The following is a 144,179-nucleotide window of genomic DNA, read 5'->3' on the forward strand; positions in this document are numbered from 1 at the left end:
CTGCACCAACCCTTCCTACAGGTGTGTGCCTGGATTCTGGCTAGGTCAGCTGCTCTCAGACTGTTCCAGCTTTGGGCTTTAGGAAATGGCAATGCTTTCATGCATGTCCAAGGCAATTTTAAGCCCCAAAAGGAATGCTCCAAGCGGGAATAGCTTTGCCTTCTTGTCTCACCCATGGAGTGGATAGTGCTTCTCAGACCTTCAAAGCATCCTTCTAGGATGAGCCCATTTGTGCTGGAATCTATATACACATGCTTGGTTCTGCAGGGTAGGGGCCAGGAGGAACAGCTGGCCTTCTGTGCTGTCACGGTTGTGAACCAGGAACATTTATTTTTCACTTGAAAAGAAAACATAGTGTTACTGTCAACACTAAAGGAAGGAACATTTTAAAACATTTTAGAGAGAAATGAAGAGAGTTTTATTCAAACCCAAGTCAGGTCAGATGCCTGGGAGACACAATCTTCACAAAGAAGGGAGTGCTCCAGGGAAGGAACATTTAGGGCAGGGTTATATATTTGTTCTGTTTTGTGTTAGGTACAGTTACCCATCACGATGAGGCAGAAGATTCCAGAAAGTGACAGACTTTTCTTATCTTTTCAGTATGTACAAGTCGATATGACTTTAATCTTACGGGGGACAGAGAGGTTCTTTTGTGTTCTCACCTTGATGTTGGCAAGGGCATTTTTTTGTTCTCTTTTTTCTTTTTGAAACAGATGGACAATATGTGCTGGGGGCAGAAATAGGGCCCATGCTTTGAGGGTTTGCCCGGTCATTTTGAGCTGGGTGAAATGATAAAGGAGGGTTTCCCTAGGAGGTCAAGATCAGGGTCCACAGATGGTATGAGATAAAAATTACTCTTATCCTTATCACCACTACCAAATGGAGGAGCTTGAGATGAAAGCACCTTTCCCATAGCTCAGAGACATCAAAAGGACCCCTACAGAAGGTTACCTGCTCCATGGTCAACACAGGTAACAGAGGCGTTCACAGTCTCTGGACTCCTCCCTTGTCCTGCCCAAATCTCTGAAGCATAGAGATCATTTACAGTCAGAATTTTAGACACTTAGAGATGTCTGGCACCATTCCCTTGGACTACAGAATACAACAGAATAGCTCACTGTCACAATACGAAAGTGCCCCTGGATACACTAAGTTCTTTCTCCGCAACTTTTGCCTCATGGAAATTGTAATCCTAACATAGAAACACTGCGATAGTTGGGAAGTAAATAATCAGAGGTAAGGGAATATTTTAGCAATCTTTAGAGGCATTGTCTCACTCTGTAGAAGAGGCTGAGTGTTTTCAAATAGTCTTTCCGACCTTTCCACCAAGAGCTTCCATCAATTAAAAAAGGATAGTTCTTTCAGGCACTTTAATATCAGAAAAATAGTATAGTATCTCTATTCTAAGGGATCTTTAAGTCTCTTACTCAAAGGTCCTCCACTGAGATAATTATCTTCATGGTCATGATGGGCAGAGGTGAAAAGGCAGCCGAATTCGTTCCATTTGGCCACACAACAAGAAAATCCTAATACTTCCTAGGTTTCCAGATCAACAAGACCAGAGGTAAGAGCGAAATGGTACCCTGTATGGAAGAACAAGGGTTTTGGAGTCAGTTTGGAGATCCCACTTAGGTTTCTGACACTAAAATCCTCTGTAATTCATATAATCTCTGAGCCCTTGTCTATCCATCTAGGAAATGGGACTCATTCTGTATACACCCTAGTTGAGAAGTTTAAGAGGGAGAATGCTACACAGAGCCACTATGCAATCTCCCAAGAGCAGGTGCTCAGGAGCCATAATTACCATTGGGTCTATTTCTTTTCCAGAGAAAAGAACACATGGTGAAACCGTTTTTTGAAAAGATGACTCACAAGATGATTTTTAAACCTTAAGGAAGGTCAAGAAGCTGCTATTGTGTCGTAATTCTCTCAGAAATCATGTTGATAGACTGGTGGGGGCAATAGCACCATCATCACTAGGAGAGGGGAGCTCCCATCTCCATATGGTTATGTTGACTCCCTTAACTCAATGCCACCAAGAAGGAAAGCTGGAGGGAGGTGGTGGTGGGCCCAGGCCAAGGCTGCCAGGTGTGGCTGGCACATGCAGAACTCTGATAGGAGGCTTAACTCCTGTCTACGTTAGGATAGTCAGTGTTCTTCAGAGACAAAGGGCCATTGTGTGTGAGCCCTGATGTAGAAAAGGTGGCAAATATCCACTGCGATCCCCTCTCTGACCCTTAAGATAAGCAGCAAAGTTACATTGAATTTTTAAACATAGAGGGACTGCCTGGTCTTCTTTTGATGAGGACTAGGGCTCTATTCCTTGGAGGCCTAAGAATAGAATCTAGTTATTTTCAGTATTCTAAAATGTAGACATGATTCATGGTCCAACATATCATCTGTTTGGGTAAATAGTCTATGACCGCTGGAAAATAATGTATTCTGCACTTATTATCAAATGTTCCATAGACATCAATTAGGTCACATTTGTGACCGAGTTTTGTCTGCTCTATCAAATATTAAGAAAGGCATATTAAAATTTCCAAACAAAATTTCCAAAGAAAAGGAGGAAAGCCATTAGAAAAGGTTGTGTGAACACGAAAAGAAAGTGCCGTCAGTCAGTTCAGAGAACCAAGTTTGGGTAGAGAGACGGCAACGTTGATCAGTGAAGAGAGCAGGGTTTCCCATTACATGTGTTGAACCTTAAGGGAACTGCCATAGATGTGAAAGAGCACCATCTAGAGACAACATTCCAAATCATATCTACGTTCATGAGGATGGATGTATGTTCCAAAAGTGTGTATGAAAACGTAAGGAACATGCTGTATGCTCAGGTAAGGACACCCTTGGGAAAAGATCTTCCAATTCACATCTTCTGTAATGAAGAAGAAGTACTTGCAGAAGTGCAAGTGAAAGCAGAAGGAGAGGTCCTATCTAAGTAGTTGTGAGAACCAACTCAGTGTTGATAGAAGGCAATATCAAACCAACATCAGGACCGATGAACACACCCAAGTTTTCCAAAAAGTGTGATGAACCTTAAGGAAAGGGCAATTTTCACAAATCTCAGTCAGAACACCGAATAGACACCATTGTCCAAGTCAAGTCTTCTCTTAGGAAGGTGGCAAGTTTTTCAAAAGTGTCCATGAATGCATAAGTAAGGTGTCACCTGCTTTACGCTAGGAGAGAACACTCTATATAAAAGCATCTTGCACCTCACATCTGGTGTCATGGATTGGGAGCATTGTGCAAAATGGGGTCTGCAAGCATCAAGATAATGCCCTTCGTTTAACTACTTAAGAACACTACACAGAAAGCATCTCTCAACTCACATCTGTCATGAGGAGGAAAGCCGTTTGAAAAGGTTTTGTGAAAAGGAAAAGAAAGTGCCATTATTTAATTCAGCGAACCAAGTTTGTGCAGAGAGACAGCAACATCGATTAGTGAAGGCACCAGTGTTTCCCAGTATGTGTGTTGAACATTAATTAAACTGCCATAGACGTAACTCTCAGTAAGAAGAGGGTATGGAAAGGGTCCTCCGAATCCTAACGTCTGTCACGATGATGGATGCATGTTTCCGAGTGGGAATGAAAGCATAAGGAAAGGGCCATTAACCAGTCTTTAAGAAAGAACAATGTGGCAGGATACAAAATCAATGCTCAGAAATCAGTTGCATTTCTATAAACAAATAATGCGACTGAAGAAAGAGAAATTAGGGGATCCATCCCATTTGCAAGAGCACCAAAAACCATACGTTACCTTTGCATTAAGTTAACCGAGACTTAAAGGATCTGTATTCTAAAACTACAAATCACTCTTGAAAGACATTGAGGAAGACAAGATGGAATAATATTCCATGCTCATGGATCAGAAGAACTAACATAGTTAAAATGTCCATGCTATCCAGAGCAATCTACACATTCAATGCTATCCTGATCAAAATACCGATGACATTTTTCAAAGAACTGGAACAAATAGTCCTTAAATTTGTATGGAACCAGAAAAGGCCCCAAATCTCCAAGGAACTGTTGATAAGGAAAAACAAAGCTGAGGGCATCATAATGCCGGATTTCGAGCTGTACTACAAAGCTGTGATCACAAAGACAGCATGTACAAGAACAGACACATAGACCAATGGAACAGAATAGAGAACCCAGAAATGGACCTTCAGCTCTTTGGGCAACTTATCTTTGATAAAGCAGGAAAAAACATCCGGTGGGAAAAAGAGTCTCTTCAATAAATGGTGCTGGGAAAATTGGACAGCTACATGCAAAAGAATGAAACATGACCACTCACTCACACCATACACAAAAATAAACTCCAAATGGATGAAAGACCTCGAAGTGAGACAGGAATCCATCAAAATCCTAGAGGAGAACATAGGCAGCAACCTATACGAGATCGGCCAAAGTAAACTTTTTCGTGACACATATCCAAAGGCAAGAGAGACAGAAGATAAAACGAATTTGTGGGGCTTCATCAAGACAAAAAGCTTCTGCACTGCCAAGGAAACAGTAAAAAAAACTAAGCACCAGCCCACGGAATGGGAGAATTTATTTGTAAATGACACTATAGATAAAAGACTGGTATTCAAGATCTACAAAGAGCTCCTCAAACTCAATACACAAGAAAAAAATAAGCAAATTATAATATGGGCAAAAGATGTGAACAGACACTTTTCCAATGAAGATGTACAAATGGCTAACAGACACATGAAAAAATGTTCAAAATCATTAGCCATCAAGGAAATTCAAATCAAAACCACACTGAGGTAATACCTTATGCCAGTTAGAATGGCAAAAATTGACAAGGCAAGAAACAACAATTGTTGGAGAGGATGTGGAGAAAGGGGATCCCTCCCACACTGTTGGTGGGAATGCAAGTTGGTACAGCCACTCTGGAAAACAGTGTGGAGGTCCCTTATAAAGTTAAAAAGTGAGCTACCCTATGATCCAGCCATTGCACTACTGGGTATTTACCTCAAAGATACAGACGTGGTGAAGAGAAGGGCCATATGCACCCCAATGTTCATAGCAGCAATGTCCACAATAGCTAAATCGTGGAAGGAACCGACATGCCCTTCAAGAGATGACTGGAGTAAGAAGTTGTGGTCCATATATACAATGGCATATTACTCAGGTAACAGAAAGAACTAGTTCTCAACATTTGCTGCAACATGGACGGCACTGGAGGAGATAATGCTAAGTGAAATAAGTCAAGCAGAGAAAGACAATTATCATATGATTTCTCTCATCTATGGAACATAAGACCTCGGAAGATCGGTAGGGGAAGAAAGGGATAAAGAAAGGGGGGTAATCAGAAGGGGGAATGAAGCATGAGAGACCATGGACTCTGAGAAACAAACTGAGGGCTTCAGAGAGGATTGCGGTGGGGGATTGGGATAGACTGGTGATGGGTAGTAAGGAGGGCACGTATTGCATGGTGCCTTGGGTGTCATACGCAACTAATGAATCATCGAACTTTACATTGGAAACCCGGGATGTACTGTATGGTGACTAACATAATATTAAAAAAAAACTTAAAAAAAATTGTATCAAAGCCATCTTTCAACTCACGTCTACGTGAGTGCCGGCCTCACCCTGCCTCCCCACCGACATCGGGCCCGCTGGTGCGTCGCTGGTCATTCAGGGTGGGAGAACGGGCAGAGCCCTCAAGACTCCAGTGAATTTTGAAGGCCATCTGCACCAAAACACTGGGGCCCACGCTGGAGCTTGCCAGCACCCTCACCTCGGCCCGCCCCTCCGCTCTGCGCTCTCCGCACAGCTGGCGGATCGGGCCTGCCAGCCTCCTGGGGGCTAACTCTAACCCTAAGTCGGCCCCAGAGGGGCCCCTCCGAAGGGGCCTGCTGCCACAGCGCCAGGGATTGGGGACCCCCGAGCCACAGCACCGGACTCACCCTGCCGCACCGCTGGCACACGAGCCGCTAGGGGTACCGCTGTTCATTCAGGGCGGGAGAACGGGCAAGGCTCACCATGCCCACGGCGACTTTCAAAGGCCCCCAGCACCAAAACGCTGGGGCCCACGCTCCGGTTTGCCAGCGCGTTCACCTGGGCCTGTGCTCCACTCGGTGCACAGCCGGCGGTTCGGGCCTGCCAGCCTCCTGGGGGCTAACCCTGACCCTAGGTTGGCCCCCGAGAGGCCCCTCCCAAGGGGCCTGGCACCACAATGCCAGGGATTGGGGACCCCAGAGCCCCAGCGCAGGACTCACCCTGCTGCCCCTCCGCCACCCAAGCCACTAGGGCCGCCGCCGGTCATTCAGGGCGGGAGAAAGGGCAGGGCCCTCCGAGCCGCCCCCGACCTTCGAAGGCACCCGCACAAACAAGCTTGGGCTATTGCTCAGGCTCGCCAGCGCCCTCACCTCGGCCCAACACTCCGGGAGCCGCACAGCCGCGGATCGGGCCTGCTGGCCTCCTGGAGGCTAACCCTAACCCTAGGCCAGCCCCAGAGGGACCCACCCCAAGGAGCCTGGCGCTGCAACGCTGGGGATTGGGGACCCTCGAGCCTCACACCGGACTAACCCTGCCGCCGTGCCACCACCCAGGCCGCTAGGTGTGCCGCCGGTCATTCAGGGCGGGAGAAGAGGCAGGGCCCTCTGAGCCCCCAGTTAACTTTGAAGGCCCCCTGCGCCAAATCGCGGGGGCCCACGCTCCCGCTCACCAGCGCCTTTACTTCAGCTCATCCCTCCGCTCGCCATCTAGCCGGCGTATCGGGCCTGCTGGCCTCCTGGGAGCTAACCCTAACCCAAGATCGGCCCAAGAGGGGCCACTCCCAAGGGGTCTGGCGCGGGAATGCTGGGGATTGTGGACCTCTGAGCCACAGCGCTGGACTCACCCTGCCGCACTGCCACCACCCGGGCCGCTAGGGGCACTGCTGGTCATTCAGGGCGGGAGAACGGGCAGGGCCCTAGGAGCACCCAGCGACCTTCGGAGGACCCCCGCGCCAAAACGATGGGGCCCATGCTCCCGCTAACCTGCGCCCTCACTTCGGCCCGCCCTCCGCTCGCTGCACAGCTGGTGAATCGGGGCTGCCGGCCTCCTGGGGGCTAACCCTAACCCTAGGTCGGCCCCCGAGGGGCCCCTCCCAAAGAGACTGCCGCCAAACGCCAGGGATTGGGGACCCCCGAGTCGCAATGCTGGACTCACCCTTGCGCCCCGCCGACACCCGGGCCACTAGGGCACCGCCGATCATTCAGGGCGGGAGAACAGGCAGGGCCCTCCCTGCCCCGGTAACCTTCGAAGGCCCCCAGCACCAAAAAGCTGGGGCCCACTCTCCCGCTCGCCAGAGCCCTGATCTTCGACCGCGCTTCCGCTCGCCCCAGACGGCGGATCGTGCCTGCCGGCCTCCAGGGGCTAACCTTTACCCTAGGTCGGCCCCTGAGGGGCCCCTCCCAAGGGGCCTGGCGCTGCAACGCTGGGGATTGGGGACCCCCGAGCCCCAGCGCCGGACTCATCCTGCCGCCCCGCCGTCACCCGGGCTGCTAGGGGCGCTGCTGATCATTCATGGCGGGAGAACTGGCAGGGCCCTCCGAGGCCCGGCGACCTTCTAAGGCCCCCCGCCAAATGCTTGGGCCTACGCTTCCCTCGCCAGCGCCCTCACATCAGCTTGCCCCTCCGCTCGTGGAACAGCAGAGGGATCGGGCCTGCCGGCCTCCTGGGGGCTAAGCCTGACTCTAGGTCGGCCCCCAAGGGGCCCTTCCAAAGTGGCATGGCGCCAAACGCAGGGTATTGGGGACCCCTGAGCTGCAGCGCTGGACTCACCCTGCCGCCAAGCCGACACTGGGCCTGCTGGGGCGTCACCGGTCATTCACGGTGGGAGATCCGGCAGGGCCCTCAAGACTCCGGCGTCTTTCGAATGCCATCCGCGCCAAAACGCTGGGGCCGATGCTCACGCTCGACAGCGCCCTCAACTCGGCCCGCCTCTCTGCTCACCGCACAGCCAGCGGATCGGGACTTCCGGCCTCCTGGGGGCTAACTCTAACCCTAGGTCGGCCCCAGAGGGTTCCCTCCAAGGGGCCTGGCACCGCAACGCTGGGGATTGGGGATCCCCGAACCATAACGGCGGACTCACCCTGCTGCCCCGCTGCCACCCGGGCCGCTAGGGGCGCCGTCAGTCATTCAGGTCAGGAGAACGGGCAGGGCCCTCCGAGCCCCCAGTGACCTTCGAAGGCCCCTGGAGCCAAAACGCTGGGGCCCACGCTCCTGCTCTCCAGCGACCTCACCTCGGCCCACCCCTCCACTCGCCGCACAGCCGGCGGATTGAGCCTGCCGCCTCCTGGAGGGTAACCCTAACCCTAGGTTTTCCCTCCGAGGGGCCCATCCTAGGGGCCTGGCGCCGCAACGCCTGGGATTGGGGATTCCGGAGCCACAGCGCCGGACTCACCATGCCGCCCCACCGCCACCTGGGCCCCTAGGGGCGCCGCCGGTCATTCAGGGCAGGAGAACGGGTAAGGCCCAACTAGGCCCTGGAGACCTTCCAAGGCCCCCCGTGCCAAAACGCTGGGTACTACGCTCCCGCTCGCCAGCGCTCTCACCTCAGCCCACCCCTCCGCTCGCCACACAGCGGCAGATCAGGCCTGCTGGCTTCCTGGATGCTAACACATACCCTAGGTCAGTCCCTGAGGGTCCACTCCCAAGGGGCGTGGCCCCGCAAGGCCCGGGATGGGGACCCCTGAGCCCCAGCAATGTACTCAACCTGCCGCTCTGCCACCACCCAGGCCACTTGGGGCGCCGCCGGTCATTTAGGGTGGGGGAACGGGCAGGGCCCTCCGAGCCCCCGGCGACGTTCGTAGGTCCCCCGCGCCAAAACGCTTAGGCCCACGCTCCCGCTCTCCAGCGCCCTCACCTCGGCCCGCCCCCCCCCTCTAGCCGCACAGCCGGCAGATCCAGCCTGCCAGGCTCCTCAGGGATAACCCTAACCCTAGATGGGCCCCAGAGTGGCCTTTCCCAAGAGGCCTGGTGCCGCAACGCCAGGGATTGGGGACCCGCAAGCCGCAGCGCCGGGCTCACCCTGCCGCCCCGCCGCCACGCAGGCCGCTGCCGGTCATTCAGGGCGGGATAACCGGTAGGGCCCTCCGAGCCCCTGGTGAAATACGAAGGCCCCCCACGCCAAAATGCTGGATACCATGCTACCGTTCGACTGCGCCCTACCACGGTCCATCCCTCCACTCACTGCACAGCCGGCGGATCGGGTCTGCCGGCCTCCTGGGGCTAACCTAACCTTAGGACAGTCCCCGAGGGGCCCCTCCCAAAGGGCCTGGCGCTGCAACGCTGGGGATTGGGGACCCCCGAGCCCCAGCGCCGGACTGACCCTGCCACCCCGCCGCCACCCGGGGCGCTAGGGGCGTCGCCGGTCCTTCATGGCGGGAGAACGGGCAGGGCCCTCCGAGCCCCCTGTGACCTTCGAAGGCCCCCCAAGCCAAAATGTTGGGGCCCACGCTCCCACTCGCCAGCGACCTCATCTTGGCTCACCCCTCCATTCGCCGCAGAGCCGGTGGATTGAGCCTGCCGGCCTCCTGGGGGCTAACCCTAACCCTAGGTTGGCCCCCGAGGGGCCCCTCCCAAAGGGACTGCCGCGGAACGCCAGGGATTGGGGACCCCCGAGTCGCAACGCTGGACTCACCCTTCCACCCCGCCAACACCGGGCCGCTAGGGCACCACCGATCATTCAGGGTGGGAGAACAGGCAGGGCCCTCCCTGCCCCGGTGACCTTCCAAGGCCCCCAGCGCCAAAACGCTGGGGCCCACTCTCCCGCTCGTCAGCTCCCTGATCTTCGACCGCGCCTCCACTCGCCACAGACGGCAGATCGTGCCTGCCAGCCTCCAGGGGCTAACTTTTACCTTAGGTCGGCCCCGGAAGGGCCCCTCCCAAGGGGCCTGGAGCCGCAACGCCTGGCATTGGGGACCCCTGAGCCTCAGCGCCAGATTCACCCTGCTGCCCCGCCGCCACTCAGGCCGCTAGGGGCGCCTCCAGTCATTCAGGGCGGGAAGAGGGGCAGGGCCCTCCGAGCCCCCAGCGACGTTTGAAGGCCTCCCACGCCAAAACGCTTAGGCCCACACTCCCTCTTGCCAGCGCCCTCACCTTGGCCCGCCCCTCCGCTTGCTGCACAGCCGGCAGATCAGGCCTGCCGACCTCCTGGGGGCTAATCCTAACCCTAGGTCGGCCCCCGAGGCGTCCCTCCCAAGGGACCTGGCGCCACAACGCTGGGGATTGGGGACGACCGAGCCCCAGCGTCGGACTCACCCTGCAGCCCCGCCGCCACTCAGGCCGCTAGGGGTGCTGCCTTTCATTCAGGGCGGGAGAACAGGCAGGGCCCTCCAAGGCCCCAGTGATCTTCAAAGGCCCGTTGTGCCAAAACGCCAGGGCCCACGCTTTCGCTCGCCAGCGCCTTAACCTCGGCCCGCCCCTCCGCTCGCGGCCTAGCCGGAGTATTGGGCCTGATGGCCTCCTGGGAGCTAACTCTAACCCTTGGTTGGCCCCCGAGGGGCCCCTCCCAAGGGGCCTGGCACCGAACTCAGGGGATTGGGGACCCCCGAGCTGCAGCGCCGGAATCACCCTGCCGCCAAGCCCACACCGGGCCCGCTGGGGCGTCGCCGGTCATTCAGGGTTGGTAAACGGGCAGGGCCCTCGAGACTCTGGCGACTTTCGAAGGTCATCCGCACCAAAACACTGGGTCCCAAGCTCGCGCTCACCAGCGCCCTCAACTCGGCCCACCCCTCCGCTCACCAGAGAGTCGGTGGATCCGGCCTACCGGCCTCCTGGGGGTAACTCTAACCCTACGTTGGCCCCAGAGGGGCCCATCTGAAGGGGCCTGCCGCCGCAACGCCGGGGATTGGGGACCCCCAAGCCTCAGCACCAGAATTACCCTGCCGCCCCGCCGCCACCCAGGCTGCTAGGGCTGCCGTCGTTCATTCAGGGTGGGAAAATGGGCAGGGCCCTCCGAGCCCTCGGTGACCTTCGATAGCAGCCGCGCTAAAACGCTGGGGCCCACGCTCCTGCTTGCCAGCGCCCTCACCTCGGCCCGCCCCTCCGCTCCCCGCACAGCAGAGAATCAGGCCTGCCAGCCTCCTGGGGGCTAGCCCTAACCCTAGATCGGCCCACGAGGGGCCCCTCCCAAGGGGCCTGGCGCCGCAACGCCGGGGATTGGGGACCACCGAGTCGCAACGCTGGACTCACTCTTATGCCCCGCCGACACCCGGGCCCCTAGGGTGCTGCTGATCGTTCAGGGCGGGAGAATGGGCAGGGCCCTCTGAGCCCTCGGCGACTTTCGATAGCAGCCTGTGCCAAAACGCTGGGGCCCACGCTCCCGCTCACCAGCGCCCTCACCTCGGCCCGCCCATCCGCTCGCCACACAGCAGCGGATCAGGCCTGCTGGCCTTCTGGGGGCTAACCCTAACCCGAGGTCGGCCCCCAAGTGGCCCCTTCCAAGGGGCCTGGCGCCACAACGCTGGGGATTTGCGACCCCCGAGCCCCAGTGCCGGACTTACCCTGCCGCCCCGCAACCACCCGGGCCGCCAGTGGCGCCACTGGTCATTCAGGGTGGAGGACCATGCAGGGCGATCCAAGCCCCCAGCGTCCTTCAAAGGGCCCCCGCGCCAAAACGCTTGGGCCCAGGCTCCTGCTCACCAGCGCCCTCACCAGGGCCCGCCCCTCCGCTCGACGCACAGTGGGCAGATAGGGCCTGCCGGCCTTCTGGGGGCTAACCCTAACCCTAGGTCAGCCCCCGAGGGGCCCCTCCCAAAGGGCCTGCGCCACAAAGCCGGGGATTGGCGACCCCCGCGCCCCAGCACCAGACTCACCCTGCCGCCCTGCTGCCACATGGGCCGCTAGGGGTGCCGCCACTCATTCAGGGCGGAGGAACAGGCAGGGCCCTCCGAGACCCTGGCAAACTCTGAATGCCCCTGAGTCAAAATGCTTTGGCCCATGCTCCCACTCGCCAGCGCCCTCACCTCGGCCCGCCCCTCCGCTCACTGCACAGCTGGCGTATCGGGCCTGTCAGCCTCCTGGGGGCAATCCCTAACCCTAGTTTGGCCCCCGAGGGGCCCCTCTCAAGGGGACTGGCGCTGAACGCTGGGGATTGGGGACCCCCGAGCCTCAGCACCGAACTCACCCTGCTGCCCCGCTGGCACCCGAGCCGCTAGGGGTACCGCCATTCATTCAGGGTGGGAGAACGGGCAGGGCCCTCCGAGCCACCGACGACCTTCGAAGGCCCCCCACGCCAAAACGCTGAGACCCATGCTCCCATCGCCAGCGCCCTCACCTCAGCCCTTCCCACCGCTCACCGCAGAGCCGGCAGATCAGGCCTGCTGGCCTCCTGGGGTCTAACCCTAACCCTAACTCTAAACCTAAACCCTAAACCCTAACCTTAACCCTAACCCCTAAACCTAACCCTACCCTCAACCCTACACCTTCCCCTAAACCTACCCATAACCCGTACCCTAACCCTAACCCGTACCCTAACCCTTACCCTAACCCTAAACCGTACCCTAAACTGTACCCTAACCCGTATTCTAACCCTAACACATACCCTATCCTGTACCCTAACCCTAACACGTACCCTAATCCATACCCTAACCCTAACCCAAACCCATACCCTAACACTATCCCTAAACCATACCCTAACTCGTACCCTAACCCTAAACCCTAAACCTAACCCGTACCCTAACCCTAACCCGTACACTAACCTGTAGCCTAACACTACCCGTATACTAACCCTAACCCTAAACCCTAACCCTAACCAGTACCCTGCCTTAACACTAACCCGCAGCCTATCCCGTACCTTAACCCTTACCCTAACCCGTACCCTATCCCTAACCCGGACCCTAACCCATACCCTAACCCGAACCCTAACCCTAACTAGTAACTTAACCTGTACCCTAACCCATACCCTAACCCTAAACCGTACCCTAAACCTAACCCGTTCCCTAAACCGTACCCTAACCCTAACCTAAACCTAACCCATATCCTAACCCATACCCTAAACCACACCCAAACCCAAACCCGTACCCTATCCCTAACACAAAACGTAACCCTAACGATAACCCATACCCTAACCCTAACCCATACCCTAATCCATACCCTAACCCTAACCCGTACCCTAACCCTAATCCTAAACTGTAACCTAACCCGTACCGTAACCCTAACCCATACCCTAACCTTAACCCATATCCTAACCCTAACCTGCACCCTAAACCGTACCCTAACCCGTCCCTAAACTGTACCCTAACGTGTACCCTAAACTGTACCCTAACCCTAACCCATACCCTAACCCGTACCCTAACCCTAACCCGTACACTAAACCCAAACCCTAACCCGTACCCTAAACCCTAATCCGTACCCTAACCCATAACCCCTAACCTGTAACCCCTAAAGCCAACCCTAACCCGTAACCTCACCTTACCCTAACCCTAACCCCTACCCTCACCCGAACACTAACAGTAACCCGTACACTAACCCTAACCCGTACCCTAATCCGTACCCTAACCCCGGGGATTGGGTACACCTGAGCCCCACCACGGGACTCAGCCTGCCACCCCTCAGGAAACCATGCCCCTTGCGGCGCCACAGAGCATCCCGTGCAGGAGAACTAGTAGGGCCCCCCTGAGCCCCCAGCGATCCTCGGCGGCCCCCTACACCCCAACTCTGAGGCCCACGCTCATCCCGCCCCGCGCCTTCCCTTCAGCCTGCCACCAAGCTCATCGCAGAGCCGGCAGATCAGTCCTGCCCGGTTCCTGGGGCCTAGTCCTGACCCTAGGTCGGCTAGGGAGGGCCCCTCCCCCAGGGCCCGGTGCCGCAGCCCCAGGGACTGGGGACACCTGAGCCCCACTGCAGGACAAAGCCTGCCAGCCCGCAGGAAACCGTGCCCCTTGGGAGGCTGTAGAGCATTCAGGGTGGGAGAACCGGGAGGGCCCCCAGAGCCCCCGGAGAACTTCAGCGATCCCTAAGCCCCAACCTTGATGCCCATGCTCACCCCACCCCGTACCCTCACCTCAACCCGTGGCAGAGCTCGTCACAAAGCGGGCAGATCTGGCCTGCGGGGTTCCTGGGCCCCAACCCTAACCCTAGTTCATCTGTGGAGGGGCCCCTCCCCAGGAGCCTGGAGCCGCAGCCGCGGGGATTCGGGACACCTGAGCCCCACCGCAGGACTCAGTCTGCCACCCTGCAGGAAACCGTGCCCCTTGGGAGGCCATAGAGCATTCAGGGCGGGAGAACAAGGAGGGCCCCCCTGAGCCCCCAGCGAACTTTGGCGGCCTCCCGCACCCCAACCCTGAGGCCCACGCTCACCCTCCCCACACCCTCACCTCAGCCCGTGTAGCTCACCATACAGCCAGCAGATCGGGCCTGCGGGGCTCCTGGGGCCTAACCCTAACCCTAGGTCAGCCGCGGGTTTGGCGGCCTCCCCAGGAGCCTTACACCGCAGCCCCGGGGAATTGGGATACCTGTGCCCCGCCTCAGGACTCAGCTTGCCAGTCCACAGGAAACCGTGCCCCTTGGGGCGCTACAGAGCATACAGGGCACGAGAACTTGGGGAGGCCCCCGGAGCCCGTCCCCACCTTTGGCAACCCCCCCTGAGGCCCATGCTCACCCTCCCCCATGGCCTCATCTCAGCCCTCCACGGAGCTCGCCGCACAGCTTGCTAGATTGGCCCTGCCGGGCCCCTGGACCCTAACCCTTACCCTAGTTTGGCCACAGAGGGGCCCCTCCCCAGGATCCTGGCGCCCAACTCCGGGGGATTGGGGACACCCAAGCCCCACCGTAGGACTCAGCCTGCAGCCCACAGGAAACTGTACCGTTTTGGGGCACAATAGAGCATTCAGGGCAAGAGAACTGGGACACCCCCTCAGAGCCCCTGCTGGTGAACCCCGACCTTTGTGAGCCCTTCCGGATCAAACCCCAAGGCTCACACTCACCCGCCCTTGTGCCCTCATCTCAGTCGGCCTGGGAGTTCTCTGAGCACTGGGCAGTTCGCACCTGCTGTCTCTTGAGGCCTAACCTAACCCTGGGTCTTCTGCTGAGGGTCCCCTCCCCATTTGCCTGCCTCCAAGGTACCAGGCATTGGGCTCACCTCTGCACGACTAGAGGACTCAGCCTGCCCCACTGTAGGAAACTGTCCATTTGGGGCTGCAGAAAGGATTCATAGCAGGAAAATCGGAGGGCCCCCCTCAGCCCATCCCAGGGAACCCCCACTTTCAGAGATCTCCCCGGATCCAATTAGTAGCTTCACACTGACCTTTAAACTTGCTCTCCATGGAGATCTTTTGAAATTCTCCACAATTCCAACCGATGGCATCATCCAGCTTCAGTGCCTTACCCAGCTTTAGGTCTTGAGATGGATTAAAATGGGAAGTCATTTCACTGATGACGATGTACTGGTGACCAAAAGATACATGCATAAATGCTTCATATCACTTGGCTTCAGGGAAATGCAAATCTAAACCCCTATAGATGCCATATTACACGAGGCCGAATATCTAAAAATAAGAAGACATGAAACTATACATGTTGGAGAGGATGTGGAGAAACGGGAACCCTCTTACACCCCTGTGCGAATGCAGTCCGGTACAGCCACTCTGGAAAATGGTACGGAGTTTCCTCAAGACGTTATAAATAAAGCTACCCTATGTCCCAGCAATTGCACTACTGGGGATTTACCCCAAAGAGACAGAGGTAGTGAAGACGGGACACATGCACCCCAGTGTTCATAGCAGCAATATCCATAATAGACAAACTGTGGAAAGAGTGCAGATGACCATGGATAGATGAATGGATAAAGAAGATGTGGATCATATATATAATGGAATATTACTCAGCCATCAGAAAGGATGAATACTTACCATCACACCGACCTGGGTGGAGCTGGAGGGTATTATGCTGAGTGGAATAAACCAATGAAAGAAAGACAATGATCATATGCTTTCACTCCTATGTGGAATATCAGAAACAGGGAAGAAGACCATAGGGAGGGAAAATAGAAAGGGAAGTCATCAGAGGGAGAAAACCCATGATAGACTCTTAACTATCGCAACAAACTGATGATTGCTGGAGGAGAAGTTGGGGGGGGGGTAACTGGGTGAGTGGCATTAAGGAGGTCACACGATACAATGAGCACTGGGTGTTCCACACGACTGGTAATTTATTGAAGACTACATCTGAAACTAATGATGTACTGTAAGTTGGCTAATTGAATTTAAATTAAAGAATAAAAGACCTCGAATAAACAATCCTAAACATTTGTATGGAACCACTAAAGATACTGAACAGCCAGTGCAATGTGGAAAAGAAAAACAAAGCTGGAGGACTCACAATTTCAGATTTCAGGTTATACTACAAAGCTGCAGTCATCCTAACAAGAGAGTACGGCACAAAAATAGACACAGCGACCAAAGGAACAGGATACAAGTTCAGACAGAAACCCACAATTATGTGGTCCATGAATCTTCCACAAGGCAAGCAATGATATCAAAAGGGAAAAGGACAGTCTCTACAACAAATGGTGTTGGGAAAACTAGACAGCTACGCACAAAAGAATGAAATTAGACTGCTTTCTTACACAATACAGACAAACACAAAACAGTTTCAAGACCTCAATATGAGACCTGAATCCACAAAAATTCTACAGGAGGGAAGACAGTAACTTCTTGACATGGACCATACCAACGTTTTTCTAGACTGTCTCCTGAGGCAAAGGAAATGAAAGCAAAAATAAACTATTGGGAATAGAGCAAAATAAAAAGTTTCCACACGGCAGAAGAACAATGAAAACATAAAAATAATAAGACAACCTACTCAAAGGGAGAAGATGTTTGCAAAGATCATATGCAATAAAAGGATAGTGTCCAAAACATATAGAACTGATACTACTCGACCCCCAAAAAACAAATAATTCAGTTAAAAAATAGGCAGAAGACATGAACAGACATTTCTCCAAAGAAGAAATACAAATGGCCAACAGTCCCGTGAAAAGATGTTCACCATCACCCATCATCAGGAAAATGTAAATCCAAAGGACAATGAGGTATTACCTCACACCTGTCAGAATGGCTAACATCAAAATCACAAGAAAGAGCAGGCGTTGGGAGGATGTGGATAAAGGGGAATCCTCGCGAACTGTGGGTGGGAATGCAAACTGTGGTGGCCACCGTGGAAAACAGTATGAAGGTTCCTCAAAAAATTAAATATAGAATTACCCTACGATCCAACAATCACACTACTGATATTTGCCCAAAGACTATGAAAACAGCAACTTAAAAGGATACGTGCACCCCTATGTTTCTTGCACCATTATTGACAATATCACAATATGGAAGCAACCCAAGTGTCTGTAGAAAAATTGACAAATGAGATGATAGATGTGTGTATTCACACACACACACACACACACACACACGCACACACACACAATGGAGTATTACTAGGCTTGAAAACAAATGAAACCTTGCCATTTGCAGCCACATGGATGGAGCTAGAGAGTATTATCCTAACTGAAATCAGTCAGTCAGAGAAAGACAAATCCCATATGATGTCACTCTTATAGGGAACTTAAAAAACAAAAAAAACTAAATAAATAAAAGAGAAAAAGGAGACACACCAAAATACAAACTCTTAACAAGAGAGAACAAACGGATGGTTACCAGAGAGGAGGTGGATAGAGGGATGAGTGAAATAGATGAAGCGGATTAAGAGGACACTTTTCTGGATGACCACTGAGTAATATATAGAATTACTGAATCACTCTCTTGTACACCTGAAACGAATGTAACACTGTATGTTAGCTCTACTGGAATTAAAATAAATTTTTTAAAAAGATTTTTCTTTCAGGAACCTCTTTGAAAAAGCTTTTCCTCTGCAATGTGCATAAGCCCTACTTGGGAGGATTCACTCTACAATAATTATTCATTCTATGCCTCGAATTCAGATTTCACTGAGTTCTTACTGTGGATCCCAGCCCACGGGAGCCATGGTCCTCTTCAGTCCAGGCTCAGCACGTATGCATTCAAGATTGGAAGTAGAGACACATGTCACTTCACAGTCCAGAAAGCTATTATTGTTTCTGTTTCAGTGTGAGAGAGTCACAGACTTTGGGACAGGTTTCAGAGCAGGTTTATTATGGATCCTGGATCTCTACTTCAATGTTCATTACCTGGATCCATTTGGCTAATAGGTTCCCTGTGGATGGGCTTGCTTCCAAGCACATACATGGAAGATGCAAAGGTGAGTGGGCTTGGTGCGGGACAGGAAGAAGACCAAAAACAGACAAGGGTCTGACCCCTCCCCTATTCCAGCAACTGCTACAGGAGAGGGTATGGGAGGTAGAATCCATGCGAAACTCCAAGGTCACCAGCTAAACACAGGAGGCACAGGTCAAGGGATCTGGAGATGCAGGGGTTGAAGGCTACTCTGAGCTACCTCTGGGAGGAAGGGAGGGAAGGAATGAGAAGGAGACACTGCCTGCCCCTGGCCCATGCCAGCTGCCCACCGCTCCGACACTCATCAGTCTACACAGCTGACACACAGCCTGGGCTCAGGATGGGCTGGCTCGGGTCCCTCAATCCTCAGTGGGACAGCTGGCCCCAGGGCTCAGAGACAGGCTGAGGGAGATGAGAGGGAAAGCTGCCCCACCCAGGTCATCCCCTCCTTGAGCAGACAGCCCTTCAGAACTGCTAAAAAACCCACTAACGGGGTTGAAAGACCTGCCATGGATGAACTAAGGCATAGAGATATGTAAAATAACATTCACTATTAAGTTCAGAGCTGTCATCTCAGGAAGTGGGGAGAGCTTCCCTGAAGAAGACTGAGGGGAGGGCAGGCCATGCTGAAAAGGGAGACATGGCTCTCCTGATTGGGGACCTGCAGCCCCCTTCCGGGGCAGGACATCATCCTCGCATCACACGAGATCCATGGAAGTGTTCCATCAGGGCCAGATGTTTGCCTCGAGAAGGCTACCCTGGCATCGGACTGCACAGGGCACCAGGGACGAGGGCCAGATGGAGGACGGACAATACCCCGGAGGCCATGGGGCAAGAGCAGAGGCACACGACCTTGAAGATGATGATGAAAAGCAGGAGGTGGCAGCATGGAGCCGGCCCAAAAGTGCCATGGGAGCAGTGCCCACAGCTACACTGACTGGGGGCCTTCTGTGCCAGGTGTGGCTGACTTCAGTGGGCTCCAGACTAGTCCTGACCACAAGTCTAGGAAGTGTGCACCACCCCCGGCCTCCTCTCCCCTTGCAGCTGCTAGGAATCACGGTCACAGACCCTGGTCAGCTTTCGTGGAAACCAAGCAGTGGCTCCCCCGCATGCTGCACCTCTGGTGGTGGTCCAGTGCGACCCTCGTGCCTGGCCAGACACTGATGTCTACCTGTCTCCACACAAATCCACAGACAGGAGGGTGTCCCTGAATTCCACAGCACCTGATGAAACAGATCCACGGAACCCAACACCCAGTGGGTCACTCGGGACCTCACCTATGAGGTCATGGAGCTCACCATACCCTATTTCCGTCACTTCCCACAGAAAGCCTGGTTCTGATCCCCCACAATACCATACATCCTGGTTGCTGACCTGGGGTCATGCCATGAACCCACATGGCACCTTTCTTTTAGAGAAGCCTATGCCTACACCTCCTAGAAAATATTTCTAATGAAGTACAAGCCCATCAGGACTACGGTGTGAACGGTAGCACACAGCCTGCATGGTAGTAGTCAGTAATTCTAACAAGGGTTAACCCCACCCCCCGTCTCACAAAACCTTCCTCCGTCCCCACGGAACTCATGGTCTGCCCTCAGAAAACCCTCCAGGAAACAAACCTTTCATCTGAATGCTCTCTTCACCTTCTGCTACAAATCTTGTCCAACCACAATGATATGAAACTAGAAATCAGTCTCAAGAAAAAAATGGGACAGTCAAAAACAGGTGGAGATTGGGGGGCCTGGGTGGCTCAGTCATTAAGGATCTGCCTTCAGCTCAGGTCGTGATCCCAGGAGCCTGGGATCTAGCCCCGAATCAGGCTCCTTGCTCAGTGGGAAGCCCGCTTCTCCCTCTCCCACCCCCCTGCTTGCGTTCCCTCTCTCGCTGTCTCACTCTCTGCCAGATACTTAAATAATCTTAAAAAAATATGTGGAGATTTAACAACATGCTACTGAACAACCAACAGTCAAAGAAGAAATCAAAAAAAATTTAGAAGTACCTTGACACTGATGAAAAAGACAACCTACAAAAACTTATGGGATGCAGCAAAAGTAGCTCTACGGGGGGGACGTTCATAGAAATTCAAGTCTTCATCAATCCATGAGAATGCTCTCCAATAAACAACCTGATTTCTGTGGTAAAGAAGTAGAGAAAAAAAAAAAAGCCCAAATTAGTAGAAATAAGGAAATAACAAAAAGGAATGCATAAATAAATCCAACAGAGACTAAAAAGACAAAAAAAAAAAAAAAAAACAATGAAAATAAGAGCTGCCTTCTTTGGAAAGATAAAATTGACAAACTTAGCTGGACGCACCAAGAAAGACAGAGGACTCGAATACAATCAGGAAAGAAAGATAATGGATTCCTGTCTCATATCAAAATCAAAAGAACTCTTCAACCTCGGACACAACAACTTCTTGCAAGCCACGTCTCTAAAGGCAAAGGAAATAAAAGCAAAAATGAACTATTGGCACTTCATCAAGATAAAAAGTTTCTGCACGGCAAAGCAAACGATCAACAAAACAAAAAGGCAACCTATGGAATCGAAGAAGATATCTGCAAATGATATTACAGATAAAGGGCTGGTATCCAAGATCTATAAAGAACTCCTCAAACTCGACACCCAAAAAATGGGCAGAAGACACAAAGAGATACTGGTCCAGAGAAGACATACAAATGGCCAACAGACACATGAAAAAATGCTCCACATCACTTGCCATCAGGCAAATACAAATCAAAACTACAATGAGATACCACCTTACACCAGTTAGAATGGTTAAAATTAACAAGGCAGGGGGCACCTGGGTGGCACAGCGGTTAAGCGTCTGCCTTCGGCTCAGGGCGTGATCCCGGCATTATGGGATGGAGCCCCACATCAGGCTCCTCCGCTATGAGCCTGCTTCTTCCTCTCCCACTCCCCCTGCTTGTGTTCCCTCTCTCGCTGGCTGTCTCTATCTCTGTGGAATAAATAAATAAAATCTTGAAAAGAAATTAACAAGACAGGAAATAAAAAAAAGTCAGAGTGGATGTGGAGAAAGGGGAGCCCTCTAACACTACTCGTGAGAATTCAAGCTGGTACAGCCACTTTTGAAAACAATATGGAGATTCCTCCAGACGTTGAACACAGAGCTATCCTACGACCCACCAATTGCACTACTGGGTATTTACCCCATAGACACAGAGTAATGAAAAGAAGGGGCACCTGTATCCCAATGTTCATAGCAGCAATGTCCCTAATAGCCAAACTGTGGAAGGAGCCAAGATGTCCTTCAGCAGATGAATGGACAAAGAAGATGTGGTTCATCTATACAATGGAATATTACTCAGTCATCAGAAAGGATGAATACCCACCATTTGCACCAACGTGGATGGACCAGGAGGGGATTATGCTAAGTGAAATTAAGTCAAGCAGAGAAAGACAATTATCATATGGTTTCACTCCTATGTGGAATGGAAGGAATAGCATGGAGGACATTAGGAGAAGGAAGGGAAAAGTGAAGGTGGGGAATGAGAGGGGGAGATGAACCATGAGAGACTATTGACACTGGGAAACAAACTGAAGGTTGCAGAAAGGGAGGGGTAGGGGAATGGGTTATCCTGGTGATGGGTATTAAGGAGGGCACGTGTCATAATGAGCACTAGGTGTTATATGCAAACAATGAATCCTGGAACACTACATCAAAAACAAATGAAGTACTGTAGGGTGACTAACATAATTTTAAAAAAAGAGAAAGATATGAAATCCATACAGGAAAACTGTCACTATTTGCAAATGACATGAAATCCCAAAAGATTCCACACACACACACAAAAAAAAAAAAACTGTTAGAATAAACAAATTCAAGAAAGCTGCAGGATATAAAGTCAATATACAGAGACCTGTTGTCTTTATCTTTTTTTCAGATTTTATTTACTTATTTGACAGGAAGAGAAAAAGCACGAGCCGGGGGAGTGTCAGAAAGACGGAGAAGCAGACCCTCGCTAAGCGGGGAGCCCAACACGGGGCTCGATCCCAGAACTCTGGGATCATGACCTGAGCAGAAGGCAGACGCTTCACCTATGGAGCCACCCAGATGACCCAACTTCTTGCATTTCTGTATACTGATGACACACTTTCGCAAAGAGAAATTAAAAAAGCAATGCCATTTACAATTGCATCAAAAAAAAAATCTAGGAATAAAAGTAACCAACAATGAGAAAGACATAGTACACTCAACACATGGCAGAAAAGAAATGAAAAACACGTGTGTCGAGGGGGGCAGAATGTATGGGTCAAAGATTTGGAAGGCAACACAAACAAATGGAAGCATACGCCATGCTCCTTAACTGGAAGAGTTAATTATGTGAACACGTCCATCGTACCCAAAGCGATCGACAGATGTGATGAAATCCCCATCTGAATTCCAGTGGCATTATTCGAGGAAATAGAAAACAGTCCTCAAACTTGTATGGAATCACAAAAGACCCCAAATACCCAAAGCAACCTGGAGAAAGAAAGGTGCAGTCAACACACTCCTGGATTTCAAGCTAGATTACAAAGCTGTTGTCATCAAAACAGGGTGGTACTGGCAGAAACACAGACACCAGGTACAGTGGAACAGAACAGAAAGCTCAGAAACTTACCCACACGTAGATGATCCTAACTTACGACACAGCAGCAGAAGATATGCCATGAGGGAAGGACTGTCTCTTCAGTGAGCGGTAACAGGCAAACTGGACACTAAATGCAGAAGAATATAACTGGGTCACTTTCTTACACCACACACAAAATTTTTAATGGATGAATGATTTGAACATAAGACCCGAATCCATAAACCTCCAAGAAGACACAGGTACTAAGTCTCTCGACATTGGTTTTGGCAAAGAGTCTTCAGATCGGACACCAAATGCAAAGGCAACAAAAGCAAAAATAAACAAGTGGAACAACATCAAACTGAAATCTTCCACACGGCAAAAGAAACCATCAAAAACTTAAAAGGCCACTGACCCAATAAGAAAAAAATATCTGCGAATCATATGTGTGAGAAGAGGCTAATATCCAAAATGCACACAACACTCATACAAATCAAAACAAAAAAAAAAAACTGTATAAAAAATGGGGTGAATATGTGAATAGATACTGTCCAAAGATGGCACACAGGTGCCAACAGACAGAAAAAGTTGTTCGACATCACTAAGCATCGTCAGGGAAACATCAGTCAAACCCACAATCGGCTATCCCCTCACAACTGTTGGAACAGCAATTGTCCCAGAGACAGACACCAGGTGGGGTCAAGGGTGTGCAGACGAGGAGACACTGTGCGCTGTTGGTGGGAATGGAAATTGGTGCAGCCACTGTGACAAACGGTATGGAGGTTCCTGAAAAAATAAATACAACTACCGCATGACCCAGTAATGGCTCTACTGAGTATTGATTTGGAGAACACAAAAATACTGCCTCAAAAAGACAGATGCACTCCCACGTTCACTGCAGCATTATTCACAATAACCAGACGTGGAAACACAGACCTTGGGGGCCTTATGCCAAGTAACTCAGACACAGAAAGACAAATACCAGATGCTCTCATGTACATTCCACGTGGAATAAACAAATACTGAACGCACAGATACTGAGAGCAGATTGGTAGGTGCCAGATTCGGGGATGGGGTGGTAGAAACGGGTGAAGGTGGTCCAAGTCTCAATGTTTGAGTGAGAAAATCCGACAGTCATGAAATGTTCTGTCCAGCATGGAGACTAAAACTAACCCCGCAGCATGGGGTATAGGTTTCCCTGCTCTTTGAAAGTACAGGGCTTCTGAGAAACCTTGCACAGCAGAAATGGTGTAAAGAAGGAATGACCATTCATTTACACGGAAAAATTAGACAGTGTGCTCAGACTCCAAGATTCCTTCTCTTTGGCTTTTCTTAGGCCTCAGGACACAAGTTTCTAACGGAGGCCCAGCATAAATGAAGATAAAGCACAGCAGAGGCTCACAGACACAATTCAAAGTGCTGGTGGCTGGACGCGGAGAGCGGTTCCCAGCGGAAGGAGCTGGTTGGGGTGCACGCCGCCTCTGTCGTGCTTCTCCCCAAAACAGATGCTGAACGCGATTCTCACTGTTCACCTTTTTTCATAAGAGGGAAATCCTCTTTAGGTCTCTTCCTCTCACTGAAGCTGGGTAATAACGTAGTTCTTTCAAGAAAGCCAAGTGTCTTACTGTGAACGTTTAAAAGCTGGGGGATACTTGTACTTGAGCATTGCTGAGGGAGGAGATGTGAAAGGTTCTCCCAGACACAAACCTCAGCAGATCCACCGGGAAAGACACCTTCCTCAGCATGCGGAACACGGACTACCTCCTTACCCCAGAAACCCTCTCCTTCCCCTCGATCAGGACAACCCACAACAGCTGGGCGTTACCCCAATTCCTCCGTTCTCCTGCTCCTAATATCTAACTCATCAGCAAATCCTGTGAGCTCCATCTTCAAAATGGACCCAGAATAGGTCTAACCACTCCATCCAAGGCCACCTGTCTGGTCCACAGTGCCTGAGTTCCTGGAAAAGCTTCGTCATTGACCTGCCTTGCCATCTTCAACCCTCTGTCATCTGTTCTCAACACTGTAGCCACGATGGCCTAGTGAAACAGGGTCTCATGGGGTTAGAGCCCTGGAATGGCTTTCTGTCGCCCTCTGTCACCTCCCTGAGGTCATGTCCTAAGCTGTCCCCTGTGGCCACAGGGCCTTCTTGCTGCTCCTGGACATATCTGGAATTCTCCTGCCCCAGAGCCTTTGCACATGCTTTCCCTTCTGTTTAGAATGCTCTTGATGTGTTCTCACTCGCCTTCTGAGAAGTCTGAATTGGAGTGACAGGGACAGAAGGTGAGGCTGTGTGTGTTGGGTGAGGCTGGTGGCCCAGAAAAAGGTTTTCTGCCAGCTCTCCACCTGTGCCTCACTTGTCCTCAGCCAGGAACTTGCACACAGCCCTCACCTGTCACAACTCTCACACAGGAGACCCACAGCCACCCCTGGAGCCCACCCTGCCCACACCCTGCTGCAGAATGCATTCAGCTCTCCTCTGGGACCCCTGTCAGCTTTACCCAGACCTGGAACTCCCCCGTCTCCTGCAAAGCTCCCGGATTCCCCCTCTTCTTGCAAAATCACACTGGCGCAAGGCTTTCATGAGAAAGCTATAATGCTAACTAATGAAAGGTTCACACCTACTTTCCCCTTCTGTTGCCTTTCTCTCCTTCTGTCCTACCTGTGCAAACTGTAACATATCAGTGGAACATGAACATGCTCTGAGATCTGAATCTTTCATTGCAGCTTTCTGAGGACTCCTTATGTGATAAGAAACTAGTGTATCTTACAACAGGGTGTTTTACAACTATCATCTATAGAACAGTACAGCCCAAATCACTACAATTTTACCTCACTCTTCATGCAGCAGAACACTTTTTCCTTTCTTCTTTTACTTAAATTCCAGTTAGTTCACATGCCATGGAATATTCGCTTCAGGGGTAGGATTTAGTGATTCCTCACCTGCATACAGTACCCAGTGCTCATCACAAGCGCCCTCCCTAATACCCCTCACCCATTTAACTCTTCCCCCCACGCCCCTGTCCTGCAGCAACACTCAGTTTGTTCTCCAAGGTTGAGTCTATTTCCTTGTTTGCCTTTCTCATCACCCCTCAACTCTGTTCATCTGTTTTCTTTCTGAAATTCCACAAGCGTGAGAGCATAGGATATTTGTCTTTCCTCACTAATTTTGCTTAGCTTAATACACTCTAGATCCATCCACATCCTTGCAAATGGTAAGATTTCATTCTTTTTGAAGCTGGGTCATATTCCCATATATATATATATATATATATATATATATATATATATATATATATATATATATATATATATACATGTATACATATATATACGTATCCCACATCTGCTTTATCCATTCATCAGTGCATGGACTTTGGGATTCTCTCCATAGTTTGGCTACTGTGGACATTGTTGCTATAAACATCATGGTGCATGTACCCCCTTCGAATGTGCATTTTTGTATCTTTTGGGTAAGCACCTAGGAGAGCAATTGCTGGATCATGTGGTTGTTCAATGTTTAACTTTTTGAGGAACCCCCACACTGTTTCCCAGACTGTCTGCACCACTCTGCATTCCCACCAACAGGATGGGAGGGTTCCCCTTTAAGCAGAACATTATCTGCTGGCAATTTCATAAGAGGAAACAAAACCTCTGTGAGATGCACCCAGGGTCAGGCAAGCAGTTGCAGAATTCACCCCAAGGCTCCTGACGCCAAGCCCCTTGAAGCCACCAGCATGCCACTATCCAAAAGAATTCCCAGACTCTCCTTCTGACTCCACCACCAAAGAAACTACAGACAGAATATGGCACCTCAAAATATCGAGATAATAGTAAAACTAGAAAGTCAAGCTCAACTTTTAAACAGGAACAGTCCCATTGGGATAATTTTGAATTTTCCCTCCACCCTAATTTTAACTCTTCTGATGAATAAACTAATCAATGATGAAACATCACCTTTGTCAAATGACATCATCCAAGTCTGTATCGGATGGAAAAAAGCCATCTAACTCTAGATGCTGGCCACTCAACCATATCTTAGGCCCAATTGAATAAACATTGTTAGATGAAGGAACAAATTAGATGTTACAAACAGGCACAGAGTGAATCTCACCTTCCCTTTCTAATAAAAGAGGGCTCCTAGGAAACAGATAGTCAAAATACATTTGTAAGCAATAAATGGACAGAGAAATTGTGATCCCCTGCAAAGTTCTACCTGCAGGGAAACTAAGTAATTCTTGCACCAAACCCAGAATGCTGACAGCTACTTCAATTTTACTTTGTGGCTCAACTAGAGAAAAGAGAAAAGCCCAGGAGGTTTTGGGATAATGAGAGGTTTTACCTCCAGTCCTGACATAGATAGGACATTATGCCAAAATAGCTGTGTTTTCTCTGAACACTGGCGTCCTGTGACAAGCTGCCTCCCTGACTCAGATGCTGACGTTCAAAACCTCGGGTCTCATGGAGCCAGAGCAGAGAAGTGCTGTCAGCTGGGGAGAAGAAGGCACCTCTGACCTAAAGCCTGCACACCTGCTTCGGTTTCTGGACGAAGGGGCAACACATACTTGTTGTTTAGCAGTAATTATCTTCATTCTCAATAGACCAATGACCTTGCCTTTTCTGGAAAGCAGACTTACTCTTCTAAAGAAACCCTCAATTCGTCTATTCCCAATGCAACTAGAGTGGGGTCTGGTTTACGCCCGCCTCCAGGCCCCCACCTGGAGGATTTTCCTGCATGATTCTAACAGCCAATTACCACTAACTCGGGGGCACATGGGGCATAATGCTGAAGTTGGGGGATGGCTCTGGGGCTTGCTACTGCCACACCTGTGCCTGGGGGACCAGGGCACACCCTGCTGAACTCGGGGTACTGCTCAAGATGCATCACCTGCACTGTGTCAGAGAACCGGGGGACACCCCACTGAAGGTGGGGATTCTGTGAGGTCCTTACCCGCACTCTTCCCGGGGAACAGGGGGAACCCTGAAATTCTGCAACCCATCCCACAAAAGCTCAGGTGAGTGGGCGCCCTGGAGTTCACGGGTATGGGGAATAAGGCCAGTTGAGGACATGGGGCGGAAGAGACTTTAAAGGGAAAAAGAAAACTCACCTGAGTCCCCACAATGAACCCTCTCCACGTGCCCTTCCAGAACCCTGCCTCCCACCTGGGGCGCACCCTACCCCCCGACCCCCACCCCGGGGCATGCTGCTCACTCACCAGCCCGGACCTCCGCAGGGCAACTCTCTCTCTCCCAGTGCCCCTTCTTCTGCCCCAGGTCTGCAACCCGCTGCAACTCTGGGACCGCCCACAGAGCCGTAGCTCCACCCCCAAGCGGTGATTGGTCGGGGAGGGTGGTGCCCTAGCCCCTTGGATGCCGGGCAACCCGCCCTCAAGCCCCTGGAACCCTGAAAGTGCAGGGGGTCCAAGAGGCGCCTCCTCTACTCAACACCCAGCACAGGCATGGGTGGGGTCGTGGGCCGGGCTCCCCCCACACACCTGGCCCCTTCCAGGGACCCCTCTAGCTGCAGACCACCCTCAGCGTCCTGCCCCCTCCCTTTCTGCACCAGCCCTCCCTGCTGGGGTGTGCCTGGTTCTGGGCAAGGTCAGTGGCTCTCAGACCCTCCAAGGCTTGGGCTTTAGGACATGCAATGATTTCATGCATTTTCAGTATGTACATGTCAGTATGACTTTAATCTTATGGGAGCCAAAGGGGTTCTTTATTTTTTCTTATCTTCATGTTGGCATTTTGGGTTATTGTTTTCTTCTCGAAACAGATGTACAACATGTGCTTGGGGCAGAAATAGGGCCCATGCTTTGAGGTTTTGCCCAGTCATTTTGAGCCGGGTAAAATGTTAAAGGATAGCTTCCCTGGGAGCCCAGGATCAGGGTCCACAGATGATATAAGATAAACATTACTTTTATCATTATAATTACTCCTAAATGGAGGAATTTGAGACAAAAGCACCTTTCACAAGAGTACCAAGAAATCAAAATGATGCCCACAGAAGGCTACCTGCTCCATGGTCAGCACAGGTAACAGAAGTGTTCACAGTCTCTGGACTCCTGCCCTTCTCCTGCCCAAATCTCTGAAGCACACAGACCACTTAAAATCAGAATTGTAGAACTGCTAGACACCTTAGAGATGTCTGGCACCATTCCCTTGGACTGCAGTATAAAACACAGTAGCTCGTTGTCACAAACTAATTTCAACATGAAGTGCCCCCTGGATGCACTAAGTTCTTTCTCTGCAAATGTTGACTAATGTAAGTCACAGTCATACCAGTTAAACACTACGATGGCTGGGAAGTCATCGTCGGTAAGGGAATATTTTAGCCATGTTTATAAGCATTGGCTCACTTTGTAGAAGAGGCTGAGCTGAGTGTTTTTAAATACTATTTCAGGTACAAGAGAGGAGTTAAGATGGCGGAGGAGTAGGGGACCCCTTTTTCACAGGTCCCCTGAGTCGAGCTGGATAGGTACCAGACCAGCCTAAACAACCACGGAATCAGCCTGAGACGCAGGAAGATACATCTGGATCTCTACAAATGAACATCTCCAGCGCTGAGTATTGAGGTACGAAGCGGGGAGCCGTGAAACCGGGCACAGATATCGGAAGATAAACGGAAGGGGGAGGGAGCCGCCGCGTTCGGGCACCGGGAAGCGGCAGCCACCTGCACGGGGGGAGCGGGCGGACTCACAGAGGGCACCCGCGAGAGCGCGGACTGAGGCCGGTGAGCCGGGAGTGCGCGCCACCAGGCATCTCGCGGAACCCGGGAATCCCGTGTGCTCACGGGATCCAGACTGAGACCGGGAGCTCCCGGAGCGCATGCGGGGCAGCTGGCAGCTGGCAGGCCACCTGCACGGGGGAGCGGGCGGACTCACGGTCGGCACCCACGAAACAGCAGACTGAGACCCTGAACCAGGTGCGCACGCCACCAGGCTTCTCACGGAATTCCTGAATCCCGGTGTGCTCACGGGATCCAGACTGAGACCAGGAGCTTCTGGAGCGCGCGCAGGGCGGCTGGCGGTTGGCGGGCCACCTGCACGGGGGAGCGGGCGGACTCGCGGTCGGCACCCACGAAACAGCAGACTGAGACCCTGAACCGGGTGCGCGCGCCACCAGGCTTCTCACGGAACTCCGGAACTCCGGAATCCTGGTGTGCTCACGGGATCCAGACTGAGACCGGGAGATCCGGGAGCGCGCGGGGGCGGCTGGCGGCTGGCGGCATTAGAAACACAAAGGACAGAGACGCGCCTGCCCTGGAAGTGAGGGCAGGGACGCCGGGTGTGGGGCGCACATCCCGGGACGCTACAGGGTTGAGCAGCACCAACAGTAACGGAGTTAAAGTGGCCCAGAACATCAGTGGAGAATGGGCCGCAATCCCTCTGTTCTGTGACAATTCAGCCTCTGCTGCTCTGACTCTCAGAAGAGGCACAGCAGACCGCCAGAGAAAGCCGCCAGGGAACAAAAGCCTGGAAATACCGGCTCACAGCGTGCCCACCCCCATCCCCCCTCGCAGGGGACACGGAAACTCTACCCAAACAGGGTTGCCTGAGTATGGGCCTGGCAAAATACAAACTCTTAACAATAGAGAACAAACGGATGGTTACCAGAGAGGAGGAGGTGGATAGAGGGATGAGTGAAATAGATGAAGCGGATTAAGAGGACACTTTTCTTGATGACCACTGAGTAATATATAGAATTACTGAATCACTCTCTTGTACACCTGAAACGAATGTAACACTGTATGTTAGCTCTACTGGAATTAAAATAAATTTTTTAAAAAGATTTTTCTTTCAGGAACCTCTTTGAAAAAGCTTTTCCTCTGCAATGTGCATAAGCCCTACTTGGGAGGATTCACTCTACAATAATTATTCATTCTATGCCTCGAATTCAGATTTCACTGAGTTCTTACTGTGGATCCCAGCCCACGGGAGCCATGGTCCTTTTCTGTCCAGGCTCAGCACCTAGGCATTCAAGATTGGAAGTAGAGACACATGTCACTTCACAGTCCAGAAAGCTATTATTGTTTCTGTTTCAGTGTGAGAGAGTCACAGACTTTGGGACAGGTTTCAGAGCAGGTTTATTATGGATCCTGGATCTCTACTTCAATGTTCATTACCTGGATCCATTTGGCTAATAGGTTCCCTGTGGATGGGCTTGCTTCCAAGCACATACATGGAAGATGCAAAGGTGAGTGGGCTTGGTGCGGGACAGGAAGAAGACCAAAATCAGACAAGGGTCCGACCCCTCCCCTGATCCAGGAACTGCTACAGGAGAGGGTATGGGAGGTAGAATCCATGCGAAACTCCAAGGTCACCAGCTGAACACAGGAGGCATAGGTCAAGGGATCTGGAGATGCAGGGGTTGAAGGCTGCTCTGAGCTACCTCTGGGAGGAAGGGAGGGAAGGAATGGGGAGACACTGCCTGCCCCTGGCCTATGCCAGCTGCCCACCGCTCCGACACGCATCAGTCTACACAGCTGACACACAGCCTGGGCTCAGGATGGGCTGGCTCGGGTCCCTCAATCCTCAGTGGGACAGCTGGCCCCAGGGCTCAGAGACAGGCTGAGGGAGATGAGAGGGAAAGCTGCCCCACCCAGGTCATCCCCTCCTTGAGCAGACAGCCCTTCAGAACTGCTAAAAAAAAAAAAAAAAAAAAAAAAACAAACAAACCACTAACGGCGTTGAAAGACATGCCATGGATGAACTAAGGCATAGAGATATGTAAAATAACATTCACTTTTAAGTTCAGAGCTGTCATCTCAGGAAGTGGGGAGAGCTTCCCTGAAGAAGACTGAGGGGAGGGCAGGCCATGCTGAAAAGGGAGACATGGCTCTCCTGATTGGGGACCTGCAGCCCCCTTCCGGGGCAGGACATCATCCTCGCATCACACGAGATCCATGGAAGTGTTCCATCAGGGCCAGATGTTTGCCTCGAGAAGGCTACCCTGGCATCGGACTGCACAGGGCACCAGGGACGAGGGCCAGATGGAGGACGGACAATACCCCGGAGGCCATGGGGCAAGAGCAGAGGCACACGACCTTGAAGATGATGATGAAAAGCAGGAGGTGGCAGCATGGAGCCGGCCCGAAAGTGCCATGGGAGCAGTGCCCACAGCTACACTGACTGGGGGCCTTCTGTGCCAGGTGTGGCTGACTTCAGTGGGCTCCAGACTAGTCCTGACCACAAGTCTAGGAAGTGTGCACCACCCCCGGCCTCCTCTCCCCTTGCAGCTGCTAGGAATCACGGTCACAGACCCTGGTCAGCTTTCGTGGAAACCAAGCAGTGGCTCCCCCGCATGCTGCACCTCTGGTGGTGGTCCAGTGCGACCCTCGTGCCTGGCCAGACACTGATGTCTACCTGTCTCCACACAAATCCACAGACAGGAGGGTGTCCCTGAATTCCACAGCACCTGATGAAACAGATCCACGGAACCCAACACCCAGTGGGTCACTCGGGACCTCACCTATGAGGTCATGGAGCTCACCATACCCTATTTCCGTCACTTCCCACAGAAAGCCTGGTTCTGATCCCCCACAATACCATACATCCTGGTTGCTGACCTGGGGTCATGCCATGAACCCACATGGCACCTTTCTTTTAGAGAAGCCTATGCCTACACCTCCTAGAAAATATTTCTAATGAAGTACAAGCCCATCAGGACTACGGTGTGAACGGTAGCACACAGCCTGCATGGTAGTAGTCAGTAATTCTAACAAGGGTTAACCCCACCCCCCGTCTCACAAAACCTTCCTCCGTCCCCACGGAACTCATGGTCTGCCCTCAGAAAACCCTCCAGGAAACAAACCTTTCATCTGAATGCTCTCTTCACCTTCTGCTACAAATCTTGTCCAACCACAATGATATGAAACTAGAAATCAGTCTCAAGAAAAAAATGGGACAGTCAAAAACAGGTGGAGATTGGGGGGCCTGGGTGGCTCAGTCATTAAGGATCTGCCTTCAGCTCAGGTCGTGATCCCAGGAGCCTGGGATCTAGCCCCGAATCAGGCTCCTTGCTCAGTGGGAAGCCCGCTTCTCCCTCTCCCACCCCCCTGCTTGCGTTCCCTCTCTCGCTGTCTCACTCTCTGCCAGATACTTAAATAATCTTAAAAAAATATGTGGAGATTTAACAACATGCTACTGAACAACCAACAGTCAAAGAAGAAATCAAAAAAAATTTAGAAGTACCTTGACACTGATGAAAAAGACAACCTACAAAAACTTATGGGATGCAGCAAAAGTAGCTCTACGGGGGGGACGTTCATAGAAATTCAAGTCTTCATCAATCCATGAGAATGCTCTCCAATAAACAACCTGATTTCTGTGGTAAATAAGTAGAGAAAAAAAAAAAAAGCCCAAATTAGTAGAAATAAGGAAATAACAAAAAGGAATGCATAAATAAATCCAACAGAGACTAAAAAGACAAAAAAAAAAAAAACAATGAAAATAAGAGCTGCCTTCTTTGGAAAGATAAAATTGACAAACTTAGCTGGACGCACCAAGAAAGACAGAGGACTCGAATACAATCAGGAAAGAAAGATAATGGATTCCTGTCTCATATCAAAATCAAAAGAACTCTTCAACCTCGGACACAACAACTTCTTGCAAGCCACGTCTCTAAAGGCAAAGGAAATAAAAGCAAAAATGAACTATTGGCACTTCATCAAGATAAAAAGTTTCTGCACGGCAAAGCAAACGATCAACAAAACAAAAAGGCAACCTATGGAATCGAAGAAGATATCTGCAAATGATATTACAGATAAAGGGCTGGTATCCAAGATCTATAAAGAACTCCTCAAACTCGACACCCAAAAAATGGGCAGAAGACACAAAGAGATACTGGTCCAGAGAAGACATACAAATGGCCAACAGACACATGAAAAAATGCTCCACATCACTTGCCATCAGGCAAATACAAATCAAAACTACAATGAGATACCACCTTACACCAGTTAGAATGGTTAAAATTAACAAGGCAGGGGGCACCTGGGTGGCACAGCGGTTAAGCGTCTGCCTTCGGCTCAGGGCGTGATCCTGGCATTATGGGATGGAGCCCCACATCAGGCTCCTCCGCTATGAGCCTGCTTCTTCCTCTCCCACTCCCCCTGCTTGTGTTCCCTCTCTCGCTGGCTGTCTCTATCTCTGTGGAATAAATAAATAAAATCTTGAAAAGAAATTAACAAGACAGGAAATAAAAAAAAGTCAGAGTGGATGTGGAGAAAGGGGAGCCCTCTAACACTACTCGTGAGAATTCAAGCTGGTACAGCCACTTTTGAAAACAATATGGAGATTCCTCCAGACGTTGAACACAGAGCTATCCTACGACCCACCAATTGCACTACTGGGTATTTACCCCATAGACACAGAGTAATGAAAAGAAGGGGCACCTGTATCCCAATGTTCATAGCAGCAATGTCCCTAATAGCCAAACTGTGGAAGGAGCCAAGATGTCCTTCAGCAGATGAATGGACAAAGAAGATGTGGTTCATCTATACAATGGAATATTACTCAGTCATCAGAAAGGATGAATACCCACCATTTGCACCAACGTGGATGGACCAGGAGGGGATTATGCTAAGTGAAATTAAGTCAAGCAGAGAAAGACAATTATCATATGGTTTCACTCCTATGTGGAATGGAAGGAATAGCATGGAGGACATTAGGAGAAGGAAGGGAAAAGTGAAGGTGGGGAATGAGAGGGGGAGATGAACCATGAGAGACTATTGACACTGGGAAACAAACTGAAGGTTGCAGAAAGGGAGGGGTAGGGGAATGGGTTATCCTGGTGATGGGTATTAAGGAGGGCACGTGTCATAATGAGCACTAGGTGTTATATGCAAACAATGAATCCTGGAACACTACATCAAAAACAAATGAAGTACTGTAGGGTGACTAACATAATTTTAAAAAAAGAGAAAGATATGAAATCCATACAGGAAAACTGTCACTATTTGCAAATGACATGAAATCCCAAAAGATTCCACACACACACACAAAAAAAAAAAAACTGTTAGAATAAACAAATTCAAGAAAGCTGCAGGATATAAAGTCAATATACAGAGACCTGTTGTCTTTATCTTTTTTTCAGATTTTATTTACTTATTTGACAGGAAGAGAAAAAGCACGAGCCGGGGGAGTGTCAGAAAGACGGAGAAGCAGACCCTCGCTAAGCGGGGAGCCCAACACGGGGCTCGATCCCAGAACTCTGGGATCATGACCTGAGCAGAAGGCAGACGCTTCACCTATGGAGCCACCCAGATGACCCAACTTCTTGCATTTCTGTATACTGATGACACACTTTCGCAAAGAGAAATTAAAAAAGCAATGCCATTTACAATTGCATCAAAAAAAAAATCTAGGAATAAAAGTAACCAACAATGAGAAAGACATAGTACACTCAACACATGGCAGAAAAGAAATGAAAAACACGTGTGTCGAGGGGGGCAGAATGTATGGGTCAAAGATTTGGAAGGCAACACAAACAAATGGAAGCATACGCCATGCTCCTTAACTGGAAGAGTTAATTATGTGAACACGTCCATCGTACCCAAAGCGATCGACAGATGTGATGAAATCCCCATCTGAATTCCAGTGGCATTATTCGAGGAAATAGAAAACAGTCCTCAAACTTGTATGGAATCACAAAAGACCCCAAATACCCAAAGCAACCTGGAGAAAGAAAGGTGCAGTCAACACACTCCTGGATTTCAAGCTAGATTACAAAGCTGTTGTCATCAAAACAGGGTGGTACTGGCAGAAACACAGACACCAGGTACAGTGGAACAGAACAGAAAGCTCAGAAACTTACCCACACGTAGATGATCCTAACTTACGACACAGCAGCAGAAGATATGCCATGAGGGAAGGACTGTCTCTTCAGTGAGCGGTAACAGGCAAACTGGACACTAAATGCAGAAGAATATAACTGGGTCACTTTCTTACACCACACACAAAATTTTTAATGGATGAATGATTTGAACATAAGACCCGAATCCATAAACCTCCAAGAAGACACAGGTACTAAGTCTCTCGACATTGGTTTTGGCAAAGAGTCTTCAGATCGGACACCAAATGCAAAGGCAACAAAAGCAAAAATAAACAAGTGGAACAACATCAAACTGAAATCTTCCACACGGCAAAAGAAACCATCAAAAACTTAAAAGGCCACTGACCCAATAAGAAAAAAATATCTGCGAATCATATGTGTGAGAAGAGGCTAATATCCAAAATGCACACAACACTCATACAAATCAAAACAAAAAAAAAAAACTGTATAAAAAATGGGGTGAATATGTGAATAGATACTGTCCAAAGATGGCACACAGGTGCCAACAGACAGAAAAAGTTGTTCGACATCACTAAGCATCGTCAGGGAAACATCAGTCAAACCCACAATCGGCTATCCCCTCACAACTGTTGGAACAGCAATTGTCCCAGAGACAGACACCAGGTGGGGTCAAGGGTGTGCAGACGAGGAGACACTGTGCGCTGTTGGTGGGAATGGAAATTGGTGCAGCCACTGTGACAAACGGTATGGAGGTTCCTGAAAAAATAAATACAACTACCGCATGACCCAGTAATGGCTCTACTGAGTATTGATTTGGAGAACACAAAAATACTGCCTCAAAAAGACAGATGCACTCCCACGTTCACTGCAGCATTATTCACAATAACCAGACGTGGAAACACAGACCTTGGGGGCCTTATGCCAAGTAACTCAGACACAGAAAGACAAATACCAGATGCTCTCATGTACATTCCACGTGGAATAAACAAATACTGAACGCACAGATACTGAGAGCAGATTGGTAGGTGCCAGATTCGGGGATGGGGTGGTAGAAACGGGTGAAGGTGGTCCAAGTCTCAATGTTTGAGTGAGAAAATCCGACAGTCATGAAATGTTCTGTCCAGCATGGAGACTAAAACTAACCCCGCAGCATGGGGTATAGGTTTCCCTGCTCTTTGAAAGTACAGGGCTTCTGAGAAACCTTGCACAGCAGAAATGGTGTAAAGAAGGAATGACCATTCATTTACACGGAAAAATTAGACAGTGTGCTCAGACTCCAAGATTCCTTCTCTTTGGCTTTTCTTAGGCCTCAGGACACAAGTTTCTAACGGAGGCCCAGCATAAATGAAGATAAAGCACAGCAGAGGCTCACAGACACAATTCAAAGTGCTGGTGGCTGGACGCGGAGAGCGGTTCCCAGCGGAAGGAGCTGGTTGGGGTGCACGCCGCCTCTGTCGTGCTTCTCCCCAAAACAGATGCTGAACGCGATTCTCACTGTTCACCTTTTTTCATAAGAGGGAAATCCTCTTTAGGTCTCTTCCTCTCACTGAAGCTGGGTAATAACGTAGTTCTTTCAAGAAAGCCAAGTGTCTTACTGTGAACGTTTAAAAGCTGGGGGATACTTGTACTTGAGCATTGCTGAGGGAGGAGATGTGAAAGGTTCTCCCAGACACAAACCTCAGCAGATCCACCGGGAAAGACACCTTCCTCAGCATGCGGAACACGGACTACCTCCTTACCCCAGAAACCCTCTCCTTCCCCTCGATCAGGACAACCCACAACAGCTGGGCGTTACCCCAATTCCTCCGTTCTCCTGCTCCTAATATCTAACTCATCAGCAAATCCTGTGAGCTCCATCTTCAAAATGGACCCAGAATAGGTCTAACCACTCCATCCAAGGCCACCTGTCTGGTCCACAGTGCCTGAGTTCCTGGAAAAGCTTCGTCATTGACCTGCCTTGCCATCTTCAACCCTCTGTCATCTGTTCTCAACACTGTAGCCACGATGGCCTAGTGAAACAGGGTCTCATGGGGTTAGAGCCCTGGAATGGCTTTCTGTCGCCCTCTGTCACCTCCCTGAGGTCATGTCCTAAGCTGTCCCCTGTGGCCACAGGGCCTTCTTGCTGCTCCTGGACATATCTGGAATTCTCCTGCCCCAGAGCCTTTGCACATGCTTTCCCTTCTGTTTAGAATGCTCTTGATGTGTTCTCACTCGCCTTCTGAGAAGTCTGAATTGGAGTGACAGGGACAGAAGGTGAGGCTGTGTGTGTTGGGTGAGGCTGGTGGCCCAGAAAAAGGTTTTCTGCCAGCTCTCCACCTGTGCCTCACTTGTCCTCAGCCAGGAACTTGCACACAGCCCTCACCTGTCACAACTCTCACACAGGAGACCCACAGCCACCCCTGGAGCCCACCCTGCCCACACCCTGCTGCAGAATGCATTCAGCTCTCCTCTGGGACCCCTGTCAGCTTTACCCAGACCTGGAACTCCCCCGTCTCCTGCAAAGCTCCCGGATTCCCCCTCTTCTTGCAAAATCACACTGGCGCAAGGCTTTCATGAGAAAGCTATAATGCTAACTAATGAAAGGTTCACACCTACTTTCCCCTTCTGTTGCCTTTCTCTCCTTCTGTCCTACCTGTGCAAACTGTAACATATCAGTGGAACATGAACATGCTCTGAGATCTGAATCTTTCATTGCAGCTTTCTGAGGACTCCTTATGTGATAAGAAACTAGTGTATCTTACAACAGGGTGTTTTACAACTATCATCTATAGAACAGTACAGCCCAAATCACTACAATTTTACCTCACTCTTCATGCAGCAGAACACTTTTTCCTTTCTTCTTTTACTTAAATTCCAGTTAGTTCACATGCCATGGAATATTCGCTTCAGGGGTAGGATTTAGTGATTCCTCACCTGCATACAGTACCCAGTGCTCATCACAAGCGCCCTCCCTAATACCCCTCACCCATTTAACTCTTCCCCCCACGCCCCTGTCCTGCAGCAACACTCAGTTTGTTCTCCAAGGTTGAGTCTATTTCCTTGTTTGCCTTTCTCATCACCCCTCAACTCTGTTCATCTGTTTTCTTTCTGAAATTCCACAAGCGTGAGAGCATAGGATATTTGTCTTTCCTCACTAATTTTGCTTAGCTTAATACACTCTAGATCCATCCACATCCTTGCAAATGGTAAGATTTCATTCTTTTTGAAGCTGGGTCATATTCCCATATATATATATATACATATATATATATATATATATATATATATATATATATATATATATATATATATATACATATACATGTATACATATATATACGTATCCCACATCTGCTTTATCCATTCATCAGTGCATGGACTTTGGGATTCTCTCCATAGTTTGGCTACTGTGGACATTGTTGCTATAAACATCATGGTGCATGTACCCCCTTCGAATGTGCATTTTTGTATCTTTTGGGTAAGCACCTAGGAGAGCAATTGCTGGATCATGTGGTTGTTCAATGTTTAACTTTTTGAGGAACCCCCACACTGTTTCCCAGACTGTCTGCACCACTCTGCATTCCCACCAACAGGATGGGAGGGTTCCCCTTTAAGCAGAACATTATCTGCTGGCAATTTCATAAGAGGAAACAAAACCTCTGTGAGATGCACCCAGGGTCAGGCAAGCAGTTGCAGAATTCACCCCAAGGCTCCTGACGCCAAGCCCCTTGAAGCCACCAGCATGCCACTATCCAAAAGAATTCCCAGACTCTCCTTCTGACTCCACCACCAAAGAAACTACAGACAGAATATGGCACCTCAAAATATCGAGATAATAGTAAAACTAGAAAGTCAAGCTCAACTTTTAAACAGGAACAGTCCCATTGGGATAATTTTGAATTTTCCCTCCACCCTAATTTTAACTCTTCTGATGAATAAACTAATCAATGATGAAACATCACCTTTGTCAAATGACATCATCCAAGTCTGTATCGGATGGAAAAAAGCCATCTAACTCTAGATGCTGGCCACTCAACCATATCTTAGGCCCAATTGAATAAACATTGTTAGATGAAGGAACAAATTAGATGTTACAAACAGGCACAGAGTGAATCTCACCTTCCCTTTCTAATAAAAGAGGGCTCCTAGGAAACAGATAGTCAAAATACATTTGTAAGCAATAAATGGACAGAGAAATTGTGATCCCCTGCAAAGTTCTACCTGCAGGGAAACTAAGTAATTCTTGCACCAAACCCAGAATGCTGACAGCTACTTCAATTTTACTTTGTGGCTCAACTAGAGAAAAGAGAAAAGCCCAGGAGGTTTTGGGATAATGAGAGGTTTTACCTCCAGTCCTGACATAGATAGGACATTATGCCAAAATAGCTGTGTTTTCTCTGAACACTGGCGTCCTGTGACAAGCTGCCTCCCTGACTCAGATGCTGACGTTCAAAACCTCGGGTCTCATGGAGCCAGAGCAGAGAAGTGCTGTCAGCTGGGGAGAAGAAGGCACCTCTGACCTAAAGCCTGCACACCTGCTTCGGTTTCTGGACGAAGGGGCAACACATACTTGTTGTTTAGCAGTAATTATCTTCATTCTCAATAGACCAATGACCTTGCCTTTTCTGGAAAGCAGACTTACTCTTCTAAAGAAACCCTCAATTCGTCTATTCCCAATGCAACTAGAGTGGGGTCTGGTTTACGCCCGCCTCCAGGCCCCCACCTGGAGGATTTTCCTGCATGATTCTAACAGCCAATTACCACTAACTCGGGGGCACATGGGGCATAATGCTGAAGTTGGGGGATGGCTCTGGGGCTTGCTACTGCCACACCTGTGCCTGGGGGACCAGGGCACACCCTGCTGAACTCGGGGTACTGCTCAAGATGCATCACCTGCACTGTGTCAGAGAACCGGGGGACACCCCACTGAAGGTGGGGATTCTGTGAGGTCCTTACCCGCACTCTTCCCGGGGAACAGGGGGAACCCTGAAATTCTGCAACCCATCCCACAAAAGCTCAGGTGAGTGGGCGCCCTGGAGTTCACGGGTATGGGGAATAAGGCCAGTTGAGGACATGGGGCGGAAGAGACTTTAAAGGGAAAAAGAAAACTCACCTGAGTCCCCACAATGAACCCTCTCCACGTGCCCTTCCAGAACCCTGCCTCCCACCTGGGGCGCACCCTACCCCCCGACCCCCACCCCGGGGCATGCTGCTCACTCACCAGCCCGGACCTCCGCAGGGCAACTCTCTCTCTCCCAGTGCCCCTTCTTCTGCCCCAGGTCTGCAACCCGCTGCAACTCTGGGACCGCCCACAGAGCCGTAGCTCCACCCCCAAGCGGTGATTGGTCGGGGAGGGTGGTGCCCTAGCCCCTTGGATGCCGGGCAACCCGCCCTCAAGCCCCTGGAACCCTGAAAGTGCAGGGGGTCCAAGAGGCGCCTCCTCTACTCAACACCCAGCACAGGCATGGGTGGGGTCGTGGGCCGGGCTCCCCCCACACACCTGGCCCCTTCCAGGGACCCCTCTAGCTGCAGACCACCCTCAGCGTCCTGCCCCCTCCCTTTCTGCACCAGCCCTCCCTGCTGGGGTGTGCCTGGTTCTGGGCAAGGTCAGTGGCTCTCAGACCCTCCAAGGCTTGGGCTTTAGGACATGCAATGATTTCATGCATTTTCAGTATGTACATGTCAGTATGACTTTAATCTTATGGGAGCCAAAGGGGTTCTTTATTTTTTCTTATCTTCATGTTGGCATTTTGGGTTATTGTTTTCTTCTCGAAACAGATGTACAACATGTGCTTGGGGCAGAAATAGGGCCCATGCTTTGAGGTTTTGCCCAGTCATTTTGAGCCGGGTAAAATGTTAAAGGATAGCTTCCCTGGGAGCCCAGGATCAGGGTCCACAGATGATATAAGATAAACATTACTTTTATCATTATAATTACTCCTAAATGGAGGAATTTGAGACAAAAGCACCTTTCACAAGAGTACCAAGAAATCAAAATGATGCCCACAGAAGGCTACCTGCTCCATGGTCAGCACAGATAACAGAAGTGTTCACAGTCTCTGGACTCCTGCCCTTCTCCTGCCCAAATCTCTGAAGCACACAGACCACTTAAAATCAGAATTGTAGAACTGCTAGACACCTTAGAGATGTCTGGCACCATTCCCTTGGACTGCAGTATAAAACACAGTAGCTCGTTGTCACAAACTAATTTCAACATGAAGTGCCCCCTGGATGCACTAAGTTCTTTCTCTGCAAATGTTGACTAATGTAAGTCACAGTCATACCAGTTAAACACTACGATGGCTGGGAAGTCATCGTCGGTAAGGGAATATTTTAGCCATGTTTATAAGCATTGGCTCACTTTGTAGAAGAGGCTGAGCTGAGTGTTTTTAAATACTATTTCAGGTACAAGAGAGGAGTTAAGATGGCGGAGGAGTAGGGGACCCCTTTTTCACAGGTCCCCTGAGTCGAGCTGGATAGGTACCAGACCAGCCTAAACAACCACGGAATCAGCCTGAGACGCAGGAAGATACATCTGGATCTCTACAAATGAACATCTCCAGCGCTGAGTATTGAGGTACGAAGCGGGGAGCCGTGAAACCGGGCACAGATATCGGAAGATAAACGGAAGGGGGAGGGAGCCGCCGCGTTCGGGCACCGGGAAGCGGCAGCCACCTGCACGGGGGGAGTGGGCGGACTCACAGAGGGCACCCGCGAGAGCGCGGACTGAGGCCGGTGAGCCGGGAGTGCGCGCCACCAGGCATCTCGCGGAACCCGGGAATCCCGTGTGCTCACGGGATCCAGACTGAGACCGGGAGCTCCCGGAGCGCATGCGGGGCAGCTGGCAGCTGGCAGGCCACCTGCACGGGGGAGCGGGCGGACTCACGGTCGGCACCCACGAAACAGCAGACTGAGACCCTGAACCAGGTGCGCACGCCACCAGGCTTCTCACGGAATTCCTGAATCCCGGTGTGCTCACGGGATCCAGACTGAGACCAGGAGCTTCTGGAGCGCGCGCAGGGCGGCTGGCGGTTGGCGGGCCACCTGCACGGGGGAGCGGGCGGACTCGCGGTCGGCACCCACGAAACAGCAGACTGAGACCCTGAACCGGGTGCGCGCGCCACCAGGCTTCTCACGGAACTCCGGAACTCCGGAATCCTGGTGTGCTCACGGGATCCAGACTGAGACCGGGAGATCCGGGAGCGCGCGGGGGCGGCTGGCGGCTGGCGGCATTAGAAACACAAAGGACAGAGACGCGCCTGCCCTGGAAGTGAGGGCAGGGACGCCGGGTGTGGGGCGCACATCCCGGGACGCTACAGGGTTGAGCAGCACCAACAGTAACGGAGTTAAAGTGGCCCAGAACATCAGTGGAGAATGGGCCGCAATCCCTCTGTTCTGTGACAATTCAGCCTCTGCTGCTCTGACTCTCAGAAGAGGCACAGCAGACCGCCAGAGAAAGCCGCCAGGGAACAAAAGCCTGGAAATACCGGCTCACAGCGTGCCCACCCCCATCCCCCCTCGCAGGGGACACGGAAACTCTACCCAAACAGGGTTGCCTGAGTATGGGCCTGGCAAAATACAAACTCTTAACAATAGAGAACAAACGGATGGTTACCAGAGAGGAGGAGGTGGATAGAGGGATGAGTGAAATAGATGAAGCGGATTAAGAGGACACTTTTCTTGATGACCACTGAGTAATATATAGAATTACTGAATCACTCTCTTGTACACCTGAAACGAATGTAACACTGTATGTTAGCTCTACTGGAATTAAAATAAATTTTTTAAAAAGATTTTTCTTTCAGGAACCTCTTTGAAAAAGCTTTTCCTCTGCAATGTGCATAAGCCCTACTTGGGAGGATTCACTCTACAATAATTATTCATTCTATGCCTCGAATTCAGATTTCACTGAGTTCTTACTGTGGATCCCAGCCCACGGGAGCCATGGTCCTTTTCTGTCCAGGCTCAGCACCTAGGCATTCAAGATTGGAAGTAGAGACACATGTCACTTCACAGTCCAGAAAGCTATTATTGTTTCTGTTTCAGTGTGAGAGAGTCACAGACTTTGGGACAGGTTTCAGAGCAGGTTTATTATGGATCCTGGATCTCTACTTCAATGTTCATTACCTGGATCCATTTGGCTAATAGGTTCCCTGTGGATGGGCTTGCTTCCAAGCACATACATGGAAGATGCAAAGGTGAGTGGGCTTGGTGCGGGACAGGAAGAAGACCAAAATCAGACAAGGGTCCGACCCCTCCCCTGATCCAGGAACTGCTACAGGAGAGGGTATGGGAGGTAGAATCCATGCGAAACTCCAAGGTCACCAGCTGAACACAGGAGGCATAGGTCAAGGGATCTGGAGATGCAGGGGTTGAAGGCTGCTCTGAGCTACCTCTGGGAGGAAGGGAGGGAAGGAATGGGGAGACACTGCCTGCCCCTGGCCTATGCCAGCTGCCCACCGCTCCGACACGCATCAGTCTACACAGCTGACACACAGCCTGGGCTCAGGATGGGCTGGCTCGGGTCCCTCAATCCTCAGTGGGACAGCTGGCCCCAGGGCTCAGAGACAGGCTGAGGGAGATGAGAGGGAAAGCTGCCCCACCCAGGTCATCCCCTCCTTGAGCAGACAGCCCTTCAGAACTGCTAAAAAAAAAAAAAAAAAAAAAAAAAAAAAACAAACCACTAACGGCGTTGAAAGACATGCCATGGATGAACTAAGGCATAGAGATATGTAAAATAACATTCACTTTTAAGTTCAGAGCTGTCATCTCAGGAAGTGGGGAGAGCTTCCCTGAAGAAGACTGAGGGGAGGGCAGGCCATGCTGAAAAGGGAGACATGGCTCTCCTGATTGGGGACCTGCAGCCCCCTTCCGGGGCAGGACATCATCCTCGCATCACACGAGATCCATGGAAGTGTTCCATCAGGGCCAGATGTTTGCCTCGAGAAGGCTACCCTGGCATCGGACTGCACAGGGCACCAGGGACGAGGGCCAGATGGAGGACGGACAATACCCCGGAGGCCATGGGGCAAGAGCAGAGGCACACGACCTTGAAGATGATGATGAAAAGCAGGAGGTGGCAGCATGGAGCCGGCCCGAAAGTGCCATGGGAGCAGTGCCCACAGCTACACTGACTGGGGGCCTTCTGTGCCAGGTGTGGCTGACTTCAGTGGGCTCCAGACTAGTCCTGACCACAAGTCTAGGAAGTGTGCACCACCCCCGGCCTCCTCTCCCCTTGCAGCTGCTAGGAATCACGGTCACAGACCCTGGTCAGCTTTCGTGGAAACCAAGCAGTGGCTCCCCCGCATGCTGCACCTCTGGTGGTGGTCCAGTGCGACCCTCGTGCCTGGCCAGACACTGATGTCTACCTGTCTCCACACAAATCCACAGACAGGAGGGTGTCCCTGAATTCCACAGCACCTGATGAAACAGATCCACGGAACCCAACACCCAGTGGGTCACTCGGGACCTCACCTATGAGGTCATGGAGCTCACCATACCCTATTTCCGTCACTTCCCACAGAAAGCCTGGTTCTGATCCCCCACAATACCATACATCCTGGTTGCTGACCTGGGGTCATGCCATGAACCCACATGGCACCTTTCTTTTAGAGAAGCCTATGCCTACACCTCCTAGAAAATATTTCTAATGAAGTACAAGCCCATCAGGACTACGGTGTGAACGGTAGCACACAGCCTGCATGGTAGTAGTCAGTAATTCTAACAAGGGTTAACCCCACCCCCCGTCTCACAAAACCTTCCTCCGTCCCCACGGAACTCATGGTCTGCCCTCAGAAAACCCTCCAGGAAACAAACCTTTCATCTGAATGCTCTCTTCACCTTCTGCTACAAATCTTGTCCAACCACAATGATATGAAACTAGAAATCAGTCTCAAGAAAAAAATGGGACAGTCAAAAACAGGTGGAGATTGGGGGGCCTGGGTGGCTCAGTCATTAAGGATCTGCCTTCAGCTCAGGTCGTGATCCCAGGAGCCTGGGATCTAGCCCCGAATCAGGCTCCTTGCTCAGTGGGAAGCCCGCTTCTCCCTCTCCCACCCCCCTGCTTGCGTTCCCTCTCTCGCTGTCTCACTCTCTGCCAGATACTTAAATAATCTTAAAAAAATATGTGGAGATTTAACAACATGCTACTGAACAACCAACAGTCAAAGAAGAAATCAAAAAAAATTTAGAAGTACCTTGACACTGATGAAAAAGACAACCTACAAAAACTTATGGGATGCAGCAAAAGTAGCTCTACGGGGGGGACGTTCATAGAAATTCAAGTCTTCATCAATCCATGAGAATGCTCTCCAATAAACAACCTGATTTCTGTGGTAAAGAAGTAGAGAAAAAAAAAAAAGCCCAAATTAGTAGAAATAAGGAAATAACAAAAAGGAATGCATAAATAAATCCAACAGAGACTAAAAAGACAAAAAAAAAAAAAAAAACAATGAAAATAAGAGCTGCCTTCTTTGGAAAGATAAAATTGACAAACTTAGCTGGACGCACCAAGAAAGACAGAGGACTCGAATACAATCAGGAAAGAAAGATAATGGATTCCTGTCTCATATCAAAATCAAAAGAACTCTTCAACCTCGGACACAACAACTTCTTGCAAGCCACGTCTCTAAAGGCAAAGGAAATAAAAGCAAAAATGAACTATTGGCACTTCATCAAGATAAAAAGTTTCTGCACGGCAAAGCAAACGATCAACAAAACAAAAAGGCAACCTATGGAATCGAAGAAGATATCTGCAAATGATATTACAGATAAAGGGCTGGTATCCAAGATCTATAAAGAACTCCTCAAACTCGACACCCAAAAAATGGGCAGAAGACACAAAGAGATACTGGTCCAGAGAAGACATACAAATGGCCAACAGACACATGAAAAAATGCTCCACATCACTTGCCATCAGGCAAATACAAATCAAAACTACAATGAGATACCACCTTACACCAGTTAGAATGGTTAAAATTAACAAGGCAGGGGGCACCTGGGTGGCACAGCGGTTAAGCGTCTGCCTTCGGCTCAGGGCGTGATCCCGGCATTATGGGATGGAGCCCCACATCAGGCTCCTCCGCTATGAGCCTGCTTCTTCCTCTCCCACTCCCCCTGCTTGTGTTCCCTCTCTCGCTGGCTGTCTCTATCTCTGTGGAATAAATAAATAAAATCTTGAAAAGAAATTAACAAGACAGGAAATAAAAAAAAGTCAGAGTGGATGTGGAGAAAGGGGAGCCCTCTAACACTACTCGTGAGAATTCAAGCTGGTACAGCCACTTTTGAAAACAATATGGAGATTCCTCCAGACGTTGAACACAGAGCTATCCTACGACCCACCAATTGCACTACTGGGTATTTACCCCATAGACACAGAGTAATGAAAAGAAGGGGCACCTGTATCCCAATGTTCATAGCAGCAATGTCCCTAATAGCCAAACTGTGGAAGGAGCCAAGATGTCCTTCAGCAGATGAATGGACAAAGAAGATGTGGTTCATCTATACAATGGAATATTACTCAGTCATCAGAAAGGATGAATACCCACCATTTGCACCAACGTGGATGGACCAGGAGGGGATTATGCTAAGTGAAATTAAGTCAAGCAGAGAAAGACAATTATCATATGGTTTCACTCCTATGTGGAATGGAAGGAATAGCATGGAGGACATTAGGAGAAGGAAGGGAAAAGTGAAGGTGGGGAATGAGAGGGGGAGATGAACCATGAGAGACTATTGACACTGGGAAACAAACTGAAGGTTGCAGAAAGGGAGGGGTAGGGGAATGGGTTATCCTGGTGATGGGTATTAAGGAGGGCACGTGTCATAATGAGCACTAGGTGTTATATGCAAACAATGAATCCTGGAACACTACATCAAAAACAAATGAAGTACTGTAGGGTGACTAACATAATTTTAAAAAAAGAGAAAGATATGAAATCCATACAGGAAAACTGTCACTATTTGCAAATGACATGAAATCCCAAAAGATTCCACACACACACAAAAAAAAAAAAAAACTGTTAGAATAAACAAATTCAAGAAAGCTGCAGGATATAAAGTCAATATACAGAGACCTGTTGTCTTTATCTTTTTTTCAGATTTTATTTACTTATTTGACAGGAAGAGAAAAAGCACGAGCCGGGGGAGTGTCAGAAAGACGGAGAAGCAGACCCTCGCTAAGCGGGGAGCCCAACACGGGGCTCGATCCCAGAACTCTGGGATCATGACCTGAGCAGAAGGCAGACGCTTCACCTATGGAGCCACCCAGATGACCCAACTTCTTGCATTTCTGTATACTGATGACACACTTTCGCAAAGAGAAATTAAAAAAGCAATGCCATTTACAATTGCATCAAAAAAAAAATCTAGGAATAAAAGTAACCAACAATGAGAAAGACATAGTACACTCAACACATGGCAGAAAAGAAATGAAAAACACGTGTGTCGAGGGGGGCAGAATGTATGGGTCAAAGATTTGGAAGGCAACACAAACAAATGGAAGCATACGCCATGCTCCTTAACTGGAAGAGTTAATTATGTGAACACGTCCATCGTACCCAAAGCGATCGACAGATGTGATGAAATCCCCATCTGAATTCCAGTGGCATTATTCGAGGAAATAGAAAACAGTCCTCAAACTTGTATGGAATCACAAAAGACCCCAAATACCCAAAGCAACCTGGAGAAAGAAAGGTGCAGTCAACACACTCCTGGATTTCAAGCTAGATTACAAAGCTGTTGTCATCAAAACAGGGTGGTACTGGCAGAAACACAGACACCAGGTACAGTGGAACAGAACAGAAAGCTCAGAAACTTACCCACACGTAGATGATCCTAACTTACGACACAGCAGCAGAAGATATGCCATGAGGGAAGGACTGTCTCTTCAGTGAGCGGTAACAGGCAAACTGGACACTAAATGCAGAAGAATATAACTGGGTCACTTTCTTACACCACACACAAAATTTTTAATGGATGAATGATTTGAACATAAGACCCGAATCCATAAACCTCCAAGAAGACACAGGTACTAAGTCTCTCGACATTGGTTTTGGCAAAGAGTCTTCAGATCGGACACCAAATGCAAAGGCAACAAAAGCAAAAATAAACAAGTGGAACAACATCAAACTGAAATCTTCCACACGGCAAAAGAAACCATCAAAAACTTAAAAGGCCACTGACCCAATAAGAAAAAAATATCTGCGAATCATATGTGTGAGAAGAGGCTAATATCCAAAATGCACACAACACTCATACAAATCAAAACAAAAAAAAAAAACTGTATAAAAAATGGGGTGAATATGTGAATAGATACTGTCCAAAGATGGCACACAGGTGCCAACAGACAGAAAAAGTTGTTCGACATCACTAAGCATCGTCAGGGAAACATCAGTCAAACCCACAATCGGCTATCCCCTCACAACTGTTGGAACAGCAATTGTCCCAGAGACAGACACCAGGTGGGGTCAAGGGTGTGCAGACGAGGAGACACTGTGCGCTGTTGGTGGGAATGGAAATTGGTGCAGCCACTGTGACAAACGGTATGGAGGTTCCTGAAAAAATAAATACAACTACCGCATGACCCAGTAATGGCTCTACTGAGTATTGATTTGGAGAACACAAAAATACTGCCTCAAAAAGACAGATGCACTCCCACGTTCACTGCAGCATTATTCACAATAACCAGACGTGGAAACACAGACCTTGGGGGCCTTATGCCAAGTAACTCAGACACAGAAAGACAAATACCAGATGCTCTCATGTACATTCCACGTGGAATAAACAAATACTGAACGCACAGATACTGAGAGCAGATTGGTAGGTGCCAGATTCGGGGATGGGGTGGTAGAAACGGGTGAAGGTGGTCCAAGTCTCAATGTTTGAGTGAGAAAATCCGACAGTCATGAAATGTTCTGTCCAGCATGGAGACTAAAACTAACCCCGCAGCATGGGGTATAGGTTTCCCTGCTCTTTGAAAGTACAGGGCTTCTGAGAAACCTTGCACAGCAGAAATGGTGTAAAGAAGGAATGACCATTCATTTACACGGAAAAATTAGACAGTGTGCTCAGACTCCAAGATTCCTTCTCTTTGGCTTTTCTTAGGCCTCAGGACACAAGTTTCTAACGGAGGCCCAGCATAAATGAAGATAAAGCACAGCAGAGGCTCACAGACACAATTCAAAGTGCTGGTGGCTGGACGCGGAGAGCGGTTCCCAGCGGAAGGAGCTGGTTGGGGTGCACGCCGCCTCTGTCGTGCTTCTCCCCAAAACAGATGCTGAACGCGATTCTCACTGTTCACCTTTTTTCATAAGAGGGAAATCCTCTTTAGGTCTCTTCCTCTCACTGAAGCTGGGTAATAACGTAGTTCTTTCAAGAAAGCCAAGTGTCTTACTGTGAACGTTTAAAAGCTGGGGGATACTTGTACTTGAGCATTGCTGAGGGAGGAGATGTGAAAGGTTCTCCCAGACACAAACCTCAGCAGATCCACCGGGAAAGACACCTTCCTCAGCATGCGGAACACGGACTACCTCCTTACCCCAGAAACCCTCTCCTTCCCCTCGATCAGGACAACCCACAACAGCTGGGCGTTACCCCAATTCCTCCGTTCTCCTGCTCCTAATATCTAACTCATCAGCAAATCCTGTGAGCTCCATCTTCAAAATGGACCCAGAATAGGTCTAACCACTCCATCCAAGGCCACCTGTCTGGTCCACAGTGCCTGAGTTCCTGGAAAAGCTTCGTCATTGACCTGCCTTGCCATCTTCAACCCTCTGTCATCTGTTCTCAACACTGTAGCCACGATGGCCTAGTGAAACAGGGTCTCATGGGGTTAGAGCCCTGGAATGGCTTTCTGTCGCCCTCTGTCACCTCCCTGAGGTCATGTCCTAAGCTGTCCCCTGTGGCCACAGGGCCTTCTTGCTGCTCCTGGACATATCTGGAATTCTCCTGCCCCAGAGCCTTTGCACATGCTTTCCCTTCTGTTTAGAATGCTCTTGATGTGTTCTCACTCGCCTTCTGAGAAGTCTGAATTGGAGTGACAGGGACAGAAGGTGAGGCTGTGTGTGTTGGGTGAGGCTGGTGGCCCAGAAAAAGGTTTTCTGCCAGCTCTCCACCTGTGCCTCACTTGTCCTCAGCCAGGAACTTGCACACAGCCCTCACCTGTCACAACTCTCACACAGGAGACCCACAGCCACCCCTGGAGCCCACCCTGCCCACACCCTGCTGCAGAATGCATTCAGCTCTCCTCTGGGACCCCTGTCAGCTTTACCCAGACCTGGAACTCCCCCGTCTCCTGCAAAGCTCCCGGATTCCCCCTCTTCTTGCAAAATCACACTGGCGCAAGGCTTTCATGAGAAAGCTATAATGCTAACTAATGAAAGGTTCACACCTACTTTCCCCTTCTGTTGCCTTTCTCTCCTTCTGTCCTACCTGTGCAAACTGTAACATATCAGTGGAACATGAACATGCTCTGAGATCTGAATCTTTCATTGCAGCTTTCTGAGGACTCCTTATGTGATAAGAAACTAGTGTATCTTACAACAGGGTGTTTTACAACTATCATCTATAGAACAGTACAGCCCAAATCACTACAATTTTACCTCACTCTTCATGCAGCAGAACACTTTTTCCTTTCTTCTTTTACTTAAATTCCAGTTAGTTCACATGCCATGGAATATTCGCTTCAGGGGTAGGATTTAGTGATTCCTCACCTGCATACAGTACCCAGTGCTCATCACAAGCGCCCTCCCTAATACCCCTCACCCATTTAACTCTTCCCCCCACGCCCCTGTCCTGCAGCAACACTCAGTTTGTTCTCCAAGGTTGAGTCTATTTCCTTGTTTGCCTTTCTCATCACCCCTCAACTCTGTTCATCTGTTTTCTTTCTGAAATTCCACAAGCGTGAGAGCATAGGATATTTGTCTTTCCTCACTAATTTTGCTTAGCTTAATACACTCTAGATCCATCCACATCCTTGCAAATGGTAAGATTTCATTCTTTTTGAAGCTGGGTCATATTCCCATATATATATATATATATATATATATATATATATATATATATATACATGTATACATATATATACGTATCCCACATCTGCTTTATCCATTCATCAGTGCATGGACTTTGGGATTCTCTCCATAGTTTGGCTACTGTGGACATTGTTGCTATAAACATCATGGTGCATGTACCCCCTTCGAATGTGCATTTTTGTATCTTTTGGGTAAGCACCTAGGAGAGCAATTGCTGGATCATGTGGTTGTTCAATGTTTAACTTTTTGAGGAACCCCCACACTGTTTCCCAGACTGTCTGCACCACTCTGCATTCCCACCAACAGGATGGGAGGGTTCCCCTTTAAGCAGAACATTATCTGCTGGCAATTTCATAAGAGGAAACAAAACCTCTGTGAGATGCACCCAGGGTCAGGCAAGCAGTTGCAGAATTCACCCCAAGGCTCCTGACGCCAAGCCCCTTGAAGCCACCAGCATGCCACTATCCAAAAGAATTCCCAGACTCTCCTTCTGACTCCACCACCAAAGAAACTACAGACAGAATATGGCACCTCAAAATATCGAGATAATAGTAAAACTAGAAAGTCAAGCTCAACTTTTAAACAGGAACAGTCCCATTGGGATAATTTTGAATTTTCCCTCCACCCTAATTTTAACTCTTCTGATGAATAAACTAATCAATGATGAAACATCACCTTTGTCAAATGACATCATCCAAGTCTGTATCGGATGGAAAAAAGCCATCTAACTCTAGATGCTGGCCACTCAACCATATCTTAGGCCCAATTGAATAAACATTGTTAGATGAAGGAACAAATTAGATGTTACAAACAGGCACAGAGTGAATCTCACCTTCCCTTTCTAATAAAAGAGGGCTCCTAGGAAACAGATAGTCAAAATACATTTGTAAGCAATAAATGGACAGAGAAATTGTGATCCCCTGCAAAGTTCTACCTGCAGGGAAACTAAGTAATTCTTGCACCAAACCCAGAATGCTGACAGCTACTTCAATTTTACTTTGTGGCTCAACTAGAGAAAAGAGAAAAGCCCAGGAGGTTTTGGGATAATGAGAGGTTTTACCTCCAGTCCTGACATAGATAGGACATTATGCCAAAATAGCTGTGTTTTCTCTGAACACTGGCGTCCTGTGACAAGCTGCCTCCCTGACTCAGATGCTGACGTTCAAAACCTCGGGTCTCATGGAGCCAGAGCAGAGAAGTGCTGTCAGCTGGGGAGAAGAAGGCACCTCTGACCTAAAGCCTGCACACCTGCTTCGGTTTCTGGACGAAGGGGCAACACATACTTGTTGTTTAGCAGTAATTATCTTCATTCTCAATAGACCAATGACCTTGCCTTTTCTGGAAAGCAGACTTACTCTTCTAAAGAAACCCTCAATTCGTCTATTCCCAATGCAACTAGAGTGGGGTCTGGTTTACGCCCGCTTCCAGGCCCCCACCTGGAGGATTTTCCTCCATGATTCTAACAGCCAATTACCACTAACTCGGGGGCACATGGGGCATAATGCTGAAGTTGGGGGATGGCTCTGGGGCTTGCTACTGCCACACCTGTGCCTGGGGGACCAGGGCACACCCTGCTGAACTCGGGGTACTGCTCAAGATGCATCACCTGCACTGTGTCAGAGAACCGGGGGACACCCCACTGAAGGTGGGGATTCTGTGAGGTCCTTACCCGCACTCTTCCCGGGGAACAGGGGGAACCCTGAAATTCTGCAACCCATCCCACAAAAGCTCAGGTGAGTGGGCGCCCTGGAGTTCACGGGTATGGGGAATAAGGCCAGTTGAGGACATGGGGCGGAAGAGACTTTAAAGGGAAAAAGAAAACTCACCTGAGTCCCCACAATGAACCCTCTCCACGTGCCCTTCCAGAACCCTGCCTCCCACCTGGGGCGCACCCTACCCCCCGACCCCCACCCCGGGGCATGCTGCTCACTCACCAGCCCGGACCTCCGCAGGGCAACTCTCTCTCTCCCAGTGCCCCTTCTTCTGCCCCAGGTCTGCAACCCGCTGCAACTCTGGGACCGCCCACAGAGCCGTAGCTCCACCCCCAAGCGGTGATTGGTCGGGGAGGGTGGTGCCCTAGCCCCTTGGATGCCGGGCAACCCGCCCTCAAGCCCCTGGAACCCTGAAAGTGCAGGGGGTCCAAGAGGCGCCTCCTCTACTCAACACCCAGCACAGGCATGGGTGGGGTCGTGGGCCGGGCTCCCCCCACACACCTGGCCCCTTCCAGGGACCCCTCTAGCTGCAGACCACCCTCAGCGTCCTGCCCCCTCCCTTTCTGCACCAGCCCTCCCTGCTGGGGTGTGCCTGGTTCTGGGCAAGGTCAGTGGCTCTCAGACCCTCCAAGGCTTGGGCTTTAGGACATGCAATGATTTCATGCATTTTCAGTATGTACATGTCAGTATGACTTTAATCTTATGGGAGCCAAAGGGGTTCTTTATTTTTTCTTATCTTCATGTTGGCATTTTGGGTTATTGTTTTCTTCTCGAAACAGATGTACAACATGTGCTTGGGGCAGAAATAGGGCCCATGCTTTGAGGTTTTGCCCAGTCATTTTGAGCCGGGTAAAATGTTAAAGGATAGCTTCCCTGGGAGCCCAGGATCAGGGTCCACAGATGATATAAGATAAACATTACTTTTATCATTATAATTACTCCTAAATGGAGGAATTTGAGACAAAAGCACCTTTCACAAGAGTACCAAGAAATCAAAATGATGCCCACAGAAGGCTACCTGCTCCATGGTCAGCACAGGTAACAGAAGTGTTCACAGTCTCTGGACTCCTGCCCTTCTCCTGCCCAAATCTCTGAAGCACACAGACCACTTAAAATCAGAATTGTAGAACTGCTAGACACCTTAGAGATGTCTGGCACCATTCCCTTGGACTGCAGTATAAAACACAGTAGCTCGTTGTCACAAACTAATTTCAACATGAAGTGCCCCCTGGATGCACTAAGTTCTTTCTCTGCAAATGTTGACTAATGTAAGTCACAGTCATACCAGTTAAACACTACGATGGCTGGGAAGTCATCGTCGGTAAGGGAATATTTTAGCCATGTTTATAAGCATTGGCTCACTTTGTAGAAGAGGCTGAGCTGAGTGTTTTTAAATACTATTTCAGGTACAAGAGAGGAGTTAAGATGGCGGAGGAGTAGGGGACCCCTTTTTCACAGGTCCCCTGAGTCGAGCTGGATAGGTACCAGACCAGCCTAAACAACCACGGAATCAGCCTGAGACGCAGGAAGATACATCTGGATCTCTACAAATGAACATCTCCAGCGCTGAGTATTGAGGTACGAAGCGGGGAGCCGTGAAACCGGGCACAGATATCGGAAGATAAACGGAAGGGGGAGGGAGCCGCCGCGTTCGGGCACCGGGAAGCGGCAGCCACCTGCACGGGGGGAGCGGGCGGACTCACAGAGGGCACCCGCGAGAGCGCGGACTGAGGCCGGTGAGCCGGGAGTGCGCGCCACCAGGCATCTCGCGGAACCCGGGAATCCCGTGTGCTCACGGGATCCAGACTGAGACCGGGAGCTCCCGGAGCGCATGCGGGGCAGCTGGCAGCTGGCAGGCCACCTGCACGGGGGAGCGGGCGGACTCACGGTCGGCACCCACGAAACAGCAGACTGAGACCCTGAACCAGGTGCGCACGCCACCAGGCTTCTCACGGAATTCCTGAATCCCGGTGTGCTCACGGGATCCAGACTGAGACCAGGAGCTTCTGGAGCGCGCGCAGGGCGGCTGGCGGTTGGCGGGCCACCTGCACGGGGGAGCGGGCGGACTCGCGGTCGGCACCCACGAAACAGCAGACTGAGACCCTGAACCGGGTGCGCGCGCCACCAGGCTTCTCACGGAACTCCGGAACTCCGGAATCCTGGTGTGCTCACGGGATCCAGACTGAGACCGGGAGATCCGGGAGCGCGCGGGGGCGGCTGGCGGCTGGCGGCATTAGAAACACAAAGGACAGAGACGCGCCTGCCCTGGAAGTGAGGGCAGGGACGCCGGGTGTGGGGCGCACATCCCGGGACGCTACAGGGTTGAGCAGCACCAACAGTAACGGAGTTAAAGTGGCCCAGAACATCAGTGGAGAATGGGCCGCAATCCCTCTGTTCTGTGACAATTCAGCCTCTGCTGCTCTGACTCTCAGAAGAGGCACAGCAGACCGCCAGAGAAAGCCGCCAGGGAACAAAAGCCTGGAAATACCGGCTCACAGCGTGCCCACCCCCATCCCCCCTCGCAGGGGACACGGAAACTCTACCCAAACAGGGTTGCCTGAGTATGGGCCTGGCAAAATACAAACTCTTAACAATAGAGAACAAACGGATGGTTACCAGAGAGGAGGAGGTGGATAGAGGGATGAGTGAAATAGATGAAGCGGATTAAGAGGACACTTTTCTTGATGACCACTGAGTAATATATAGAATTACTGAATCACTCTCTTGTACACCTGAAACGAATGTAACACTGTATGTTAGCTCTACTGGAATTAAAATAAATTTTTTAAAAAGATTTTTCTTTCAGGAACCTCTTTGAAAAAGCTTTTCCTCTGCAATGTGCATAAGCCCTACTTGGGAGGATTCACTCTACAATAATTATTCATTCTATGCCTCGAATTCAGATTTCACTGAGTTCTTACTGTGGATCCCAGCCCACGGGAGCCATGGTCCTTTTCTGTCCAGGCTCAGCACCTAGGCATTCAAGATTGGAAGTAGAGACACATGTCACTTCACAGTCCAGAAAGCTATTATTGTTTCTGTTTCAGTGTGAGAGAGTCACAGACTTTGGGACAGGTTTCAGAGCAGGTTTATTATGGATCCTGGATCTCTACTTCAATGTTCATTACCTGGATCCATTTGGCTAATAGGTTCCCTGTGGATGGGCTTGCTTCCAAGCACATACATGGAAGATGCAAAGGTGAGTGGGCTTGGTGCGGGACAGGAAGAAGACCAAAATCAGACAAGGGTCCGACCCCTCCCCTGATCCAGGAACTGCTACAGGAGAGGGTATGGGAGGTAGAATCCATGCGAAACTCCAAGGTCACCAGCTGAACACAGGAGGCATAGGTCAAGGGATCTGGAGATGCAGGGGTTGAAGGCTGCTCTGAGCTACCTCTGGGAGGAAGGGAGGGAAGGAATGGGGAGACACTGCCTGCCCCTGGCCTATGCCAGCTGCCCACCGCTCCGACACGCATCAGTCTACACAGCTGACACACAGCCTGGGCTCAGGATGGGCTGGCTCGGGTCCCTCAATCCTCAGTGGGACAGCTGGCCCCAGGGCTCAGAGACAGGCTGAGGGAGATGAGAGGGAAAGCTGCCCCACCCAGGTCATCCCCTCCTTGAGCAGACAGCCCTTCAGAACTGCTAAAAAAAAAAAAAAAAAAAAAAAAAACAAACAAACCACTAACGGCGTTGAAAGACATGCCATGGATGAACTAAGGCATAGAGATATGTAAAATAACATTCACTTTTAAGTTCAGAGCTGTCATCTCAGGAAGTGGGGAGAGCTTCCCTGAAGAAGACTGAGGGGAGGGCAGGCCATGCTGAAAAGGGAGACATGGCTCTCCTGATTGGGGACCTGCAGCCCCCTTCCGGGGCAGGACATCATCCTCGCATCACACGAGATCCATGGAAGTGTTCCATCAGGGCCAGATGTTTGCCTCGAGAAGGCTACCCTGGCATCGGACTGCACAGGGCACCAGGGACGAGGGCCAGATGGAGGACGGACAATACCCCGGAGGCCATGGGGCAAGAGCAGAGGCACACGACCTTGAAGATGATGATGAAAAGCAGGAGGTGGCAGCATGGAGCCGGCCCGAAAGTGCCATGGGAGCAGTGCCCACAGCTACACTGACTGGGGGCCTTCTGTGCCAGGTGTGGCTGACTTCAGTGGGCTCCAGACTAGTCCTGACCACAAGTCTAGGAAGTGTGCACCACCCCCGGCCTCCTCTCCCCTTGCAGCTGCTAGGAATCACGGTCACAGACCCTGGTCAGCTTTCGTGGAAACCAAGCAGTGGCTCCCCCGCATGCTGCACCTCTGGTGGTGGTCCAGTGCGACCCTCGTGCCTGGCCAGACACTGATGTCTACCTGTCTCCACACAAATCCACAGACAGGAGGGTGTCCCTGAATTCCACAGCACCTGATGAAACAGATCCACGGAACCCAACACCCAGTGGGTCACTCGGGACCTCACCTATGAGGTCATGGAGCTCACCATACCCTATTTCCGTCACTTCCCACAGAAAGCCTGGTTCTGATCCCCCACAATACCATACATCCTGGTTGCTGACCTGGGGTCATGCCATGAACCCACATGGCACCTTTCTTTTAGAGAAGCCTATGCCTACACCTCCTAGAAAATATTTCTAATGAAGTACAAGCCCATCAGGACTACGGTGTGAACGGTAGCACACAGCCTGCATGGTAGTAGTCAGTAATTCTAACAAGGGTTAACCCCACCCCCCGTCTCACAAAACCTTCCTCCGTCCCCACGGAACTCATGGTCTGCCCTCAGAAAACCCTCCAGGAAACAAACCTTTCATCTGAATGCTCTCTTCACCTTCTGCTACAAATCTTGTCCAACCACAATGATATGAAACTAGAAATCAGTCTCAAGAAAAAAATGGGACAGTCAAAAACAGGTGGAGATTGGGGGGCCTGGGTGGCTCAGTCATTAAGGATCTGCCTTCAGCTCAGGTCGTGATCCCAGGAGCCTGGGATCTAGCCCCGAATCAGGCTCCTTGCTCAGTGGGAAGCCCGCTTCTCCCTCTCCCACCCCCCTGCTTGCGTTCCCTCTCTCGCTGTCTCACTCTCTGCCAGATACTTAAATAATCTTAAAAAAATATGTGGAGATTTAACAACATGCTACTGAACAACCAACAGTCAAAGAAGAAATCAAAAAAAATTTAGAAGTACCTTGACACTGATGAAAAAGACAACCTACAAAAACTTATGGGATGCAGCAAAAGTAGCTCTACGGGGGGGACGTTCATAGAAATTCAAGTCTTCATCAATCCATGAGAATGCTCTCCAATAAACAACCTGATTTCTGTGGTAAAGAAGTAGAGAAAAAAAAAAAAAGCCCAAATTAGTAGAAATAAGGAAATAACAAAAAGGAATGCATAAATAAATCCAACAGAGACTAAAAAGACAAAAAAAAAAAAAAAAAACAATGAAAATAAGAGCTGCCTTCTTTGGAAAGATAAAATTGACAAACTTAGCTGGACGCACCAAGAAAGACAGAGGACTCGAATACAATCAGGAAAGAAAGATAATGGATTCCTGTCTCATATCAAAATCAAAAGAACTCTTCAACCTCGGACACAACAACTTCTTGCAAGCCACGTCTCTAAAGGCAAAGGAAATAAAAGCAAAAATGAACTATTGGCACTTCATCAAGATAAAAAGTTTCTGCACGGCAAAGCAAACGATCAACAAAACAAAAAGGCAACCTATGGAATCGAAGAAGATATCTGCAAATGATATTACAGATAAAGGGCTGGTATCCAAGATCTATAAAGAACTCCTCAAACTCGACACCCAAAAAATGGGCAGAAGACACAAAGAGATACTGGTCCAGAGAAGACATACAAATGGCCAACAGACACATGAAAAAATGCTCCACATCACTTGCCATCAGGCAAATACAAATCAAAACTACAATGAGATACCACCTTACACCAGTTAGAATGGTTAAAATTAACAAGGCAGGGGGCACCTGGGTGGCACAGCGGTTAAGCGTCTGCCTTCGGCTCAGGGCGTGATCCCGGCATTATGGGATGGAGCCCCACATCAGGCTCCTCCGCTATGAGCCTGCTTCTTCCTCTCCCACTCCCCCTGCTTGTGTTCCCTCTCTCGCTGGCTGTCTCTATCTCTGTGGAATAAATAAATAAAATCTTGAAAAGAAATTAACAAGACAGGAAATAAAAAAAAGTCAGAGTGGATGTGGAGAAAGGGGAGCCCTCTAACACTACTCGTGAGAATTCAAGCTGGTACAGCCACTTTTGAAAACAATATGGAGATTCCTCCAGACGTTGAACACAGAGCTATCCTACGACCCACCAATTGCACTACTGGGTATTTACCCCATAGACACAGAGTAATGAAAAGAAGGGGCACCTGTATCCCAATGTTCATAGCAGCAATGTCCCTAATAGCCAAACTGTGGAAGGAGCCAAGATGTCCTTCAGCAGATGAATGGACAAAGAAGATGTGGTTCATCTATACAATGGAATATTACTCAGTCATCAGAAAGGATGAATACCCACCATTTGCACCAACGTGGATGGACCAGGAGGGGATTATGCTAAGTGAAATTAAGTCAAGCAGAGAAAGACAATTATCATATGGTTTCACTCCTATGTGGAATGGAAGGAATAGCATGGAGGACATTAGGAGAAGGAAGGGAAAAGTGAAGGTGGGGAATGAGAGGGGGAGATGAACCATGAGAGACTATTGACACTGGGAAACAAACTGAAGGTTGCAGAAAGGGAGGGGTAGGGGAATGGGTTATCCTGGTGATGGGTATTAAGGAGGGCACGTGTCATAATGAGCACTAGGTGTTATATGCAAACAATGAATCCTGGAACACTACATCAAAAACAAATGAAGTACTGTAGGGTGACTAACATAATTTTAAAAAAAGAGAAAGATATGAAATCCATACAGGAAAACTGTCACTATTTGCAAATGACATGAAATCCCAAAAGATTCCACACACACACACAAAAAAAAAAAAACTGTTAGAATAAACAAATTCAAGAAAGCTGCAGGATATAAAGTCAATATACAGAGACCTGTTGTCTTTATCTTTTTTTCAGATTTTATTTACTTATTTGACAGGAAGAGAAAAAGCACGAGCCGGGGGAGTGTCAGAAAGACGGAGAAGCAGACCCTCGCTAAGCGGGGAGCCCAACACGGGGCTCGATCCCAGAACTCTGGGATCATGACCTGAGCAGAAGGCAGACGCTTCACCTATGGAGCCACCCAGATGACCCAACTTCTTGCATTTCTGTATACTGATGACACACTTTCGCAAAGAGAAATTAAAAAAGCAATGCCATTTACAATTGCATCAAAAAAAAAATCTAGGAATAAAAGTAACCAACAATGAGAAAGACATAGTACACTCAACACATGGCAGAAAAGAAATGAAAAACACGTGTGTCGAGGGGGGCAGAATGTATGGGTCAAAGATTTGGAAGGCAACACAAACAAATGGAAGCATACGCCATGCTCCTTAACTGGAAGAGTTAATTATGTGAACACGTCCATCGTACCCAAAGCGATCGACAGATGTGATGAAATCCCCATCTGAATTCCAGTGGCATTATTCGAGGAAATAGAAAACAGTCCTCAAACTTGTATGGAATCACAAAAGACCCCAAATACCCAAAGCAACCTGGAGAAAGAAAGGTGCAGTCAACACACTCCTGGATTTCAAGCTAGATTACAAAGCTGTTGTCATCAAAACAGGGTGGTACTGGCAGAAACACAGACACCAGGTACAGTGGAACAGAACAGAAAGCTCAGAAACTTACCCACACGTAGATGATCCTAACTTACGACACAGCAGCAGAAGATATGCCATGAGGGAAGGACTGTCTCTTCAGTGAGCGGTAACAGGCAAACTGGACACTAAATGCAGAAGAATATAACTGGGTCACTTTCTTACACCACACACAAAATTTTTAATGGATGAATGATTTGAACATAAGACCCGAATCCATAAACCTCCAAGAAGACACAGGTACTAAGTCTCTCGACATTGGTTTTGGCAAAGAGTCTTCAGATCGGACACCAAATGCAAAGGCAACAAAAGCAAAAATAAACAAGTGGAACAACATCAAACTGAAATCTTCCACACGGCAAAAGAAACCATCAAAAACTTAAAAGGCCACTGACCCAATAAGAAAAAAATATCTGCGAATCATATGTGTGAGAAGAGGCTAATATCCAAAATGCACACAACACTCATACAAATCAAAACAAAAAAAAAAAACTGTATAAAAAATGGGGTGAATATGTGAATAGATACTGTCCAAAGATGGCACACAGGTGCCAACAGACAGAAAAAGTTGTTCGACATCACTAAGCATCGTCAGGGAAACATCAGTCAAACCCACAATCGGCTATCCCCTCACAACTGTTGGAACAGCAATTGTCCCAGAGACAGACACCAGGTGGGGTCAAGGGTGTGCAGACGAGGAGACACTGTGCGCTGTTGGTGGGAATGGAAATTGGTGCAGCCACTGTGACAAACGGTATGGAGGTTCCTGAAAAAATAAATACAACTACCGCATGACCCAGTAATGGCTCTACTGAGTATTGATTTGGAGAACACAAAAATACTGCCTCAAAAAGACAGATGCACTCCCACGTTCACTGCAGCATTATTCACAATAACCAGACGTGGAAACACAGACCTTGGGGGCCTTATGCCAAGTAACTCAGACACAGAAAGACAAATACCAGATGCTCTCATGTACATTCCACGTGGAATAAACAAATACTGAACGCACAGATACTGAGAGCAGATTGGTAGGTGCCAGATTCGGGGATGGGGTGGTAGAAACGGGTGAAGGTGGTCCAAGTCTCAATGTTTGAGTGAGAAAATCCGACAGTCATGAAATGTTCTGTCCAGCATGGAGACTAAAACTAACCCCGCAGCATGGGGTATAGGTTTCCCTGCTCTTTGAAAGTACAGGGCTTCTGAGAAACCTTGCACAGCAGAAATGGTGTAAAGAAGGAATGACCATTCATTTACACGGAAAAATTAGACAGTGTGCTCAGACTCCAAGATTCCTTCTCTTTGGCTTTTCTTAGGCCTCAGGACACAAGTTTCTAACGGAGGCCCAGCATAAATGAAGATAAAGCACAGCAGAGGCTCACAGACACAATTCAAAGTGCTGGTGGCTGGACGCGGAGAGCGGTTCCCAGCGGAAGGAGCTGGTTGGGGTGCACGCCGCCTCTGTCGTGCTTCTCCCCAAAACAGATGCTGAACGCGATTCTCACTGTTCACCTTTTTTCATAAGAGGGAAATCCTCTTTAGGTCTCTTCCTCTCACTGAAGCTGGGTAATAACGTAGTTCTTTCAAGAAAGCCAAGTGTCTTACTGTGAACGTTTAAAAGCTGGGGGATACTTGTACTTGAGCATTGCTGAGGGAGGAGATGTGAAAGGTTCTCCCAGACACAAACCTCAGCAGATCCACCGGGAAAGACACCTTCCTCAGCATGCGGAACACGGACTACCTCCTTACCCCAGAAACCCTCTCCTTCCCCTCGATCAGGACAACCCACAACAGCTGGGCGTTACCCCAATTCCTCCGTTCTCCTGCTCCTAATATCTAACTCATCAGCAAATCCTGTGAGCTCCATCTTCAAAATGGACCCAGAATAGGTCTAACCACTCCATCCAAGGCCACCTGTCTGGTCCACAGTGCCTGAGTTCCTGGAAAAGCTTCGTCATTGACCTGCCTTGCCATCTTCAACCCTCTGTCATCTGTTCTCAACACTGTAGCCACGATGGCCTAGTGAAACAGGGTCTCATGGGGTTAGAGCCCTGGAATGGCTTTCTGTCGCCCTCTGTCACCTCCCTGAGGTCATGTCCTAAGCTGTCCCCTGTGGCCACAGGGCCTTCTTGCTGCTCCTGGACATATCTGGAATTCTCCTGCCCCAGAGCCTTTGCACATGCTTTCCCTTCTGTTTAGAATGCTCTTGATGTGTTCTCACTCGCCTTCTGAGAAGTCTGAATTGGAGTGACAGGGACAGAAGGTGAGGCTGTGTGTGTTGGGTGAGGCTGGTGGCCCAGAAAAAGGTTTTCTGCCAGCTCTCCACCTGTGCCTCACTTGTCCTCAGCCAGGAACTTGCACACAGCCCTCACCTGTCACAACTCTCACACAGGAGACCCACAGCCACCCCTGGAGCCCACCCTGCCCACACCCTGCTGCAGAATGCATTCAGCTCTCCTCTGGGACCCCTGTCAGCTTTACCCAGACCTGGAACTCCCCCGTCTCCTGCAAAGCTCCCGGATTCCCCCTCTTCTTGCAAAATCACACTGGCGCAAGGCTTTCATGAGAAAGCTATAATGCTAACTAATGAAAGGTTCACACCTACTTTCCCCTTCTGTTGCCTTTCTCTCCTTCTGTCCTACCTGTGCAAACTGTAACATATCAGTGGAACATGAACATGCTCTGAGATCTGAATCTTTCATTGCAGCTTTCTGAGGACTCCTTATGTGATAAGAAACTAGTGTATCTTACAACAGGGTGTTTTACAACTATCATCTATAGAACAGTACAGCCCAAATCACTACAATTTTACCTCACTCTTCATGCAGCAGAACACTTTTTCCTTTCTTCTTTTACTTAAATTCCAGTTAGTTCACATGCCATGGAATATTCGCTTCAGGGGTAGGATTTAGTGATTCCTCACCTGCATACAGTACCCAGTGCTCATCACAAGCGCCCTCCCTAATACCCCTCACCCATTTAACTCTTCCCCCCACGCCCCTGTCCTGCAGCAACACTCAGTTTGTTCTCCAAGGTTGAGTCTATTTCCTTGTTTGCCTTTCTCATCACCCCTCAACTCTGTTCATCTGTTTTCTTTCTGAAATTCCACAAGCGTGAGAGCATAGGATATTTGTCTTTCCTCACTAATTTTGCTTAGCTTAATACACTCTAGATCCATCCACATCCTTGCAAATGGTAAGATTTCATTCTTTTTGAAGCTGGGTCATATTCCTATATATATATATATATATATATATATATATATATATATATATATATATATATATATATATATATATATACATGTATACATATATATACGTATCCCACATCTGCTTTATCCATTCATCAGTGCATGGACTTTGGGATTCTCTCCATAGTTTGGCTACTGTGGACATTGTTGCTATAAACATCATGGTGCATGTACCCCCTTCGAATGTGCATTTTTGTATCTTTTGGGTAAGCACCTAGGAGAGCAATTGCTGGATCATGTGGTTGTTCAATGTTTAACTTTTTGAGGAACCCCCACACTGTTTCCCAGACTGTCTGCACCACTCTGCATTCCCACCAACAGGATGGGAGGGTTCCCCTTTAAGCAGAACATTATCTGCTGGCAATTTCATAAGAGGAAACAAAACCTCTGTGAGATGCACCCAGGGTCAGGCAAGCAGTTGCAGAATTCACCCCAAGGCTCCTGACGCCAAGCCCCTTGAAGCCACCAGCATGCCACTATCCAAAAGAATTCCCAGACTCTCCTTCTGACTCCACCACCAAAGAAACTACAGACAGAATATGGCACCTCAAAATATCGAGATAATAGTAAAACTAGAAAGTCAAGCTCAACTTTTAAACAGGAACAGTCCCATTGGGATAATTTTGAATTTTCCCTCCACCCTAATTTTAACTCTTCTGATGAATAAACTAATCAATGATGAAACATCACCTTTGTCAAATGACATCATCCAAGTCTGTATCGGATGGAAAAAAGCCATCTAACTCTAGATGCTGGCCACTCAACCATATCTTAGGCCCAATTGAATAAACATTGTTAGATGAAGGAACAAATTAGATGTTACAAACAGGCACAGAGTGAATCTCACCTTCCCTTTCTAATAAAAGAGGGCTCCTAGGAAACAGATAGTCAAAATACATTTGTAAGCAATAAATGGACAGAGAAATTGTGATCCCCTGCAAAGTTCTACCTGCAGGGAAACTAAGTAATTCTTGCACCAAACCCAGAATGCTGACAGCTACTTCAATTTTACTTTGTGGCTCAACTAGAGAAAAGAGAAAAGCCCAGGAGGTTTTGGGATAATGAGAGGTTTTACCTCCAGTCCTGACATAGATAGGACATTATGCCAAAATAGCTGTGTTTTCTCTGAACACTGGCGTCCTGTGACAAGCTGCCTCCCTGACTCAGATGCTGACGTTCAAAACCTCGGGTCTCATGGAGCCAGAGCAGAGAAGTGCTGTCAGCTGGGGAGAAGAAGGCACCTCTGACCTAAAGCCTGCACACCTGCTTCGGTTTCTGGACGAAGGGGCAACACATACTTGTTGTTTAGCAGTAATTATCTTCATTCTCAATAGACCAATGACCTTGCCTTTTCTGGAAAGCAGACTTACTCTTCTAAAGAAACCCTCAATTCGTCTATTCCCAATGCAACTAGAGTGGGGTCTGGTTTACGCCCGCCTCCAGGCCCCCACCTGGAGGATTTTCCTGCATGATTCTAACAGCCAATTACCACTAACTCGGGGGCACATGGGGCATAATGCTGAAGTTGGGGGATGGCTCTGGGGCTTGCTACTGCCACACCTGTGCCTGGGGGACCAGGGCACACCCTGCTGAACTCGGGGTACTGCTCAAGATGCATCACCTGCACTGTGTCAGAGAACCGGGGGACACCCCACTGAAGGTGGGGATTCTGTGAGGTCCTTACCCGCACTCTTCCCGGGGAACAGGGGGAACCCTGAAATTCTGCAACCCATCCCACAAAAGCTCAGGTGAGTGGGCGCCCTGGAGTTCACGGGTATGGGGAATAAGGCCAGTTGAGGACATGGGGCGGAAGAGACTTTAAAGGGAAAAAGAAAACTCACCTGAGTCCCCACAATGAACCCTCTCCACGTGCCCTTCCAGAACCCTGCCTCCCACCTGGGGCGCACCCTACCCCCCGACCCCCACCCCGGGGCATGCTGCTCACTCACCAGCCCGGACCTCCGCAGGGCAACTCTCTCTCTCCCAGTGCCCCTTCTTCTGCCCCAGGTCTGCAACCCGCTGCAACTCTGGGACCGCCCACAGAGCCGTAGCTCCACCCCCAAGCGGTGATTGGTCGGGGAGGGTGGTGCCCTAGCCCCTTGGATGCCGGGCAACCCGCCCTCAAGCCCCTGGAACCCTGAAAGTGCAGGGGGTCCAAGAGGCGCCTCCTCTACTCAACACCCAGCACAGGCATGGGTGGGGTCGTGGGCCGGGCTCCCCCCACACACCTGGCCCCTTCCAGGGACCCCTCTAGCTGCAGACCACCCTCAGCGTCCTGCCCCCTCCCTTTCTGCACCAGCCCTCCCTGCTGGGGTGTGCCTGGTTCTGGGCAAGGTCAGTGGCTCTCAGACCCTCCAAGGCTTGGGCTTTAGGACATGCAATGATTTCATGCATTTTCAGTATGTACATGTCAGTATGACTTTAATCTTATGGGAGCCAAAGGGGTTCTTTATTTTTTCTTATCTTCATGTTGGCATTTTGGGTTATTGTTTTCTTCTCGAAACAGATGTACAACATGTGCTTGGGGCAGAAATAGGGCCCATGCTTTGAGGTTTTGCCCAGTCATTTTGAGCCGGGTAAAATGTTAAAGGATAGCTTCCCTGGGAGCCCAGGATCAGGGTCCACAGATGATATAAGATAAACATTACTTTTATCATTATAATTACTCCTAAATGGAGGAATTTGAGACAAAAGCACCTTTCACAAGAGTACCAAGAAATCAAAATGATGCCCACAGAAGGCTACCTGCTCCATGGTCAGCACAGGTAACAGAAGTGTTCACAGTCTCTGGACTCCTGCCCTTCTCCTGCCCAAATCTCTGAAGCACACAGACCACTTAAAATCAGAATTGTAGAACTGCTAGACACCTTAGAGATGTCTGGCACCATTCCCTTGGACTGCAGTATAAAACACAGTAGCTCGTTGTCACAAACTAATTTCAACATGAAGTGCCCCCTGGATGCACTAAGTTCTTTCTCTGCAAATGTTGACTAATGTAAGTCACAGTCATACCAGTTAAACACTACGATGGCTGGGAAGTCATCGTCGGTAAGGGAATATTTTAGCCATGTTTATAAGCATTGGCTCACTTTGTAGAAGAGGCTGAGCTGAGTGTTTTTAAATACTATTTCAGGTACAAGAGAGGAGTTAAGATGGCGGAGGAGTAGGGGACCCCTTTTTCACAGGTCCCCTGAGTCGAGCTGGATAGGTACCAGACCCGCCTAAACAACCACGGAATCAGCCTGAGACGCAGGAAGATACATCTGGATCTCTACAAATGAACATCTCCAGCGCTGAGTATTGAGGTACGAAGCGGGGAGCCGTGAAACCGGGCACAGATATCGGAAGATAAACGGAAGGGGGAGGGAGCCGCCGCGTTCGGGCACCGGGAAGCGGCAGCCACCTGCACGGGGGGAGCGGGCGGACTCACAGAGGGCACCCGCGAGAGCGCGGACTGAGGCCGGTGAGCCGGGAGTGCGCGCCACCAGGCATCTCGCGGAACCCGGGAATCCCGTGTGCTCACGGGATCCAGACTGAGACCGGGAGCTCCCGGAGCGCATGCGGGGCAGCTGGCAGCTGGCAGGCCACCTGCACGGGGGAGCGGGCGGACTCACGGTCGGCACCCACGAAACAGCAGACTGAGACCCTGAACCAGGTGCGCACGCCACCAGGCTTCTCACGGAATTCCTGAATCCCGGTGTGCTCACGGGATCCAGACTGAGACCAGGAGCTTCTGGAGCGCGCGCAGGGCGGCTGGCGGTTGGCGGGCCACCTGCACGGGGGAGCGGGCGGACTCGCGGTCGGCACCCACGAAACAGCAGACTGAGACCCTGAACCGGGTGCGCGCGCCACCAGGCTTCTCACGGAACTCCGGAACTCCGGAATCCTGGTGTGCTCACGGGATCCAGACTGAGACCGGGAGATCCGGGAGCGCGCGGGGGCGGCTGGCGGCTGGCGGCATTAGAAACACAAAGGACAGAGACGCGCCTGCCCTGGAAGTGAGGGCAGGGACGCCGGGTGTGGGGCGCACATCCCGGGACGCTACAGGGTTGAGCAGCACCAACAGTAACGGAGTTAAAGTGGCCCAGAACATCAGTGGAGAATGGGCCGCAATCCCTCTGTTCTGTGACAATTCAGCCTCTGCTGCTCTGACTCTCAGAAGAGGCACAGCAGACCGCCAGAGAAAGCCGCCAGGGAACAAAAGCCTGGAAATACCGGCTCACAGCGTGCCCACCCCCATCCCCCCTCGCAGGGGACACGGAAACTCTACCCAAACAGGGTTGCCTGAGTATGGGCCTGGCAAAATACAAACTCTTAACAATAGAGAACAAACGGATGGTTACCAGAGAGGAGGAGGTGGATAGAGGGATGAGTGAAATAGATGAAGCGGATTAAGAGGACACTTTTCTTGATGACCACTGAGTAATATATAGAATTACTGAATCACTCTCTTGTACACCTGAAACGAATGTAACACTGTATGTTAGCTCTACTGGAATTAAAATAAATTTTTTAAAAAGATTTTTCTTTCAGGAACCTCTTTGAAAAAGCTTTTCCTCTGCAATGTGCATAAGCCCTACTTGGGAGGATTCACTCTACAATAATTATTCATTCTATGCCTCGAATTCAGATTTCACTGAGTTCTTACTGTGGATCCCAGCCCACGGGAGCCATGGTCCTTTTCTGTCCAGGCTCAGCACCTAGGCATTCAAGATTGGAAGTAGAGACACATGTCACTTCACAGTCCAGAAAGCTATTATTGTTTCTGTTTCAGTGTGAGAGAGTCACAGACTTTGGGACAGGTTTCAGAGCAGGTTTATTATGGATCCTGGATCTCTACTTCAATGTTCATTACCTGGATCCATTTGGCTAATAGGTTCCCTGTGGATGGGCTTGCTTCCAAGCACATACATGGAAGATGCAAAGGTGAGTGGGCTTGGTGCGGGACAGGAAGAAGACCAAAATCAGACAAGGGTCCGACCCCTCCCCTGATCCAGGAACTGCTACAGGAGAGGGTATGGGAGGTAGAATCCATGCGAAACTCCAAGGTCACCAGCTGAACACAGGAGGCATAGGTCAAGGGATCTGGAGATGCAGGGGTTGAAGGCTGCTCTGAGCTACCTCTGGGAGGAAGGGAGGGAAGGAATGGGGAGACACTGCCTGCCCCTGGCCTATGCCAGCTGCCCACCGCTCCGACACGCATCAGTCTACACAGCTGACACACAGCCTGGGCTCAGGATGGGCTGGCTCGGGTCCCTCAATCCTCAGTGGGACAGCTGGCCCCAGGGCTCAGAGACAGGCTGAGGGAGATGAGAGGGAAAGCTGCCCCACCCAGGTCATCCCCTCCTTGAGCAGACAGCCCTTCAGAACTGCTAAAAAAAAAAAAAAAAAAAAAAAAAAAACAAACCACTAACGGCGTTGAAAGACATGCCATGGATGAACTAAGGCATAGAGATATGTAAAATAACATTCACTTTTAAGTTCAGAGCTGTCATCTCAGGAAGTGGGGAGAGCTTCCCTGAAGAAGACTGAGGGGAGGGCAGGCCATGCTGAAAAGGGAGACATGGCTCTCCTGATTGGGGACCTGCAGCCCCCTTCCGGGGCAGGACATCATCCTCGCATCACACGAGATCCATGGAAGTGTTCCATCAGGGCCAGATGTTTGCCTCGAGAAGGCTACCCTGGCATCGGACTGCACAGGGCACCAGGGACGAGGGCCAGATGGAGGACGGACAATACCCCGGAGGCCATGGGGCAAGAGCAGAGGCACACGACCTTGAAGATGATGATGAAAAGCAGGAGGTGGCAGCATGGAGCCGGCCCGAAAGTGCCATGGGAGCAGTGCCCACAGCTACACTGACTGGGGGCCTTCTGTGCCAGGTGTGGCTGACTTCAGTGGGCTCCAGACTAGTCCTGACCACAAGTCTAGGAAGTGTGCACCACCCCCGGCCTCCTCTCCCCTTGCAGCTGCTAGGAATCACGGTCACAGACCCTGGTCAGCTTTCGTGGAAACCAAGCAGTGGCTCCCCCGCATGCTGCACCTCTGGTGGTGGTCCAGTGCGACCCTCGTGCCTGGCCAGACACTGATGTCTACCTGTCTCCACACAAATCCACAGACAGGAGGGTGTCCCTGAATTCCACAGCACCTGATGAAACAGATCCACGGAACCCAACACCCAGTGGGTCACTCGGGACCTCACCTATGAGGTCATGGAGCTCACCATACCCTATTTCCGTCACTTCCCACAGAAAGCCTGGTTCTGATCCCCCACAATACCATACATCCTGGTTGCTGACCTGGGGTCATGCCATGAACCCACATGGCACCTTTCTTTTAGAGAAGCCTATGCCTACACCTCCTAGAAAATATTTCTAATGAAGTACAAGCCCATCAGGACTACGGTGTGAACGGTAGCACACAGCCTGCATGGTAGTAGTCAGTAATTCTAACAAGGGTTAACCCCACCCCCCGTCTCACAAAACCTTCCTCCGTCCCCACGGAACTCATGGTCTGCCCTCAGAAAACCCTCCAGGAAACAAACCTTTCATCTGAATGCTCTCTTCACCTTCTGCTACAAATCTTGTCCAACCACAATGATATGAAACTAGAAATCAGTCTCAAGAAAAAAATGGGACAGTCAAAAACAGGTGGAGATTGGGGGGCCTGGGTGGCTCAGTCATTAAGGATCTGCCTTCAGCTCAGGTCGTGATCCCAGGAGCCTGGGATCTAGCCCCGAATCAGGCTCCTTGCTCAGTGGGAAGCCCGCTTCTCCCTCTCCCACCCCCCTGCTTGCGTTCCCTCTCTCGCTGTCTCACTCTCTGCCAGATACTTAAATAATCTTAAAAAAATATGTGGAGATTTAACAACATGCTACTGAACAACCAACAGTCAAAGAAGAAATCAAAAAAAATTTAGAAGTACCTTGACACTGATGAAAAAGACAACCTACAAAAACTTATGGGATGCAGCAAAAGTAGCTCTACGGGGGGGACGTTCATAGAAATTCAAGTCTTCATCAATCCATGAGAATGCTCTCCAATAAACAACCTGATTTCTGTGGTAAAGAAGTAGAGAAAAAAAAAAAAAGCCCAAATTAGTAGAAATAAGGAAATAACAAAAAGGAATGCATAAATAAATCCAACAGAGACTAAAAAGACAAAAAAAAAAAAAAAAAACAATGAAAATAAGAGCTGCCTTCTTTGGAAAGATAAAATTGACAAACTTAGCTGGACGCACCAAGAAAGACAGAGGACTCGAATACAATCAGGAAAGAAAGATAATGGATTCCTGTCTCATATCAAAATCAAAAGAACTCTTCAACCTCGGACACAACAACTTCTTGCAAGCCACGTCTCTAAAGGCAAAGGAAATAAAAGCAAAAATGAACTATTGGCACTTCATCAAGATAAAAAGTTTCTGCACGGCAAAGCAAACGATCAACAAAACAAAAAGGCAACCTATGGAATCGAAGAAGATATCTGCAAATGATATTACAGATAAAGGGCTGGTATCCAAGATCTATAAAGAACTCCTCAAACTCGACACCCAAAAAATGGGCAGAAGACACAAAGAGATACTGGTCCAGAGAAGACATACAAATGGCCAACAGACACATGAAAAAATGCTCCACATCACTTGCCATCAGGCAAATACAAATCAAAACTACAATGAGATACCACCTTACACCAGTTAGAATGGTTAAAATTAACAAGGCAGGGGGCACCTGGGTGGCACAGCGGTTAAGCGTCTGCCTTCGGCTCAGGGCGTGATCCCGGCATTATGGGATGGAGCCCCACATCAGGCTCCTCCGCTATGAGCCTGCTTCTTCCTCTCCCACTCCCCCTGCTTGTGTTCCCTCTCTCGCTGGCTGTCTCTATCTCTGTGGAATAAATAAATAAAATCTTGAAAAGAAATTAACAAGACAGGAAATAAAAAAAAGTCAGAGTGGATGTGGAGAAAGGGGAGCCCTCTAACACTACTCGTGAGAATTCAAGCTGGTACAGCCACTTTTGAAAACAATATGGAGATTCCTCCAGACGTTGAACACAGAGCTATCCTACGACCCACCAATTGCACTACTGGGTATTTACCCCATAGACACAGAGTAATGAAAAGAAGGGGCACCTGTATCCCAATGTTCATAGCAGCAATGTCCCTAATAGCCAAACTGTGGAAGGAGCCAAGATGTCCTTCAGCAGATGAATGGACAAAGAAGATGTGGTTCATCTATACAATGGAATATTACTCAGTCATCAGAAAGGATGAATACCCACCATTTGCACCAACGTGGATGGACCAGGAGGGGATTATGCTAAGTGAAATTAAGTCAAGCAGAGAAAGACAATTATCATATGGTTTCACTCCTATGTGGAATGGAAGGAATAGCATGGAGGACATTAGGAGAAGGAAGGGAAAAGTGAAGGTGGGGAATGAGAGGGGGAGATGAACCATGAGAGACTATTGACACTGGGAAACAAACTGAAGGTTGCAGAAAGGGAGGGGTAGGGGAATGGGTTATCCTGGTGATGGGTATTAAGGAGGGCACGTGTCATAATGAGCACTAGGTGTTATATGCAAACAATGAATCCTGGAACACTACATCAAAAACAAATGAAGTACTGTAGGGTGACTAACATAATTTTAAAAAAAGAGAAAGATATGAAATCCATACAGGAAAACTGTCACTATTTGCAAATGACATGAAATCCCAAAAGATTCCACACACACACAAAAAAAAAAAAAAACTGTTAGAATAAACAAATTCAAGAAAGCTGCAGGATATAAAGTCAATATACAGAGACCTGTTGTCTTTATCTTTTTTTCAGATTTTATTTACTTATTTGACAGGAAGAGAAAAAGCACGAGCCGGGGGAGTGTCAGAAAGACGGAGAAGCAGACCCTCGCTAAGCGGGGAGCCCAACACGGGGCTCGATCCCAGAACTCTGGGATCATGACCTGAGCAGAAGGCAGACGCTTCACCTATGGAGCCACCCAGATGACCCAACTTCTTGCATTTCTGTATACTGATGACACACTTTCGCAAAGAGAAATTAAAAAAGCAATGCCATTTACAATTGCATCAAAAAAAAAATCTAGGAATAAAAGTAACCAACAATGAGAAAGACATAGTACACTCAACACATGGCAGAAAAGAAATGAAAAACACGTGTGTCGAGGGGGGCAGAATGTATGGGTCAAAGATTTGGAAGGCAACACAAACAAATGGAAGCATACGCCATGCTCCTTAACTGGAAGAGTTAATTATGTGAACACGTCCATCGTACCCAAAGCGATCGACAGATGTGATGAAATCCCCATCTGAATTCCAGTGGCATTATTCGAGGAAATAGAAAACAGTCCTCAAACTTGTATGGAATCACAAAAGACCCCAAATACCCAAAGCAACCTGGAGAAAGAAAGGTGCAGTCAACACACTCCTGGATTTCAAGCTAGATTACAAAGCTGTTGTCATCAAAACAGGGTGGTACTGGCAGAAACACAGACACCAGGTACAGTGGAACAGAACAGAAAGCTCAGAAACTTACCCACACGTAGATGATCCTAACTTACGACACAGCAGCAGAAGATATGCCATGAGGGAAGGACTGTCTCTTCAGTGAGCGGTAACAGGCAAACTGGACACTAAATGCAGAAGAATATAACTGGGTCACTTTCTTACACCACACACAAAATTTTTAATGGATGAATGATTTGAACATAAGACCCGAATCCATAAACCTCCAAGAAGACACAGGTACTAAGTCTCTCGACATTGGTTTTGGCAAAGAGTCTTCAGATCGGACACCAAATGCAAAGGCAACAAAAGCAAAAATAAACAAGTGGAACAACATCAAACTGAAATCTTCCACACGGCAAAAGAAATCATCAAAAACTTAAAAGAGGCCTTCTCTTTCTGGGACCTGTAAGGAAACTGGAAATGTTCTTTGACCCCTTCCTGATTGGTGCTCTGCATATCTGACCCAGATGACCTCACTGGAAACTCTCACTGATAACAGCATTACTATTTCCATTTAATGGAAGAATACCAGCATTCAATCCCAGGAATCCGGATTCAGCATCCTGCTTCCTCAGGAAACCTCCCGTGGCATTGGGAACACCTGGGTCACATGCCTACCTCCACTAATCAATTGGATGATGATTAGTTTTGGTCACACGGATGTGCCAGATCCCAGAGCAGACGAGTCTGGGCATAGCTTGAAAATTGGAAAAGAAAAGACACCGAATAACAAAGGACCATTAAGTTGGAAGGAAATGAACCTCCAAGAAGGCTTCTAGGATTTATTAAAAATCTGAACCTATATTCTCATCCACTCTGAGGAATTGCAGAACAAAAGTTGCAGTTCTAATTTATACCTAGCAAGACCGAGCACACAAAAGGGAACAGCTCATCCAAACTCAGGTTTTAGAAGTTCTGAGAGGTCAAAGATGGCGGAGGAGTAGGAGACACCTTTTTCAGCCGGTCCCCGAGTCGAGCTGGATAGGTACTAGACCAGCCTAAACAACCACGGAACCAGCCTGAGACGCAGGAAGATGCATCTGGATCTCTACAAATGAACATCTCCGGCGCTGAGTATTGAGGTTCGAAGCGGGGAGCCATGAAACCGTGCACAGATATCGGAAGATAAACGGAAGGGGGAGGGAGCCGCCGCATTCGGGCACCGGGCGGACGGCACCCGCAAAACAGCAGACTGAGACCGGGAGCCGGGTGCGCGCGCCACCAGGCATCTCACGGAACACCGGAATCCCCGTGCGCTCGCTGGAACCAGACTGAGACCAGGAGCTTCCGGAGCGCGTGTGGGGTGGCTGGCGGCTTGCGGCGTTAGAAACACAAAGGACAGAGACACGCCGGCCCTGGAAGTGAGGGCTGGGACGTCGGGTGTGGGGCGCACATCCTGGGACACTGCAGGATTGAACAGCACCAACAGTAACAGAGTTAAAGTGGCCAGAACATTAGTAGAGAACGGGCCGCAATCTCTGTTCTGTGACAGAGGCTGAAATTCGGCCGGCTGCTCTGACTCTCAGAAGAGGATAGCAAACCGCCAGGGAAAGCCGCCAGAGAACAAAAGCCTGGAAATACCGGCTCAGAGAGTGCCCATCCCCATCCCCCCTCGCATAGGACACGGAGACTCTACCCAAACAGGGATGCCTGAGTCTCGGCGCGGCAGGCCCCTCCCCCAGACCACAGAAGGCAGGCTGAAAAATCAAGAAGCCCACAACCCGGGCGCCTGGGTGGCGCAATCATTCAGCGCCTGTCTTTGGCTTATGGCGTGATCCCAGCGTTCTGGAAAGAGTCCCTCATCGGGCTCCTCCGCTGGGAGCCTGCTTCTTCCTCTCCCACTCCCCTGCTTTTGTTCCCTCTCTTGCTGGTTGGCTGCCACATAAATAAATAAATAAAATCTTTAAAGAAGAAGCCCACATCCCTAAGATCCCTATAAAACAAGGGGCACGGCCTGGGACCCAGTCAATAATTTGGGCTCTGGTCAACCCCGCAACCTCTCCTCATCAGAATGACAAGAAGGAGAAGCCCCCCCCAGCAAAGAAAAGACAGTGAGTCTGTGGCCTCTGCCACAGAAATAATGGATATGGATGTAACCAAAGTATCAGAAATGGAATTCAGAGTAACGATGGTCAAAATGATGAGTAGAATTGAAAAAACTATTAACAAAAAGGTTACTGAGAATATAGAATCCCTAAGGACAGAAATGAGAGCAAATCTGGCAGAAATTAAAAATTCCATGAGCCAAATGCAGGCAAAACTAGAGGCTCTGACGGCCAGGGTCACAGAAGCAGAGGAACGGGTTAGTGAATTGGAGGATGGGTTAATAGAGGAAAAAAACAAAATAGAAGCTTCTCTTAAAAAAATCTAAGCCCACGAATGTAGGTTATGGGAGATTACTGTCTCAATGAAATGATCCAATGTTAGAATCATCGGCATCCCTGAGGGGGTGGAGAAAAACAGAGGTCTAGAAGAGATATTTGAACAAATTGTAGCTGAAAACTTCCCTAATCTAGCGAGGGAAACAAACATTTGTGTCCAAGAGGCAGAGAGGACCCCTCCCAAGCTCAACCACGACAAACCTACGCCACGTCACGTCATAGTGCATTTCGCAAATATTAGATCCAAGGATACAGTATTGAAAGCGGCCAGGGCAAAGAAATTTCTCACGTACCAAGGCAAAGGCATCAAAATTACGTCAGACCTGTCTACACAGACCTGGAATGAGAGAAAGGGTTGGGGGAGCATATTTAAACCCTTTCAGAGAAAAACATGCAGCCAAGGATCCTTTATCCAGCAAGGCTGTCATTCAGAATTGATGGAGAAATAAAGACATTTCAGAATCGCCAGTCACTAACCAATTTTGTAACCATGAAACCAGCCCTACAGGAGATATTACGGGGGGTTCTATAAAAGTAAAAAGTCCCTAAGAGTGATACAGAACAGAAAGTCACAGCCAATACAAACAAAGACTTTACTGGCAACATGGCATCATTAAAATCATATCTCTCAGTACTCAGTCTTAATATTAATGGCTTAAATTCTCCCTTACAACGCCACAGGGTTGCAGATTGGATAAAAAGAAATGACCCATCCATTTGCTGTCTACAAGAGACTCATTTCGAACCCAAAGATGCATTCAGACATGAGAGTAAGGGGATGGAGTACCATCTTTCACGCAAATGGACCTCAAAAGAAAGCTGGGGTAGCAATTCTCATATCAGATAAATTGGATTTTAAACTACAGACTATAGTTACAGACGCAGAAGGGCACTATATTATTCTTAAAGGAAGTATTCAACAAGTGGATATGACAATTATAAATATATATGCCCCCAATAGGGGAGCAGCAAGATACACAAGCCAACTCTTAACCAGAATAAAGAGACATATAAATAAAAATACATTAATAGTAGGGGACCTCAACACTCCACTATCAGAAATAGACAGAACACCCGGGCAAAAAACTAAGCAAAGAATCAAAGGCTTTGAATGCCATACTCGACGAGTTGGACCCCATAGATATATAGAGAACACTACACCCCAGAACCAAAGAATACTCATTCTATTCTAATGCCCATGTAACATTCTCAAGAATAGACCATGTTCTGGGACACAAAACAGGCCTCAACCGATACCAAAAGATTGAAATTATCCCCTGCATATTCTCAGACCACAACGCTCTGAAATTGGAACTCAACCACAAGGAAAAATTTGGGAGAAACTCAAACACTTGGAGACTAAGAACCATCCTGCTCAGGAATGATTCGATAAACCAGGAAATCAAAAATCAAACAATTTATGGAGACCAATGAGAATGAATATACAACAGTCTAAAACCTATGGGATACTGCAAAGGCAGTCCTAATGGGGAACACATAGCCATCCAAGCCTCACTCAAAAGAATAGAAAAATCTAAAATGCAGTTTTTATATTCTCACCTCAAGAAGCTGGAACAGCAACAGAGGGACAGGCCTAATCCATGCACGAGGAAGCAGTTGACCAAAATTAGAGCTGAAATCAATCAAGCAGAAACCAGAAGTACAGTAGAGCAGATCAACAGGACTAGAAGCTGGTTCTTTGAGAGAATCAATAAAATTGACAGACCACTGGCAACACTTATCCAAAACAAAAGAGAAAGGACCCAGATTATTAAAATTATGAATGAAAAAGGAGAGGTCACGACGAACACCATTGAAATTGGAAGGATTATTAGAAATTTTTATCAACAGCTATATGCCAATAAACTAAGCAATCTGGAAGAGATGGAATCCTTCCTGGAAACCTATAAACTACCAAGATTGAAAGAGGAAGAAATTGATTTCTTAAACAGGCCAATTAATGATGAAGAAATTGAGTCAGTGATAAACAACCTTCCAAATAACAGAACTCCAGGCCCGGACGGTTTTCCTGGGGAATTCTACCAAACTTTCAAAGAAGAAATAATACCTATTCTCCTAAAGCTATTTCAAAAAATAGAAACAGAAGGAGAGCTACCAAACTCATTCTATGAGGCCAATATTACCTTGATCCCCAAACCAGGCAAAGACCCCCTCAAAAAGGAGAATTACAGACCGATTTCCCTAATGAATATGGACACCAAAATCCTCAACAAGATACTTGCTAATAGAATCCAACAGTTCATTAAAAGGATTATCCATTCCGATCAAGTGGGATTCATACCTGGGATGCAAGCGTGGTTCAATATTCGCAAATCCATCAGCGTGATACATCATATCAACAAGAAAAGACTCAGGAACCATATGATCCTCTCAATCGATGCCGAAAAAGCATTTGACAAAATACAGCATCCTTTCCTGATTAAAACCCTTCAGAGTGTAGGAATAGAAGGTACATTTCTCAATCTCATAAAAGCCATCTATGAAAAGCCTACTGCAAATATTATTCTCAATGGGGAAAAGCTGAAAGCCTTCCCTTTAAGATCAGGAACTCGACAAGGATGCCCACTCTCGCCGCTATTATTCAACATAGTACTAGAAGTCCTTGCAACAGCAATCAGACGACAAAAAGGGATCAAAGGTATTCAAATCGGCAAAGAAGAAGTCAAAATGTCTCTCTTCACAGATGACATGTTACTCTATGTGGAAAACCCCAAAGAAGCCGCTCCCAAACCATTAGAAGTTATAGAGTAATTCAGAAACATGGCGGGATACAAAATCAATGCTCAGAAATCAGTTGCATTTCTGTACACGAATAGCGAGACCGAAGAAAGAGAAATTAGGGAATCCATCCCATTTACAATAGCACCAAAAACCATACGTTACCTTGGAATTAACTTAACCAGAGACGTAAAGGACCTATATTCTAGAAACTATAAATCCCTCTTGAAAGACATTGAGGAAGACATAAAAAGATGGAAAGATATTCCGTGCTCATGGATCGGAAGAATTAACATAGTTAAAATGTCCATGCTACCCAGAGCAATCTACTCTTTCAATGCTATCCCAATCAAAATACCGATGACATTTTTCAAAGAACTGGAACAAATAGTCCTTAAATTTGTATGGAACCAGAAAAGGCCCCGAATCTCCAAGGAACTGTTGAAAAGGAAAAACAAAGCTGGGGGCATCACAATGCCGGATTTCGAGCTGTACTACAAAGCTGTGATCACAAAGACAGCATGGTACTGGCACAAAAACAGACACATAGACCAATGGAACAGAATAGAGAGCCCAGAAATGGACCCTCAGCTCTTTGGGCAACTAATATTTGATAAAGCAGGAAAAAACATCCGGTGGGAAAAAGTCTCTTCAATAAATGGTGCTGGGAAAATTGGACAGCTACATGCAAAAGAATGAAACTTGACCACTCTCTCACACCATACACAAAAATAAACTCCAAATGGATGAAAGACCTCGATGTGAGACAGGAATCCATCAAAATTCTAGAGGAGAACATAGGCAGCAACCTCTACGACATTGGCCAAAGCAACCTTTTTCATGATACATCCCCAAAGGCAAGAGAAACAAAAGATAAAATGAATTCATGGGACTTCATCAAGATTAAAAGTTTCTGGGGCGCCTGGGTGGCACAGCGGTTAAGCGTCTGCCTTCAGCTCAGGGCGTGATCCCGGCGTTATGGGATCGAGCCCCACATCAGGCTCCTCTGCTATGAGCCTGCTTCTTCCTCTCCCACTCCCCCTGCTTGTGTTCCCTCTCTCGCTGGCTGTCTCTATCTCTGTCGAATAAATAAATAAAATCTTAAAAAAAAAAAAGATTAAAAGTTTCTGCACAGCCAAGGAAACAGTCAGAAAAACTAAGAGGCAGCCCACGGAATGGGAGAAGATATTTGCAAATGACACTACAGATAAAGGACTGGTATCCAAGATCTACAAAGAACTTCTCAAACTCAATACACGAGAAACAAATAAATCAAAAAATGGGCAGAAGATATGAACAGACACTTTTTCAATGAAGACATACAAATGGCTAACAGACACATGAAAAAATGTTCAAAATCATTAGCCATCAAGGAAATTCAAATCAAAACTTCACTGAGATACCACCTTACGCCAGTTAGAATGGCAAAAATAGACAAGGCAAGAAACAACAATTGTTGGAGAGGATGTGGAGAAAGGGGATCCCTCCTACATTGTTGGTGGGAATGCAAGTTGGTACAGCCACTCTGGAAAACAGTGTGGAGGTCCCTTAAAATGTTAAAAATTGAGCTTCCCTATGATCCAGCCATTGCACTACTGGGTGTTTACCCCAAAGATACAGACGTGGTGAAGAGAAGGGCCATATGCACCCCAATGTTCATAGCAGCAATGTCCACAATAGCTAAATCGTGGAAGGAGCCGAGATGCCCTTCAACAGACGACTGGATTAAGAAGTTGTGGTCCATATATACAATGGAATATTACTCAGCTATCAGAAAGAATGAGTTCTCAACATTTGCTACAACATGGATGGCACTGGAGGAGATAATGCTAAGTGAAATAAGTCAAGCAGAGAAAGACAACTATCATATGATTTCTCTCATCTATGGAACATAAAAACTAGGAAGATCGGTAGGAGAAGAAAGGGATAAAGAAAGGGGGGGTAACCAGAAGGGGGAATGAAACATGAGAGACTATGGACTACGAGAAAGAAACCGAGGGCCTAAGAGGGGAGGGGGCGTGGGGGAATGGGATAGACCGGTGATGGGTAATAAGGAGGGCACGTATTGCATGGTGCACTGACTGTTATACACAACTAATGAATCATTGAGCCTTACATCGGAAACCGGGGATGTACTGTATGGTGACTAACATAATATAATAAAAAATCATTTAAAAAAATTCTCTGATAGCTTTTCAACATTTTTCAACAGTCATTTTAAAATTTTGAACAAATCTGCCTCTTGTTATTACTCTTGGAAGAGATGATCCTATAGGACTTTTCTTCCTTTGATATGAAGAATATTTCATAATATTATAAACTATTATCAAATCTAAAAGTTAAATTTTTTATAAGTACATGTATACTTGTGTTTAAGATGGAAATAGGAAAGTATAGCCATCATTAGTTATGTAAATAACTCCTGTCTATACATATAGATGTATGGATATAAAGATATCTTACAATTTTTAAAATAAGGTATCATGGACTTGCTTTGTTATTTTTATGATTGTTGAATACATGCCTCACTGTACCCTCACAAGTCAGTTATTTATATGCGCACACTGAAACTGACTCACCCAAGATCACACAGCTAGATTACTTACTAAACTGGGTTGCAATAAAGCAACATTTAGGCCATGTGATAGATCATTTTTTTGTATGTAAATTTACTCCTTAGGCATGATCTTTTGTTTTGTGATTAAACTTCCAAAGGGCATTTTTGACATTCACATTACCTTATTTCAAGTGGAAATTAATTTCCCCTTGACAAGTGTTGTGAGTTTCAAAATATCCCTGTGCACATGTTTGCTGAGAAGGTTATTTATATTACAAATGTTTGCATCAAAGATATCTAAGCTTTTATCATGCACACATATCTTTATATACATAGTACTCATTATAAGTTTATGAGATTAGTGTTCTGTAGTGACTTTTGGAAACTAGTCTACCGCTTTATGATTATGCTGTGTGTTTCACATCCTATTTAAATGTTATTTTGGCCTTTAATTTTTAACCTTGTAAGTTTCATTACCGTGTTATACAATTTCATCTGAATAACCACGCCAAAAAAAAAAAAAAATAGAGCTCTTCAGCTCTAAATTCATGTGACTGAAAGTAGCTCTCCTCGTCTTTGTTATTATGATCAGCACATTGAAACTCGAGGCAAAGTTGTTGATGGGCAGAGATCCTGAGGGCGGGAACTGCAGGCAGCTCTGTGGCTGGAGGAAAGCATCTGAATGCAGGCCCTGGCACTTCTGCAGAGCAAGTTTCTTCATTCCAAATCTGTGGAATAGACCAAAAACCCGAAGCATCTGGCAGGATATGTGGCAGCTGGAAAATCCCCTAACCACATATTTTAAAGCCCATAAGATGCTTGTGGTTTAACACGTATATGTCGTTATTCTAACATTCACTAAAATAAAATGCAATTACACATTACTGAATACTATTGATTTTCTCTTATATCAGGATAATTTCGGCTGTCTTAATTCCCTCAGATAATATCTTAGAACTCACTTGTGTGCTAAATGGTAACCCAGAGATTAATTTACATTTTTCTTTTTAGTGAAGATATAAATGAATTAAAACTTTAGAAAAAATAACCCAAGGCCCTCAAGTACTGATTATCCCCCTTGCTTTAACCTGAATTCTCCTTTTATTAAGAAAGATTCACTATTCAAGGAACATTTTATCTTCATTCATAAAATGGAGTCTTTCATTTCTGGGGACTCATGACAAATGAACAAATGAAGGGACAGATGAAGACTCATTAAGGGACTTGTTTGAATTTAAATGGGGAAAAGATTTCCAATAGGTAAATTAAATATGCAGATATATGTGCATATATGTATATGCATATACTTGCCTGTGGTTTTCTTCAGTAAGTTAATTTATAGCTTTTTTTTTTTTTTACTTTAAGGAATAGGAAATGGGTGTTTATATGAATGGGGCTTAATCTTTGCAGCAGTTCCAGGATGTCTCCATTGCTTTTCACTTAAGAAAACATATCCAGCCTTTGCCAGCCTAAATCAGGATATTTCCATTAGAAGAAGGAGGAGGAGGGGAAGAAGAAGGAGGAGAACCACCTCGCCAGGTCCAGTGTGATGCCTTGTTTTACATTAAGTGTTATAGAAATCTTTACAAATGTGTGCAGCTGTTTCCCTTCAGTCAATGATAGTATTTATTCGGAGACCTCCTGCAATTTCATGGCCGATGACTCCTGTTACCATAAACCATTCAGAGGGAAAGGAAAACCCAATGAGTAATCACTGTGCACTGAAAATGTCATTGTAAAAGTAAGGTGGCAGAGACAAGGCCTCTAGAGTTGAACTCTGAAGACCCAAACCAACTCTAATCAATCTGTTAGATTTTGTTACTCAAACTTGGGAGGATTTTTATGCCACTTGAGCCATTTAATATTATTTTAAATTGAATGCCTTTACTTTAACATGAAATACTAATTAACCATTGTTAACTCCATAAGATATTTTTTTATCCCCTTTCCCTTCCATTGGCTATATAACAGTGATTATAGTCAGTTCTGTAAAATGCCTTGTTTTCTTCATTTTTATTAGAAAAACTAAATTAATAAACTTGAAACTTTTCATTAAAAGAAGTTCTTAAAAATTTAGTATCTTAATGTTCAAAATAAGTAACTAAAGGGTAGCATAAGAAAATTTTTAAAAAAGGGATAATCCTTGATATATAATGTGTGTGCATACATACACAAAGATGATAGATAGATAGATAGATGATAGATAGTCATAACATTATTAAAGCAACATTTTCTACCCTGGGATATATTTTCAAAAGAAAATAGAAACATATGCACCTAATTTTATTTATATGGTAATTTTTCACTTTTTTATATTAGGTGAAAAGGTAATAGGTTTTTTTTTTGTAGAGTTTTTTCAAAAGAAATAGTTAAGGGGCACCTGGGTGGCTCAGTTGGTTAAGCATCTGCTTTAAGCTCAGGTCATGATCCTGGAGTCCCAGGATCGAGCCCTGCATCAGTCTCTCTGCTCATCAGGGAGTCTGCTTCACCCTCTCCCACTCCCGCTGCTCATGTTCTCTCTTTCTCTCTCTCTCACTCTCTCTCAAATAAATAAAATCTTTTAAAAAAATAAAAATAAAGTAAAAAAAATAGTTAAAACCCATGTTAAGAAATCCCCTTTCTTTTAATATGAAAGTGACTTTTTATTTTATTCTATTTTAATTCAATATAGTTAACATACAGTGTTATATTAGTTTCAGGTGTACAATATAGTGATTCAACAATTCCATACGTTACTCAGTGCTCATTGTGATAAATGTACTCTTAATCCTTGTCACCTATTTCACCCATCCCCCCACCCAACTCCCTTCTGATAACCATCAGTTTGTTCCCTGTAGTTAAGAGTCTGTTTTTGGTTAGTTACTTTTTTCCTTTGTTTTGTTTCTTAAATTCCACATATGGGTGAAATGATATGGTATTTGTCTTTCTCTGTCTGACTTATTGCACTTAGCATTATACTCTCTAGATCCATTCATGTTGCAAATGGCAAGATTTCATTCTTTTCTATGACTGAGTAATATTCCATTGTATATATATCCCACTTCTTTATCTATTCATCTAGTGTTGGACACTTTACGATATTTGGCTATTGTAAATAATGCTGCAATAAACATAGGGGTACATATATCTAGCTGAATTGGTGGTTTTGTATTACTGCATCATATGGTAGTTCTATTTTTAATTTTTTGAGTAACCTCCCATGTCTTCTGCCCATTTTTAATTGGATTATTTGTTTTTTTGGTGTTGAGTTGTATCAGTTCTTTATATATTTTAGATACTAGCCCTTTGTTAATTATGTCATTTGTAAATACCTTCTCCCAGTCATTAGATTGTCTTTCAGTTTTGTTGGTCATTTCCTTTGCATTTCATTTTGATGTAGTTCCAATAGTTTATTTTTGCTTTTATTTCCCTTGCCTTAGGAGAAATATCTAGAAAATGTTGCTATGGCCAGTGTTAGAGAAATCACTGCTTGTGCTTTCTTCTAGAATTTTTATGTTTCAGGTTTCACATTTAGGTCTTTAACCCATTTTGAGTTTATTTTTGTGTACCAAGTAAAAAAGTGGTCCAGTTTCATTCTTTTGCATAGAGATTTCCCAACATCATTTGTTGAAGAGACTCTCTTTTACCCTTTGCATATTCTTGCCTCCTTTGTCAAAGATTAATTGACCATATAATTACAGGTTTATTTCTGGGCTCTCTATTCTGTTCCATTGATCTATGTGTTTATTTTTATGCTGATACCATACTGTTTTGACTACTACAATTTTGTAGTATAACTTGAAATCTGGGATTGTGATACTTCCTCTTTGTTTTTCTTTATGATTGCTTTGGCTATTCAGGGTCTTTTGTGGTTCCATACAAATTTTAGGTTGGTTTGTTCTACTTCTGTAAAAAATGCTGTTGGTATTTTTATAGGGTTTGCATTTAATGTGTAGATTTCTTTGGGTAGTATGGACATTTAAACAATATTTGTCCTTCCAATTCATGAACATGGAATATCTTTCCGTTTGTGTTGTCTTTGATATCTTTTATCAATGTTTTCTAGTTTTCAGAGTATAGACTTTCATCACTTTGGTTAAGTTTATTCCTAGATATATTTTTTAAAGATTTGCTTATTTATTTGCCAGAGAGAGAGCACAAACAAGGGGGAGGAGCAGAAGTAGAGGGAGAAGCAGGCTCCTCACTGAGCAAGAAGCCCGATGTGGGCCTCCATCCCAGGACCCTGGGATCATGACCTGAGCCAAAGAGAGATGCTTAACTGACTGAGCCACCCAGGGGTCCCTAGTTCTAGATATTTTATTATTTTTGGTGCAATTGTAAATGGGATTATTTTCTCAATCTCTCTTTCTGCTGCTTTATTGTGTATAGAAATGTAATGGATTTTTGTATATTTATTTTTATATCCTGTGATCTTACTGAATTCCTTTATTAGTCCAATAGATTTTTGGTAGTCTTTTGGGTTTTCTGTATGTGGTATCATAAGACATTCCTTTCTTCTGAGAGGAACTGAAATAATCATCATACTTGTGTTTTCTATAGCTAAATCATTCCTTAGTTCTATTTTCTCTCACACAAAGCATTGGGTTATTTTCCTTAGAGAAGATAGGCTTTTTGTTTTGTCTTAGTTTCGTTATTAAGCAATTGAGAGAATCACTTGTATTCTCTGTATCTCAGTCATCAGATGGATCTTCTCAGAAGATGATTATTCCCCAAAGGTGGTGCATGGTTACAGAGATGTTAAGGAGTGAAGGGACCATACCTTCTATTTTTTGTAACTCCCAGAATTTCCAGTTCAGATTCCTGTATCTAAAGAGAGTGCAATTTCAAAGCATCCCAATGATATTGTGCTAACTAGCTTTTTGTGCTGTTTTAACTTCAACTAGTGCTTATTAGGTCTGTAGGAAGCTCTATTTTTAAAAACAACCTTTTGCCATTCCAGTATGAACTTCCCCAGATGGAGTTCTTCATCCCCTCTCAAAAATAATCATACTTACATCTCTATTGTTGTTGATAGTTCCATTTGTCTCTCCTTCTCTGCAACATCATTTCATTTATTTATCGATAACCTAATATTTCAGGTCCAGTTTGCAGTTTTGAAAACACAAAGATGAATGGGCCATATTCTCTGGCTTTAAAGAATTCATGGAATAGTCAGAACCAAAACACATGGTCAAAATCCAATACTGTAAGGATGATGGCATGTGTAGATCAAGGGGTATGATGGGAACAAGGATGCAGAATACAAACTAAGATTTGAATAATCAGGAATTGCTAAGTAAAATCACCAGTTGTGTTTTAAAGAATGAAGAGTAATTATTCAAGTAAGGCAGAAGGAGGAGATAGGGCATTCTAAACTAAGGATAAAGCTTTTCTTTCTCTTTTTTTAAATGAACATGAAGTACAGAGCTTGTATCGAGTATAAAAAATTGCACATATAACTAGTGTATCAAATCCATCCTCCTTGGAATGAAAGTATACATGACCCTGATCCTCCTCTTATTATTCTTTATATTCATTTGATGAGGCTAATCATTTCTCTTTTCTCCAGCTGAAACTCAGACGGGGTTTCCCTCATGAATTTTCCAGTCAGTTCCTTCAGTCAATTATTAAAATGCCCAGTCCCATAAAATAGTCAAGATTCCTAGTTGATTTAAAGTTAAATTTTCCCTTTCCCATCTTTTTCTTCCAGTTGAAGAAGGGGATGTGGAAGTATCTTCTCTTTTACACATAATATAGGAAGATTGGAGTTAATTCAAAGGATATGTAGAGTCATTGAAAATACCTAATCATAACCGTAGTATAGTTATATTTCAGTTTGTAACTATGCTTTGTTTAGAGAATGGATTTAAAGAAATAAGACCAGAGGCAGAAGAGAACAAAGGAGATTTTCCCCCCAATTACCCATGATAGATCTAGTAGTGATGCAGAAGAAAGAAAAGGGAAACTAAGAAAGTAAAATCTGTGTTCACTGGGTGATTGTTTAGATGTGAGTGGAGAAGAAAAATGTGAGTTCAAAGGTAAATCTCAGTTTCCATATTGGATGGGATGGGTGGAATCTGTTGTTTCTGTGGAGGTATACAGAAGGTGGAGTTTTAGACAAGATGTTAAGCTCAGTTTTAAATGTGTTGACTTCAAGGTGCATATGAGACAAAGTGAAGATGGCCATTGGACCCTTGTATCTATTACAGAAGTCTCAAGTAGAGAATGATTATGGTTGAAAACTTTACTATAGATAGTTATAAATGTAGATATAAGTACATGGAGTATACATATACATAAGATCTATGTATCTATACTTTTTCCTAGAATTTCCATTTGGTTCTTCAATGAACATTTCAGTTTATCTGCTAAGATTTATGTGTTTAATCATTATGTGTGTATTTTAATTTACATACTGAGCCTAGTTATTATAAATGCTTTTAAAATCTTGTCTGCTAATTACATATGGATCATCTCAGAAACCCCAGTGATTGCTTGTTATTGCTGAAATAGTTTGAGAAATTACTCATATGATAGAATTTATCATTTAAAGTCTATAATTTAGTGGTTTTTAGTATATTTATAGAGTTGTTCATTGATTGCCTTTTATTCTGAGTATTAGTTACATTTTAAGGTTTCTTTGTATAGCTAATAATATGGGATTATATCCAACATTGTGAATGATGCCTTACAGAGACACTGGATTCTGATATATTCTATATCTGTATGTATAGACACACACACACACACACACACACACACACACACACACATATGGCTAAAGTGATAGTTAAATCCACAGAATGGGAAAAACAAGTAGTCAAGGGAAGAAGACACACGTGGGCAATGCCAATGTGTATAATGAGTGGTCTACACAAAGAAAACAGAAACATATACGTTTGCTAAAACTTATTGTAAGTGCATTCATCCTTCCAGAAATTAAAAGAAAATGCAATATAAATAAATTAAAAACAAAAAACAAAAAAAACTTCCTTTTAAAAAAATGTCCATGACTGCCTGATAAATCTGGATTTCTCCTTTTTTTGGTGGTGGGGGGGCAGTGAAGGGAGTGTTGGTAACTATGTTGTGATCAACATCTTTTCATTCTCTGCTCCCTGCTTAGCCATTTAGGATGCAGGGTTTCTGCCAGAGTTATAATGCAGGTGTTCTCTAGCACATTATCATTCCATGATTATGTATACAGACCTTAGATTTACCTCTGTTTCTGGAACTCTCTATCATTAGGAATATAAGTTTATCGCTTTGACCTTTATCTGTGATGGAGTTTTGTTGAAATCCCCACCATAAATCATACTGGTGTTAACTATTTGTTTTAAAGTCTTTAGGGCCATTATTTTATAAATGGAAATTGAAAGCATCTTTATCTCAATTAAATGAGGTACACATTTTTGTATATGAGAAGAGATATTTAAAGTCACCTAACAGAAATCTTTGAGTAAGATTGGGATAAGTCAACTACTTTTCTGGTTGAGTAAGTATTGTCAGCTTTATTGTTACTACTAAGAATTTTATCAGCTTAGAACTTGAATTTTGATTTTAACCATGTTTTCAGAAGAAATTTATATCTTTTCTCCTATAATTTTTTGAATGAATTATTGTAAAATGAAGTATTTACTGATTGAGCTATAATAATGGCATCTACTATTTATATAGCACTTACGATAATTTTGTTCAAGTATTTAAGGAATAAAATACCAAATTTAACAATAAATACAGAAATATTGAAGTTCACTTGTATCCATATCAGGTATAGAAGATCTGGGATGGATGGATAGATAGATAGATTATAGATAGATAGGCAGATAGGCAGATAGGCATAAATGAAACAATGAGAGAACCAGTCTATTTCTCAAACTGGTAAGTAGTATTTCCAGACCACAGTGTTATAACTGACTGAAAACTGGTACTAAGGAGAAGACTAAGACCTTATTATTGTATTTTTTCCAACTGTATTGAGATATAATTGACATATAACATTGTATAAGGTTAAGATGTACAAGGTGATTATTTGAACACATATTTTGTGAAATGACTACTATAATAAAGTTAGTTAACACCTCCATTATCTCACATAATTACCATTTTGTTTTTGTGGTGAGAACACTTAAGATCTACTCTCTTAGCAACTTTGAAGTGTATAACACAGTATTGCTAACTGTAATCATCATTAGATGCCCAGAATTTATTAATCTTATAACTAGAAGTCTGTACTCCTTGACCAACTCTTCCCATTTCCCATCCTGTGGCAACCACCATTCTATTCTCTGATTCTGAATTTGGCTTTTTCAGATTACACATATGAGTATTTGTTTTTCCCTGTCTGATTTATTTTACTTAGCATAATGTCCTCAAAGTCCATATAGGTTGTCATACATGGCCAGATTTCTTTCCTTTTTATGTTTGCATAATATTCCACATTGATCTATTTATATGGAATATATATATATTCATATATATGTATATATATATTCCATATATATGTATATTTGCTATTTTTCTATCCATTCATCTATTTATATGGAATATATATGGAATATATAAATATATATATGTATATTTGCTATTTTTCTATCCATTCATCTCTCATTGCTCTAGGCTGTTTCTATATCTTGGTTATTGTAAATAAGGATGCTATGAACACAGGAGTGCAAATATCTCTTTAAGATAGAGATTTCATGGGGCGCCTGGGTGGCACAGTGGTTAAGCGCCTGCCTTCGGCTCAGGGCGTGATCCTGGCGTTACGGGATCGAGCCCCACATCAGGCTCCTCTGCTATGAGCCTGCTTCTTCCTCTCCCACTCCCCCTGCTTGTGTTCCCTCTCTCGCTGGCTGTCTCTATCTCTGTCAAATAAATAAATAAAATCTTTAAAAAAAAAAAAAAAGATAGAGATTTCATTTCCTTTGGCTGCATGCCAGAAGTGGAATTGCTGGATCATATGGTAGTTCTATTTCTAGTTTTCTGAGGAAACTCTAAACTGTTTCCCATAGTGTTTGAACCGATTTACATTCCTGCCAACAGAGTATGGGGGGCTTCCCTTTCCTCCACATCCTCACCAACACTTGTTACCTCTTTTCTTTTTGATGACAGCCATTCTAACAGATGTGAAGTAATATCTCATTGTGGTTTTGATTTGCATTTCCCTGATGATTAGTGATTTTTTTCCACGTAACTCTTGGCCATTTCCTCAATTATATGTTAACCCAATAGAAAGACAAAGCTAATGTATGAAATGAAAGACGATTTCTGTTAAACTCTGTGGAAACAACTATAAGAACAACAGAAGACTAGACTTCATTTTTACTGAAAATCTAATTGCTGAGAGCTTTCACATGCATTCTCTTATTTAATCTTCACAAGAATGCTCTGTGGCGACATTATTAAGGCCATTTTGTAGGTGAGAAACTAAGAAACCTGTGCTATCACAAACATGACTCAAATCCAGATTTATCTCATTCAAAAGCCTGTGATCTTTCCATTATTCCAGGGAAGTAGTGGTGAAGGACGCAGACTATAGTTTCTTTGCTCTGTTTTTCACATGAAAGTAGATTCTGCATGCTAATTCTGTTTTGTATCAGTGGAGCTCCTTTAGGTGGCATTATTTTACATTTGTAAAGGTTAAAGTAATCCGGTTTTTCGGGGGGGGGGGGGAAACTTTTCTCTTTCCAAGGATGGGTGATAACACTCTCAATTTAACCCAGAAGTAGTAGACCAGGAAGGTTTTACATAACACAACTTCCCAGCTTTGCCAACCATGGATATCTTTAGGAAAGTTAAGTCAAGATTTAGACCTCAAATATATAATCCCACTATGAAGTTTCAGACTTCTAATATGAGGTTTCAGAATTTCTAATACATGTTCAAGCAAATGCAGATATCTCTATTTTTTCCTTGCAGAAAACAAAATTGTGATGGTCATAAAAACAGACTGCGTTATGCACTTTTTATACCACTCATAGAATCTAATAATATGCTAAGAGAGTAAAAGTTGTGGTAGTTGCTAAATAAGTCTGGAGGCAAGAGCCTCACCACTATCTAACCAAATAAGTATTTTACATTAAAGATCTTCAAGCCAGGCAGGAACTGTAGACAATCATGAAATGCTATTGGTGAGAAACGTAGGCCTGTCTCATATGTCTAAACTTGGAGTTATCTTTCTCACCCAAATATATGTAGTTATTGTCCATATTTTTCTTTTCAAACTATTGTTACCATCAAAACATACTGAATATATACAGAGCTTGGTAGCCTCACCAGAAGTGCTGCAAACGATGAAGAGTTCAAGGTTTCAAGAGGTGGTTTTTACCATTGAAAGGTGTTAATAATTTTTAGAGCAAACTAGGCCTGAAGACATCTCAGATCACACTACGTGGTAACTTCAGTATCCCCTAAAAATAGTGACGGAGCCAATCTCAGGGGACATTCAAGATTTGCCTCATTTGTAAATACTATCTGGACTATGTGTTTAGAGTGAATAAGAGATTGATGTTTACAGACTTCTGTTAGATGCCTCTCCAACTAGATTATACTGCTTATTATCATCACCCTTAAGATGTTTTTAAGTCAACTTTTAGAGAAAAACTGATCCATTTGTTCAACACATATATATTTTTTAAATTTTTATTGAAATTCCAGTTAACATACGGTGTAATATTAGTTTCAGGTGTACAATTTAGTGAGTCAACACTTACATACAACACCTGGTGCTTATCCCCAGGGCATGTCTTAATCCCCATCACCTGTGTAATGCATTCCTGCACCCTCAACACATATTTTTGAGCACTATGAAATAAACCTTAATCTCAGTGCAAGAGATACCACAGAGAACAAGATACACAAAGTTCACAGTCTCATAGGGTTTATGTTCTCATGTAATACCCATGTCTGCATCGTGTCTTCACTGAAAGTCAGTATTTATTTTTATTGACTGATATTATAAATATCTTTAACAAAATATATCAAGTGAATTATAATGAAAGAAAATTAACTTTTGTCACCTCATTGGTATATGATATTGATCAATGAATAAGTGAATTAATTATTTTCATCAAATATGACTGTTATTAACATAGTTCTACTTTCATTTTAGGTTTGGAGTACGAGTCAAAATTTACATCCATGCTGGATTTTACTAAAACTATAACCTCATTTGTGGCAATTAGTTTCATGTAACATCCAGGTTCTACTAAAGGACATTCTGGAAGGTATTCTGACAAAGAGTGGAGCATTACTTGTTTTCATCTGACCGCTAATAATCAAATTCCAGCCAGTCTACAAACTTTGGTCAAAAGTAAGTGTCACTTAATTGTCTAATAAATTATTTTCTATGGTGTTTCTTCCCCTTATAGTTGTTTTTTTTCCTCACTATGAACTTTTCCCGCTTTTCAGTTTTTCCTTATCTTAGTAGTCAAGTTAGTGTTATAGGAAGGGTGTATTTCTTAACTGCAACCCAAAAGACTAAAAATAAGACTGACAGTGGAATTCTTAATAGAAATTTTTTTAAAAAATGGCAATTATCATTTTAAACAAAATAATTTAAAATACATAATTCTATGCCCACTGAGAATATCCGTCAAAGTAAAGGTGAAATAAAGACATGTCCACAAAATTATAGTGAAGAGAATTCACTAGTAGTAGATAGATACTAAAAGGAAGTCTTCAAGAAGAAGGAAAATACTCCTAGAAATAAATACAGAAAAGAGTAAAAGTGCTAAAAAAACTAAAGAATGGAAAAACATGTTATTTCAGCAGTATCCAAAAGAAGTCTTATGTAGTTATGCCAATGTCAAATAGGAAATATTTTAAGGCAAGAAGTATCACTAGAAATAAGGAGAGAGCAAAAAAATAAATAGAAGAAAAACATTTCATAATGAAAAAGGTCAATCTGCCAAGAAGATTTAATAATTCTAAAATTGTGTGCATCCAACAATTTAAGTTCCAAATATATACAGAACAAAGTGGCAAAAGTAAAAGGTGGAGTGCAAAAATCCACAATGAAGAAGATTTTTAACACACATTTCTCATAACTAAGTCCAAGCAGGAAAAAAATTCAATAAGCACATAGAAGATCCATAGAAGTTATTAAGATATTTACCTAATTGATATATATGAAGTGCTGCAGATCAAAATAGATGAATACACAGATTCTCTTGACATTCACATGAACATTTATCAAAGAGTATTGTAAAAAAATTTTATATAGACTGGAGTAAAAAGAAAATCTCAACAAATGTTAAAGTACTAGATAATTCAGAAAGTCCTTTGATCACAATGTAGTTAAACTGGAATTCAGTCATAAAAGATGACTTGAATATGTCCTTATATTTGAAAATAAAGCTATATATTACTAAATAATCCACAGATCAAGCGTTATACAGTAAAGCTATATATTACTAAATAATCCACAGACAATATTTTGAACTGAATTACAATTTTTTAAAAATCTAGTATTGCCTGCAGAGGCAGGCAAAATTGTTTAGACAGAAGGTATTACATTAAATGTATATATACAAAAAAAGAAAGGCTAAAAATGATTATTCTAAAGGAGTTAGATAATATCAATTCTAAGAAAATGGAAGAAAAACATAAAGAGCAGAAATTAAAATTTAAAATCTATGGAACACTAAATAGTCAATAAAAGTATTAAACAGCCAAAAGTTGATTTCCCTATAAATTATAGACTAATAGATTTGATACACTCCTAATAAGATCAACTAAGAGGGGCATCTGTGTGGCTCGGTCAGTTAAGCGTCCTACTCTTAATCTGGGCTCAGGTCATGACCTGAAGCTTGTGAGATCAAGCTCTGTGACAGGTCTGTGCTCAGCATGGAGTCCGCTTGAGATTCTCGGTCTCCCTCTTCCTATGCCCCTCCCCCACCCTTAAAACTATAATCTGTGTGACTATACAGATAAAGGAAGAAATGTTTTCTCTAAACAAAACTTCGTTCAAGCTAAAAGACATCACAGACCAGCTACAAAAAAAACAAAAAACAAAAACAAAAAAAACCCCAAAACCGAAGATAGTTTAAATTATGTTCTGTTTCAAGAAAACAAAGTAAGAGATTCATCTAGCATTAAGCAGTTAGAGATTAGGAATATAATAATAAAATTATTTATGGAAATCTGTATCAAAAACTGATTTTCAACCTTTCCAATTTCATGGCGGTCTCATAAATAGCTACCGTATTTTCATCCTTGCAGATGCGACAATGCTCTATGCCTATCATAAAGGAATGATGAGACAGAACAGACAGATGAATTAGGGAAGACTTTTGAAAAAACAAATCAATACGAAAGACTTTATTTAATAATAGAGTGTAAATCCAACCAGGAAGGCAGTTGTGCCAGAGCCGCCTTGGAATTCCCCCAGGAAAGACAAGGCAAGAAGGAGTCAACACTTTAGGCTCAGCTGGTTCGAATTACTCTGGTGCGTCTGGGGCCACAGAGGTGGTCTCTAGTTGCCTGAAACCCATTCAGGGCAGAGAAAGCACCGGACTCCGCATCTTCAGCTCCACACTTGCACCTGCATTGGGGAGCAGCTGTGGCTCCGCCTCCTTCCGGTCGGAGCGTAAATAGCCGGTTGCCGAAGCTGCTTCACATGGCGCGCCCGTCTCGTTCGTCCCACTTCCTGTCCTGCTGTGGATGTTTCATAGCATGTCACAGAGACAAGGGTGAGTGCGTTGTAATAAGGGATTTGGGGAGAGGGGGACCACGTTCGTTCATGAGCTTTTGTGAACGTATATTGCTATAATGATGCTATTTTATTACTGGGTACTGCTGTGTCTCTTCCGGTGCCTCCTGTAGGCATTAAGCTTTGTCAGAGGGGCTTAGGCATAGGAAAGGGCGTCATGTCCACAGGATTCGGTACTCTCCACGGTTTCCGGCACCGCTGTGGTCCTGGCACGTGTGCTCCCCAGCAAGGGGACACGACCGTACGGGCGTGGGAGGGAGAGCTGGGTAAGACATAGTTGGGGCACGGACAGTGCACTGCTTGGTGTGTACGTGAAAACGTGCTTGTGGGAAGGTTGTCATTATCTTCAGATATCCTCTAGCTCCGGGAAGGGCAGTCTCTTCCCGGGTCTGAAGGCTCCCAAGAGAGGTCAGAACGTCATAATATACAGAAAATAACCAAGAACAATTAATACACATACCGAGTGTTGACAAGGGTGTGGAGGAACTGGAATTCTCATACATTTGGGAAGACAGTTTGGTAGTTGCTTTACAATGTAAACATTTACCTGCTTTGTGACCCAGTGATTCCACAGTTAGGGGTCTCTCTACCCAAGGGAAGTGAAAGTGTAACTCCATACAGATATTTGTACACTCGGATGATGTATATAGCTGGTGTATTTCGGATAGCCAGGATTTTGTAAACCATCTAAATGTATGTCAGCAGGTGAGTGAATGAACTGATGGTGGTAAAGTCATGTAATGAAATACTGTTTATTAACACAAAGGAGCAACAAGTGAATGTGCACGTGAATGAACAACACCATGAATGAGTCTCAGAATAATTAGGCTGAAAGAATCCAGTGCATGCCATATGTCTATATTTCATATAATTCTAGAATTCTTATAAATTTATGTAAAATATATGTAAAATTGTAGAAAATGCAATCTAGGATGACAGAAAAATGTTCAGTGGTTTCATGGGGATGGGGTGAGTGTTAGGGAAATGTCAATGGCAAGGGGATCATGTAACTCTTTGAGGTGATGCATTTGTTTGCTATTTTTGTTGTCAGTTTCCTGACTGCAAATTTTATTAGTTTCCTAGGGCAACTATAATAAATTACCACAAACTGGTTGGCTTAAAGTAACAGAATTTTATGACGTCAGTTCTGGAGACTAGGAGTTCAAACTCAATGTGTTCCAGGGTCATGCTTCCTCTGAGGTCTCTACGGGAGGATCCTTCCTTGCTTCTTCCAGTCTGTAATAGTCCTGGGTGTTTCTGGCTTTGGGGCAACATCCCTGCAGTCTCTGCCTCCATCTTCATATGGCCATCTTCCCTGCATCTGTGTCTTTTTCCAAAGTTCCCACTTCTTAAAGGAAGGGGAAAATGAAGGGGGGGGGGCATCAGAGGGGAGAGGAACCATGAGAGACTATGAATTCCGGGAAACAATCTGAGGGTTTCAGAAGGGAGGGGGGTGGGGGATGGGTTAGCCCGGTGATGGGTATTAAGGAGGGCAGGTATTGCATGGAGCACCGGGTGTTATACACAATGAATCATGGAACAGTACATCAAAAACTAATGGTGTACTGTATGGTGACTAACATAAAAAAAAAAACAAAAAACACTAGTCATATTGGAATTCCAATACAACCTCATATTAACTAATTACATCTGCAGTTACCCTATTTCCAAATAAGGTCACATCCTGAAGAAACAAATATTTCAACATATCTTTTTAGAATTTGACCAATATATGTTTATTTACATACTCAGAACTTATCAAATTGTATCCTTCAAAATGTGTGGTTAATTGTATGTCAATTAAACCTCAATAATCTGTTCAAAGTTGCTGAAAAGAGAGTCCTATAAGCAATACACTACAGTAGGCCAAATTCTAGATCAGAATTTTTACAAAAAAAAAAAAAAAAAGCATAATAAGAATAGGCTGTGTATCATATGAAGGAAATTGAAAGAAACATTCAAGACACCGGAGTCATCCCATTAGAAGTTCCCTCAGGAGAGAAGAGAATGCTGTCAGAAAGATGAAGCATCATGATTTTATCCACAGGGTGTCCATTACATGGGTGAAGTGTGGCAGGCTTACTGCTTAGAAGACATTCAGTTAAAAAGGGTCATAGGCAACACCAAGTTTTGAAAGTACAAAATAATAGCTATGTTTTCAAAGTTTAAAGGGCCCTTTAAATTTACAGAAATGTGTTTCAAATACCCACCCAGAGGAAGGAAATAGGAGCATTGGCATATTTAAGTATCTTTACAAATTAACATATTCAAATGTTAATTAAAATTCAAATAAATAGATTTAATAAGAAAATGTATATTTTAAAATAAGAGATTTAAGCACGGTGGCCATTGAAATAATTTTCATATAAATTTCTGAATACATTTTAGAAATTGGCAGAGTGAAATTTAAAATAGCTTTTATTTGATTCAAAAATTGTATTTCTTTTAGTAGGGTACATTCGAAGACTAAAATATATTGTTGAATATGACTTAATTAGACAGTACCTGCAGTGATTTAGTACAATTTTTTTCTTACACTGGACATAGAAAAATAAGAAAAATCCAGTATAATTATGTTTTCTGGTATACAAAACTATTCAAAACTGCATCTAGATTCATTTTCTAGAAATACTTGAAATAGGGGAAAGATTTCTTCTGAAAATTGCTGAATTTTTAAAATCATTATTAGCATTTCTGCCCATTAATAATTACCAAACCCTTTTTTTCCCTTCAAGACCTCCTCTGTTCTAATTTTATGATGTTACTCCTAAAATCTTTGTGTATCTACTAACCTAGTTCTTAGGCTGGTAGTGAATTTATTTTCTAATTACAGGTGGCCTGGTTTAGGTCAGACAGTGATGGGTCTCCACCTATATTCTGAGTCAGGAATGAAGTCTTATCGTCCTGGTGTGCTAGCATGGAGTACAGTGAGCTATCCAAAGATACACTTTTTTTCCTAAATGAATTGAAGCCAAGGGGATGAGTGTCTAGCTCTCATTTGGTTGGAGGTCTAGTGTGGAACCATGCTGAGCTGATCACTGAATGAGTCTTTGTGGAACATCCTTCCATGTGCCACTTTCACTGGACAAAAATCCCTTGGGGGTTACATGAGAATAAATGGAAAAAAGTATTTTACCTTTATTAGTCTTATGAGAATAAATTTTCGATTCAGCATTATTTTCTTTTCCTAGTTCTTCTAAACTTTAGTGATCATGAAAGTCAATTTGTTCCACTTCTCATTCATTTACCAATGGAAAACAATCCTTAGGGGCCCTTTTAAGATTACATTAAATGTAGTTATCTGGTTTCAAGTGAGTAAGACCCTAATTACTTTTGAAAGAAGGTGCCTGAATGATATACCTTCAACCTACATCCAATTTGTTTTACTCAGACAACCATCAAGGAAAACATTCAGTGACAGAAATACAATGTGTAGTCTAATTTGGTATGGAATGAATATTTTCTGCAAGGCTAATTACAACCTCCTGGAAAAAAAGACTAATCTCTTGTCACTGACACAGTAGGTCAATAACTATATTTACATTCCCCATTGGCACCTGCTATGTTTTCTGGTAATCAACTCACCAGTAGATAGGACATACTTACCATGCAAAATGTGGTTTTAAATGTACTATTACATTTTATTTTTTTATTAAAACATTTTTAATTTAAATTCAATTAATTAACATGTAATGTATTATTTGTTTCAGGGATACAGTCTGTGATTCATCAGTCTTATATAATACCCAGTGCTCATTACAACACATACCCTCCCCAGTGTCCATCACCCATGTACTATTACCTTTTATTTATATCTATTTTTCAAAGCAAGCACATAAGCTAAACTATTTATTTTCATTCCTTAATTAAATTTAGGTACAAAGAACTCATGAATTCATCTAAACAAAACATAAATTACAACTAGCGCTAAGACTAAGCAAGTTTTATTGCAGCAAATACTGCTATAAAATCTGCAGTTTAGTGTGAAACTGTGATTAATGCCCATGTTTGCCAGGTAATACCTAGGGAAGTTGTTTGGTGGGGTTGTTTGTTTGTTTTTATTGACATTGGATTTCTAGTCCTTGCCTATGAGAAATTGAAAGATTTTTATATTTCTTTTATTTTTGCTTGTTTATATTCTTTTTACTTTTTCTGGTTTAGTCTCACAGACTGATTTGGTCTTACAGCCAGCAATCATGTGTGAATGTACGTCTGCATGATAGCAAAGGAGTGACTTTTCCTTCCTTTGAGTATTAACCTTAATGTGTCTTATTTTAGTTTTCGTTTTCCCTTGGGCAATGTTCTGAGTGCATACTTGACGTCTACAAATTCTCTTGCAAAACTACATGTGGCTCCTTTGAAATTGAGTCTTCCCCTCCCCACCCTCCCAAAGATAATTTCAAAAATTTGATCAGAAGTCATAAACTGGCAACCTGTAAGCCAAATTCATTCAGCAGATGTATTTCTATTGCAATGACTGTTGTGAGTGGTATTGTTTTGTTTTTACCTCTGTAGTATTTTTTAATTGAATAACTTTTAAAAATCGGGAAATTTCATGTAACCTGGCTTTTGAAAATTGTGGGATTTGCCAACATGGAGTTCACTTTCTACAGGGAAGAAATCTTCTGGAGTCGAGTCCTTTTAGCCATGGCAAGTACACATCAGTTTACCATAGATTTCAACAATTATGATTTTTCTTTTTTTTTTTTTAAGATTTTATTTATTTTATTTGACAGAGATTGAGACAGCCAGCGAGAGAGGGAACACAAGCAGGGGGAGTGGGAGAGGAAGAAGCAGGCTCATAGCAGAGGAGCCTGATGTGGGGCTCGATCCCATAATGCCAGGATCATGCCCTGAGCCGAAGGCAGATGCTTAACCGCTGTGCCACCCAGGCGCCCCAACAATTATGATTTTTCTTATCTTGGCTCGTTTCATTCATGTATTACTTGCTTGGTCCAAGTAGCCATTTGAGAGTGTAATATGAGATTAATATGCATTCAAAGAGCATATATATTGGAGTACCATGCTTGTGCTTATGGCTACAGTTTGGCTTAGTTTCCACTAAATGACGTAGCTGCTTGACAGACAAAAGCAGTGCTCTGAGAAAGCGTCCTTTATATGGTCATAGTTTACTAAAATTCAAAGTGTTTTACCTATATAAAAATAGCTGTTTATTAAATATAAAGGCAAATATGGATAAAACATATATACATTTCCATTACAAGACAAAATGACGTTAAAGCAAAATGTGAGGGGCGCCTCACCCCACAGTTGGTTAAGCATCTGACTGGCTCCGGGCACAATCTCTGAGTCCTGGGATCGAGCCCCCACATCAGGCTGCATGCTCGGTGGGGAGTCTGCTTCTCCCCCTCTCCCGTTGCCCCTCCTGCTCACTCTCTCTCTGTCTCTCAAATAGTCTTTTAAAAATAAAAGAAAGCAAGATGTGAAAATAAAAAGATATAAGTCTAGTTTTAACTTGCCCACTATGAGTGAAGTTTGTTTTTTCTTACTGGTTTATGAAGACAGATTTACTTTCAAGTACACCTTGGCTATATACAGCCCTGGGGCAAGTCTTGTCTCTCTCCCCTATGCAGTAGTTCTTCTGCTGTTAGCCAAGTGCCAGAACCCACCCACAGAGAGCACAGCAGTACCGGTTTTACCTCTGAATCTCAGAACTGAGACCAAGTCCTCACTGAATCTGTAGGGACTGAGCTGTGTCTCATTCTTCTCCTGTCGTCTGACTCAGAAGCTGCCCTTCAGGGTGGTAGCCGAGCCCACTAAGGTTGGCATGTCATACCAAGTCCGCCATCTTCTTGCTGTCTCTCTCTCCAGCTTCTCTTTGTGCCTTATCCCAGTGCTCCGCTCTCTTTACCCTGAATGCTCACATGAAATCTAAACCCTTCCAACCCTACATCTTCCATTGTTACATTTCTAAGTAGCAAAGCATCAAAACACAGCTGTTTCTCGAGAAGTTTTTAATGATACTCTCCTGTATGCTTTAAACAGGATTAAACAGTGTTAAACAATTTTTTAAAATTCGGTGTAATTTTTTTTTAAAGCATTTCCTACTTCATCTTTCCCATAGTGCTAAGGGATGTAGGGACACAGCTGCAATCTTCATTTGCTCCAGCTCTACCTTTGTTGTTATTGTTGGGTTTCCCCAGATGCCTCCTCCTGTCTACAGTGGCTCTCCCTACTACTTTTCATAATGAGTTGGGTTTTAGTATTCTCTGTAGGTGTCACCGATGTCCTAAGTGGCCTTGAGAAGAACTCCATGAAAGGAGAGGATGTCTGAAGTGGAGGAGAAAGGGACGCCATTGAAGTTAATCACACGTGATGGCGATTCAACCTTCCTGTAATTAGTATTAGTTGCTAGAATGAAGCTGAGAGTAGAGAGGGAGACAAATAGTGATCCTTTCGTAAAATCACAATATAGGTAAAAATACAACTTTATTTCTATCAGGACAAGGTGTACGTAGAAACATCACATAATCCCTGATACTTCGTGTAGCTGATGAAGTGAAATATGCCTGATTTCCAATCACCACTTCAGCACATGTTTTCAATATGTGTTTTCATCTAGAACTTTTATTTCTTGAAATCGAGATGTCAGGGAGTGGCCAAGCAGGATGATTAGCTCAGATCATTTAAGGAGTAGACCTTGGGCAACCTTGTTAACATTTTGAAGATAATTTTTTTTAAATATAGCTTTATAATAATGTGGATTGAAATAATAGAAGCACTTCATTTTAAAAATCAAACATATCTGTACTTTAATGATTTTTCTTCAGTATTGCAAATTAAATTTTTATTTGTAGAATTTAGTAAAAGCAGAGTGGGGCATAGTACTTAAGCCTACAGTCTTATTCAAATTAAAATACCCAGATCTTTTAATTGATTATATCACTTAGAAAGGGTGTGATCTAATTAGTAACGTTGCTGTGCCTGGTTTTCTGATTTGAGAGATGGAAATGATAATAGTCATATATTAATACTAACTTAATGAAAAAAGAGGCCTTGCAGATGGGAAATACTCCTATCCATTTGACTAATGCCCTGATTTAGTTAATTCTAGGTCCTTCTTGCAATTAACAGATATTTACCAGCACGTAGGTGTTCTGGTGCCTGCTATGGAACGTGTACTGGGTAGACCTCCCATCTCTCCTCATGTGACTGCCTGGTAGGTGGCAGGGTAGAGGAGCCCCTTATTACTGGGCTGCAAAGAGGAGTTCATGGGGAATTTGGCGTTGACAAAGCAGTTACTAAGAATTTCTTATCTTCCAATCCCATGTCAGTTCCCACGGTTTATTGTCTCCGGTCAATATTATTTGCTGTGGATTAGGTACACGTGGCTTTTATTATTTTGCTAGTAATGTGGACATTTTCCTTCTTTACACATTGGCAAATGTACATCATGTTCTGTTTCCTGATGGCCTCAAATGTCTCCACTAATTCCTTAATGTAAAAGTCAGCAGTGGGAACAAGGCTGACCACAGTACTATGTCAGGAGGAATCCTAAAATTCCTAAGAAAGATGACATAAAGGTATTGTAGCTTATTCAAGAAGAGCATGGGGATTGGAATTGTATCCCAGTTTGAACACAGAAGCTTCCATTGGGTGACTAGCTGGGCTTCTTTAAACAAATCAGTCAAACTTATCTATGACTGATTTTTCTTCTTAGAATAAAGCAAATCTGGACAGATTGAGAGTGATGTTGGATAGGCGAGGAAAGTTAATATATGAAAAGCACATAGCAAAACACCTGGCATACAGCACTCATCCAAGGAATGATAACAAACCTTATCATCATCAAAATCATCTTGGGGATAAAGATCAACATTACAATGACTTGCAATTTTATGCCTTTTAAGGCCTGGCTTTTCAGAGATCCTGTTGCCCTGTTTCAAGTCTTTTATTTACAATATTAAAACAAGTGGTGTTTTGGGTTTTCTCTGTACGAACCAGCTTTAAAAAGTGGTAACGAGATTGGTAGATCATAGGATGTGAAAGGGTGAGCCATCATTCTAAATGGTGTATCCACATTTCATCAAAAGAAATTGAGATGTAATGTTTTTCCTGCTTTAATCAATATAAATATCAAAGTCAATATTTGCATTCTTGAAATAGAAGCAGACAAAGGACCCTAACACTTCCCTGGTAAGGTGGCCATTAAGTTCCAGTTAGCCTGGAATAGGCCCAGATTATGTTTGTTTTCCTGGTATCCTTATTATCGGTGTCCCTTTTACTCTTAAAAGTTCAGTTTGGAAAATAGTATATAACTTACATGGTTGCAACATAAAATGGTAGACTTGTTAGGCTGTGGCAAATTTATGTAGCAAACTGAGAAAGGCACCTGACTGTCCAAATGTGATTTTTGAAATTCTGCTACCTACCTGTCTGACATGAGGACCTCCATAGTTCTCCTGGATCTAGTTGAAAAACTTTGTTATTCTGAGAACCTCCAACATAGGAGGAAGAACTGTAAACCTCAAAGGTGATGTCGTGATTGAGATCTAGTGGTTTTAGTGATTGACTAGGATTTAATGCTTTGATGGAGATCAGATTCCCATATGAAATAGTTTTTTTGTAAACCACAGTAAAGTGCTCCATGCATATCCCACTTAAAACATATGAACTTGACTCAAAAAGAAATCAAGTTTATTTTATGAACTAATAGTTGCTAAAATACTTCCCATTCTGATAGCCCTACTGCTGCATTTAATTGCCAAAGTACATGTTCTTGGGAACGCATGGACAGATTTTGATTTTTTTTTTAAATAAAAGATAATTATCCCAAAGTCACACAGAAAAGCATCTCTTTTATTTTAGATAGAGTCACAGTTTTAAAAAAATGAGTAGTTATATTCACATTCAATGTGTATTAACTTTTTAGAGACTCTTAATATGTTTGTATTTTCTTTCTCTTCCTTCCAGGCAAACTCTTACCTTCACTACCTATCCACCTGTTCTCTAGCTAGTATTTTTATTTATTACTTACAGCTCACTTACTTGATCCCAAAGAAAGATCAGATTTAATTGGGAAATTGAGCAGAAGAAATGCACTGGCTTAGAAGCAAGCAGTGGATACTAGCCAACTTTAGGGAGTTAGGCGGCCTTTCGCTTACAAAAGTTGTGGCCAAGAGGCAGGTAAACTACTCCGTAGTCATCGTCTAAGGAAGTACTGCCTAATAGGGTTCTTCTGTACTTGCAATTAACCATCTTGCTGTGGATCGAAGGTAGAGTCACTTTATGTCAAGGCTACACTCTGCTATGGAATGTTAAAGTGAAGTTCCATCACACTTACAGTATTAAATCCTGCACAGGATATGTCTGGGAGTTGTAGGTGCCAATCACCCACCCACTCTACCCCACACTCCCACCCACAGGGCTGCTCTCCTGCTTTTCCCACCTGGGTTGAAAGACCTACCAAATCATACTCATGAATAAACAATGCCATATACAATTACTCCTCAAAACTTTCTATTTTTCTGAAATATTTGATTTTATTCCTTCTGTTGTTTAAAATCTTATCTCTGTACGTAATAATAAAAATAGAAGTAAAAGACAAGATTTTCCTTCATCTCCATTTATATGTCACTAACACTGGAAATTTGGTTCATTCAAAGCAATTCATTGTATAAAAAGGTATTTATTTGAAGTCTCTTATTTAGAGTCTTCCATATTGCTCCATGTGGGATAAATGTTCGAATTTTCCATTTTACTTTCCACGTTATTATAGGGACATCAATGAAATTGAAATCTTGGTTAAAAGTACATCATTTAAGTAAATTATAGGGACAAATGAACTTTTGGGTAGAATTACACATTTTAAGTAAGTGAATACAATCTACAATTGGTACGGGCGGACTGTTTAGATAACTACATTGGAATTTTAAAATCTGATTATCTTATTCATGTACAAACCCAACTCCTCTCTTTTATGTTGAGAATTCTTGGTATGCTTTGACTTGCTCTGGAGATTCACATGAAGTCCTTGGACTTTAAATAATTACTTCACTTATACTAACTCACGTATACTAACTGCAAGTCTATGTTGTAGTCTCTCCTGAAAGAGTTCTCTAAACCTTACAAAACGTTCTTTCTCTGATTTAACTACACAGAATTGCCTTACCGAGAAATGTGAGTATAGTTTTCTTTTTTAAAAAGGGAAAATCTTTTCTCACAAAAGAACAAAGCCATGAATCTATAGAATATCCCTTCAAAATATTACTGTTATCCAACAGTATACTTGTATACTTTTTGGACTAAATGTATATATCAATATAAAAAGAGCATATAGGTTTATGTGTAGATACTCCCATTTAAGTCACTCAAAAAATACAGTTTCATGTCATGAAGAACATACGTAAGGCGTTTTCAACATATATGATTAATTACGAGGCTTTGAGTCCACAGATAGAAATATCACCAGAAAACTGTAAAATCTCAGTAAAGATACAAAACCACAAATGCTTTTACACCATCTACTTCATGAGAAGTAGCTTCTAGTTTCAGCTAGAATAAACATAAGAAAAATATTTTGACAAATACAATTCTAATTCTGGTCAAAGGGATGTAAACTACATCTCCTACATCTTAATTATAGTTGGATCCTTTAGGGTAACTACTAGATGACTTGGAGGCTGTCAGTTTCTACTGGAAATGAGAACAAAGTATCTTTGTGTCAAAGATGTGGTTTTATCATTTAGAACCAGAAATAGCTTTAGTAACAATTAGGCCTGTTTTCCAATGCCTGTGCATTTGAATATTAACCATGCAAAAAGCAAAATGTTGACTATCTCAAACTCCAAAATTTAATTAGGAGATATTTTTTTCCAATAGGATAATTCAGTCATCTGCATGATACATTTTATATAAAACATACCACTAGTTAACTTATCAAGGCAAAGCTCAACTCAAATGCTATGGTGTTGGATTGGAGAAAGCTTTTTTAAAATGACAAAAAGCTCAAAAATATATAAATAGCTGTGTTTAATTACATTAAAGTAAAACTGCATATAAACTTCTACAAACAAAAGATAAAGGAATTACAATTTTTTCCAGTTTTAACAGTTAAGGAATTCATATTCTTAACATGTCCAGCATCCATGTGAATCAGTTGGGAAAAGACCAATGTCCAATGAAGGATTGGGAAGATGACATGCATGTGGGGAAAAATCTCATCCTCACTTATACAAATTGAAACTCAGCTATGTAACATACCTATCCTATTCCTATAGTTAAAAAAAAAAAATTACTGACACAATGTGTCAATGGGGTGTCAGGAAAGCATGCATTCTCATGCGTTGCTGGTGGAAATAGAGATTAATACAATACAACAGGCAGTTTGGCAATATTTCTCAAAATTGAAATGTATAATTCATTTTGCTTAATAATTCCCCTTCTAGGAATTTATCCAGTGACATACATGCTATCTAAATGAAATCTGTGCAAGATTTATTTGGAAATAACTTAAATGTCCAACTGGTCAAATAAATTGTAACACATTTCTATAGCCATTAAAATAAGGAAGATTCTGTGCTGATACGGAACGAAGAGTGTGTGCGTCCCCAGGTGTGTGTGTGTGCGTGCAAGCACACTTGTCCATGGAGCTAAGTGATAAAAGTTGAAACTAATTTGTAGGACAGAATCATTGTGTTAAAAATAAAGGGCAGGGAAGCAAAAAGAAATCATGCTTCAATATCTTCGCTTGGGAGATACAATTGTTTGGCTGGGATACTTCTGGCAGCAAGAGACAGAAGGGAGATAGACTTTAAATTCTTGTGCTGTGTATCTTGAAATTTGTGCTGTGTGCGTATGTGTGTGGGTGCGTGTGTGTGTTAACTTTGATAGTATTTTGATTTTTAAAAATATTTACTCAATGTTGTCTTTAGGAATTTGAATTATTCTTACTCTTCTAAATTTATTTTGTTGTGCACTAAAGAAAATCTGATGCATGCCCAACTAACAAATCTTATAAATCAAAGGGTGTCAAAATGTTCTTTATAGGCTCATAAAGCAGGGTTTTTTTTCCCCTAAGACAATAACATGATGCCTAAAAAACTTAGTGAAACACAAGACATAGGGTATATGACCCTGCTCTTCAACTTATTACATATATACCCATGGGAGGTCACTTAAGTTCCATTTCCTCATTGTTAAATAGCCAAAACTTGCTCTAACATACAATACTGTAAAAGTCCAAAGACATAACATATGTAAAATTGTTTTGTAATCAAACAAGGAATACAAATGTAAATTATAGGAAAAGTAAATTTTTTCAGAAGGAAACCAAAATAAAGCTTGTATTTAGGATACATCATCAGCAAAATCGGTACATTTTCCTATTTCCTTACTTTTGCCTCTAGGCACAGATATCCTCATCCCAGCCTGTATCAGATGAAAGTTTAACTGTACCTGCTTCTCTTTCTGTATCTATCAAGAACTGTTAATAATTTAATTGTGCCTTTGTGTTTCCTTCAAATCTCTCCAGACTGCCTCCTTTTGTATTAAAAAAAGCATAGTATTAAGGAGGCCACGTATTGCATGGAGCACTGGGCGTTACACGCAAACAATGAATCATGGAACACTACATCAAAAACTAATGATGTATTGTATGGTGACTAACACATAATAAAAAAATTTAAAAAAAAAGAAATTAGGTGAGAGTAAGGAGATAAGGTATGTGTTTAACTAGAAACATCAGAGGTCTTTGCAAACATGCAAAAGTCTCCTGTTGAATTTCAGTTTTTAGCATTTAACTTCTTAATGTGTATTCTTAGAGAAGAAAACTAATGAGTGAGGAGGAGGAAGAAAAGGAACAGGAGGAAATGTGTGTTTATTAGCTCCCCTGAATCCCAGATTAGGGGTATTGTACAAGGGGTATCAATGTATAAAATTTAAAAATAAATAAAGCATAGTAGGTTAATTTCTATACCCAAGTGAAATACATATCTACATGTTAATGATTGCGAGGTTAAATCCCTTAATAAGACATTTTATGGCTCTTTTCTGTAACTGTCAGATTTCCAGGGGAGCTGTTTCAGGACAGGTTGGCCTTAAGGAATAAAGGAAGATGTGTGAGTACCTTAGTGGGCTGAAGAGGAACTCGACTCTTATGTAAAAGTAGTTAAGTCTGGAAATTGAAGCAACTGTAGGCATTTCATTTTTCTTAGATACAGAATGTTCTAGATGAATGTCAAATTTCTGAACGAAAATGACCTCGCCTGATGAAAGATTGAAACAATATCACCATTTAAGTGCAACATGATTTTTAATGTCTTTCATGAAAATCTCATTTTACTGGAAATGGCACTAGAGCTGTGAGAAAGCTACATACAGTATTTAAAATAAAATATCTAAGTGATCTTGCAATGTATTAGGACAAGTTTTAACATAAATTACACTATTAAAAAAACCTTTAGAATGTATTATCAGGCCTTCACTACCCCACTACAACTTCTGCTATTTTCAAGCAATTTCTCAGAATAATAAAACTTTTTGAGAAGCAAGTTCATCATTGAAATAACTACAATAGAACTTTCTTTGGGTAGACAGAACAAATAATAGACCTGAGAACCAATTAAATATGATTGTTCAGGCACATTAATATTGGGGAATACTTACAAGTTTTCAATTTTCCCTTTCCGTGATTGGTAGCATTTATCTATTGAGTGGAGTTTTGGTTTGGGCAGAATGATTCCTGGGGAGGAGACCGATAATAGTCAAACGCAGGAGGACTTATAGGGCATTGGGATCCATCCAAACCGGCTTCCAAGAATGGAAAAGCAGGAACACTGAGATAAATACTCCCCCCCCCCCCCCACTTCAGGTACTGTTATGACGTAAGTTGGGTCCTAATTACGGCCACTGATTTCATTCAGTCTTACAGTGGAAACCTAACTACTTTTACAGTACCACATCAGAAAGTTTAGAGAGCAGATGTATTTAATGCAACTTCGTTTTAGCAATGGGGCGATAAAATTATTGTTTCCCTTGAAGGGAACTGGAAATTAGGAGAAGGGAGATTTAGTTATTATTTTTTTCATTGATAACATATGACGCTATATCAGAAATAGAGCCCGAACTGGAGGAAATCACTTGGTTGCTGTAATAGTAGCTGATCACTGAGCTTTTGATTATCAGTTTCTGAATCACAGATAGCTTGCTTACTTTGTTACTGTTGTCTTACTTGGTGTCTCCAGTCAGTGTCTAATCAATCTCTGACAATCCATTTTCTAGGTGATCCCTAGAACCACCAGCCATCTCAGCTTTATGAGTATTTCCCTTGTAAACATGGTTTGAAAGGAAAGAGTTGGCTTGGTGTTCAACAGAAACAGAAGTGTTATGTTTATTTTTGTCATAGAGCAAGTTCTTGCTATTCATGAAAGGTATGTCTTGAATTCATAAATACCGTTATTTTAGAGAGAGATGCTGAGTCAGTGGAATACTAGCATGACTGACCAACAAAATGAGTCCCTCCCACAGACCAGCCTTGCGGTTCGCATATCCGTAGGGTACTTACATACATTACCTCAAGAAACCCCTATAACAATCCTATATTGTAAATATTATTATCAATGTATTTTGTATCATAGACCTCGGTGTTGACTGTGAGAAGTACAAAAAGCATTTTAAATCCTAAAATCAAAATATATATAATAGATTCAGTAATCCTTTTTTATTAACTCTAAAAACGTTGTTCATCTTCTGAGTCATGAACTGTTTGAGAATCTGATGAACTAACATCATCAGATGATCAAGCATCCAGTGCCCATTACCTATAAATTATAAAGATCGATAAATATTCCCAAAGCTTTAAGATTGATATTTACATACATTTCATGGTTTCTAAGGTGACCCTAAGTCTTTGTTCTTCCACTAAATATTGGTGACATAAATGGCAGCAAATCACCCATAGTTTGTATCTGGATTTTTGAAATTATCACTCCCTATCTGTTTCTGCCCCATTTTTTTCTAAATGCACTATCCTCCTACAGACAGCCATGCAGAGCACTCAGTGTCTGCCTATTTGAAGATGTAACACACTTTTCTCTGGTGTACATGCTGGCAAATGGAATCTTGCATCACAAAGTATGTGCATATTTAATTTCCCTAATTAATTTTCCTTCCAAACAGGTTGTATACCAATTTGCATTTTCATCCCCAGTTTAGGAATGCCCATTTCTTTATACTCTCACTTACACTTAAAATTATCCAACAATAAATAATATTTAGTTGATTTTTTAAAAAAATCCCATTGCTGTTTTATGGTACAATCCTGATTATTAATGGGACTGCACATGTTTTCATAAGGATTTTTTCATAATTTTGTGTCCCATTGTATAGGTTTTTCTGTGAATTTGCTATTTGTATCTTTATCCATTTAACCTTATTTACTGTTTTGTCATTTCCTTATTAATTTGCTTGTCTTTAATTTCCTTTATGGTATCTTTTGTCATGCAGAAGACTGTAAAGAATGTTGAAAAGGCAGTTAACTTGTAGCATGAGCATACAAGTTAAGCATAATTCTTGATAGAAATACAACATGAGAAATCCAAGAGCCTGTCAAAACATTTCTTTATCTTCAATATTGGTGATAGTCTAAGGTTTCAGAAGATAACTCCTAAAAGAATACATGCATATATTCCTCCTTCTAAGTTCTAATCTTTACAACTATCTTAGGTATAACATCAATCCTATGTGAATGAGAATAAAAAATAAAGAAATGTGGCTTGAAGAATGTTGAGTAATCTCTCATTTTAAAAATCTTACCTTCTGTCTTTCATCAAGTCTCTGATTCTAACATGTTTCACTAAATTGTCATTATTACATTATTTTCAATTTAAATAATCCTGACTGTGGTTGAATGGATTTTGATTGAAACACCAATTTCAAGGATCAGTGTTAAGGGGGATTTAAGTCTGGGGATGAGTATAATAGGAGGACAGAACGTACATGAGAGCCTGTGGTCACAGTTGGTAACCGTAAGAAAGTCCAAGGCAATGCAGAGTGACTTTGGTGTGTCTATGATGGTGTCTAAGGCATAAGCAAGGATATTGTCAACAGTGGGAAGTTTGGATTAGAGGGCGGCGATGAACTTCATGTAAATTGACAAGTGGGCCGGATGAGAAGTGATGAGAGCTTGAACTCATATCGAAAGAGTAGATCGAGGGAGGAGACAATAGTTTTAGTACACACTTAATAGAGGAATCGTCCTTCTACTTCCCCAGTGAGCCTGGCAGGGAAATGGGTCTTGGATAAGATAAAAAGTCCGAACAGGTCAGGTGGAGGAAGTTTCCTCCAGGGTTCTTTGTAACTGGGATAGGGTAACTTTTAGAGATATGTTCCTGGCTCAGCAGTAGACTCCTTTCTTAGTCTCACTTTGTGTGTTGGGGTGTGTGTGTAGGGGAGGCAGCATGATTTGAAAGTGTCTGATTGAAGAAGGGGAAGAAACAATGCTCTAGAATCCAGAAGTACTAACTCGGGTGTTGAGACATAACGGCCAGTGATCAAGCAGTTAGGCAGATGTTTCCCTATCTTCTTATTTGTTTAGACTGAGGGTCACGCTCACTGCTCATTGACTAAATCCTTCTCATGGAAATTTTTTGTTTGGTCTGCACAAGACTTAACTATTTTAAGTCAACATATAAGAAATTGTACATGAGGATTCCTGGCTTCTGTGTAAGAACTGGAAGCTCTGGAAACCTGGTCCTCGTTCCCATGTGGCGGCAGGCAGTGGAGCTGAAGAGTCGTTTCTTGATGGAATTTTAGTGCTCACTTCTTCATTCTCACCACATAGCTTGCTTCTTACGCATGGCCTATTCCACTGAGATTTGTGGTGTTCTTTCTCTCCTCTCCTCTTTCTCTTCTCTCCCTTTCCACTCTCTCCTGTCCTCTCTTTCCCCTCCCCTCCCCTTCTCATCTCTTCTCATCTCATCTGCCTGATTTCAGTAAGCAGTTTGGAGACTTCAGGATAAGATAAGGCTCAGCGTTAATCTTTGGGACATAGAGGAGTGTGTGTGTGTGTGTGTGTGTGTGTGTGTGTGTGTGTAAATACATATGCATGTACATCTGATTCAACCGTTACCAATAAATAAAAGATAAAGGTCTGTAACTTACCCTTATACTCAAAGAGAAGCCTTTCATGCCTTAGATGCTTCTGTGAAATTAGCAGTGTCAAACCCATCGCCTCACGGCTAATATTATTTGGAGGTACGCGAAGGACCAGAGATAACCACAAAATGACCCACTAGGAGCCTGCACCACAACTGCCACCAGAGGGTCCTTCTAGACTGATAATGCAGACCTAGTGTTACATCCTAAAGACAAGAGGGATTTGTGTCAGGGAAGGTCTAACCTCGCTAGTAAGGAGGAGATTGTGCTAATGGTGGCTGGAGATTCTAAGACAGAAGTTAGAAGTAAGCACTCTCAAAGGCAGGGGACTTGAGGATAGGAATTTTCAGGATTTACTGAAAGACTCTCTGGAAGGTGTTAACTCTTCACGTGTGTTACCCTTGAACTTTGGCAAAAGTTCTGTACTGTGTACAGTTCTGTGTGTTTTAATTTAATAAATTAGTTTTGGTATTTTTATGTGCTTATTGTACAGGCATGGCAGCATTGTTGGCACACATATTTTAGTTAAGCCCCCTCAAGGATGTTTTCGTCCTTGTTTGTATTCCATGGTGTGCTATGGATGTGCTATAATTTAAGTAACCCATGTTTTCTCGCCTTTTCTTAAACAGTGTGGGAATGGAGAACAAAAACATCTTTTGTTGGTACTATGCCACTCCCGGAAAATGGACATTTTTGTAAGACAGCCTACTGTAAAAGGACATGCTTCTTATAGTGTGTGTGGCAGTGATCCAGTGGCTCACGCTATTCGAGCCCCTTCCTGGTTACTCTCAGAGCTACCTTATCTATGGCACAGAGATTGGAAAATGCTGCGTCTGTGTATAATTTTCTTTTCCTAACATGACCCTTTCAAAAATTGTTATATCCTTGATAGTCTGCAAGGTTGTGTTGTGAGAGACAAAATACCCAGCTAGGAAAAGACACGTGTTCCACTCTGACAGCCATATCTGTTTTTGTGTTACGTTGACTTACCTTCCTGGTGGAGAGTCCATGCTCATCTGATTCTCTGAGTACATTCTGTTATCCGTATTGATAGAACTACATAACTGGACCAACGTGGAAGCAAAGGAGAAAAGTGTTCTGGAACCACCCTGAGGTTCCAGGCTGTGAAGATGTGCACATTCGATGTGCCACTCCAGCTTTTCTCCTGAGTGGAACAGATTTCAGGATTCACCCAGTTGTTTAGGCCACGAGCCAGGCAAGATCATGGCATCGCACAAGGGGAGCACTGATCTTAGTTACACATTGGACATGTTCCTACACTTTCTCCACATAGAATATTTTGGGACGGCTCTGGGCAAAGTTTAAGACATGAGAGTTGTTATTATAATTGTTCTTATTGTTGTTATTTATTTATTTATTTATTTATTTATTTATTTATTTATTTTATTCCTCTGCCCATTTCTGTGTTTATTTATGTCCTGGTATCACCTTTTTCATTCTCCCCTGACTTCTATGTTTCATGTTTCCTGTTGGCTACTAAAATTTACCAGGCCTCTCTTCTCTGAAAAATATCCCAGTGCTCCAAATTCATTTCTGCTTTCCACCAAAAATTACCTCTTTTTTTTTTTTTTTTTTTTTTGATCAATCACAGCAAAGAGGGAGACTTTCTGGAAGTTGGAATGGCTACCGTACCTTGCTTAAGCTTCCTGGAAATACTTGAGCTTAACCACATAAGCGAATGTCATTTTGGGTGAAATCTCAGGCAGAATGACAGAGCAAGGGGTGTTAGCCACTGGGGCGAGATACTTGCCAGCCTCAGGGAAGCCTTCCCACACTCTTTACTGGACCCCAGCTGAAGATCTGTTTCTGGCTCGGCCGGCTCCTACTTCCATCAGTGTCTTGACCTAGCAGTGAAGAGAGAAAACCAATACTGCTGTTACACGTTACAAACTGAGCGAACTAATATGTTTTCAAGGGCACATTTTCCAATTTCCAAATTATGCTGGCACTTCATTTATCACTCTTAGTTCTCACTGAGTTCTTAGCATTCTGCTTTCAATTGGTGTCTTGACAAGAGAGTAGGAATTAAAGCACAACACTGTAAACATTGTCTCTGACAGCAACTCAGGGAAACATTCGGTAGCAGGAGGGTAAAAAATCTGTATCTTCTGATTATTTGCACATTTAGACTATACACGTTATTCAAGTTTTCACTTTGGATAAGTAATTGAGAATTATTTACATTTGATCCTTTTAATATTAAATATAATCTTTTGTGGCCTAAATGTCTCAAGATGTGTATGAAGTGTTAAAGCAATGATATAATAAGTTGAAATGATTTGTATATTCAAAAAAGCTAGAATTACTAGTGAAAATTACAGTGTAATTAGAAAAATGTGTTAATGTGTGAGGCCAAATTTTATCAACAGACCTAGAAAATAGTTCTAATAACAATGTAAATGAATTGTAGTGAAAACATTGACCTTGTCTGAAAAATAGGGAGCATGTGTGAAGCATATGTGTATGAGAAATGTGTAAGAAATATTAAGGAAGTTATTTTGACTACAAAACTTGAAAATATCTAACATTTTGGATTCCTATATTTTTGTAGCATTTTCAGAGGAATAGATATAGTATTCATGTAAAATTGGTTCTTTCCGTAATCTTAAAAGCCTGCCAGTTAGTAAATACTACTTTTCCTATTAAGTTTGAATGAATTTTGTCACCCCTATCTTTCTGACTCCTTCAGAAATGTCACTCCCTACAGTGAATCATTACCGAACCCCTTGCACATGTTTTCCAAAACCACTTTCAAAACTACCATCTCCTTTTTATACATTTACACAAGAGATACATAGTAGGGTATGTTTTGTCATTTTACAGATAAGGACATTGATGCCCAAAGAGGTTATGTATCTTGCCTGAAACCCGGAAATTGGTATCTGAACCTCATTTTCTCTTTTCTAATTGACTAAAATGTCTGTGTTCTATTGCTTTCTAGAATAACAGTCTCATCATATACATATAGTGTTACAGCGATGAGATCATAAGTTTACATATATCTGTGTATGTATATAAATGTGTATGTGTGTGTATCTACATATAGGGCCTTCGTCGTGATGCTGAGACATACCACTGAAGGAGAGCGGTATCACATTTCAGTTTCGGAAGATCATAAATCCATAATATGATTCAAATGATGGTGTTTTTATGAGTAGGCACTAGTTAAAATAGTTTAGATTTGTATGCAATCATGTCTCTCTCCTTTTGCATTTTTCATGCATGCCTCTTAGATCTATATTTCCCTCAGACAATTCACTTTTCACATAACATGTCTGTTTCCACAATACACACTTTACATTTTCTTAGCCTCCGTTTACCTCTCTTTTCATGTTATCATTTCTTCAAATCAGTAAGATCAAATATCTAAGCCTTTGTTTTCATGTATCTTTCAGCACAAAAATGTAAATGTGTTCACAGGTATGGAATACTATGGGACTTTTCAGATAGTGTTTAGTTACATTTGGATGATTGAAGATAAATGTTTTAATAAAACAATCTGGGAACTTGAGATGATGTGTAGAGAATCTGTGCTTAAGAGATAAATACAGGGGCACCTGGGTGGCTCAGTCATTGAGCGCCTGCCTTCAGCTCAGGGCATGATCCTGGGGTCCTGGGATCAAGCCCCACATCAGGCTCCTCCGCTGGGAGCCTGCTTCTTCCTCTCCTACTCCCCCTGCTTGTGTTCCCTCTCTCGCTGGCTGTCTCTCTCTCTGTCAAATAAATAAAAATAAAAAACCTTTAAAAAAATAAATACAATATTGTTACAAATAATACAAGGAGATCTATAAATAAATGGCTCCTCAGACTAACAGAATATTTTAAAAGTAACATCTGTAAAGTCTATTACAAAACAATAGTCATAACAGAATAAGTTGAGAAGTAAGTTTATTTTATGTTTTTTTTTCTTTCTTTTCCATCACTACCACAGGGTAAGACAGTATCATTTCTTATCTGAACTGGTCTAATTCCATTATTCCCTCTAAAACATTCGTTATACTTGAGCCAGGATGATCTTTCCAAACTGAAATGTGATTATATCACTCTCCTTCAGTGATCTATCTCAACATCAAGATGAAGACCAAACTCCATTTTAAGTCTGATTTAATATGACTTTAAACCTCTGTTGTAACATATTCCTACTGTCCATGTAGACATGTCTTCTCCTGACTGGCACACTCTCTCTATTCTAGGACCTCATGCCTAATTAGGTCCTATTTGAATATCGCTTGTTAACAACTTTCCTGAATGGGTGTAAGGTGTGCCAGTGGTATCCTGAATAAATCCCTATACTGATAGTTTATCTCACAAATTAGAATTACTTAGGTATTTTTGTTCCCACTTGGCTCTAGGCTCCTTGTTATTACACAGTGAAATTTGTTCATCAGTATATCTTATGATCTAAGAAATATAGGTTTAATAAACATGCCATTGATTAATGTTTATAGTTACATTTTATCTCACAATATTATGAACTGTGAATATCTTGGCAAATACAGTTGTTATTCAGCATTGTAAATATTGCATGTAGTGAGTGAACATGGTCACTTCTGTCTAGTTAAATTTGTATGCATTTATACATATTAAGTTGTAGACGCATACGGACTCTTGACTTTAAATCTATGCTATAGACTTTACATTTTTAGTTATTTTAGTTTTGATTATGACATAGAAGATACTAAAAACCAAAGGAAATATTACACGAATTAATGAAACAATACAGTGTAATAATATGAGGCAACATATTTTAAAATAGGCATTTATGACTTAATAATAGCATTCCCGATCAGCTTTCTGTCAGAGTTAAAGTGGAACTGGTATAATAATAGGCCTACTTTATAGAAAAGCATTGATAAAGAATTTTCGTGGTTGATGATAAACTTGAGCTGGCTTCCTACAAAACAAATTATTCAGCTATACAGTGACTTTCCCAAAGAGCACATTTGCATGATCTTCAAGTTCACTGCTGGAGAGACTCTAAATAATAATCAGGCCATAAAGCCAGAGAAAGGCATTTTAGATTGCCATATAATTTGCACTGAGAACTTTTGAGAATTCCAATGGAGGCTGAACATTAGTAATCCTTCTTGGATAATAATGGAAATAATTAGGAAGGCTTCAAACAGCCTGTCTCTGTAAAAGTTTAGTGTCCTAAATGTGAGAGAGCAAGAACATTGAAAGTTGTTTAATGGCTTTTTGAACAGATCTAATCAGGCAAGTTTTACCCTCTGACACAAATTGGGTGTTGGCTGATGAAAATTGAAGCTACTGTTGCAAGGAACATTCAGATTCTTGCATACTTTTTACCTGCTTGAACAAACCGTAGAGGAAAGTAATGATATACCTGCCTTAAATCACTTGGCCTTTCAAATTTGATATGCATTTAGAAGCAAACTGGAAATCTTTTCAAAGTGAGCAAAAAGAAAATATTTCAAATGTCCCTACATATTACTTTTATAACTCTTTCATAAGCCACTTACATAGTCAAGGCAGAATCTTAATTATACTAGAAAAATTAAGGTAATTAAATAGAAGTGAGCCTAAAATCTGTTTCTGAGATCTACTTTTATATCTTCCATTGAATTATTGTGTATCTTTGGGATACTTTCAACTAAACATGTTTACAGAATTTCCATGTTATTCTACTCCAAGATAGTATTTATCATCATTCAGAAGAACAAAGTCAACTTGAGTTAATGTAGGGAAGTCACGTATTCCAAAATTTGCTTTTTTTTTTTCATACTATTGACAACTTTAGAAGTGTGCTCTTGGTTTGTGAAAAAGACAGAAATAATATCAATATTAACTCATACTTGACATAACTCATACCCAATCCAGAAATCTTACAGAGAGCATGAAATAACCTGGAAAGGGACCATTTCTGAGCATTGTGGTTGTTCTGGAACTTAAATAGTATTTTGAAAAGTGTTGCTCACATTAATTAATGCTTCATTTTACACATTTAGGAGTTCAGATCTATGAGAAGGATAAATTTTAAAGTCTTTTTTTTTTTTTAAAGATTTTTATTTATTTATTCGACAGAGATAGAGACAGCCAGCGAGAGAGGGAACACAGCAGGGGAGTGGGAGAGGAAGAAGCAGGCTCATAGCAGAGGAGCCTGACGTGGGGCTCGATCCCATAACGCCGGGATCACGCCCTGAGCCGAAGGCAGACGCTTTAACCGCTGTGCCACCCAGGCGCCCCTAAATTTTAAAGTCTTAAGAGAGCTACCCATTTCAACTAATCTATGCTAGATATTTGACTACTATACTTCAAGCTGTCTAATAAATTTGGGTGATATGTTGTATGTTCAAATTTATTACGAACATTAAAAAGTTGTGGACACCACTCACACAAACTAACTCAAAATGTATCAAAGACTTAAATGTAAGATCTGAAACCATAAAACTGCTAGAAGAAAACAGGAAAAAAAGCTCCTGGACATGGATCTTGGCAATAATTTTTTTTGGATATGGTAGCAAAAGCATAAGCAACAAAATAAAAAATAAGGAAGTGGGACTACATCAAATTAAAAAGCTTCCACACTGGGGTGCCTGGGTGGCTCAGCTGGTTAAGTGGCCAGCTCTTAGTTTCGGCTTGGGTCATGATCTCAGGGTCTTGGGATCTGCTCCATGCTCAGTGGGGAGTCTGCTTGAGGACTCTCTCTCTCCCTCCACCCCCTCCCACACTCGGGGTCATGCTCTCTCTTTCTCTAAAATAAATATTTAAAAGTAAATAAATAGAAATGAAAAGTTTCCATACAGCAAAAGAAATGATCAACAAAATGAAAAGGCGGTCTGCAGAATGGGGGAAAATATTTACAAATTATATCCAAAGTATATAAAGAACTCATACAATTCAATAATAACAAAAATCCTCCAATTAAAAAAGGGCCAAAGACCTACATAGACTTTTTTTTCCAAAGAAGACATTCAGATGGCCATAGACACATGCAAAGGTGCTCAACATCACTCCTCATGAGGGAAAAGCAAATCAAACCCACAGTGAACTATCTTCTCCTCATACTTGTTAGAATGGCCATCATCAGAAAGACGAGTAACAAAGGCTGGTGAAGATGTGGAAAGAAGGCAACCTCTGTGCACTGTTGGTGGGAATGTAAACTGGTGCAGGCGCTGGAACACAGTATGGATGTCCTCAGAAAATCAAAACTAGAACTACCATGTGATCCAGAAATCCCAGTTGTCGGTATACATCTGAAGGAAATGACATCACTGTAGAAGCGATATCTGCCTCATGTTCATTTCAGCATTGTTTGTAACAGCCAAGACATGGAAATAATGGAAGTGTCCATCAGAGGTGAATGGATGAGCAAAATCTGGAAAATGTACACACACACACACACACACACACACACACACACACGGAATATTCAGCCATAAAGAAGAAAATCCTGCCATTTGTGGCAACATAGGTGAATATTGAGAGCATTATGCCAAGTGAAATAAGTCAGAGAAAGACAAATACTATATGATGTCATTTACTCATGGAATCTAAAACAACAGCAAAAACAACAACAACAACAACAACAACAAAAACAAAAGAGAGAAAGATCGGATTTGCTGTTACCAGAGGTGGGGATGGGGAGGGTTGGAATGAGGAGAATTGGAGGAAGTTAATGAAAAGAAACAAACTTCCAGCTATAAGATAAATAAATACTAGGAATGTAACATATACAACATGATGACTATAGCTAATACTGCTGTACGGTATATTTGAAAGCTGCTAAAAGACTAGATTCTAAAAGACCCCATCACAAGGATAAAAACATTTTTTCTTTTCTTTGTGTATCTATGTGAGCTGATGTTAACTAAGCTTTATGTGCTAATCATTTTGTAATATATGTGGGTCAAGTCATTATGTAATTTATACGGTTCTGTATGCCAATTATCTTGATAAAACTAAAAGAAAATCAAATTTGTGGAAATGGCTTTCTATGTGCTCTAAAAACTAAGATATTTTTGTAGAATCACCTCAGTAATTTTCAGCAAGTCACTTACTGGAAATATTCAGGTTGAGAGTTATCTTTATGCTTTTTCTGATAAATAATAGTTTGTCTTTGAGCACATCTTTCTTCCTTCTGAAAATTATAGGCAGAAAGATGAATAATTGATTTTTAATAGACTCTGTGTGCATGTACATGTGTGTAAACTTTAGTAACATCTGGTTTTAGTTTCTAGGAAAAAGCTAATACTGGTGAAATCAGTAAGTGATACAGTGGTGTTCCTATCTGACATGGGATGTCAATGGAAAGCTTATTGGATTAAGCAACTCTTCATGGGAATACACACATCATTGTAAATCTACTTAGGGAAAAGATAGTGAAAGTAGAAATTCTTATCATATTTCCCATAAAAACCAGTTCTCAATTTACACTTGCCATGTTGCTAATGGGTCTTGGGAAATCTTAAAATTGAAATGAAATATTTACTTCATTTTTCTATTTGTTGTTATTTTAACAAATTCCAAGTTTTACGTGGTGCTTTATCTTCCTCTTAAATGTGACTTCTTCATGGCCTCTCTGTTAAATTTCATTGTTTAAGATTGCCTTTTAGCCCAATTTTAAGAGTTGTTGTTATTTTGTAAGCTATCCTTTGCCTTTCTGATGCTACTAAGTATCTTCGGAATATCAGAAAAATGTTGTCCTTCTTTAGCTTTTGAGTTATACTCACTTGAACAAAAAGCCATACAAAAGAATTTCAGAAGCATAGAAATACACCTTAAATTATTATGCTGTTTTCAAGTTATAATAAACTTCCTTAACAGATTTAAAATTTCACCATCGGGATGACTCTTTTGAGCAAGTAAGAGGTTTTATAGCCAGAATGCTATTATTCAAGTATTATCGATGATATATATAGGAACATCTTTATAAACTCTCAACCAAGATAGCCTAGTCCAACTGTGGGCAAGTCTAAGAACTAGAAAGCTTTTTGATATTTTGAACCTACTCTTAAATTTTTCATTTTCTTTCAGAACTCTGTCATTCTCTTCACTCTTCTTTCTGTATTCTAGTGTGTTTGATTTTGACTACTGTCCAATTTCCTTATTCCTCTGTCACTATCTTGAAACTTTGTTCAGTACACACTGACATCATTTTTCACTCATCAGTATTCTTCCTTCTGAAATTTGTCCTTCTCCCATCAATATCCAAACAGAACTCTCTAGAACCAAACCTAAACTTAACATCTTATATAAAAATTAACTCAAAATGGATCATAGATCTAAATGAGACATTTAAAAAAACCCTATAAAACTTCTAGAAGAAAACACAGGAAAAATTTTTCCTTTGCTTAGGTTAGACAAGGAGCTCTTAGACATGACACCAAAGGTACAATCCATAAAAGAAATAAAATAATATAGACCATCAAACTTAAAAACTTTTGCTCTGTTGTGTGATCCCTATTAAGAGGATCAAGGTCTATTTAGAGTATCAAGTTTGTCATTGACACATATATCAAATCACATATCTGAGAAACAATTTTTATCCAGAATATATAAAGAATTCTCTAATCTCAGCAAATACACACGAGAGAAAAGATGTTCACCATCATTAGTCATTAGGGAAATGCAAACTAAAGCTACAGTAAGATACCATTGCATACCTATTAAAACGGCAAAAAAATTAAAAAATACAGTATCAAGTGTTGACAAGGATAGAGGGCAACTGGATTTCTCAAACATTGTTGATGAAAACGTAAAATGTCATAGCCATTCTGGAAAGCAGCTCAGCTGTTTCTTAAAGTTAACAATCACGATACAGCCCTGCCCTCCTGGGTTTCTATCCTAGCGAACTAAAGTATGTTCACAGTCACTTTATAGTAGCCAAAAGCTGGAAAGCACCCAAAATTCAACTGGTGAATAAAGTGTGATACAACAAATACAAAGAAACAAACTAATGATACAAAGAATGATTTAGAAGGATGTCAAGGATTTATGCTGAGTGCAAAAGCCAATCTGAAAAAATTGGATATGATATGATTCTGTTTCTATAACATTCTTGAAATGGCAAAATCATAGTGATAAGTAGTCAGTTGCTGCCGGAGGTTAGGGTTGGGAGGAGGACAGAACTGTTAATGGGTAACATAAGGGAGTGTCTTTGTGCCGATGGAGCCGTTCTGTACCCTAATGGTAATATGTACCATGTGGTGATGCTTCAACAAATTTACACTTGGTATAAAATTTCAAAGTACTATACACATAAAAGAGAGCAAAAGAAGAGTGCATTTAAAATCTATATAAAGTATATTTGCAAGTTAAGGGTATTGTGCCAATGTTGGGGCACAGGTGGCTCAGTTGGTTAAGTGTCTCGCTCTTGATTTAGGCTGAGGTCGTGATCTCAGCGTCATAAGATCAAGCCCCGCATTGGGCTCCACTCTGGGGGTGGAGCCTGCTTGAGATTCTCTCTCTCTCCCTCTCTCTCTCTGCCCCTCCCCCAACTCGTGCATGTGCACTCTCTCTGAAAAGAAAAATTAAAAAAAAAAAAAAAAGAGTATTGTACCAATGTGAGATTCCTGCTTTTGACCATGTACTGTGGTTATGGAAGATATGATCATTGGGTGAAGCTGCTTTAAAATATACCAGAATGATCATTACTATTTTGAAACTTCAGGAAGCCAACATATTTCAAAATAAAAAGTTGCCTTTAAAAGAAAGAAGAGGGAATTGGGTATTTAGGGACAATTAGAAGTCTGTCACACTCAATAAAAAGATTTAAGGTCTTGAACAGGATTACAGTTTTTAAATTTCATTATTTTCCTAACACTATCATAGCTTAAGCAAAACCGCATTTAATAACATATGAATCTAGAAGAGAACCAGGTGATTTAAAATTAAATTTCCAGCTAAACATCTTAGGATGTTAAACCATAGTTTATTCTTAAATTTCATTCTTAAAATTATTAATGTCAATTAAAACCAATATATTAAATTACTTTTAGTTTATGACAAAAGTAACACTTCTTAAGAAAAATCAGTTAAAAACTTCAGTATGCTTTTATTAATTACTTGAATAATAAAGTTTCAGGGAGATCATTTAGGTTCTAATTTATCATATTAGTCCTTATCAACAAAGATTTTCAAAGAAAGAAAAAAATCTATATTTAATTAATTTATATTTAACTTCAATTAAATTCCTCCATATAACCTTCTGTGAAGTTAAATCTTTTTTTTTTTTTTTATTTCCAGACAATTGGATGAATTTGGGCATTAAATCCTGACCTTTGGTCCTTAGATATACTTCACATGCTTCAAGTATGATTGATTGCTTGAGTCCAATTATTTCTCCAGTGCCTGTGGGATTCTTAAAAACCCCTAACATTTGCAGGAAATGACCTTTATCGTACCCCATCATGCAACAGCTGTCAGAGATGTTTCTGCTGCCCATTCTCTGTCATACAGAGATAGGGTTTCTTCAGTAAGACCTCTGTTGTTGGGCCAGTAAAACTGCAGAGCTTCATTTTCTAAGACTCTTTTGACATTGAGGAAGATACCAGGTGACAATAACAAAGATAAATGTTAGTGATTACCACATGAGACTTATATATGGTCCGTGTCCTGCAGCAATGGAGATAATTGGAAGCTATGGAAATACTACAGATCCTAAACTTTTGCCATGTTAAGAATAAATATTTGGGTTGAAACCAGGAAAAAAATTTAGTTGTCAATTACTTGGCATCAGGCTGAAAATTCCCCTTGCTCATAAACTCTTATGAATGCAATTAAGTGCCCCAAGAAGCTGACACCTTGTCTGGGGGCTTGGTTGGAATTAAGTTGATAATCAGAATCATCAGAGGAGTCCTAAGAGAAAAGGGATTGACTGAACTGTTGTGGTTATTTTTCCCTAGAATGTGAAATCTGCTTTTAGATCAAACTATTCAGTTTCAACTCAGGGTAGGAAATAATAGCCTAGGTGATTATGTGCTGTGCCATTTTTTAAAATATTGATTCTTTCTTTAATACCACTGGTTTTTCTCAAGCACTTGGTGTTTCCTGGCCAGTTGGTCACATTTACTACCAGGTGATTAAAATCTACAGTATATGCAACTGGTAGAGGTTTCCTTGGCTACTGTAGAGGTTGGCTTCCTCACAGGACTTTCCCAGAATGAGGACCATGGTAGCCGCTCTCTGTAAATGAGCAGGGGTAATCATAGTGGTCTCACCTATAAGGTGACTGGCTGAAGAGCAGACAGGGTATTGGGAGTCCATGTAGTTCCCAATTTAAATAATGAATTTCCCTCTAAGGTTAAAAGGCTTTAGTGTATTTCTTCTTTAAAGAAAGTTGCTCTTCACATTTTCCTTTTTTCCTCCTCCTTGGTGAAAAAGCAGAGAGGGGGAGCAGAGGAAACTGCAAAGAATAAAATAGGACAATAAGAATGTGCAAAGGTTAAAAGAAGAAAAAGTTAAATTATAACAATCTTAGTGTTGTCTCTGTGCAGCTCTTATGCTTTGCATGGTTTTATTTATGTTTGCATTGTTGGTCTGCATTTGTATTCACTCTTAGTTTTGGCTTATAGCTTTTCTGTTACACTCACAGGGTCTTGTGGTTGGCAAACCACCCACACTTAACGTACTCCCAAACACACATGGTGCACATGTGAATCTGCACATGTACTCAGAGGAAGAGAGAGAAAGGGGAGACAAGTGATGAAAACAAAAGCAAAAACAAAAAGCAGTGAAACAGAAAAAAGCATTTAGCTAAGTAGAAGTAAAGAAGAAAAATGAAGCCTATATGGAAGAAAGAGATAGAGATTATTCTATGGAGGATTTGTGGCTCTGATTCATCTTCCAAAGATTGAAGAAAAGGATTTGAACTCAGATATCTGCCACTGAAGCCTATACTCTAATAGCTGTCGTATTCTAGCATTATATTTAATATTTTTATTTATTTAGTAATTTTTACGCATGAAGTCCTGTTAAGTTCTATAAGAAGGAAAAATGCAATGAAGACCCATCCCTGCCTTCCAAAAACTTAACTTGCTATTCCCTGAAGACCTAACTAAATAGAAAAATTTTAAGGATATTTAATTACCATTTACCAACATATATTGAGTGCCTTTTGTGCATTACACACTGTGCAAGGCAATAGAAATACAAATAATAATAGATGATAAATAGGTAGCAGAATATAATCTTTGTCCTCAAATAATGTACAATATGGCTAGAGAATAGATTAGATTATAGAATGAGGAATGAGAACTCAGAAGAGTGAACCTAACCTAGTTGGGGTGGGACCCGGGGAGAATGGGGTATGGCTTTCTTTTAGAAGAGTTGATCCCAGCAAGGTTCGTAGGATGATAACAGCATTGCAGAGAGAAAGGGTGGAAATTACAAAAACGTAGAGAAAATACAGCACAGCAGAGGCACTGAAAGGTGTTTAATGTTGCTCAGGGTAGTTCCAAAAATGATTTGAGAAAAGCATGTTGGAAATGAAGTCAAGGGCCAATCTTAGACTCCCTTGCAAGACTTGCAAAGATTTAAGAATTAACCTCTACCTAATTAGAGAGCCTTTGAAGGCATTTAAAAAGTTAAAATGTCCATGCTACCCAGAGCAATCTACACTTTCAATGCTATCCCAATCAAAATACCGATGACATTTTTCAAAGAACTGGAACAAATAGTCCTTAAATTTGTATGGAACCAGAAAAGACCCCAAATCTCCAAGGAACTGTTGAAAAGGAAAAACAAAGCTGGGGGCATCACAATGCCGGATTTTGAGCTGTACTACAAAGCTGTGATCACAAAGACAGCATGGTACTGGCACAAAAACAGACACATAGACCAATGGAACAGAATAGAGAGCCCAGAAATGGACCCTCGGCTCTTTGGGCAACTAATATTTGATAATGCAGGAAAAAACATCCGGTGGGAAAAAGACAGTCTCTTCAATAAATGGTGCTGGGAAAATTGGACAGCTACATGCAAAAGAATGAAACTTGACCACTCTCTCACACCATACACAAAAATAAACTCCAAATGGATGAAAGACCTCGATGTGAGACAGGAATCCATCAAAATTCTAGAGGAGAACATAGGCAGCAACCTCTACGACATCGACCAAAGCAACCTTTTTCATGACACATCCCCAAAGGCAAGAGAAACAAAAGATACAATGAATTTATGGGACTTCATCAAGATTAAAAGTTTCTGCACAGCCAAGGAAACAGTCAGAAAAACTAAGAGGCAGCCCACGGAATGGGAGAAGATATTTGCAAATGACACTACAGATAAAGGACTGGTATCCAAGATCTACAAAGAACTTCTCAAACTCAATACACGAGAAACAAACAAATCAAAAAATGGGCAGAAGATATGAACAGACACTTTTCCAATGAAGACATACAAATGGCTAACAGACACATGAAAAAATGTTCAAAATCATTAGCCATCAAGGAAATTCAAATCAAAACTTCACTGAGATACCACCTTACGCCAGTTAGAATGGCAAAAATAGACAAGGCAAGAAACAACAATTGTTGGAGAGGATGTGGAGAAAGGGGATCCCTCCTACATTGTTGGTGGGAATGCAAGTTGGTACAGCCACTCTGGAAAACAGTGTGGAGGTCCCTTAGAAAGTTAAAAATTGAGCTACCCTATGATCCAGCCATTGCACTACTGGGTGTTTACCCCAAAGATACAGACGTGGTGAAGAGAAGGGCCATATGCACCCCAATGTTCATAACAGCAATGTCCACAATAGCTAAATCGTGGAAGGAGCCGAGATGCCCTTCAACAGATGACTGGATTAAGAAGTTGTGGTCCATATATACAATGGAATATTACTCAGCTATCAGAAAGAACGAGTTCTCAACATTTGCTACAACATGGACGGCACTGGAGGAGGTAATGCTAAGTGAAATAAGTCAAGCAGAGAAAGACAAGTATCATATGATTTCTCTCATCCATGGAACATAAGAACTAGAATGATCAGTAGGGGAAGAAAGAGATAAAGAAAGGGGGGTAATCGAGCGCCTGGGTAGCGCAGTCGTTAAAGCGTCTGCCTTCGGCTCAGGGCGTGATCCTGGTGATCCGGGATCGAGTCCCACATCAGGCTCTTCCGCTATGAGCCTGCTTCTTCCTCTCCCACTCCCCCTGCTGTGTTCCCTCTCTCGCTGGCTGTCTCTCTGTCACATAAATAAATAAAATCTTTAAAAAACAAAAAAAAAGGGGGGTAATCAGAAGGGGGAATGAAACATGAGGGACTATGGACTATGAGAAACAAACTGAGGGCTACAGAGTGGAGGGGGGTGGGGGAATGGGATAGGCTGGTGATGAGTAGTAAGGAGGGCGCATATTGCATGGTGCACTGGGTGTTATACACAACTAATGAATCATCGAGCCTTACATCGAAAACTGGGGATGTACTGTATGGTGACTAACATAATATAATAAAAAATCATTATATAAAAAAAAAGTCTGATTGTAAAACCAGCACTGAGTGAAATGTATTTGAAATGTCATTCAGAGGGGCGCCTGGGTGGCACAGCGGTTAAGCGTCTGCCTTCGGCTCAGGGCGTGATCCCGGCGTTAGGGGATCGAGCCCCACATCAGGCTCCTCTGCTATGAGCCTGCTTCTTCCTCTCCCACTCCCCCCGCTTGTGTTCCCTCTCTCGCTGGCTGTCTCTATCTCTGTCGAATAAATAAATTAAAAAAAAAATCTTAAAAAAAAAAAATGAAATGTCATTCAGAGAACAGTGAGAGTATCAAAAGGCTGAGACCAATTAGGAAGGCAGGAAGAAAAGTTGTAAACATCATCAGATAGCCAGGAGCTAGGTGGAGGGTGAAAAATATCTAAGTGTCCACACTCCCTCGATATATATGATAGCCATGCTGTGCACTTCACGAAAGCAGCGCATGTGGGCTTTCTGGACCTGTAAGTAAGTGTGCTTTGCCCTGCCCTCACACCCCGCCTGCTCCGTCTCTCTCTGTTAGCTCATGCGCAGCTGCTGCATCTCTCCCCAGACCTAGCTGCACATGGTTCCTGGCTTTGGCTTTGCCCCATACGCATTATCTTCTGAATGACGTGTATGTGCTCTCCAGCTAGTCCTGTCCTACTCAGTGCCCCAGAGTAGGTAGGACACCATATGGTTAATGACAGGTAGAAAAGACAAAATGATTTATTAGATATTTATGATGTAGGTAGGGGGGATGGTGAATGAGAGATGGTGCTTTTTACATGGAGGAGTAAGAAAAGATTAACCAACCACAACTCTGCCTACAACAACAGAACAGGAGATGGTATCATTTATTGATTTAGAAAATATACAAGAAGGAGCCAGCATCATAACCTAAGGACAAGGTATCCCGTTTGTATCTATTGAGATGGAAGTGCCTCTGGGATACCGGATGGCAATTCCCTAAAAAGCAGCTCAATCTCTGAGGCTATGGAAAGACAGCTGGGAGTAATGAACATGTTAGCAGTAGTTGAAACCATGGCAACAGATGAAACCATTTAGATGAATTGCATAGAATAAGCAGAGGAGAAATTCCGGACATCAAACTTTGCAAGTATGGGCAAAGGAAAGGGAACATAAGGATCTGAGAGGTCAAACAAGATGAGAGTATTCAGAAGAGTGACAAACAGTATCAAATGTAATGAGTAGCATGTAAACTGCCACATGTTCTTTGGAATATATGGACCTTGGAAAGGGGACTTCCTGTAAGTGACTGGAAGTTGGATTAAATGAAAAATGAGGAAGCGAGGCATTACAGGTTATTCTTCAGCTTGTTTGTAACTGGTAAGGTAAAAAGTTGAAAGACAAAATTTTTATAATTAAAAAATTATCTTCTTTCTTTATTGAGTAGGATAATCTAGCAATGAAGGAAAGATAGAAGATTTGGAAGAAAGAATATAATGAACGAGTCAAGTTTCTGAAGGAAGCAGGATGTAATATCCAGCTTGGAGGAGTTGGGATTGAGCCAAGAACGAAGGGAAGAATGGTAATCTCTCTCAGGCCAGAGGAACAATTGGCAGTGATGTGTGGAAGAATGGAGATAGTCTTCAAGGACGAGGATTAACTATTTAGCAGTATAGGGTAAAAGAATGTTTTCTAAGTTTTAAAACTAAAATAAGTGACAGTGATAAGAGGCATGTCATTAAAACATTTACAAGCAACATTCACTGACTACTGTGTACTAGACATCGTGTCAGCCAGTTGGAAGTAGCAATTAAAAGGTCACCTATAAAATTGAGGAATTAATAATGAAGAATAACATTTTTAAATAAGAAACCTTTGGTGTGATGAGTATCCCAAAGGGGAAATCAAGGTTTCTAACAATTTTTAAATAATTCAGATATTATAACTTTCTCTCCTATTACTAAATGGAGAAAAGTAGGAGCTGTGTGTTTCTACCTGCATTAAAGCTCTGATCATCATGTTCTCAAGTAGAATGTATAGTTCAATGCAGAGACATCTGAAATCATAAAAAAAAAATGTCTAAAATAACTGCCACCACAAAGCTGCTTTGATGAGAGAACAGATGGGTGACAGCACGGAGTTTCTATAAGCAGGTAGGAAAACAATCAGTGTTAGCAAATAACATCCGTGGTAACAAGTCTACAATCCCCAAGAGGATATTTTCCTTTATTGGTGGGTAAACATTTAGCAGTTTTGATTACCAGAGCGTCTTCTAACCTGGTGGTGCCCACTCGCTAGAGTGTTTTCCAGAGAGCATTTCATATAGCTCATATTACCTGTAAAATATTTCATCTAGACAGCTTTATAAAAAGTATTTAGTACTTTATGGGTTGTGCATTTAGGGTATGTGTCTCAAAGCACATACAATTCTTTCCAGATTCCTGAGAGAGGTAACAGGTGGGAAAAATGAGTTTATGGGAATTGGTACAGTAGCCCTAAAAAAACCAAAAAGATGTGCTGAGAAATTAGAAGTAAGATTTGACTGCAAAAGAGAAATAGATAATTATTCCCGTATGTATTACGTATTCCTGTATATAATTAAATTTACATGAGTGGTCCTTCTATCAGTTTTCTATTGCTACCATAACAAATCACCACAAACTTGGTGGCTCAAATCAACAAAAATTTATTATCTTAGAGTTCTATAAGTTAGAAGTCAGCAAGGATCTCACTGGGTTAAAATCATCATGTTAGTTTGGCTGTATTCCTTTCTGGAGACTATAGGGTTGAGTATTTCCTTGCATTTTCCAGTTTCTAGAGGCCACCAACATTCCTTGGCTCCTGGCCCTCTTTTTCCATCTTAAAAGCCACCAATGTTGTATCTTTCTGGCCATTCTCAAATGGCCACATTTCCCTCTGACTCTGTCTTCTGCCTCCTTATACGTTTAAGAGCCCATGTGGTTATATTGGGCTCACCCAAATAATCCAAGATAATCTTCCTATCTCAAGGTCCATAACTTTAATTATCTCTGAAAGTTCCTTCTGCCATATAGAGTATCGTATTCATACATCCCAGGGATTAAGATGTGGGCATCCTTGGGGCCATTTTTCTGCCTACCACAGACCTATTGCTTAATAAAAAGTTGGTAACAGGAAAATGAAAAAAGACAAAAATAATTCAGATAATGCTGATTATTTTAAAGCAGATTTAAAAATATATATATTTCAGTGAGATGAAACTAAGTTTTATATTCCCTGTGACCCCAGCAGTACCTTTCTACTTGAATAACAAATGATAAGAACTAAAAAAGTGTATAGAAAGACCGAGGAAATAGTGAGGCACACCAGACAAGAAAGCAAAACACTTATACGATGATATGGGCTCACTTACAAACTCTGATATCTAGGAAAAGTCATAATTTTAAATGTAAAATGGGGATATCAGTTACCACTATTGATATATGCATAGGTACTTTGTAAATACAATTTCTCATTCTGCCTACCTGAAAACATTATTGTAAAAATCATACGAGCAATCTGCATGTGAAGGTTCTTTGTAAATTATAAAACACCGTGGGATTTTTACAAGATTTTGAAGGCACTCCACATATTTTACCAGCGATTTAAAGAAACTTGTGATATATTTGCTATTTGTTATTCTTATTTGTTATTGTAGGACTTTGATTATTCCTTTTTTAAATATTACAACAACTGAGATTGACAGGATGTTTGTTGTCCCAATTCATATATTAACAGATTCCACATTCTAGTGCTCTAGAAATAGAATTCTTTCCTCTCACCTCTTGGGTGCTCGCTCGTATTTCTATTTGTGAATTAAGGAATTCAACTCCAAGGGAAAGCCTGTGACATAATTTCATATCTCAGTTGAAACCTTAGCCTCTAACAAAGTGAAGAAAGAGGCTACCAATGTGAGGAGAGTGGTCAACTTGAAGGAAAAGGAAACTTGGACACAATTAATTCCAGAGATTTATAAAGAACTGGGATGTAAACCAGTAATTCTGACAACTTGGAGTTAGATTTCAGTTTGTTTTGGTTTGGTTTTAGAGGAAATTACACACAGTGTGGAATTTTGCCAATGCAATGGTATCTGTCGTACAATGAAAAAATTCTTACACTTGACCAATGAGCATATAAAAAATGCTCAACATCATTAATCATCAGAGAAATTCAAATCAAAACCACACTGAGATATCACCTCACACCCAATAAAATGGCTACTATTAAAAAAAAAAAAGGAAAAAACAAAACCCCCGGGAATTACAAGTGTCAGCACGGCTGCAGACAAATTAGAATCTCTGTGTACTGTTAATGGGAATGTAAAATAATGCATATGAAAACAACGTAGGTTCCTCAAGAAAATTAAAAAATAGAAACACAGTATGATCCAGCAATGCCACTTCTGGGTATTCATCCAAGAAATAAAACAAAAAGTGAAAACAGGATCTTGAAGAGAGATTTGCATGCCCACATTCATTGCAGCACTAGTCACAATAAACAAGAGGTGGAATCAACCTAAATGTCTATCAGCAGATAAATGGATTTTAAAAATGTAGTGTATACATAACACCAGAATATTGTTCAGCCTCAAAAAAGAAAGCCTGTTACATGCACAACATGGATGCACCTTGAAGGCATTATGCTGAGTGAAACAGGCTGTTCACAACGACATAGTTACTGGACGATCCGCTGATCCAGGGTATCTGAAGTAGTCCAGTTCTAGAAACAGAAGGTAGAATGGTAGTTACCAGAGGCTAGGGGTCAGGGAGGAAAGGGGAAACTGTTGTTATCTAAGGAGTATAGAGCATTTTTGTTTGGTTTGTTTTTGGTTTTGTTTTTCATTTGGTTTGGTTTGGTTTGGTTTTACAAGATGAAAAAGTTCTGGCGATCTGCCTCACAACACTGTGAATAAACTTAACACTACTGAATCGCACGTTTAAAAATGGTTAACATGGTAAATATTAAATGTCTCAAAAAATCGCAGATGTCCTCCTGAAGGATACAGACCTGATGAGCACATGGTTGAACCAGCAAAGGCCTGGGGTCAAGATGAAGAGATGCTACTGGCAATAACTTAAAATGTATGCGGAAAAAAAAGAACGTATGGCCGTGAGCTCCTGGGGCAAATGCCTGTACATCACAGCAAAAGATTAAATGATACCAATGTAGTAACTCAAGAGTAAACACCCTCCCCCCCACCCCCCGGCAAAGATGCTGGGTGTATACCAGGACCCACTAGCTTCCTGCCACGGACATAGAGTTTGCCTCATGGACACAGATACCCTCCTAGGGCAGAAAAGGGAAGTGAGGAAAAAAAGCAAACTATTAAATATTTTACCTAAGAAAGCAAAAACAACAAAAACGTCAGTTATTCCACAGTAATCATTTAAAATCTAATAGGGAGTTGTATTTTTAAAATGTTCAATATATAAAGTGAAGGGAGACAATTCAGACTGAAAGAAACTCTATTAACTGGCAATTCTAAATCTAGCCACCTGCTGAAAGGTGGTCTCATAAGCAGAGCATGGCCATGCTAGAGAGTAACAACTGTGTTTTCTGCGGATACCTTAGTTGTAGTGTATGTTAACATGAGTATCCCTTTTCTCAGTTTTGGCTGAGGCCTCAAGCTAGTAATGGTCAGTCATGCCCACATTGCAAAAGAGGATATGAGTTCACTGAAGCAGACCTTGTCATAATTTTCATGAACTTTAGAAGACTACCTGCCTCTATTCTTTTAAAAATGTTGGAGAGAATATTAGAAAGGATTTTTTTTTTAAGAAGAGATGTTGGAATGCTCTTGTCTCACTACTGTGCTTTGAGGAATTTTTTGAGGGCCAAAGATACATAGGATGGATCCACTCTACATCTATGTCAGGAGGTAGGTGGCTCCTTGGATTAGTCCAGAGTCCTGGATGTTCTCTTTGAGCTGCTTTAACAAGGTACTAGAGACTGGGTGGCTTATACAGCAAACTAGAAGCTGGGAAATCTGAGATCAAGGTGTGAGCAGATTTGATGTCTGGGGAGGACATCCTTCCTGGTTTACAGACAGTACCTTCTTGCTGAATCTTCACATGGTAGAGTGAGAGGGAAAGGAACTGAGGTCTTTTCATCTCTTAAGAGATGAAAATCTCTTATACCAATCCTATCATGGAGGTACCACTCCTAGACCCTCATCCAAACCTAGTTATCGCCCAAAGTCCCCATCTCCAAAAATCATCGTATTGTGGATTAAGACTTCAACATATGAATTTTGGGAGGTCATGAATATTTGTGCATAGTCAGTACCTACTCTGGAGGATGTCCACTGGTCACATTTAATCCTTGGCTGTAACTTGCTGACATCTGTCCCTAGAGCCCATAGCCATTGTTCTTTTTGTTTGTTTATTTTTGCTTTTGTTTTTTTGGGGGGGTTATTTTTAATTTTTTTAATTTTTTAATTTATTTTTTAAATTTATTATGTTAATCACCATACAGTACATCTTTAGTTTTTGATGTACTGTTCCATGATTCATTGTTTGCGTATAACACCCGGCGCTCCATGCAGTATGTGCCCTCCTTAATACCCATCACCGGCCTAGCCCAATGCCCCACCCGCCTCCCCTCTAAAGCCCTCAGTTTGTTTCCCAGAGTTCATAGTCTCTCGTGGTTCATTCCCCCTCTGTTTAACCCCCCTTCATTCTTCCCTTCCTTCTCCTACCGATCTCCCTGCTATTCCTTATGTTCTACAAATGAGTGAAACCATATGATAATTGTCTTTCTCTGCTTGACTTATTGCACTTAGCATTATCTCCTCCAGTTCCGTCCATGTTGCTGCAAATGTTGGGTAATCGTTCTTTCTGATCATAGCCCTTGTTCTTTGATTTGCTTTTGAAGTCCTCACCAGTGATCACCACTTCATCTTGACTCAAGATGTGGCAGAGGAGAGGGGAAGAGAGATAGTGTGCTGGTCTGAGTTTCATCTAAGATCCTGTCCAGGACTTTGTAGAAGTACTGAGTGCATCAAGAAAGGGGTAAATCTGCAGATTCCTAGGAGCTGAGGGGGGCAGACATAAGTGGTTGTCCACAGAGTGCAATCCTGTATTCCTAGCACCATGAACAGAAAGTCAGTAATGCCTTCATTTCCTGACTGTTTGAGGGCACATACTCTATAGGACACCAGAAAAAAAGATAATGGGTGCATTTATAACCATTCAGCAAATATTGGAATTGAGTATCAAAGCTTGCTTTGTTGCAAGGGGAAATTTTGTGTCCCCTTCTGCCGTGCTTGCATTATGATAGCTAGCATTTCTTGCTCTCTCTGCCCACTGAGACAGAGCTAGAAGAAGAAGAAGGGAAAGCTAGTGCATGAAGAAAGTGAAAACATTTACTGAAGCAGAGATTTTACCATGTCCCCCAAAGAAATAATTGGTAGATTGAAAATAGCTGACAGTGTCCACCCTGTGAGTTAGCATAGACTACTCTAATTAGAGAAATATTTCAATGGTTATTCCAAATATACATATTACATCTAATATGTCCATATGAATTTTAAGTAGTTGCTCCCCAGAAAGCACTGACTGCTTTGCACAGCACTAGAAATGGTCTTGAATGCCAAAAAGTTCCGTCAAAAGCTTTGTGGGTTTTAGCGATTTAAGCCAGAGATAAAAAATTCATTCCTTTATATAGATTATATCCAAAAGGAAAACATTGGAAATTAAAGATGTTATAGCAATTGTAAGTTGAAATTTCTTTGCATTAAGTCAAAATATGGATATATTTGGAGAGAAGAGAGTATGAGAAATTGTCCTAAAGGTGACTGATAAGGAATTGTGAATTTTTATTTTTTTATTTTTTTTAATGTTTTTTTATTATATTATGTTAGTCACCGTACAGTACATCCCTGGTTTCTGATGTAAAGTTCGATGATTCATTAGTTGCATATAACACCCAGTGCACCATGCAATACGTGCCCTCCTTACTACCTTTTTTTATTTTTTATTATTATTATTTTTCTTTTTTATAATGATTTTTTATTATGTTAGTCGCCATACAGTACATCCCCGGTTTCCGATGTAAGGCTCGATGATTCATTAGTTGTGTATAACACGCAGTGCACCATGCAATACGTGCCCTCCTTACTACCCATCACGGGCCTATCCCATCCCCCACCCCCCTCCCCTCTGTGGCCCTCAGTTTGTTTCTCATAGTCCATAGTCTCTCATGTTTCATTCCCCCTTCTGATTACCCCCCCCTTTCTTTATCCCTTTCTTCCCCTACTGATCATCCTAGTTCTTATGTTCCATAGATGAGAGAAATCATATGATAGTTGTCTTTCTCTGCTTGACTTATTTCACTTAGCATTATCTCCTCCAGTGCCATCCATGTTGTAGCAAATGTTGAGAACTCGTTCTTTCTGATAGCTGAGTAATATTCCATTGTATATATGAACCACAACTTCTTAATCCAGTCGTCTGTTGAAGGGCATCTCGGCTCCTTCCACGATTTAGCTATTGTGGACATTGCTGCTATGAACATTGGGGTGCATATGGCCCTTCTCTTCACCACGTCTGTATCTTTGGGGTAAACACCCAGTAGTGCAATGGCTGGATCATAGGGTAGCTCAATTTTTAACTTTCTAAGGGACCTCCACACTGTTTTCCAGAGTGGCTGTACCAACTTGCATTCCCACCAACAATGTAGGAGGGATCCCCTTTCTCCACATCCTCTCCAACATTTGTTGTTTCTTGCCTTGTCTATTTTTGCCATTCTAACTGGCGTAAGGTGGTATCTCAGTGTGGTTTTGATTTGAATTTCCTTGATGGCTAATGATTTTGAACATTTTTTCATGTGTCTGTTAGCCAATTTATGTCTTCATTGGAAAAGTGTCTGTTCATATCTTCTGCCCATTTTTTGATTTGTTTATTTGTTTCTCGTGTATTGAGTTTGAGAAGTTCTTTGTAGATCTTGGATACCAGTCCTTTATCTGTAGTGTCATTTGCAAATATCTTCTCCCATTCCGTGGGCTGCCTCTTAGTTTTTCTGACTGTTTCCTTGGCTGTGCAGAAACTTTTAATCTTGATGAAGTCCCATAAATTCATTTTATCTTTTGTTTCTCTTGCCTTTGGGGATGTATCATGAAAAAGGTTGCTTTGGCCGATGTCGTAGAGGTTGCTGCCTATGTTCTCCTCTAGAATTTTGATGGATTCCTGTCTCACATCGAGGTCTTTCATCCATTTGGAGTTTATTTTTGTGTATGGTGTGAGAGAGTGGTCAAGTTTCATTCTTTTGCATGTAGCTGTCCAATTTTCCCAGCACCATTTATTGAAGAGACTGTCTTTTTCCCACCGGATGTTTTTTCCTGCATTATCAAATATTAGTTGCCCAAAGAGCTGAGGGTCCATTTCTGGGCTCTCTATTCTGTTCCATTGGTCTATGTGTCTGTTTTTGTGCCAGTACCATGCTGTCTTTGTGATCACAGCTTTGTAGTACAGCTCAAAATCCGGCATTGTGATGCCCCCAGCTTTGTTTTTCCTTTTCAACAGTTCCTTGGAGATTCAGGGTCTTTTCTGGTTCCATACAAATTTAAGGACTATTTGTTCCAGTTCTTTGAAAAATGTCATCGGTATTTTGATCGGGATAGCATTGAAAGTGTAGATTGCTCTGGGTAGCATGGACATTTTAACTATGTTAATTCTTCCGATCCATGAGCATGGAATATCTTTCCATCTTTTTATGTCTTCCTCAATGTCTTTCAAGAGTGATTTATAGTTTCTAGAATATAGGTCCTTTACGTCTCTGGTTAAGTTAATTCCAAGGTAACGTATGGTTTTTGGTGCTATTGTAAATGGGATGGATTCCCTAATTTCTCTTTCTTCGGTCTCACTATTCGTGTACAGAAATGCAACTGATTTCTGAGCATTGATTTGTATCCCGCCACGTTACTGAATTGCTCTATAACTTCTAATAGTTTGGGAGTGGCTTCTTTTGGGTTTTCCATATAGAGTATCATGTCATCTGCGAAGAGAGACATTTTGACTTCTTCTTTGCCGATTTGAATACCTTTGATCCCTTTTTGTCGTCTGATTGCTGTTGCAAGGACTTCTAGTACTATGTTGAATAATAGTGGCGAGAGTGGGCATCCTTGTCGTGTTCCTGATCTTAAGGGAAAGGCTTCCAGCTTTTCCCCATTGAGAATAATATTTGCAGTAGGCTTTTCATAGATGGCTTTTATGAGATTGAGAAATGTACCTTCTATTCCTACACTTTGAAGGGGTTTAATCAGGAAAGGATGCTGTATTTTGTCAAATGCTTTTTCGGCATCGATTGAGAGGATCATATGGTTCCTGAGTCTTTTCTTGTTGATATGATGTATCACGCTGATGGATTTGCGAATATTGAACCACGCTTGCATCCCAGGTATGAATCCCACTTGATCGTGATGGATAATCCTTTTAATGAACTGTTGGATTCTATTAGCAAGTATCTTGTTGAGGATTTTGGTGTCCATATTCATTAGGGAAATCGGTCTGTAATTCTCCTTTTTGAGGGGGTCTTTGCCTTGTTTGGGGATCAAGGTAATATTGGCCTCATAGAATGAGTTTGGTAGCTTTCCTTCTGTTTCTATATTTTGAAATAGCTTTAGGAGAATAGGTATTATTTCTTCTTTGAAAGTTTGGTAGAATTCCCCAGGAAAACCGTCCGGGCCTGGAGTTTTGTTATTTGGAAGGTTGTTTATCACTGACTCAATTTCTTCATCATTAATTGGCCTGTTTAAGAAATCAGTTTCTTCCTCTTTCAATCTTGGTGGTTTATAGGTTTCCAGGAAGGATTCCATCTCTTCCAGATTGCTTAGTTTATTGGCATATAGCTGTTGATAAAAATTTCTAATAATTCTTCCAATTTCAATGGTGTTCGTCGTGACCTCTCCTTTTTCATTCATAATTTTAATAATCTGGGTCCTTTCTCTTTTGTTTTGGATAAGTCTTGCCAGTTGTCTGTCAATTTTATTGATTCTCTCAAAGAACCAGCTTCTAGTCCTGTTGATCTGCTCTACTGTACTTCTGATTTCTGCTTGATTGATTTCAGCTCTAAGTTTGGTCAACTGCTTCCTCGTGTGTGGATTAGGCCTGCCCCTTTTTTGCTGTTCTAGCTTCTTGAGGTGAGAATATAAAAACTGCATTTTAGGTTTTTCTATTCTTTTGAGTGAGGCTTGGATGGCTATGTATTTCCCCCTTAGGACTGCCTTTGCAGTATCCCATAGGTTTTGGACTGTTGTATTTTCATTCTCATTGGTCTCCATAAATTGTTTAATTTGATTTTTGATTTCCTGGTTTATCGAGTCATTCCTGAGCAGGATGGTTCTTAGTCTCCAAGTGTTTGAGTTTCTTCCAAATTTTCCCTTGTGGTTGAGTTCCAATTTCAGAGCGCTGTGGTCTGAGAATATGCAGGGGATAATTTCAATCTTTTGGTATCGGCTGAGACCTGTTTTGTGTCCCAGAACATGGTCTATTCTTGAGAATGTTCCATGGGCATTAGAATAGAATGAGTATTCTTTGGTTCTGGGGTGTAGTGTTCTCTATATATCTATGAGGTCCAACTCGTCGAGTATGGCATTCAAAGCCTTTGATTCTTTGCTTCGTTTTTGCCAGGGTGTTCTGTCTATTTCTGAGAGTGGAGTGTTGAGGTCCCCTACTATTAATGTATTTTTATTTATATGTCTCTTTATTCTGGTTAAGAGTTGGCTTGTGTATCTTGCTGTTCCCCTGTTGGGGGCATATATATTTATAATTGTCATATCCACTTGTTGAATACTTCCTTTAAGAATAATATAGTGCCCTTCTGTGTCTCCAACTATAGTCTGTAGTTTAAAATCCAATTTATCTGATATGAGAATTGCTACCCCAGCTTTCTTTTGAGGTCCATTTGCCTGAAAGATGGTATTCCATCCCCTTACTCTCAGTCTGAATGCATCTTTGGGTTCGAAATGAGTCTCTTGTAGACAGCAAATGGATGGGTCATTTCTTTTTATCCAATCTGCAACCCTGTGGCATTGTAAGGGAGAATTTAAGCCATTAATATTAAGACTGAGTACTGAGAGATATGCTTTTAATGATGCCATGTTGTCAGTAAAGTCTTTGTATTGGCTGTGACTTTCTGTTCTGTATCACTCTTGGGGCCTTTTTACTTTTATAGAACCCCCCGTAATATCTCCTGTAGGACTGGTTTTGTGGTTACGAAATTGGTTAGTGACTGTCGATTCTGAAATGTCTTTATTTCTCCATCAATTCTGAATGACAGCCTTGCTGGATAAAGGATCCTTGGCTGCATGTTTTTCTCTGAAAGAGCTTTAAAAATGCTCCCCCAACCCTTTCTCTCATTCCAGGTCTGTGTAGACAGGTCTGACGTAATTCTGATGCCTTTGCCTTGGTACGTGAGAAATTTCTTTGCCCTGGCCGCTTTCAATACTGTATCCTTGGATCTAATATTTGCGAAATGCACTATGACGTGACGTGGCGTAGGTTTGTCGTGGTTGAGCTTGGGAGGGGTCCTCTCTGCCTCTTGGACACAAATGTTTGTTTCCCTCGCTAGATTAGGGAAGTTTTCAGCTACAATTTGTTCAAATATCTCTTCTAGACCTCTGTTTTTCTCCACCCCCTCAGGGATGCCGATGATTCTAACATTGGATCGTTTCATTGAGTCAGTAATCTCCCATAACCTACATTCGTGGGCTTAGATTTTTTTAAGAGAAGCTTCTATTTTGTTTTTTTCCTCTATTAACCCATCCTCCAATTCACTAACCCGTTCCTCTGCTTCTGTGACCCTGGCCATCAGAGCCTCTAGTTTTGCCTGCATTTGGCTCATAGAATTTTTAATTTCTGTCAAATTTGCTCTCATTTCTGACTTTAGGGATTCTATATTCTCAGAAACCTTTTCGTTAATACTTTTTTCAATTCTGCTCATCAATTTGACCATTGTTACTCTGAATTCCATTTCTGATACTTTGGTTACATCCATATCCATTATTTCTGTGGCAGAGGCCACAGACTCACTGTCTTTTCTTTGCTGGGGGGGGCTTCTTCTTCTTGTCATTCTGATGAGGAGAGGTTGCGGGGTTGTCCAGAGCCCAAATTATTGACTGGGTCCCAGGCCGTGCCCCTTGTTTTATAGGGATCTTAGAGATGTGGGCTTCTTCTTTTAATATTTTATTTATTTATTTATCTGAGAGAGGGAGGTAGACAGTCAGCAAGAACGGGAACAGAAGCAGGGGAGTGGGAGAGGAAGAAGCAGGCTCCCAGCGGAGGAGCCCGATGAGGGACTCCTTTCTGGAATGCTGGGATCACGCCCTAAGCCGGAGACAGGCACTCAATGACTGCGCCACCCAGGCGCCCGGGTTGTGGGCTTCTTGATTTTTCAGCCTGCCTTCTGTGTTCTGGGGGAGGGGCCTGCCGCACCGATACTCAGGCAACCCTGTTTGGGTAGAGTCTCCGTGTCCCCCGCGAGGGGGGATGGGGATGGGCACGCTGTGAGCCGGTATTTCCAGGCTTTTGTTCTCTGGCGGCTTTCCCTGGCGGTCGGCTATGCCTCTTCTGAGAGTCAGAGCAGCAGAGGCTGCATTGTCACAGAACAGAGGGATTGCAGCCCGTTCTCCACTGATGTTCTGGCCACTTTAACTCTGTTACTGTTGGTGCTGCTCAACCCTGCAGCATCCCGGGATGTGCGCCCCACACCCGGCGTCTCTGCCCTCACTTCCAGGGCCGGCGCGTCTCTGTCCTTTGTGTTTCTAATGACGCCAGCCACCGCTGCCCCGCGCGCTCCCGGGTCTCCCGGTCTCAGTCTATGCCCGGTGAGCACACCGCGATTCCGGAGTTCCTTGAGAAGCCTGGTGGCGCGCGCACCGGGTTCAGGGTCTCAGTCTGCTGTTTCGCGGGTGCCGACCGCAAGTCCGCCCGCTCCCCCGTGCAGGTGGCCCGCCAGCCGCCAGCCGCCCCGCGCGCGCTCCGGGAGCTCCCAGTCTCAGTCTGGATCCCATGAGCACACCGGGATTCCGGTGTTCCAGGAGATGCCTTGTGGCGCGCGTTCACGGCTCACCGGTCTCAGTCTGCTCTCTTGCGGTTGCGGTCCCTGAGTCTGCCCGCTCCCCCGTGCAGGTGGCTGCTGCTTCCCGGTGCCCAAACGCGGCGGCTCCCTCCCCCTTCCGTTTATCTTCCGATAGCTGCGCGGTTTTACAGCACCCCTCTTGGTACCTCAATACTCAGTGCTGGAGATGTTCATTTGTAGAGATCCAGATGTATCTTCCTGCGTCTCAGGCTGATTCCGTGGTTATTTAGGCTGGTCTGTTACCTATCCAGCTCGACTCAGGGGACCGGCTGAAAAAGGGGTCCCCTACTCCTCCGCCATCTTAACTCCTCCGGAATTGTGAATTTTTCAATTGAGTTTGGACAAATGAGTTAGGCCAACTTTAAAATGACTGTTCTCAAATTAAGCCCATATTTAAAGTATAAGACTTGGAAATTTAAGGTCCCTCAGAAAAAAAATATTTAGCACATTGGCTCCATTTGACTATTTTATGAAGATTTTTTAATCTTAGAACTAGGGTTGTCTTTTTTAAATTAATTCCGTTAAATGTGTATGAAATCATAATGCTAAAAACATACAGAGATAGCTCAGGGATTTTTCTTATTCCTTAGTGGGTCATGGTGCTGTATAAAAAGAGGAGCAAGGTGGCACAGATTATTTTACAGTAAATGTTCACTCCCTGGCAGGATTTCTGGATTTCTGGGATGGCAATATGAAGAGTTTTCTTCCAGAATTGTGAATGTAAGGGAACCCTCTGTCACGGGCATGTGATCCAGAAAATTGTCTGAATACTTGCAACAATGATACCAAAGTCTCAGAAAATATTTAGTGAACTCTCAGTGTATCAGCTGTATTGGTCATTGTGACCTCTCAAGGCTGACCTGATTGATTTTTCTGAAATACAAGTAAACATCAGCATTGTCTCCTGTCTCTAAAAATGTGAATACAAATTCATGGTATGCACAAGAAACAAGTATTTAGTGGTCCCGAGTGTGTTTGTAGTGAGCATGAGCTCTGCAAAGTTAACATACAAAATGCAAGGCCAATAGCATATGGTGGTGCAAACCAAACTGAAAGATTACAGTCATTTAATGGGAAAATTCAATGCTTCTGGATGCACACTGATTATCAAATTCACCTGTTAGAAGAGTTTTATTATTTATTATCTAAAAACCAAGCTATGCATTACCAGTAGATAGCCCTGGAGACTGCAATCACTATGGAAGGATATTTGATAATATTTAAGTTTGCTGAATTGGGTGTGCATTGAAAGGTAACAGCACTGCATGAAAAATTCTAGCTTTTTGTTTTTTTTTAAGCTTGAGTTCATGCATGATTGCATCCCAACTGGAAACATTATGCAGAACTAGTACTGCAAATATAGCCTAGGGCCTGCATATGGTCTTTGGCATGCTACCTTCTGTTATTCTGCTGAATTCATGACTCTGGAAGGCTTAACGGCCCTAGATGCACTTTTAAGGAATTAGTGATCATAATGAAAATCACAGCCCTTATTCTCTGCTGCATGGGTTGAAATAAGCATGTATGGCCAAATGTAACAGGGCTGGGGGGAAAAATAATGCTTTGCCTCAGGAATTTGACCCTATTTGAATTTTACTCATGCTTTAGAGGTCTATGGACTTTCCTACTGTTGAAAGAGTACAAATTCTAAATGATGGCTTCAGATAGAAAAACAGAAAAGCAGGCACTGCTCGGTCAGCATTTTGAATGAACACTTGTTCTCTTCTTTGATTATTGAGAAGCTCAGCATCTTCTAAGTTCACAGGCAGAAGCTGTCATAATAATACATGAAGTGACTATAACCAATTAACCAGCACACAGTATGTATGTTTCCTATCAGGGTTTCATGCTTTACTAGCTATCCATTTTCCTCTCCAATTTAAAAATCTATTTATGATGATAAGTAATCCTAAATCATGTGATCATGTGATTATTTTTCTTCTAGAAATCTGTACAAATCTTAATGAACTAAATATATGGCCTAAACACACACACACACACACACACACACACACACACACACACAGAGTCTCCTGGAAGAATAAAATATTTATATCTTCTCTGATATCCCTTATGTAAGCAAAAGTAATTTAAAGAAACAGACAAGAAAATCTATTAAAAAATAATCTTGGAGATGTTATAAGAATATCTTCCAAATACAAGGGCATCTAGCTAAATTAAAGAAGTACAATGAGCAAAAACATTACCTTCCAGACCCTGAGAAGAATTTCTCTAAGAATTACAATGTCCTGAGAGCCTAAAGAAAAATCTCTAATTAGAGGAGCGAGGTCTAGGGGGTATTTGAATGTCCTGGGAGAAGTGGAGAACATCCCTTTTGAAAACTCAGCTCCTCAAGGGTTTATTTCTGG

Source organism: Ursus arctos, unplaced genomic scaffold (assembly GCF_023065955.2).
Source record: "Ursus arctos isolate Adak ecotype North America unplaced genomic scaffold, UrsArc2.0 scaffold_5, whole genome shotgun sequence".
NCBI classification, from domain to species: Eukaryota; Metazoa; Chordata; class Mammalia; order Carnivora; family Ursidae; genus Ursus; species Ursus arctos.